General features: G+C 44.6%; 1 protein-coding gene, 1 long non-coding RNA gene and 1 pseudogene across 6 annotated transcripts; 1 reads left to right on the forward strand and 2 right to left on the reverse strand.

Moving 5' to 3' along the window:
* Positions 1 to 30,132: 30,132 nt before the first annotated feature.
* Positions 30,133 to 66,973, reverse strand: LOC123797818 (uncharacterized). The gene is made up of 3 exons (XR_006781084.2): positions 66,837 to 66,973; positions 47,314 to 47,433; positions 30,133 to 30,349 (listed from the first exon to the last, which is right to left on the reverse strand). It is a non-coding gene; the product is annotated as an uncharacterized LOC123797818 (long non-coding RNA).
* Positions 66,888 to 96,557, forward strand: AZIN1 (antizyme inhibitor 1). 5 transcript variants are annotated; one of them, XM_045805831.2, is made up of 13 exons: positions 66,889 to 67,220; positions 71,434 to 71,571; positions 77,916 to 78,082; positions 83,197 to 83,394; positions 85,391 to 85,564; positions 86,007 to 86,179; positions 87,883 to 88,017; positions 89,241 to 89,322; positions 89,773 to 89,847; positions 90,519 to 90,681; positions 93,326 to 93,441; positions 93,747 to 93,961; positions 94,197 to 96,557. In XM_045805831.2, exons 4-13 carry the CDS (start codon positions 83,293 to 83,295, stop codon positions 94,306 to 94,308), a joined length of 1,347 nt encoding a protein of 448 aa, XP_045661787.1. In that variant the 5' UTR covers positions 66,889 to 67,220; positions 71,434 to 71,571; positions 77,916 to 78,082; positions 83,197 to 83,292; the 3' UTR covers positions 94,309 to 96,557. The 5 variants fall into 5 exon arrangements, with proteins under 5 accessions (XP_045661789.1, XP_045661787.1, XP_045661788.1 ...); XM_045805832.2 differs by having other exon boundaries at positions 77,937 to 78,094; XM_045805830.2 differs by having other exon boundaries at positions 77,937 to 78,082.
* A 29,398-nt stretch (positions 96,558 to 125,955) lies between these two features.
* LOC123797819 (small ribosomal subunit protein uS3m pseudogene) lies at positions 125,956 to 126,460 on the reverse strand (annotated as a pseudogene).
* Between the last annotated feature and the right edge of the window lie 17,719 nt (positions 126,461 to 144,179).

A 144,179-nucleotide genomic window follows, 5' to 3' on the forward strand; every position in this document is an offset into this window, starting at 1 on the left:
TTTCTCTTTTACACAATTGATAGCAATCTAAACCATCCAATATTTACCTCTAAGCTCTAGCGGCAGTATGGAGGAATTATCGGAGGACAGGGAGACTGGGAGGAAGGTGACTGGTTATTAAATTTTCAAAACAGTCTTGAAAAGAGCGCTAAACTGCCAATGCTTGGCATCTTTGGGCCACAACTCAGTCATTTCAATCATACTCATATATATCCCATCTCGTGGGGTTCTTTAACACAGGTCTCTGGGAAACAACAAAAGGAAATAAAAATATTTTTTAAAACATGACTAAATATAAGCTATACAATATAGTGCATGGCTTTCTCAAACATAAATGTTCATGTATATTTTTATATACAGTGAATTCTTTTATGAATCCCTGTTCCTGCACAACAGGGAATACTTTATCTGCTTCTGCTTATCTTATTACTAATTCTTATTGCCTCTTCCTGAGTATCACACCAGTCCCATTAAACTCTCCTATTTGTGATATATTTGCTTGATGTTCAATTACACAGGTGCTCACCCCCTTTCAGCCCAGAAAAGTTTGTTTCTGCAGCTGCAGCGCCCCTGCTGCTCTTTACGCTGAGCCAGATTTCCTAGGTGGGAAGTGCTGTTGCTGAACTCAGCACCTGCCCTGGAGATGTCAAATTTTCTCAGGCCTTGGGGCATAAGCCACACTCCTGGCCCCCAGCCGCATGGCCAGGGGGACTGATGGCCCTGTGTCTATGTCAGCTGACTGGCTGGAAGGCTCCCTGACATAGCTCTAGTTCCCTGGTCAATAGTGGTCCATCAGATGGTCACGTAACTACAGCCTCTGGGGTCCTGCCACACGTTACTGTGATGCTTTCCAGGCCCTGCGTTTATCCTCATGGATGGTCCTGTGATTCAGAAAGGGAGGGGTGAGTGTGACAGTGCCTGCAGAACCCCATACCGTCTCTCTCTCTTCCTCTCTCCTTTCTCATTTTTTCCTGTTTTCCTTTTCCTTCTGTATTCGGCATCAGAACCAAGCATTTATTACCAAAGGCTGCATTGTCCAGCTCCCCTAACTCTCATACCACCAGCAGGTGGGGGTAGCAGAAGCAACAGGAGAGCTCAGGAGGTGAGGGAAGGGTGGAAAAGTCCACTGCTGCTTCCCACTCGTCTCGCGCTCATCTCTGAGCCAACAAGGCAAGTCTGCTCCCTCCCTCCCACGCATGTCTCTGCCACACTGGAACGCAGGGGTTAAACGTGCAGACCCTAAAGTCTGACCACCTGAGGCAAACCTTGCTCTATTTCCTGCCAGCTGAGTGACCTCAGGAGGATTGCCAGATTTAGCAAAAACAAACAAATGCGAACAGGAGACTCATTTAAATTTGTAAGATAAACAATGAACACTTTCTAGTGTAAGTACCTCCCATGCAATATTGATGCTAACCTATTATTTGTTATTTTTCAAATTAAACTGGCTGTTCTGTATTTTATTTGGCAGCCCTAGACCTCAGGCAAGTTACTTCACTTCTCTGTGTCCAAATTTCCTTATCCAGAACTTGAGAATAATGAGGCTGCCTACCAGAAAGGGTTGTTATCTTGAGCATTAAATGTGATAATATATATAAAATGTTAGGAACCTGCCTACTGGCACACACTAATAAATGTTAGGTGGATATTCAATATGGTATGATGGAATGCATGGACTTGGGAATCATGTAAGACCAGGTTCAGTGGGACCTTGGGCAAGTTAAACTTCTCTGTGCCTCAGTCTCATCATCTACAGAATGGGGATAGAGTTCTTACCTTATGTTGTTGAGAGGAGTAAATAAGAAACCATTTAGCACAATGTCTGGCTCATAGTAAATGCAACCAATAGTATCCCAGGTAATATACAGTCATGAGAACACCATCCTTACTCCCTCCCTGAACCATCTTTTTTCTTTTTATGTAGGCTTTACTCCCGACATGGGGCTTGAACTCACAACCCCGAGATCAAGTCACACGCTCTACCAACTTAGCCAGTAAGTCACCCCTCTATGAGGCACCTGTGCTATGCATTTTTTCCATCCTATTCCAATAGGCACTGATTCTATTTCCTCTGAATTTCTGCAGTCCTTGCTGATTGCACCACCAGCTGAACCCCTGACTATATTTTGCCAGGCACTGTTTGCTAACGGTCCCGTTCATGGATGCCTTATCTCATCGGTCAGATCCTGGAGGCCTCTTCTTTCAACTTCTGCCTTTGGTGCTGGGCACCATTTTCAGTACCTATCTTTTGACTAATTAATTTTTTAGTGCCACTGTCATGGATGTGAGGACCAAAAGAAAGAGTCAAACCTGCATATCCAATGATCTACTTCCTGAGATGGACAGTGCAGACTCTCTCCTGCATGTGGAACCCTGGAGAAACAATACAAAGTGTCGGGGCTACCATTATCGTGAGCTTGGTCAAGCAAACCATTACGTTGCTTGCCTTCTCCAAGTCTCCAGCACTGGTAGGCTCCCTCTCTCAAATCCTGCTGGTGAGGCTTAAGACACAAAGATGTTCAGCACATGGGTACTGAACAGATCAATGATAATGCATTTTAAACAGCCTTTGTACCCTAAGAAGGGACAAAACCAGGAGGTTTCGGGACATCCGAAGAGGGTAACAATAGTAAAACCTCTATGCCAGTGATTCTCTTGGACTTAATACTATGATCACCTAGAGAACTTTCAAAACTACCAAGATTCTGATTTAGTTGGTCTGGGTTGGGGAGCCTGGCTGTCTGGAGTTTTTAAAGTTGCCCAGGTGACTTAAATGGGCAGCCGTGGCTGAGAAACTCTGCTTATACTGCTCTAAATGGAAACCAATGGCCTGCCTGACATGTGATTTTTGCTAAGTATGGAAAACTGAATTGGCAACAGGTTGAGACCTAAATTTTTTTTTTTTTTTTTGCTTCTGGACAGTAGATAAAACAACTCTAAAATGACTTGATGTTCTTCCAAATTACTGTGTAATTAACTATCACTGAACAAACTTCTTGCAAGGCTTTGCCAATGGCATATTCCTATATCCTGTTCAACGGGCACATGGAGAGCCAATTTTCCAGTGTGGGGTAAACTCTGGCTTGTGGGTACTGATTACTAAAATCACCTGGTGGCCCCCGCGAAGGCAGGAGCGTGGATCAAAGGACTGCAGACCGCTAGAGCTGGATGGGACGCTGGGGCAGAGCTTTCTGCACATGAATGTGCACACAAATCACCTGGGGTCTTGGTAATGCCCACCTTGCTGACTCAGTCGGTCTGGGGAGGGGCCTGGGAGTGTGCATTTCCAACCAGCTCCCAGCTGGTCCCAGGACCACATTCTGACAGCAAGGCCATGGAGTAAATCTGCCTTACGGAGCTTTTTAAAAATCTCTTGTGCCTAAGCCCCACCCCAGACCTAGTGAATCAGAATCTCTGAGCAACAGCATTTTTTCAAAGTTCCCCAACGGACTGTAATGCGCAGCCAAGACTGAGAACCGCCCATCTGGCAGCTGAGAAAAGTGAAGCCCATAGAGGTGAAGTAGTAAAAGAGCCCGCTGAGGGTCCAATCCTTTGGACCCCGCACAAAAACCTTCTTCCTCTTCCTCTTCCATTGAGACAGAAAGTAGATTAGCAGTTGCCAGAGCCGGAGGAGGAAGGAATTGGGAGGGACTGCTAATGGACACAGGGCTTCTTTTAGGGTGATGAGAATGTTCTAGACTTAGACGGCGGTGATGGAGGCAAACTCTGTAAATGTACAGACTGTCACTGGGTGGTGTGCTCTAAATGCGTAAATTTTATGGTGTGTGAATTATATCTCAATAAAACTATATAACAAACTTTTTAAACTTCCGCTTCTCCTCCCTGTCATTTTCCTTTATCTGATTACAGAAATTCTAACAACCAGCAGGAGGTGGAGAAGGGGGGCGGGGCAGGGTGTCTCAGGAGGCTTACACCTGCTTGGACATAGGCTAATTCAAGGGTGTTTCTAGCTGAGCTTCTTCCTCCCTGTGCCCCATTAACTACCATAATTGTAAGGCATCCTGGGGTCTTCATTCTGAATGGGCTTTCAGTCGCAGGGTGAAATTTGGGCTTGAGTCATCAAAGTTTCAATCTCTGTCAGGTCACAGGCATCTCAAAAGCAGACCTCCTACACTCAGGGAAAGAAGACTGTTTTCCTATGCAAATGAGGGCTGCCATAAAATAATTTCCTTGAGATGGCTTTTCACTTCAGAAGACCAGGAAATAGGAAGTGAAACTTTTTTTACCATAGAACTCATCACCATCATTTTAACGTATTTATGGTTCAAGCATACTTATATTTCAGAAGATTGGGTAGATCCCAGTGATAAATACATTTAGGGTGATAAACTCTCAGTTGTCTGTTTGGAACTGGTAGGCAAAGTGTTTAAAAGGATATATCCATCAATTTAACACTAAAACCAGGGAAAGAGATCCTGAAATGCCACATTCTTAATACTCTTCATAGCAAAGAGTGGAGAAGTTAGGGAGAAATATCTTCATGGGATCTGGTAGAGTCTCCTTTTTCAATTTTACCCAACAGGGGTTTCAAATGTCTCAGGCCAACTAAGATTCCAGAACATTCCATGCCCTGAAAGACATTCTATTCTACCAGTTAATTCCTAAAGTTCAACTCTAGACAGTCGGGGAGCTGTTCCTCCAGTCACTGGACTCAGACTAATTGTTAATCCACACACAATTTCAAGACGATTAATCAACAGAGGATTTCTTTACACACACTCTTCAAAACATTTCTCTTAGGAATAGAAGGGTGAAAGAAAGCTGTAATTATTCTTTCATTGCTTCGGTGAAAATGGGAAGTCTTAATAGATTGATGTGAAGGCAGGTATTCAAAACCATTTATTTTTTTGGAAAGGATCAAAATCCCTTTCAGTTTGCAGGATGAATTTCCCATCCACTAAGTTTGCTTAACAAGTCTGCAAGATAGGGGCGCCTGCGTGGCTCAGTCAGTTAAGTGTCTTGACTCTTGATTTTGGCTTAGGTCATGACCTCAAGGTCCTGAGATTGAGCTCTGCGTCGGGGTCCAGGTCCGTGCTGGGCCTAGAATCTGCTTAAGATTTTCCCCTCCCCCCCCCCACGCTCTCTCTCCCCTATCTTTAAAAAAACAAAAAAAAAAGTCTGCGAGATAAGCCAAATTTGTTCTGTGGCATCTTTTAACCTACCCTTAAGGGAAGATAAAAGACACATGGAAAGGTTTCCTTGTGGTTTGGTTTTTCTTTTTCTTTTTTTTTAATCCTTTTTCTGGGAGAAGCTAGAATAGGTCCTTGTTACTCAAAGTGGTGTCTGCAGACCAGCAGCCTTGGCACAACCTGGGAGCTTGTTAAAAATGCAGAATCTCAGGCCTCTCCCCAGAACTACTACATCAGAACCTGCACTTTAACCAGGAGCCAGGTGATTCATATCACATTAAAGTTCGAGAAGCACTAGTCCAGGTCAACTGTTGTTGAACTTGGCTGCACATTCCAACTACTTGGGAAACTTTTAAAAGTCCCAGTCTCTAGACCAATTAATCAGAATCAGACCAGGCATCGGTAGCATCAATATTTTTTAAGTTTCCCAAATGATTCCAATGTGCAGCCCAAACAAACTAATGGTCTAGGTCAGGTGTCAGCAAACTTTTTCCATAAAGAATCAGATAGTAAGTATTTTAGGTTTCATGGGCTGTAGTATTTGAATCACAGTTTCTCTGCCATCGTAGCAGGAGAGTATCCAAAGACAATATATGAATGAATGAGTATGGCTGTATTCCAATAAAACTTCCACTGGATACTGAAATTTGAATTTCACATAACATCGTGTGTCATGAAAAAAACAATTTTTTGGTATTGTTTCAACAATTTAAGCACATGAAAACCATTCTCAGCTTGAAAGTCCTACAAACACAGGTGACAGGGTGAGATTTTGCCCTCCAGCCCTGGTTTGCCCATCCCTCAACTAGGTCACTTTCTTACCAAGGCGAGGAAAAAGCCCTGAAGACTTTAATTTAGGCTGATGCGTAAGACTGAATGCCAGTCACCAAATGCCAATTAGCATTCTAACGCGGGGAGCTTGATTAGAACGCTCTGTCTGCAGACGACACTGTTAGCGCTCCTGGTATGACCCCAGGTGAGTATCAAAAACCTAAATAACCAAAAACTCAACTGCCACTGCTCACTTAGTTTTGAAGATTTGGGTTCACACAGCTCAGTCTCGATCCAGGCTCGTTGCCTGCAGGACATTTCATTGGTTGCTTGGAGGAGTTTCAAAGGAACTAAGGAAAGCTAAATTCCTGTCCTTGAAAATCTTGAAAGGTAATGGGTGAGAAGACAAAAGATACTGTAGGAAGCTGGACAAAAGATACTGTAGGAATCAATTACGCTTATTTTTTCTTGCTGACATTTTCATTCTAAATAGGGAAACGGTTACGTGAGCATCTGGATCGTGGTCTTTACCAGATTAGCCGTGTTCTTTAATTGGATATATTCATGCCTGTTTCCTAAAAGAAGTGATTCATAGACTTACACAGCCGTCAGGGGGGATGAGGGTCATTTAATTTTCTCCCTTGATTCGGCCTTGGTGCTGTGGTTTTGCGTGTGTGCACATCTGCTTTCAGGATGATTTAAAGCTGAGGTGTATCATTTAGCATTTCCTTTTTCTTTAAGGTTTGTTCCCACTCCCAGCCCTTTCCCATTGATTCACTGGCCCAGCAGAGGGGCGGCCCTATAGTCACGTGGCCCCAGCTCCCTTTTATGGCTGCCTCAACAGCCTCTTTCTAACTTTCCTTTTAACCCTTTTCTGATGACTTCAAAAAGGAAGTCTCAGTTAGCTCTTAGTTTCCTTTAAGACTTCTCTAACACTTGCTACTTAAAAATTTTTTTTAATCATTTTTTTTCTTAGTAATCTCTACCCCCAACGTAGGGCTAGAACTCAGGACCCCAGAAATCAACAGTCCCAGGCTCTACTGACTGAGCCAGCCAGGTACCCTATTTTTTTTTTTAAACATAAAACAGTCTTAGGGCCTTCAGTCAGAGATGGTATCCAGCTGGAATACAATGACATCCTTTTACCTTTATTGTACTACTTATCTTTAGAGCAGTGAAATTTTCAAAATGAACTGATATAATCATGGTACAAATGTATTTAAGTTTATAAAAGTAAACTGATTTAAATAAAAAATTATGTCCACTGCCAAAAAGGAATAACTGTGACGAGACAGAGGTATGAGCTCACACTAAGGTGGTAATCATGCTGCAAATATAAATGTACCAAATCAACAATTAAACTTACACAATATTATATGCCAATTATATCTCAAAATAAATAAATATAAACATCATGTAAATATTCTGTATCCCTACGTACAGCAGATACATACCTATCACAAATTGTGACATGGTGTGAGAATAACTGAAATACGGGGGGAACAAGCCTTGGGAAGAAGGAACAGGCTGCTAGTGCAGCCCAAGGTCAAAGAGCTGAAAGAACCTAGGGGCTCGGGCAGCCTTTCAAAAGAGGTAATGAGAAGATAAAGAAGGGGGCCCTGAGGAGTAGCTGGGCAGGGTTGAGAGGTCAGTACTCACTGTCTTCTCTCCAATCCAATCCAAAGGCCACTGAAACTTAACTCTTTAGTTGCTCACAAAAAGTATTAAGCTTTTAGGAGCCTCTTCTAGTAGTCGCTATTTCAAGAGAGAAAAAAATAAAGTAGCAAAGAAAAATATTTTTTAGTTTCTTTTCAAATCATAAGAGGAAGGCAATATCTGTTCAAGGAATAAAATATGTGTTTAAATGTGGAATTAGAAATAAAACTTGTGAAGTATCTTAGTAATCAAGTTAAATACAGAGATTAGTAGATATATTAATTGTTAAGTAGCATTTGTCAGTTTACAAACAGCTTTTTAAATACATTCTTGAAATTCACTTTTTTTTTTTTTAAGATTTTATTTATTTGACAGAGAGAAAGACAGCTGGAGTGCACAAGCAGGGGGTGCTGCAGGAGAGGGAGAAGCAGACTCCCCGCTGAGGAGGGAGCCCAATGCTGGACTTGATCCCAGGACCCCGGGATCACGACCTGAGTGGAAGGCAGACGCTTCACTGACTGAGCCACCCAGGCACCCCTTGAAATTCACCTTTATAATTGTTAGTGCTTACCTTTTTTTCTCTATATTACATATTAAGCAATGTGTGACCCACAGAGATCACATTGATTTCCAGATATCACACAGCTGAAGCTTGAGTTCAAGTCCCCTGGTTCCAAACTTCACCCTCTTTTGGCTCCACATGCAGTGAAACATCCGCTACTGGACACAAAAGGTAAAGTTTTAGAAGTGTTTTGAGAAGAAGGGACATGGTTTTTTTCCATCGGCAAATATTTCTTGAGGGCTTACTGTGTTCCAGTTGCTAGGAGGCATACACACAACGGAGTGTGACGCAGGTTCACAAATACAAGTTAGAAAGTGAGAAAGACAGCACTTCTGGGGCCACTATAAATGGCCTTCAGGCTCTTCATCCCACATTGTACGGTGCAGTCGGATGTCACCCGCGGTAGCCCCGTGCTGGTAGGGAGAAGGACGTTCTCAGTTCTCGGCTGGGAACCGTGAAGGTTTTTGGAAAGCAACAGAGCAATTCTATTAAAATTTAAAATACATAGATCCTTTCAGCACGAGGGGAGCTTTTAGGGTATTGGTGATCTTCTATTTCTTGATCCAGGCGTTGGTTACACTGGGGACATTCCGTTTGTAAAATTCAGCAAGCTGTACAACTTAATAAGTTATATTTTAATGTATATTGTTTTTTCTCTATGTATATTTTAATAAGTTACAAAGAATAAAAAGATACCCTCTGATCCAAGAATCCTTTTCTGAGGAAGCTATTCCAAGAAACGGGATGTTTAATCAAACATTCATAGTGGCAAAATTTGGAAACATCAGGAAAGCCCATTAATGTAGTATTTGTGGTACATCTGTGTGAGGAATAGTGTTCACCCATTAAAAAGAAAAAATGGCATTTTTTAAAAGGAATGAATTACATGGACTTGGAAAGATTTCCATATTTGTTGTTGAATGAGATCTAGAGAGGCGGATATAATTTCATTTTAAAAAATAACATAAAAATTCCCCAGTACAAATATGTCAAATATCTATATCCGATGTCACAGCAGTGAGAAATGAGGGATGAATATACACAAAGTTAACATTGTATATTGTTATATATATATATATAATTATGTTTATATATATGTTATATATATGTTTATATAATATATAATATAATATATGTTAACATATATATGTTAATATGTTATATTATATAATCATGTTAATTATATATATTATAAACATATTTATAATATATATATGTTAACATATACACAAATGTTAACACTGATTTGTGGGGAAACAGGTAGGGGATAAACTAGATTCTTCTACCCATTATGAAGCAAGAATCATAATGGAATTTTTTGGAAATAGACTTCGTTTTTAAAAACAGTTTGAGATTACAGAAAAATCTTTAGAGTACTGAAAAACTCAGCAGCTTGTACAGATTCCCCACATACCTCCCCCCTGTGAGTAGCATGTTACATTAGTATGGGACATGTGTTACAGTTGATCCACCAATGTTTAAAACATTATTATTAACTGGAGACTACAGTTTCCTCAGACTTCCTTAGCTTTTACCCCAGGCCCTGTTTCTGTTCTGGGATCCCATCCAGGACGCCACAGTACGTTTATTTAGTTGTCATGTCTCCTTGGGCTCGTCTGTGACAGTTTCTCAGGCGTTCCTTGCTGTTGTTCATTGAAGCAGAGTTGTTGCATTAGTAATGTAACACTAGTAATGTAATGTAACAATGTTGCATTAGTTGCAGGTATACAACACAGTGATTCCTCAAGGCTGTATGTTATGGTGTGCTCACCGCCTATGTCTAGCTGCCATCTGTCAGCTCTCCTTGTTCTTTATGACCTTGACAGTTCTGAAGAGTATTGTCAGGTAAATTGCAGGCAGGGAGATGTAAGGCTAAACACGTGTGGTGGGGGGTGGGCATTAACGCGGGACAAATTCTGTGAACAGGATGGGGCTCATCAACCAGGGGGAAAGACAAGGGCAGAAAAGAACCAGCAACCTGGGGGGACATGTGTAGGTCTTCCTTCACAAAGGAGAAATCAGACATGGAGAGATTTGGTATGAGGCAGTGTGGCTTGGCGATTTAGAGTATGGATGCAAGCTCCAATCCCAGCTCTCCACCTGCCAGCAGGTGGTCTTGACCAAGGTTTTTAACCTCTCTGGGCCAAAGTGTCGTAATCTCCCCACCCTTTATTTTCTGCTTCAGCCTCTTGTTTCCTTCCTTGCAGATGGAAACAGGCACACTTATTTGTCTGATTACTTGCTTTTTTGTCTGTCTCCCTGGTAGAATGTAAACTACACAAAATAACAACCCTGACTCTCCCATTCACGACTCCGTCCCCAGTACCAACCACAATGCATAACACATACTAGATGCTCAATAAACATTTGTTGAATGGCTGTTGGGCTGGTTGCACAGATGATGTAAAGATGGATGGATGGGTAGAAGCATGGATGAACAAAGATAAAAATAAACTTTCTGAATCTGTAGAACTGATGACCTCCAAGTCCTGGTGACCCCACCAGGTCACATCTACCCACTAAAACCGATCCTGGAAAAGCCTCTATATACCTTTGATCTGCTTCCAAACTCATTTATTTGTAAAATGTCCCATTTTTTATATTCCTTGCTGATATACTATATCAGCATATGAACTTAAGAATATTTCTTAAACACGAGATGGAAATCATCTATCATTTGAAGGAGGGCTCCGCCTACTCTAGTCTCTCAAATATAAAATACAGCAAGGGTGGTCCTATAGCAACAGAAAGTAAATTCTACACAAGAAAATGAACTTTTCTGCATTGGCAAGTCACATTTGCGTCTGGGTAAGGTATCTACATAATTAGATGCATTCCGGGTCCTAGAGTTCTTAGGGTTACCCACTGCTGTTTGCATCTTATATTTGAAAATATCAGATATTCTGTGATCACACATGGTTTTCTCTCCCACGTCTTACAATCACACTCCTTGGGGCCAATGGACGAGGATTAATCTAAACCATGAGGTGATCTTAGAGACATTGCCAGCTCCTAATATTGCCTCTAGCACCAGGCCCTGATGTACCCTTTTAATTTTTTTAGAATTCACATTTGTGAAAGACTAGGTGGAAAGTAGGACTACAGGAGGGGGAGGGTAGACATGTGATCCAAATCGGCCAATTGGATGCTCCTACCAAGATTTGTCATCTTGAAAGACTAATACAACAGTCCAGTGTGGGGACACTATTCAATATGGAAGCAGCAGGATTGAGAGTCCGCTGGAAGGTGAGGGCAGGTTGTGGTTTCTTCAGCAGTAATTCCACAACTCAGGTTGTTTTTCCCGTGGTGTGACCCGGCCATGTTTTCCCTGCTACTCAGCTCTCATGGCTATTTTCTGAGCCCCATTCTCCACCCTCCCATTGATTCTGTGAACACAATACCCTTCTAGTACATTCCAGTAAACAAGTTATCAAGAGTCTGTTTCTGTAGTAGGCACTGTGATGGGCTCTCCAAAATCCCTTTCAAGTCTGAAGAATTTATTTTCTCAGCTGTCGAGTGGGCTGCTGGCAGGCAGCCCTCAGCTGTCAGCCCTCTTCAGAATGGCCTCAGCTGAAGAGTCTCATTACCCAAGGTCACACCTGCTTTACTGAACCAGTCTGAATCCAGAGACTGGTCCACATCGGGCAGAAAGACCTGGCCCCTTAGCCCAACTCAAGTGGGATTGCCAGAGAAAAAACACAATGCTCAGATAATTTCAGACAACAGTGAAACACTCTTTCAGTATAAGTATGTTAAAAGTACTGTATGAAGATACTTATGGCAAAAAGTTATCCATTATTTATCTGAGATTCAAATTTAACTGGCTATCCTGCATTGCTATTTGCTAAATCTGGCAACACTAAACTCAGGGCAACTCCGAAGGTCCATCCCAGCCTCAGAGTCTTCCGCGGGCTTGGCTGAGGCAGCGTTTCAGCTCATCTCCTGCCTCTGCGCATGCCTGCTTCTGTCTCTTCTTGTCCTTTCCTTAGGTGGTGATCCCAGCACCACTCTCTAGTACAGCCGCTGCAAGCTGAGCACTGTCTCAAAGTTCGCTCCCCAGGAAACCCAACCTGTGACATGTCTCTTCCTTGCAACAGGGTGACCGGCTGTCCTAGTTTGCCTAGGACTGGGATGGTCCTCAGATGAGTCAACCATCCTACCTTGCAACCAGGAATTCTAACAGATAGAACTCTTCATGGCTTGGGTGACCAAAAAGTGTCACTGCTGCTTGTCCTTTGAGGTGCCTAATACACAGTATGTGGGCCTGAGCTTTTGCTTTCTTTTCTGATCCCAGTGCTCCCATGTCCTGCCAGGACCAAATCTTTGTAGTGAATCCAAGCCTGTTCCACTGAGGCCCTGAGGTCCTGCCTTCCCTCACATGAGATCAGATCTCGTGCTGCCTGGAACGCTGAAACTGTTACTTCCTGATGTGGGCAATTGTCTGGAGGCTAGACTCTCCCTGTTCTAACTGCAGGATTGGCCTACCCAGCCCCCACACACCTCTATTACTTGCCTCCAATTATACTTGAGGTTTCCATTTATTAATAGCTCAGATGCCTTCTCCAGGGTCAGTCTCTTTCCAGAGATGACTTTTTCTTTCTTTTAAAGATTTTATTTTTAAGTAATCTCCATACCCAATGTGGGGCTTGAATTCACAACCCCAAGATCAAGAATCGCATGCTTTACCGACTGAGCCAGCCAGCCAGGTGCCCCTAACTGATTTTTCATTTTTTTACTTTTTTTGAGAGAGAGAGTGTGCTTGAGATGGGGGTGGGGGGGTGGGAGTGGGGGGAGGCAGAGGGAGACAGAGAATCCTGGTGCAGGAATAGGAAAATAGGAAAACGCAGCTCATTTGCTTCATGCTGGGATAAATTTAGGCAGGATTTATACTGTAGAGGTGCCCTATGGAATCAGGTTGAGGCTGGGACTCTACCTGAAATCCCATCCTTATCTGTCTTCTTCCCCATCCCTGTTCTACTACCCCCCACTCCTTTAGTCGTCTCCCTTGGAAATAGCTCCTTAGTAAATCACATGCACCTGATTCCTCTTCTCAAGCTTTAATCCTAGTGAGTCTGACCTTAAACAGCAAGTAAATAAATAATGATAAGCTGTGATCAGTCTATGAAGAAACATGTATGGGGATAGAGGGACCTACTGTAATAAAAGGAGGAGGACAGGAAAGGCTACCTGAGGGGGAGACATTTCAGCCAAGGAACCAGATACATGAAAAGCCAGGGGAAGAGTATTTCAAGAGGAGGGAATGAGAAGGACAAGTTCTCAAGGCATGAAAGAGCTTGGCATTTGGCATGTTCTAGGAATTGTCTGAAGGCTAGTGGAGATGGATGACAAGTTGTGATGGGGACAGGGGGACAGGAAGGCAGATGCCAACCCATATAGGGCCTTGTAGGCCATGATAAGGCCTTTGGTGTTTACTATCGGTGAGGTGGAAAACCACTGGAGAGTTTTCAGCTGGAGCATGATACACCTGATTCACATTTTAAGACGATGGCTCTGGTGACCTTTTGGAGGTTGTGAGAGGCAGAAAAGCAGTTGGGATGCCATGACAATAGTCCAGTACTCACACAACGGGTGGTGTTGTCAGCTGGGACTAAGGAAGTAGAGGCAGAGAGAGAAAAGGTGTATTTTGGAGGTAGAATTGACAGGACCAGCTGACAGGTTATTAGCAAGAGGGATTAAGAATGACTCTCAGGTTTCTGATTTTAGCAATTGGGTGAACATGGATGCCTTTCACCAAGACAGGGATCACCGGGAAAGAAGGACTGGGAACAGAGAAGCCCACACATCATCTAATTCTTGTAAAAGCCCTTTAACCGATGTGGAAGGAAGCAGGCAGGGAGAGGTGTCTGGCTGCAGTTTACAGCTACTGTAGCAGAGGAGAAGCGAAACCCAGATCTGAATACTGACCTTGGCAACCCCGAGCTGTCACAGCAAGCCACGAAGCTCTTATTTGCATAAGAGGCCCTCTGTCCCCAGAGAGAAAGACTGAGAAGGGTTCAAGATAGACGCTGAGGTTAGAAGAGAAGGGGGAGATGAAGCCACCCTAACCCCTCACGAGACCGATCAGGGAGCTAACCCGGGGCGTTTTCTTAACTCCTATCAGAGGTTGGCTGGAAGAGCGTCTCACAAAATCACCTACCATTTGGGACAGAAAAGTGATGCCTCTTTGCAGCTTTGGGGGAAGCTATGGGGCAGTGGGGGTGGCAAGCTGGTATGGCCCAGACTCAGGAGACCCTTCCCCACCCATCAGCCTTAGTAACCCAGGCCCCTCCCCACCCACACAGTCCGACTCCAGCCAGGAGCAGCTGCCTGCTGTGCCCTGCATGTGGCAAGCTTTTTCATGCCTTTGTCAAAGCCGAGCTATACTCTGCTGGGGGACAGGGAGCAGGAGTGGGGATCCTTCCCAACCCTTTACCTTGTGGCAACACCTCCTTCGCCTTTAGGACTTAGCTCTAAAATTAGCTGCTTTGTGAAGTCTTCACTTCCCCAGGCAGCATTAGTCACTTCTGTATTCCCACAATGTTCTGCTGAGGCATGTTATAGATTTAACTATCCCCGTCTGCAAGACGGGGAAAATCTGAGCCTATACAACCACTGAAGGGGGGGGGGAGGTGTGGGGCTGGAGGTGGGCACTAGAACATTCTCTATCACATGAGCCAGATGGGGCAAGAAAGTTTCCAGATGACCCTTCCAGGCCTAACTGAGTGAGAATGGAGGATCCAGCAAGGATGGCAACGGGGGCCAACTAAGGGAAGGCTCCTTGGAGAGGCTATAACGTGGGTTATTTTATTCTCCTACTAAAACCTTTTCCCAATGACGTTTACAAATTGAAATACTCCTTGATGTGTCTTTTCTCTGGAGCTTCTAAAGGGACTGGGGACATGAGCACCTGATTCCATTTGTCTGCCTTACTCAAGAAGGTCCTAAATGTGGCTTTTCACCAAAGTACCCCGGATTTGTCCTCTTGCACATGGCACTGTGCAAAGCAAATTAAAGAGAACTAGACCCTGTTTTGTATCTGTCACTGGGTTCCTACTAAAGTTTGCATTAATAGCATCTCCCATGTATGCAACACCTTACAATTCACAAAACACCAAATTGTTTTGTTTTAATTTTCATGCATCAGGGTGTTCTGCTGCAAACCCATGTAACAGATGAGGAAACTAAGGCACCCTGGGAGGAGGTGCAGAGCTAGGATTAGAACCTGGATGCCTCATACTCATTTAAAGAATGACAACAAATGCTCCCTGAGGAAAAGCCTTGCTTCTACTTCTCTAAACGCCTGAGAAAATTCTAATTGCTTGACCTTTGAAACTCAGGAAGACCTTTTTGACTGTGGTTTGTGTCGTGGCCAAAAAAAGCATTATCCCAGGGCCTTGCAATTATAGGGGCGTTTTGCAGCATGCCCTAACCAAACTGGGAAGAGCTCAATCATAGGTTGATAAATAACTCTGCTTCCATAAAGGAGAGAGGATTCCAGAGAAAATAAACATACAGCAAATTGCTCCTTGTAGTAGGAATGTTCCAGTGTATGAGTATAAATAAGAAGCATTTTGTAAAGAAGGAAGAGAATGATGTTGTGAAAAAGAACTGAGACAGAATACCAAGGAACAAAACTCAGGATGGAACCAAGGGCAGAGAGAAAAAGGCGGAGAACCTGGTCCAAGAGAAAGGCCATGAAATGTCAAAGGTAGACATTTACTTAACAATCTGAAAGTAAGAATGGAAAAAACTGTGAGGTCCTATATTGAATCAATGGGTGCTGATTCCCACAGGGTGACTGTGCCATGAGACATCAGTGACAAGAGAGGGCAAAGATCCTAACAGTTGTATTTACTGCATTCTTGCTATGTGCCAGGTGCTGTCCTAGGGCTGTAAAGACATAATCCCATTAATGTGCACAATCACCCTTTAAGAGTTTTGCAAATGGTACAGGTGAGGAGCTCAGGCACAATTTAGGGACCTTACTCAAGGTCAATTAGCTAGTTGGTGGTGAAGACAGGATGTGAACCCAGGGCTCCTGAGCTGATACTCTTAAACTGTATGCCTGGTCACCTCCTGTAGGTGGCCTGCCTTGACAGCACAAGATTTATAAGATAGTATTCAGACTTACATTTCAATCCAATGAGCTACAAAGTGATCTTACCAAAAGGCAGGGGCTTGGGGGCGGAGTCTCTGGATTGGAAGTTTTAAAAACACAATTTAACCCAGTTTAAGCTCAAAGGGAGATTTTGGGCAGCAGACTGAGATGACTCCCAGGATGAAGGAAGAATTTGATGGCTAAGCCTTGGGAGCTCAGGAAACCGGGAGTTCCTGAGATTTCAGCTCCTGGAATTGGGGATGTGAAAGGTCTAGGGACTCTCCTGTCATCCTGTTTCTCTCCTTGAGCTGACTTCATTTTCTCCTATTGCTGGAGGGTTCCTTCAAGGGTGGTGGTGGTGAGGTGGCCTTTGGTAGCACTGTGCACCTCAACTGACAAGAAACCCCACAAGCAGAGAGAAAAACAAAAACAAAAAACAAAAACAGAAACAAAACACTCTTCTTTCCCAATTTCTTTTCCTTTTTCCCCCAAGGTAAAAAAAGATCCCAGGGAAGAACTGTAATTGGTCCAGGTTGGGTCATGTGCTCAACCATGGGCCAATCACTGTGGCCCTGGGGGCAGGGTTCTATGATTGTCAGCCCCCACTCCCTAGGGTTACACGGGGCTGTGACAGAGGTTTTCCCAGAAGAAGGGAGCTGTGGTTCTGGAGAGTCAAAACAACAAATATCCGTGAGAAATCGGACTACTGGCAAGAAGATTACAAACATCAGAGGAGATGCAAAAACAGCCAAGATAAAATAGTTGACAGCAAGGATAAAATGCTCAATAAACTTTGGAAACAGTATATAAATGAAAACAGGATTTAGGACTGATGAGAGGAAATTTGTCTAACGAAGTGGAGGGTCTAAAAAGCAATTTAAGAGATGAATTAGGATGTCAGCTCTGAAACCTTTAAATAGTTCTATTATTAAGACAGATGCATTCTGGGAGAATTAACGAATGCAGGGTCATGCTCCTAGTTCGTGCCCACTAACTACTAATTCATTTTGATGACAGCTTTTATTAGAAGTTATTGCTTGCAGCACTTACATATTTATAACATATTTTAGCAGAATAATTTGCATATGTAAAGTTCTGCATAAAGGGAACCAATAATAATTTATTATTGAGTCATTGAGCTTATGTTTACTCTTTCATGCATGCATTTAGTCGTTCACCTGTTAGTCACTAATCGGGTGGATGCTATATTTCAGGTACTCTGTTGGGCACACCTGTTTTTCTGCCTTCAAGGCACTTAGAGTACAGGGTAGGAGACAGCTATAAATAAACTCTGCCCAGATGGGAATATAGTGGACACTGTGGTGCACTGCCAGGTCTCCCCTTCAAGACTGAGACACTTTGGGGCACCTGGCTGGCTCATTTGGTACAGCATGTGACTCTTGATCTCGAGGTTGTGAGTTCAAGATCCATGTTGGGTGTAGAGATTACTTAAATAAACAAACAAAACTGAGACACTTTTGCTTCCACTTACCAGTAGTGTGCTAATGGCTCACAGCTGAGTCCACCCCCAGGAATTGCCCTTGGCTGATGGGAGGTGCCTCCCCCAAGGTTATGACCTCTAGAGCTGGGGCATTCCACATCCTATGACTCGTCAATGACTGGTCATTGAGAGGGTACGATGGCCAGCCTCCTTGCTTCCCCTGGAGATAACACTGAAGAGTCATCCTAGCCCCAGAGCTCCTTGTGGGTTCAGCTAAGGCCTCTGTTACAATCGTATCACAGTCCAGTTCCTTCCTTTGCCCAGACTGGCTCCTCTCACTCGCCTACAGGTGTTGTTCCTGAGAGAATGTTGTTCCTGGGAGAATACTCTGCCAAAAACAGTCTGCATGCAAATATCCACTTCTGAATCTTTTACAGAAAACCCCACCTAAGACAAGGTAGAACTCAGAAAATTCTTATCAGGTAAAGCTGTCATATTCACAAATTGCCAGAGCCTGCTTTCCAGATAAAATATACTAGTCACCTTGGAGCAAGTCTTTGCTTGAAGATCACCTGGACAGTCCCTCTGTTTTTTTTGTAAATATAGGAAAGAAGGTACCCTTTGCTCTAAAGGAAGAGAGTAATAGAACGAACTTTGCAGCATGAGAAAGCCTGGCCCTCTCAATTGTTCCAGGTGGTCTGCTAAAGAGAAAAGGAGTATTTTGCATAGCAGACCAAGAGCTTCCCAGGTCGGAAGGAATAGAAACTTGGACCTTCTCGCTTGTGAGGTTCAATGTTATAACCTCTCTGATAAATGGGATGGTCCCTACTCAGTTCCCCTGGTGAGACAGGAGGAAAAGGCCCCAAAGAGGAACTTAACCAGAGCAAAGGGGGAGTCCCTGGAAAGCCCCTCCTGTCCTGGCTAACCTGGTATGCAGGGTGGGCTTTGAGAGAGAGGATGAGCACAAGATTGTAAGTTAAAGAGTCAAAGAGAAACATTTCTAACTCAGGACAACTCTGAAGGGATCTTCCCTCAGAGCACAGTGAGGAATATGAAATGCAAGGCTGTCATCCTTGTAGCAGACAAATACAGACTATTTTACAAAACCAGCTTTCAATATCGACCCTATAGAATAGTAACAGAATCAACCACAGAGTAAAATAGGGGCCTACTAGGGGACTGATGATGTTTCCTAGTTCTAATTTTTGAATTCAGGCAATTGGAGTCCCACTAATTGGGGAAGGGAGGCTGTGAGCAACTTGTTTCACACCCAGAAGAAATGCAATTGTATTGGTACTTAAATCTGGTAGAAGGGGCTGTACAGGTTGCAAATAATTCCAAAAACAATGTGAGGAGTATTTTAGGAAGAGGAATGCCTACTGCCAGGGAGAAAGCCTTCCTAGAGGAAAAGAACCAAGCCAAGTCTTGTAGGCTGAGCAGAAGTCAGAGAGGATGATAAGAGGTGGTCATTGGTTGGAAGGGCATCCAAGACTTCCCAGGACCAAAGCACAGAGGCAGGAAAGCATATGGTCCCCTGTACATAATCAATGTGGATTTGGAGCCCAGGAGGCACAGAAGAAGTAAATGGAGACAGAGTCAGACAACAGAAGGCCTGGAAGCCAGGATAAGACATTGAAACTTACCCAGGTTACCAAATCTTGTCTAGAAAAGCTGCAATTCCCGACTTTTATCAGACAGACCAAGATTTTTTAAGTTGGCAATTATTCAAAAAAAATTTTTTTTTAAGTCGTGGGAGCTAGATGAAACATCTTTAGAGTTGCCCACAGGCCTCTAGTTCAGGACTTCTGCTAGAATGAAGAACAGATAAGTGGAGAGATCATATCTGCATATTAAAAGTTCACTCTTGGCAGTATGATTAGAGAAAGAAAGAGACTAGACAGAAAGATGGTTAATTCAGCAACAAATATGCTGAGACTTCTGTGTGTGACAAGAGCTGGTGGTCACAGTAGTGGGTTGTGGATCCTAGGCTTGGTGCAGGAGGCAAATTCAATCAACAATCACGCAAATGTGTAAGTACTCATGGTGAGCTTACTCCAGGGAGGAAACGGGAGGGCTTAAATTATGGCAAAAGATGGACGAGAACAGATTAAAGGGATATTTGGAAAGTTTGGTAACAATTTAGCTAGGAAGAAAAGAGAGAGGGGGTTTCAAGGTCTTATTGGGTGAACAGGTAGATGCTGTTTTAGGAAAAACTGATCACTGGGACCTCTGCTGCTATCGCGAGTTTCATAAACAGAGTGAGCATGGCTTAGACAGATGGCAAAAAAGAACGAGAGTTAAGACCTACCTTATAATTTCTGTCCTCTTACTGAGCCCTCCAAACAGTCCTATCCGTCTCTTTCTGGAGATAACACCTGCCCTGCCTAGTTTACAAGGATTAGTCAGGGTTCTTCAGAGAAACAAAACAAACAGGAGTATATAGAAAGAAGGAGAGAAAGAGAGAGAGAGAGAGAGAGAGAGGTTTTTTGTAAGGCTAGGTTCACATGAGTGTGGAGGCTGACAAGGCCCCGGATCAGCAGTCAGCCAGCTGGGGACCCAGGAAGGTCAATGGAGTATTTCTGGTCCAAAAGCCAGCTGGCTCAAGCCGCAAGAGGAGCCAATGTTTCAGATCCAATCCAAATGCAGGAGAAAGCCCCGTGTCCCAGCTTGAAGGCAGTCAGGCAGAGGTCTTAGTTAAGGAAAAGTCAGCCCTTTTCTTCTATTCAGGCCTTCAACAGATTAGATGAGATCCCACCCACAGTAGGGAGAGCAATTTGCTTTACTCAGTCTATGGATTCGAATGTTAATCTCACCCAGAAACATGCTCACAGAAGCATCCAGAATCATGTTTGACCAAATGTCTGGATACCCTGTGATCCAGTCGAGTTGACATATAAAATTAACCATTGCAGTACTTTTGAGTATAAAATGAAATAATGGATTTGAAACTACCTTAGACAGTTCAAAGGCTGTGCAAATATAGTGTAGTACGTGGAGAAAAAATTCACTGCTTATAAGGTATTGTTGGATATTCTCCTATAGATACATTGCCTCTCCTGCCCTGTGCCGGGAAGGCTGGTCTCTGCCCATTGCAGTACCTGGACTCCCTGAGCCTCTGGTTCTGGTTGAGGGAGCAGAAGACAGAGAGTAAGAGGAACAAAGCCTGGGCGGGGCACTTACTCTCCCATGGGAGGCTTAGGTCCTGTTGGTGTCCCCTCTTCCTTGACTGCAGCTCCCTCCCCTGTCTCTTCAGACCTAGAGCTAACAGCTTCCCTCTGCTTGAGTTTCCAGGTGCTTCTCCACCCCTCACTGGGCTCTTACCCTGTCAAAGAGCAGGTATCCAGTAACTGTCTTGATAATATTGATACTAAATTCATCCCTAAGCTCTCAGAGGAAACTCTTATCAATTCTATCTCTGATCTCAAATCAATTCTTGCCATTTTTTTCCTTTTAATAATGACCACTTTAATATGAACATATTTGACCCTCAAGAAGCTTTTATAACGGAAAGGGAAGACTAAGCCACCGCTGAGAGGAGTGCCTGACGCTTAGGGATGGATGGCGTGCGGTTCCTGGAGGCAGCCCATACTCATACACATCAAAGCTACTGATACAACAGTAGTCATTTGAATATAACTTCTTCAAATAGGGGGTCACTTCTTCCTTGGGGTAGGAGCACTACGCAAGTGGTGACACTCGGGCTGCTCCAGGCACAGCACAGTTTTCATGTTCTGCTGTAGGGTCTCAGCCAGCTCCTGAGGACCGACTCCTCCGGGGCCTCAAGGACCACCTTGCGCAAGCACTGCGGCCCCTGGGCTTACGCAGCTTAGCGCGGGCGGTGCTGGTGCCGGTGTGACAAGCCTATGCTAACCGAGGCCCCCATTGGCCCGGAGAACGGAGCCTATGGTAGGTCCTTTAATAACAGCAACTATTGCACCAGGAACTGCAGCTTTGGGCCAGAGGCTGCCATCTTCCTGACCTATGTCTTGCTATCTCCGCTGCCGGTATCCTAGTCCATGCCACCGTCTTTCTCCTGGGTGACTGCAGTGGCCTCCTAACTGGCCTTGACGCTCCTGGACCGGGTATTTATCTATGGCCTCCGAGATCCCCTTCTAAGCTCTTCTCTGGAATCTGGATTTGGGATGATGCAAACTTCACCCCACCTTGCAGCTAGCCGGCCTCCTGTTGGGTTTGGCAATGTGAAGCATTAGAAGGAGAAATAAAAATGGAGAGAAGGGAGAAGGAACTTCTTTCCTGTTCTTCACTTTGTGTTTTTCAGCGTTGCTCGAGCAGCAGCATACAACTGGCACCGGCTTCCGGGGACTTGGAGTACTCGCAGCACCCCAGGGGCCAGTGCTGCCCACGCCCTCACCTGCGGAGCAGTGCCCCTGAGAGGTCTGAGGACCTGCAGAGCCACACTCCTTTGGTGAGAGCACCAGCCAGAGCGCACCCCCTCCGCAGAGGTCTGAGCAGGGTAGGGCTTCCCTCAGACATCCCAGCACCAGCTCTATGAAGCCCCTCCTCCAAGCTCCTAGGGAAGGGTCACACAACCTGCTCTCCCACCTTAGGAGGTAGGAGCTACTTCTTGCACTTACCAATCCCTGGCTTATTACCCTCTTCCTTTTACTTTCTGCCTTCTAAGGACTGTGAAAGCAATCCCTTATATTAAAGCCCCTCTGTTTGCAAGACCTACTGTGATTTGTTTCTGATTGGCCCTTGGCTGAGAGACTTTTTAATCCATTTCCCACTTAGCAGCCAGTTATCTTTTGAAAACGTGCCTCAAATTGCGTCACTCCCCTGCTGTGCTAGTCAAGGCGCTTGGTTTCCAACCACGGAAACCAGCACCGGCTAAATTTTGAACAGAAGAGGAATTTATTGAAACTGACTGGGGAACTCAAGAGAATCAAGAGGAAGACTGGAGACCAAAGTACAGAGGAAAGCTTGCACAGTGAAGCTCCTGGAATGGTTTGCTGAGGATGCAGCCCGATTCCTTTGCACGGGATGCTTAGGGCAGCCAGGTGCCACAGCCATTGATCACCATATGCTGGACCCCCCTGCCCCTGCACACGCACCCCTGTGCACTCCTGACTGCACCGTGGCCGCCCTAATAATTTCTAACTGGCCTTGCCTCTTTGAGATTCAAAGTCCCACACTGCAGCATCAGATTGGCCTTGTTCTAAATATTAAGAGAGACATTCTCATCCCTTCTAAGCCTTGGCTTCCACAACAAGAACTGGGACCCTGCCTTCCATTACTTTCGTGATTACCAAAATAAGAAGAGCTCTGGCATGCTGGCCAGCCAGAGTGACAAATACCCGCCCTGCTGCCTAAAACCCTCCAACAGCTTCCCCTGTCTCTTAGAGCAAAATCCCCTAACTTGGCCTTCACAGCTGGCATGATCTGGCCCATCAAACTCTCGGACCTCACCCCATGCCATTCCCCCTTGCCCATGTTCCCGTCACATGCGTTTTCTGTCTGTCCTTTGAACATGCCACACTCATTCCGACCCCAGGGAATCACTGTTCCCTCAGTCTGGAAGGCCCTTCCCTGATCTTTCCAAGGGACTTCCCTTTCCCTACCAAGTCCCAGCTCAAATATCTTCTCCTCAGTGAAACCTTCCTAAAGGAGCCTCTACCACTTCTTTCCTTTGCATCGCATGTTTGCCCCTGGTATTTTCTTGTGTGTTTATTTGTTAATGTGTTCGTTTTCTGCCTCGCTTTCTGCAGAGTGTGAATTCTACCTTGTCTGTCATTGTTGCAGTATCCTAGCACTGGGGAGAGCACCTGGTGAGGAGCAGATGCTGAATGTTTGTTGAATGAATGAATGAGAGGATCGATGGACAGCTCAACTCTGTTTATGATGGAGTTCTACTTGATGATGAAAGCAGCAAAACAGTTTTGTAATGGAAGCAACGGTGAATAGGATTCCATGAATGCTTTTTAAAATAATTAACTTTGGAATCCATCTGTGACATTTGTTTTGGAGGTTTAAGGAGTTAGGGATCTTAGGTGGGTCCTAATAAGTCTGTTCTGATCTTCTGGAGAAACCATGGCCAGCACTTAGTGGTCCTCCATTTTGTGAATTAAAGTAGAAGGTAAAATTGAGGTAAGGAAAACCACAAAGTGCACGATATTCACACTGAGTATGAAAGAGGCCATACAGTTCCAGTTATTACAAGGATAATACAATTGCTGCATGGATTTGGTGTCAGACAGACCTGAGTTCTGATCCCACAGCTAACTCTTACTAGCTGTGTGTTGTTGGCTCTGCCACTTTGAGCTGGGTGACGCTGGGCAAGTCACTGAATCTCTCTTTGCTTCAATTTCCACATTTTCAAAATGGGAATAACAACAGTACTTACATTATAGGGTTGTTGTGAGATATAAGAATATAAGAATATAAGATATATAAGAGATATAAGAATATATTATAAGAATATTATAAGAATATAAGAATATGTTATAAGATATTATAAGAGATATAAGAATATAATATAAGAAACGACTTAGAAAAGCATCTGGCATATGTGCTTTGATAAAACACAACATAAGCATGAGCTACTATTACAGTTAGGATTGTGTTTGTTGGTTGATAAAAGAAATTTGAACAAGATACAGGTTTATTTCTCTCTCGTATATGTTAGAGCTAGGCAGCCGGGGGCAGATGTAGCAGTTCCACAATCATCAAGGACTGAAATTCTTCCTTCTTTCTCCACTATCACCTAATACATAATTTATAGCCTCAAAGTACAAGATGGCTACTGAAGCTCCTATCATGTCTGCATTCCAGGCATCAGGAAGGAGGGATGAAGAAGGACCTCATGGCAGAGTCAATACCTTTTAAAGAACCTTCCCAGAGGACACACGCAGTATTCTCATTTGCATCTCATTGGCCAGAACCAGATAACATCTCACTGGCCATAACCAGCTAGGCCACACCTAGCTGGAAGGGGCAGTGGAAAATACAGTTTTTTTCAGTGGGTGCCATTACCACCCCAAATAAAATTGCCCTTATGTTACTAAAGAAGAAGGGGAGAATGGATATCGCACCTTGTGCAAGTTATTTCACTTCCCCCCAGTTTTAGTTTTTTTCATTTGTGCAATGGGAACAATCGTACATACCTCCTACAGCTAACGGGAAGGTTACATCAAATAAAGGCTAAAAACCACTAGCACAGTGCCCAGCGCATACTAAATAAACCTTAGCTGTATCATAAGGACAAAATACATGTCTGAATACTTTCAAAAATAAGCTAGACAAAGCCAAAAGGAACCAAAAGTAGAAAAAATATCCCTGCAAATAAAGTACTGACTAACTCCAGAAAGAAACCTACTCTGTCCACAGGTTTCCTCCACCTTTTCATTACTTTGGCCCTCTTTATATCAACTGGTTTTCAGCTGACAAAGTTCCAGCTTTAAATATCACATCGCCCTGCCATGCTCCTAACAAAGGGCCACTGTCTGGGTGGGGCCGTCTCAAATTCACTGTTCTGAATCTTTCTGGTCTCGCCCACCACCCAGCTTCTGTCCAACTGTGTCCAGGGTTCTAGACCAGTGGCTTAGGAACCTGCCTGATCCTAAGACTCACTCACCTGGAGAGGTTTGTAAAAATACAGACTCCCAGTCCCCGACAAAGGAATCAACCCGAAAAGCTTCTACATCTGCTTCAGCTGTGTCAAATGGACTCTGGGTTTTTGGACTAAATGACTCACCAGCTTGAACGTTTACATAACATGGATGAATGTACTTTGAAACACAAACATTGACTGAATGCTATGAGGGCCCAGCATTGTTCTAAGCATGTTACACGGGCTAACTCATTTAGGCACTATGATTCCCCTTTAGACAGATCAGGAAACTGAGGCACTGAGAGGATAAGCAAGTTGCTCAAGGTCACGCAGTTAATAAATGGGGAAACTGAGAGCTGGCACTCATCCCAGACAGTCTGGCTTCTGAAAGTCTGTACGCTTAACCCCTATTCTCTACCACCCTCTGATCTATATAGAAGAGTCAGGGCACTCCACTACAAACCATAAAAAATCTGAACAGACTTCCTCCTAGCATCGATCAAATACATTGCAAAATATTCTTATTCATGATTGTTTATCTTCCCAAGCATGCTGTGGCACAGGTAAGTGTGTTATAAAAGTATTTCAAGGCAAGTATCAAAAATGATGTTGAAACTATATATTTTTATGTGAGCATATGTTCACAATGATGTTCTTCATGTAAAGAAATGCACCTGCACACACGTGTATATACACACACATGCTGTATAGGCCTACAGAAGAGCTGGGGGGAATGTAGCAATGCATTGACAGTTACTTCTGTGTGGTCTGTATTCATCTGAAATACACACTTGAATTTTGCCGAAAAAATTCTTAAATTTTAAAAATAAGGCATTTTACATGTTTTACAGCAAAGACAGTATCAAACAGCGGCTATATCCTATTTTCCTGGAGAGTCTTACAAGCCCTTCATTTGAAATTTCTCCTGTAAGGCCCTTCAAAAAGAAATCTGATGGAAAGTTTGGATTACAGGTATGTTTGCCTGGTGGCCGACCGCTTGGTTTTAGAGTCTAACGGATGTAGGTTTATACCGTAGCTGTGACATAGATGTCAGGCAGGTCGCTGAATGGCCCAGCCTCACGCATGCTTGGTGTAAAGGTCCGGGGCCGATGTCTTTCGCAGGGCTGAACACACATGTACGGTTGTTCAATACAAGGCAACGACCACGGTGAGCAAGAAGTTATCATCATCACAACATAATTCAGAACCCGCTAAATGCCAGTCACCAAACCAGCACCTTTTGACTAATAATAAGGTTTATAAATAATTTATTAATTAGAACTAAGCATCCACTCTTTCTAAGAGGTTTGAGGGACGGAAAAGGTCAGGCTGCCTTTGGGGATCCAGCCGAGGTCAGTTTAAGTATTGTTTTGAGTTCAGTGCATGTCTGTTCCTTGGGACGGGCAATCACCCTAAGCCCTGGCCTCCCAGCTTCTGAACGAAAGTAGAAACATTTTCCAAAACATGGATTTGTGTGAGTCACACCCTCATGTGCCTTTCTGCTGTGTCTGCAGCCTGGCTGTTTCCATCCTACCCACGGCCATCCCCACCCCTTCTGCTCTAATAGCAGCTGTTAAGGCCTTGCTCTCCTCTGTTCTGGACCCCCCCCCCCCCCGCCCTGCAGAAATTGTGGTCTCGAGGGTTACCAGTGACATTCTTCTTGCCACATCCAGAGTTCAGCCTTATCTTCCTGGACCTTGCTCTATTAATCATCGCTCTCTCCATGTCTCCAGGCACCTTTCTTTCAGTCTATAAATGTTCTCCAAGCTCCAGCAGCCTTAAAAAATAATAAAAATTAATATCCTTGGCCTCAGGTCATTCTCTGGCAACTGCCACATTTTTGGAATTCCAGCTTCTTCGTGGCCAAGAGTTTAGATTCTGGAAACTTTAGCTCCCAGTTCTGCCATTTGTAACTGTAGGACCTTTTGCTTTGCCTCCCTGTGCCTCAGTTTCCCCCTCTGTAAACCAGGGATATAGGTGCTCTCTACTTCTCAGGTTGTTGTGAGAATGAATGCATCAGCACAGAACCTCATCATACAGAAGGTGGTCAATGTTCACTATTATCTGAGTCAATTTCATTCTTCAATGTCCCAGAACCTGGCTCAGGCCTTACCGCTCCTGAGATACTTCTCTGAAAAGGTCACCTGTGACCTAGTACTTGTTAGTCAATGGCCCTCTGTTGCATTTGACATTACTGGTTATTTCCTCCTTCCTGAAACTCTCTATTCCCTCATCTCTTGCCACATCCTGCTGCGCACGCACGTCATCATGCCCTAAACATAAGTGAATATACACGCACACACACACATACACACTTACCTTCAAGCTTTTGCTCTTGTGAAACTGTACCACCTCCCTCTCCACGGAAGGCTCCTCCGGAGTCCAGGCCTTGCCTCCAGTGCCCGAGCCCTCATTCTCCAGAGCTCCTCCCCTCGTGCCTTCCTCAGGTTAACTTCCACTTATCCTTCAAGACTCCTCTCAGACCTCGCTTCCCCGGGAACGCCTCCTGAACACTGTTTTCCCACCAAACCCGGGTTAGGTGCCCCTTCCCGTTGCTTATGTATCACTTGTGCACGTCTCACGCCGTGTTATCATTTTGTTTCCCCGAATGACTGTGAGCTATCTGGTAAACTATCAGAATCACTTCTGACTCCTCTCTTAGTTTCTAGCACTTGATAGGGTGTGAGATACATACTAGGAACTCAGTCAGTGTTCATGGAATTAAATAATCAACTAACGAATGTCAACACCCAGCTATATCCCCTGAGTCTTAGGCAGTAGATGCAGAACCACCAGACTTGCCAGGGGTCAAGGGTTTAGAAGAAGTCAGAGGTAAGGGAAAGAATAGGCTGGGGGTGTCTGCTGGCTCAGCTGGTAGAGCATGCAACTCTTGATCTTGGGATTGTAGCTTCGAGTCCTGTGTTGGGTGTAGAGATTACTTTAAAATAAAAAAGAATTTTGGGGCTCCTGGGTGGCTCAGTCGTTAAGCATCTGCCTTTGGCTCAGGGCGTGATCCTGGCATTCTGGGATCGAGCCCCACATCAGGCTCCTGGGTTGGGAGCCTGCTTCTTCCTCTCCCACTCCCCCTGCCTGTGTTCCCACTCTCACTGGCTGTCTCTCTGTCAAACAAATAAAATCTTTAAAAAAATAAAAATTAAAAAATAAATAAATAAAATAAAAAAGAATTTAAAAAAGAATGCATAAGGCATGACAACGTGTGGTAAGGAAGTTGGCAGAGATGGGCAGTTTGGCAGGAGTAGGAGGCACTGTCATGTAGATAAACTCTCAAAATGGAGAAGCACCCTTCGGAAAGCTGACTTCCCCTTCCTTTAAGCTCTTAGGTTCTCGCAGAAAATTGCTAGCTAAAAGGAATGCAGAAGAAATGTAAAGAAAAGTATATTCCCTTTCTTTCTTGCTTCTTTCCAAACAAGCACAGTTAAAACGATAATGCTTGAAAACTTCTGGATACCTGCTCTTTGTTTCTTCCAGATACATGCTATTTGTTTTTAAGGCTGGAAAGAAAGAAATGCAAGAAAGAAAAATTTGTGTTCAAAAGCTTGGCAGAAATTCACAACATTCTCTGCAAGCTGATATACATTCCCACAGGCACAGTTTATTATCTGCTTGTGGGCATCTCCTTTGCAAGCCAACTGTTACACCATCAAGCACAGAACCCAAAGAACTCTGGATATTTAGTATCTTTGTTACCAATGATTTTCCTCTGACATGAAGGCAGATTCACCATTAAGAGAGATTCACCATTCCTAGAACTAGTCATCAGCTAGAGGCGTTGGGCATTAACGCTAACAATCAAGTTTTTAAAAATCAAAACTTCCATCTTTTTTAACAGTGCATTCACACGGCTCAGAATTCAAGAGATGCAAAAGAGTATACAATAAAAAATTTTTCTTCTACTCTGTCCAGTTAGAGTTCTGGTTAGACAAAAGAATACATAAACATGTACATTTTCTCCCTGCGGTCTGCTTTTTGCTATATTCAGCTATACATTGGATCTTGCACTTTGCTTTTTTCGCCTAACAATCTATTTGGGGAGTGTTCTACAAAACTACATGAAGGAACTTTCTCGTTTTATTGGTTACATGATATAGATACCCTATGATTTGTTTAACTATTTCCCTGCTCATGGACATATAGGTTGCTTCCAGTATTTTGCTGAAATGAATAACCTTTACATACATCATTTTGCACGTGTGCCCAGGTATCAGTAGCATAAATTCCTAGAAGTGGATTAGCTGAGCCAATGGGTATGTTCATGTGTAATTTTGTTAGCTATTGCCAATGTTCTCTCCAGGGAGGTGGTTGTACCACTTCACCCTCCCGCCAGCCTCTTTATATCTCCACCCATGGTGTTAGCTGACTTTCTAGGCTTTGCCAATTTGGAAGGTAATGAATGACATCTCCACATACCTCTAGCTTGCATTTTTCTTAATTTGAGCATGGCTGTACTTTTTCTTACTTTTACATTTTTTTTTCCCCTTCCCTTCCTTCCTTTCTTCTTTTTTTTTAAGTTCTCAGTGCTATTCATATTTTTTCCCTCTTGGTATAAAACAATAACAACAACAATAGTAATAGCTAACACTTATGGGGTGGTTTACCATCTGCCTAAAACATTATAGGCATCTCATTTACATCTCTCAACAGTTCTGTTGTTATAGATATTACTCTCCCCAATTCACAAATGGGAAACTGAGGTATAGAGAGTGGAAGTAGCTTGCTCAGGGCCTCAGAGCAACATATGGCAGTGCCAGGGTTTGAACCCAGGCTTCCCTAACCAGAAAGTCCATGTTCACAGAAACGAGTCAACTTTACTCACTACTCAACAACCACACCACAAAAATAGAGGCCCTCAGGCGTCACCTCCCAGATTCCCTCCCTGAAATTCCACAAAAGTAGCCGGCTAATGTTCTCTCATGCTCTTACCTCCTTTTGAGGTTACTGTCTTCTCAGATTCTAGCCTCCTTTCGAGATGTGCGCCCCAGGGACCGCACCATCACATGGACCCAGGGCTCCCAGAAATGCAGTCACGTGAGAGGAGTAATTGAGCATCTGAGTGGACATCGGCTCACAGAGAGCAACCGCAGGCCTAAAGTAAGGAAGAAGTAAAGTTCATTTGGCAAACATTTATTGAACATCTATTATGTGCCAGGCACTTGGACATGGCAATGAACAAGACAAACCAGGTTCCTGTTCTCATAAAACTTGTATTACATTGGGCAATAAATAAACAAGAAAAAATTGGTAGTAATAAGTACTATGCAGAGGGCTAAAACTTTGTAATTTGGTAAAGCAGGGCTTCTTTGGGTTGGTTAGTTGGTGCAGGCCTCTCTAAAGGGGCAGCACGTAAATGACGTGAGGGAAGCAGCTATTCAGTTCAGGGAAGAACACTGCAGGCAGAGGAACAGCCACTGCAAAGGTCCCAAGTCAGGAACAGGCTGAGGCTGAGTAGATCTGCTGAAGGGAGAGGCCAGTGCACCTGGAGCCCAGGGAAAGGAACAGGGAGCTTCTGTGAGAGAGGTGGCCAAAATTTGCCTCAGGGCTCTGAGGAGCAGGAAAGAGAACCTGAGTTATGCTACGTGCAGTGGGAGGCTATGAAGTCTTAAACTGCTTTGGGAGGATGGGAGCATGTGTATGGGTGACATAATCGGATTTAATTGTTTTTAGAAACAATCACTTTGGCTGCTAGGACAGCAGATAACAGTGAGGCAGGGGAGCAAATATGGAGACCAGCTGGAAGCTATCGAAGTGGCTTGAACTGGCAGAGAACATGAAGGCTTGGGCCAGAGTAGTGCTTCTCAAGCTTTCGGGTTTCAGAATCCTCTGAGGGAGCCCAACCCCAATGTTTTGGATTCTGGAGAGGACTCGAAGATTTCTGCGTTTCTAACCAATGCCCAGGTGGTGCTGATACTGCTGGTCTGCAAATCACATGGTGAGCGGCGTTGGACTGGAGAGAGGAGATGTGGACAGATATCAGAGTACTTTGGAAGTAGAATCCACAGGACTGAGTAAGGGATTACAGGAAAGAGAAGAATCAAGGGTGACTTTGGGGTTTTGGTTAAGCAACCGAGGAACCAATACCATGGGCATACGTTGAGAGCGGAGAATGAGAGCAGGAGCAGAGAGTGGTGGATAAAATCCAGAGTGCTGTTGTGGGCATGTGGAAATATCAGTCAGAAGGTGGTGAGTTCCGGTGTTGGGGTGAGAGGGCAGGCCTAGGATGTGATTTAAAGTGACAGCATGGGAGGAGGTGGCCCGGGGACAGTGTATACTCGGGGAGGAGAAGGAGCAGAGGACAGAGCCCTGGGCATCCAGCATGTAGCGTCAGGAAGAGCAGGGCAAGCAGTGGGCAGGCCACGCAGCTGGAAGCAAGGTGCAGGGTGAGAAACCCAGACTGCAGAGGAGAGAACCCCTCTGGGAAAGAAAAAGAAGAACCAGCGAAAGGATGCCATGAGAATCTTCAGCTGTAACCGCAGCTAGGTTCTTCATGCATCATGATCGACCATCAACTCCAAATGCTTGTCTTCTGGGAAAGCAAAGAAGGTGGAAACCCCAGCTATTACAGCTCCCTCTCCAGCCGGCCTCAAGTCCTGGAGTGCTGGCAGCATTTGAGGAGAGGAAGAAATAGACTGAATTCTAGGAGCTGGGCCTACCTAGAAAGGAGACTAGGGATTCAGAAATGACCATGGATGCCTTCTCAGATGGAAGGCCTATTCCATTCTGGAAACTTCTTCACTTTCACCTCGAAGAACAAGCATCCCTACTCCTCTCTTCAAGAGCAATTAACTCTTCACCCGGTGTTAGTGAGTGCTGGGCCTCTGAGCTGAACCCTGGCTCCACGGAGGTCTCCTCCCTCGTCTGCATTTTTGATGGCTTCCTCTAGCCTGGCTCCTTCCCCTCAGACTACAATAATGCCACTCCAACCTAAAAGAAAGCTCTGTTCCTCCACCCTTCCTCCCCTGCAGCTACTGCTTTCATTGCTTTTACCCCAAACTTCCTACACCAATGCTCATGCTTCCTCGCTTTCTTTCTCGTCTGCACCCCCTGGAATTTGGCTTCTGTCCCTGCCACTGTCTCCAAAGCCACAGCCACCTCCTAACTATCAAACACAGGGCCTGCTCCTCTAGGTCCTTGGCTCAGCAGTGTCTGTGCTGCATTTCACACAATGAACACCCCCTCCTTCTGGAAACTCTTGCCTCTACCATTCCACACAAATGCCTTCCTTTCCCTCGCTGTGGCCTTGGGGTCCAGGACCCTCTGAGGTCCACCACTGGTGGTCTGGTCTCCTTCTCTGCCCTCTCCTAGATGATCTCAGCCATACCCTTCCACAATCACTTGGCCAGAAACTAATGGCTGGTGACACTGGTATTTGCAGCTGCCTGTTTGATATTTCCATGTTCCACAGGCATGTCAGAGATATCCAAAGCAAAACCTAGAGCCACAGTTTGCACTTAAGAAAGGTATATTAAGTCCATATTTGCTGAATAAACTGGTGTTTTTTCTGGCTCACGCCAATCTCCTCCATATGAAGGAAAAGGCAATAAGCAATAAACAGAACACAAACACTTCTTCCCCTTCTGTCTGTATTAATGGAGTGCTCACACCCTCCTTTCTCACTACATCTCATTGGTCACCCAGCCTTGTAGATTCTATCTCACAAGATGTTTCTGGAATCTTCCTGTTTTATCCTTTTCTGTTCCTACTTCAGGGGATCTGTGAACTCCGTTAAATTATACCCAAAATATTGTGTGTAGGGAGATGATTCATCCATTCTCAAGGAAGTCTGATTCAAAAAAGGTAAGGAAATACTAGCTGGATGGTAGTGCTAAGCACCTTAACATACACAAGTCATTAATATTCAAAACTAACCCATAAGTATGAGCATCACCTCCATTTTACAGATGATGGTTAAGTAACTTCCCCAAGTCGACAAGCCCTTGGAGTCTGGACTTATACCCAACTAGATCTACTCTTTACCACCTCCCTGGTTTGCAGGACTAATCCAGACCAGGTAGTTCCGGCAAAAAAGGCCCTCCTCCACCTACCTAATCAAATGCATCCCTCCTCCCACATCCATGCTCTAGCCACCCACTTCTCTCCATTTTCTGAGATCACATAGTCCATGTCTCTGTCTCCCACACATGCTGTGACCAGTCCCTAGAACATCCTCCCTACACTTCCCTGCCAGGCAGAATCCTACTCACACTTCAGGACTCAGCAAAGACGTCCCCTCCGATTCTCTGAATCCTTCTCTTCCCCACCCCCCTTCCACGGAAGACATTGATTATGGCACTTTTAGCATCAGATGATAGACAGTGGGGTTCTTGTCTCTCCTCTGAGAGGTGGAATTCCTTGAGAGAAGCAATTGTGTCTTGTTCCTCTGTGGCATCCCAACATTTCACAGCACCCTGGCCCACAGGATGGGCTCAAGAATATTTGTTGAAAATAATCTAATTTAATTGTATGAGGACCCAGGTTTGATCCCTAGCACCTCCACACACAAGAAAGAAAGAAAGAAAGAAAGAAAGAAAGAAAGAAAGAAAGAAAGAAAGAAAGAAAGAAAGAAAGAAAAGAATATGATTTAAGTGTGCTTTCTACTTACTAGGGAGTACCCATGTTCTAAAGTAGGAAGACCAGGGCTTTGTCTTGTGAGAATGACGTTTAGGATGTTCTTATGTTGCCAAGATGTCCCTGCCGATCTCATAGAGTTATTGTTAAGATCAGATGAAATAATTATTTAAAAGCACTCTGCATTGTTAAACACACTGTGAAAAAGAAGGCCTGAGTGTTAACTAACTCTCTGCTCACGTCCAGGGGCTAACGGGCCATTATGAATGTCAGGAAATGTACGTTTAACAGCCACCAGCTACATGTCTTAAAAAAGTGTCTGTCACTGCATTGGCATCTCCTGCTCTGAAACAAACAATTTCCTCATTGCTATGGCATTCTGCACAGCTGAAAGAGCCACACCAGGAATGCTCCATTGAATTAATACTTACTTAAAATTGGCTTTGTAAAACACGTCTCAAGTGTCCTGAGAGATTCAGACAAAGTTGCTTTTACCGGGGGTGAGTAAACAGGCATCAGGAGTGCAGTTAGACATACATGAGACATTATGAAGCTTCCTGATTTCGATAGTATCCTACTAAGGTAACCCTAAAATAGAGCACTTGGGAATACTGGTCTTCTAATGAAAATCACAGAATTGTGGCAAATTCATGAGGTTTGACATATCTTAATTTTGAGTGTTCTCACACTAAGTATTTTTAAAAATTGCCCTAGCTTGCCCCACTTGCTAATGAAAGATTGGGTATTTTCATTTGTGGCAAGTGATTTCTAAGCCCAATCCTACAGTTTGGTGACAGAGAAAATCATTAAACTGATGATGGCATAATATACCAAGCATCACAGAGTGTGAGGCATTTGGCAAATGCCAAGAAAGAAAGAGAGAGAGAGGAAGGAAGGAAAGAAGGAAGAGGGAGGGAGGGAGGGAGGGAGGGAGGGAGGGAGGAAGGAAGGAAGGAAGGAAGGAAGGAAACTAACAACGGAAAGTCTATAAGGACAGAGTGAGAGGAAGCATTACCTGACTCCCCTTCAAAGGACAACCATATTGAAAACCTTTTTCACTGTGAGAGTTATAAGCTGTATCATGTGTGCACACCCACACCTGTACATCCTCATGTGCACATACACAAAGCAGAATATTAAAATAAAGTCTCATACTGTAGAGAAGGATCAGAAAGACCAAAACCAACTCCTAACCCTCATTTAAGTTTTCTTAGACAACAGTATGATGAGCGTAATAGTTAAGAGTTCTGGCTTGGAAGTCAAACTGCTGGGTTTAAATCCCAGTTCTATTTCTGACTGTGGTAGAGATCACTATTTGTCCTCCAGTACCCATTTCCCCCTTTCCCCTGAATTTTAACTGGACGTGTGACCTTCAAGAATAAATACTACATTTCCTAGGGTGCTTTGCAACTAGACATGGTCATGTGACCACATTCTGGCCAATGGGATCTGAACACAACCTCAGGCCACGCCCCTGAAGGGGCGGGCTGGATCTCCTCTTCCTTTCTTGCTCTGTTGGAAATACGGAAGAGATGTTGCTCCATCCTTAAGCAGGCCCCATGCCCAGCAAAGAGCCAAGAGCCAGACACTTAACTGACTGAGCCACCAGGTGCCCACCGGCCTCTTCTTTTGTTTTCAAAGTTAATGTAATATCCCTGCTGGACTCAGGGTGCAGCCCAAGGTAGCTTGGGTGGAGGTCGGCTGGCAGGAAAGAACAGCCAGCAATGCCCCTGAGAAGGCTCAGGGTCAGAGTGGGGTTCTCTTCTGGAATGCTAACTGTGGGAGCAGTGCCCAGAGCTGGTCCCCTATGGTCTAGCCACTTGACCTCACGGGTGGGCCTAGGGAAAATGGCTAATGGTCACTGAGAATATGGGTCCCCTTGGATGTGGAGCAGTCATATCTAAGCATAACACAGGGCTCCTCTCTCCAAAGCCTGAGACCAGGGGCCTCAGGGAAGCCTGTGCTTTCCACTGTGCTCAGGGTCTCACCTGGACTGCCGGGTGCTGACCAGCACACATGCCTCAATTACGGCAGTAGCTGCAGGAATGGATGGGGCCTCCTGATGAGATAAGGCCTCACCCTGCTGGATGCCCTTCTGCGTTGGGGCTCTTATACCTTAAGGTGCTGCAGAGGAGAAGCGCTTATCAGTAGACCTAATGATAGCCAGGACTGACTCCTCAAGACTGAATGAGATCCCTTAGGATTCCTAAACTTATTCTAAGAAGGAACCTCAAGAAGGAAAAGAAATAAAAGGAGGAAGGAAAGAAAGTATCATCCTGTTTTCTTGGGTATACATTTAAAAATATCTCTGGAAGGATACATAAGGAATGAGAAACAGTGGTTACCTTTTGGGGGTTGGGGGTAGAATTGAGTGGATGGGGAACAGGTGAGACTTCACTGTCTTCTTACACTTTCCTGATTTTTGAAGCATCTGTGAAACTGGGTCAAAAAAACAGAGGGACACCTGGGTGGCTCGGTTGTTAAGCGTCTGCCTTCAGCTCAGGTCATGATCCCAGGGGGATCGAGCCCCGCATCAGGCTCCCTGCTCAGCGGGAAGCCTGCTTCTTCCTCTCCCACTCCCCCTGCTTCTGTTCCCTCTCTCGCTGTCTCTCTCTCTGTCAAATGAATAAATAAAATTTTTTTAAAAAATAAAAATAAAATAAAATAAAGTAGAATAAATTAAAAGCAGTAAATAAAAACCATGTCTTCACATAATTTAGGGAGGTTGAGCAAGCTCCACCTCAATACAATGTAAGTCTAAGATGCAAAGAAATGTGGCCTCATTTTGGACCTCCATCTATTAAAATAGTTATTATCTTGTCTCTGCTACCTCTGAACTTGCTCTTAAATCTGGGCTTTCTTTATCTCTCACCTTCATTACTCTGACAGCCTTCCAACTGGCCTCCTTGTGCCAAGCTTCTAATCCCTCAAATCCATCCACCGAACTTTAAATTTCTTTTTGGAAATGAAAACCTGATTGCACCCCTCCAGGCTCCCTCCATGCTTAAAGTCCTTTGTAGTTGCCCATTGAGCATATGATAACCTCTAAATTCCTTCTACATCCTTCCGGGATCTTGCCACTCTCCCACTCACCCTGCTCTACCCACGCATGGCTGCTGGTGGTTTTCTGAACGGCCCATCCTGCCGTGCTTTGTGGCTTTGCATATGCCATTCCTTCACCCTGAACTCCCCCTTTGTGTTCTGTCATTCTGGAAAGCTCCATTCTTCTGTCAGGATTTGGCTCAAATGCCATCTTCTCTGGGACCCACGATGGTCCCTTTTCTCACCCCCAACCCCGACCCATCACCCCACAACACTTTGGACACATGCCTATTAACATTTACTTTATTCTATTTGCACTATTTCTACAGTTTTATTAGACTCTCAGCCTCATAAGAGGAGGAGTCATGCCTTATTCATCTTAAATTTTTTTAATTATCAAAAAAAGTTTACACACAATGTTATATTAGTTTCAGGTGTACAACATAGTGATTTGACAATTCTATACATTACTCAATGCTCACCATGGTAAGTGTAGTTACCATCTGTCACCATACAACATTATATATGTATTTTAAAGATTTTATTTATTTGTCAAAGAGAGCACAAGCGGGGGGCGGTGGGGGGGCAGCAGGCAGAGGGAGAAGCAGGCTCCCTGCTGAGCAGGGAGCCTGATGTGGGACTTGATCCCAGGACCCTGGGATCCTGACCTGAGCCGAAGGCAGGTGCTCAACTGCCTGAGCCACCCAGGTGTCCCACAACATTATATATTTTTAAAAGATTTTATTTTTAAGTAATCTCTACACCCAACACGGGGCTCAAACGGACAAGTTTGAGAGTTTGAGAGTTGCATGCTCTCCTGACTAAGCTGGCCAGGCGCCCCACCATACATTGTTATTATAATATTATTGACTATATTCCCTATGCTGTACTTTTCTATTCATCTTTATACTTCCAATACATAGAAGAAAATTGGGGTGTAAATGGATGAACGGTTTGCTCCAAATGAAATCCTCAGGATTGGCCACAGAGAACAACTGCTGAAGGTATCCTAAGGTTAAGCTTGCCTTCCAGAATTCTGTAAGCTTGGCTCTGTCCCTGTCTAAATAATAATGAAGTTTAAACACTACAATTGGCTCTGTCCCTGTCTAAACAATGGCTGGAGTTTAAATTGTAGCCAGATAAATCCTTAACTTACTTTTTTTTTTTCCTTAATGATTAAGTACTTGAAGGAGATTGGACTAATACCAAAGAGCACAGAGTGGTTTTGGAAGTCAGGACGTGTCACATTCCTTAGTAACAGCATACTGATACTGTAGCAACAGGTAGGGTCCAATAGCAACCATGTGTGGACAGATTCATTTGGGGAACTCCAAGGAATAGAGTAGGGGTGTTTTTAGTTCCAGCTTAGAGAGCCAAACGTGGTTTTCACATGGTACTCCTCTCTGTAGGGTAGCTGAGGTGGATGTTAATGGAATTATAAACTGCTGGAAGATCAAACCCCACAGAACTTTTTGCATAACACTTTCTTGTGATTTTTTTTTCCACTCTGGTAAAATATACAGAATTTACCATTGTAACCATTTAGGGAGTAAACTTCAACGGCATTAAGTACATTTACAGTGTTGCAAAGCCACTGTCCATTTCTACAACTTGTTCTTTATCCTAAACAGAAGCTTTGTCCCTACTCAATGTCTCCTTTCCCCCTCTCCCTCCAGCTCCTGATAACCTCTATTCTACTTCCTCTCTCTGTGAGTTTGCCTCTTCTAGGTGCCTCCTCCAAGTGCAGTCATACAGTATGTATCCTTTCGTGTTCGGCTTATTTCACTTAGCATGATACTTTTTTTTTTAAGATTTTATTTATTTATTCATAAGAGACAGAGAGAGAGAGAGGCAGAGGAAGAGAGAGAAGTAGGCACCCCATGGAGCAGGAAGCCCGATGTGGGACTCGATCCCAGGACCCTGGGATCACAACCCAAGCCGAAGGCAGACGATTAACTGACTGAGTCACCCAGGCGGCCCTTAGCATAACATTTTCAACGTTCATCCACGTTGTAGCATGTACCAGATCGTCATTCCTTTTTATGGCTGAATAATATGTTATCGTATGGATATACCATATTTTGTTCCTTTAGTCACCCACTGGTAGACGTCTGGGTTGTTTCTTCCTTTTGGCGATTGTGAATAATGCTGCTATGAACAATGGTGTACAAGTATCTGAGTCCTTGCTGTTCATTCTTTTGCGGTATATACCTAGAAGTGGAAGGTTTTCCATAGCAGCTCCACCAATTTACATTCCCACGAACAATGAGCAAGAGTTCCACTTTCTCTGCACCCTTACCAACATTTGTTTCCCTTTTTTGGGGGGGGTGTAATAGCCATCCTAATGGGCTTTGTAGTTTCAATTTACATTTCCCCAATGACTAGTGATGATGAGCAGCTTTTTCATGTGCTTACTGGCCATTTGTAGACTTCTTTGGAGAAATGTCTGTTCAAGTCCTTGCTTCACGATTTTTTTAAAAAAGATTTTTATTTACTTATTTGAGAGAGAGAGAGCACGCGTGGGGAGGAGGGGCAGAGGGAGAGGGAGAAGCAGACTCCCCATTAGTGAGCCCGACATATGTGGGACTCGATCCCAGGACCCTGGGATCATGACCTAAGCCGACTGAGCTACCCAGGCACCCTCTTGCTTCATGTGTCAATCAGGTCATTTTTTTCTTGTTGAGTTGTAGGAGTTCCTTATATAGTCTGGATATTAATCACTTATCAGATACATGATTTGCAGAGATAATTTTTAAACCCCATTTCAAAAGAAAGTAGTAATGTTAAAATCAGTAGCCTTCAAAGCGGTGATGCCCAGCCCTCTGAATGCTAAAATGAAAACTATGTTGCCAGCTGGGAGACTCGATCCCTTCCTGTCAGCACCTTAGAAATGGGGACAAGCAACCAACAGCAACAGGTGGCAAGAATGAGAGCCCACTGGGGTCAAGGCAGGAGGGGAAGGATGACCAGAACTCACAGGGTCAAGGGAAAGACCCCAGGGTTGCCCCTCCCCATGTCCCCTGCTGCCTCAGATGTTGACTAAGAAAGCCTCTTCTGATTCCTCCTCCCAGTGCCCACCTGGGGATATCCTGCCCCAACTTCTCCCCTCCAATCCTGTTCCCCAACTGGGAGTCACATGTTATTTTAGGTCAGGCTTTCTTGTCACTTTGTTTCTGGGGCCTCATTCATTCAAGGCTGACAATGCAGCTGATTACAAGATGGCTGAAAGTCCCCATCTCCCCCAAACAGAGCTGTGGTTAAGGGGCATCAGTTGTAGCGCCATGTTTGAGCTCCATCTTTGAAGCCACTAGCTCCGTTTGAATCCTGGATCCCCTGTTTATGAGCCCTGTGATCTTGGGAAATCACTTCTCTGTGTCTCATTTTTTTCATCTGCCAAAGGGGGATAATAATATATCGACATCAGAGGGCTGCGGTGAGGATTAAATGAGATACTTCCTGGAATGTGCTTAGACCAGGGATGGCACGTTGTGAGGGCTTCATAAGCATTAGCTATTATTATCCTCACTGCATCCAAGGTGCCTCTTAAGTCCTGGGATTGGCACGTTCCCGTGAGTGACCCCACACATTGCTCCTCCTCTGATGTTCTACTGTGTGCCTTTCCCAGATGGCTGACTGCATGTTCTACGAATAGGTAATGATGTGGCCAATGGTGTCCAGCATCATAGTCAATAACATTAGAAACTGAGTCACAGTGCCCAGATACAAAGAGGAGAAGCATTTGTCCCAGAGGAAGGTGAATCACTCAGAGCCACCCTGCAGAGAGCACTGACAACACTCTGTGATATTTTCCTTGACTACCCAAAATACCACGGCATTCACCTGGGAATGTGATACCATTTCACTGTTTTTTTTGTTTTTTGTTTTTTTATATTATGTCTTTATTTTCTTTTTTTCTTTTCTTTTCTTTTTTTTTTTAATGTTTTCTTATTATATTATGTTAGTCACCATTCCATTTCACTGTTAAGGCCAAGCGCCAGTTATGGTAGCAGCAACCCAACCATGGGACGTCCAGGAAGAGACACATGAATGAACACCTGGCTCAGGCCAAGATCACTACGGCAGAGCAGCTAAGAGTGTGAGGACTAGAGTCTGGAGGCCTCAGTTCCTACCCTGGGTCTGCTACGCATCAGCTGTGTGACATGGGCAAATAGCTTAACCTCTCTGGGCCTCAACTACTATCACCTGTAAAATGGAGATGATAGTACTGCCCACTCATGCTCTTTTGTGAGGATAAAAAGAACTAATACGTGTATAGGACTCAGAACAGTGCCTGGCATCTAGTAAGCATTCTCTGAAAAATATATGTAATGCTCTGGATTCATCAACCAGTAAACAAACACACAGTAATGGGTATCAAAGAGAGACAGATGGAGAGGGTGACCCCAGGTCCACCAAGCAGCATGTCAGGCTATGTGGTGAGGGAGACGATAGCTTGGTGCCTTGCCTTGGTGTTGGGACTCATTGGAGTGACCGCCCTCATTATCACACAGAGACACCTGCAGCCAGTGGGGTGGGGATAGGAAGCTGAGGTGAAGAAGGATGAAGAAGCGTCACTGGGGCTTTTCTGGGGTTAGGTATTGGGAGGTACCCAGGGGAAGGGCATTCATTTCATTCAAAATCTCTTGGAAGAAGCCGTTTATACTTGCATATGACTTAACATCAGCTTCATTATTTTTTTCCACCAGCCCTTAGCTATGAGATTACATTAAAACAAATTGTAAAACCTTTCCGTGGCTCTCTATACCTCTGCAATTTGCAAAGTGGGTTAGTATCAGGCCAAGGGGGCTTCTAAACAGACATGCTGGGGCTGCCGTGTGTGACCCCACTTGGTGTCCCAGAAACACCTCCACTGGCCCTGAGGTTTCCCAGGAGTAAACTGCCAGTTCTCAGGTTTCAAATTCTTCTTTGGTTTGGCATTTTGGCAATGGCTCCCTTCCTGAATCAAGTGGCATTTCCTGGCACCCGCTCTTGCTAAATTCATCCGCCTGAAGCAGGCGTACAGCCCGATGCTGAAAAGTGCAGAATCGGGACCGTTCAAACCTGCTTTCAGTACTTCCTGGCTACACGAGTTACATCTCTTAGAGCCTGAGTTTCCCCATCATCGAGATGGGCATCACCTGCGCCTTCCAGAGCTGCTGTGAGGATTACAGGAGATAAGTGAGCCACGCTTGGCGCATACCTGGCAGGGCTGGTGCTAGATAACTGGAGCTATTATTAGCCCACAGAGGAAAGCGCAGCTAGGCCCTGCAGCTGCTTTTCTGAATCCCCACCCCTGCTCCCTCCTTCTTCCCAGTCTCCAGGTTTAAGGAGTGGGGGTAATTACTCGTGTGTTGAAATCTGACTGGGGTGCAGGTATATCCAAAACTACAAACCCAAAAATATATACATAAAAAGAAGTAAAATTACACACCAGTTTGTGACACACTGTTCCAGCTGTCCAGATTGTGGGGCACCACTTGCCCCAGGCAGCTAATTGTGGCTGTCTTGTGAAGTAATTTGAATTGGGGGCGGTAGTGAGGACAGCGCAGCAGGGTCCCAGATGCTGGTCTGGGAAAAACTCTGATGGAACCCACCCACAGGAAGGGGGAAGTCAGCCACCCTCTGTTCTCTGTGTTCTAAATGGATGACAGGCAAGGGCTGGGGACGATTGAGTGAAAAGCGGGAGGTACTAGGATTTGTTTTTGGCACCAGGGTAACCAGACTCCAAAGTGCTTGTTATACTCACTCTTGTAAAACAAAACAAAACAAACAACGACCAACCCAGGTGTCTTTGGCCAATATTAAGCAGGCTGTTGTCCTCCCAAGGGAGTTCACAGAAAGTTACTACAACAAGGAGGGCCGGTAAGGGTGATCTTTTACAGGACTGGAATGAGCTCGAAATATCTTCCAGACAGAAACAAAACAAAGAGATCTTGGGTCCTTTGGCTCAAAGGAAAACCGTCTCTATCTCTTCAAGGTCAGCCTCCTCCCTTCTTGTCTAGTTATATTAATATCAAACGAAGGACACAAAAGGGTCAAACGTGCCCATGCTTATCTCTTGGCCAAATCCAGCCTTTCTTTGCTGAAAGCAAGCTTTTAAGACAGGCAGTTCAGGGAACCAGATCATTCTGGAGTTCCCTGGAGCTGCTATCCTTGGGGCCCCAAAGCCCCCAGAGGTCCTTCTTCCTATCAGGAAGTAGTAGGTTCTGTCCTCCTGGCTTCGTGAAAGAAACTTGAAGCAGTGTGGCCATAGAGGCTCTGTAGCCCTTCTCTGTTTGCCTTTGTGCAGTCCAAACTACAGCTTTCTGATGAATGAAAGGGAAATGGGGGAACGAGGAAAACACAAAGTTCCCTGTGGCATTTCTAAGTGGGGCTGTAATTATACTCACAGATATGTTATCGGCTCTAAAAACAAAACTTGTGATTTGGGGGGGGGTTGTGCAGATTAACCTTCCCTTAAAAATCTCCTAAGAGAATCCCTGCAATTGATTTTTCTCTTCCTCTCCCTTTCCCCTCATCTTTCCTAGTTCTTTCTTCTCCTCTATGGACATTTCTGGAGGAAGGCACATCAGCCCCATGAGTCCCCTGCAGAGCTTAAAAATGGAAGTCGAGATGGTGGGACGGGCAAGCGGTACCACAGCTTTCCAATCTTGCACAGAATCCTCTAGCAGCCAAGGCCTCTGAACGGAGCTGTTTCGGAACAGCTAGAGAAGTCTTGAGTCACTGGCTTGTAGATTCTTTTCTTGTCTTTAATCCTCACGCCCACCAACTCTCTGCAGGTCTCTTCTCTTGGGGTGATCTCAGAAGTGGCCCCCTTGTCCCAGCCCTCTCTGCACCATCCCTCTAACAGGGGTCTGCAGTCCCGCGACTGTCCTGGAGCGCTGACATGAACACTGGAGTGCCTAAAACCCCGTGGGTAAATATGAGCAGATGAAGTCTCTGGGCCCGCAGCTCTCTAATGACCAGACAACACACATCTGGAGCCCCAAAGGACTAGAAAAGGAAACAAAAATCAAAAAAGGAACCCCAGGGTCTCATCTACAAGCTCCCAGGTTCCTTCTTGATGAGGTGGGTGAGCAGGAACTTCTCCCCACAGAAGGGCTGGGCTGCAGCAAGGGGCCGCCTACCTTGCGAGGAGATCCAAGAATCCCTTTGGTATGCAGGGAAGCCAGACCTGGAGTCTCCCTGGGGCTTCTCCTGGGCCACAGAGTTTCACCTCAGCTTTGGAATGGGAGGGAGGCACCAGGATGGTAGGAAACACACCCCCACCCTATCCCACCCCCACCTCTACAGAGCTGCCCCTGCCCAAGAAGAAGCAAGCTTTCCTTCCCTTATATATGGGAGCCTTGGACAGAAGTGGTGTTAGTTGATCTGTTCTCTTTGCTTTTCCGTGTGTGCACAGGAGCCAAGAAAAAATAAAACCAGGAGGGTTGTTGTTATTGCTATGGAGATTTTTTTTAACAGTTAAAGTTATGGAAGAATCTCCAAACTTTTCTTCACTTAGAGGGGTAAATAGAACCCTCAATCCTTTAAGGAGTCCTGGAATACTGTTTAGGGGAGCAGAGAATCCCCACTGATCCCACAGGGTTTTTGATCTTGGCTGCCCGGCCCCTCCACACATACCGAACAGACAACTCGTCCTAATCCAAGAAGCTGCAAGTCCTGTGAAGTTCACTCAGAAAGCTGTCTGAAGGAGGCTGAGAAGACACAGAGCAGCAGGGCTGCAGAGAGGCCGTGACGAGTCACACCAACAGTAGCTCACTGTTTGGCGTGGAGGCACCGTGCCCATGCTATAAACTGATTATCCCACTTGAGTATCAACACGGAAGGAAGGAGGCACCACATTTAGCCCATGTTACAATTCAGGAATCAGTGTAGGATAGAGGCCCAACGCTCAGTTCCTGGAATCACACGGCGAGGTTCAAATCCTCACTCCACCACTACCTAGCCATGTCACCTTAAGCAAACTCCCCAACTATCCCACGCCTCAGTTTCCTCCTCTGTCAAATGGAGACAGTAATAGTGCCTGGAGTTGCTGTGAAGAGTGAGAAGAGACACCAAGTGATGAGAACAGTGCCATGCATATAGTGAATTACATTTTATCACTGTGACCTTGTCCATCCAGCCCAGAGGCCATAGAGCCAAGATTAGATGGGAGGATTAGATCCAAGTTATCTGGCCACCAGGGCCTCTGGCTCCAGGTTGTGCGGGTAGCTTCTAGGAAGCAAGAAGCAGGGGGCTGCTGACAAAGCCCTGGGGCCTGGCCTTGCCTCTCCTGCTTTAGGTGTCTCTGGCTCACTGGGGTCTGGGTTTTCTCTTTCACACGCAGGCTAACGCACAGCACAAACAGCCTCGGACACCTCCAGCAGCCGCGAATCACAAACAAACCAGACCTCGAGGTCCCTTCTGTCCCTGCCATGGCCAGCTGGTGACGCAAAACCCTGCCCTGAGAACCGATTCTGGGAGGCCTTTGCTGTACCTTTCAGCCCTGATGTCCTGCCAAGCACTGTGCTCGAGGCAGCCGCATTCTCCAGCCCTGGCCTCCTGGGCACTGCTCTTTTCCATGAACAATTCAATGAGCTCTTTCTTCAGCCGAGCCATGCATCAGCAAGGCCCGACGTGGGTCTGGCTCACCACCGCCAATCAGTGGGACTGCTGGATTCTAATTACCAGTGGGGGGGGGGGGGGAGGAGCTCCCTGCTGGGGGCTGCTCTTTCTTGGGTATTCCCCTGGCTGGTACCCTCACCCTGGTAACTATTCCCCAGGGACTTCTGTGATTTTTTTTTTTTTTTTTTTTTTTTTTTTGCTAAAGCAATCACGCCCTACCCCCACACCCACAGTCAGGCAGTGCCTCCCTGAGCTCAGAGAAATAGACCCAAAACTTGGGCCTATATTATTGCTTAGTGGAAAGGCTCAAGGAACATGTAGCAACTACCATCCCAAATATCTTCCCCACTAATCAACCTTCCAGTCTGAGATCCTCTTCATTACAGGCATTCTTTTAGGCTGTATTTAACCTAAACCTGTGTTCCAGGTTGCTACACACACCCAGTTTATACCTGTTATCCCGGCATAACTGCTAACAGGGTCCCTTTCATTCGCAAAAGTGTCTTGGTTTGGGCATAAACTACCTGATCCTCCTAATTGCAGTACACGTTCTCTCTGGGAGACTCCCATTAAGACATACATGGTCCCTGGGCACTTGTATTCGCTAATCCAAGGTACAGAAGAGTCCTTATGGGACTTCAGGGTATTACTCTAGGTATGTTCCTTTGGTGGGGGCGGGGCAACGAGGGCTGGGGAAAAGAGGATGAAAGAGGGGAGAGACTTTAATTCAACTGGGCTTAAAAAAGGACCTGAGGCTCCCATCCTCACCTTCCCTGCCAGCCCCAGTCTGGTCGGGTGCCACCCTCTGAGTTTCCTGACCTTCCCTGGGTTGACTCCAGAATGCAACTGTCTGTTGATCTGCCACATTCTCCACCAGACCATCAGTTTCCTAAGGGCAAGGAATACATGTTACTCAGCTTTCTATCCCCAGTGTCTAATCTCGTGTTTGTCACATAGTAAGCGTTCATTAAAAACTTTCCCTGGGGGCACCTGGGTAGCTCAGTCTGTGCATCTGCCTTCAGCTGAGATCATGATCTCAGGGTCCTGGGATCGAGCCCTGAGTCGGGCTCCCTGCTCAGCGGGGAATCTGCTTCTTCCTCTGCCTCTGCCTCTCACTCCTGCTCTCTCTCTCTCAAATAAATAAAATCTTAAAAAAAATTTTTTTCCCTGAATGAATAAATGAATCTGCAACTCAATTTCTGCATCTGTAAAAGGGAAAATCTAGTCTTGCAAGACGGGTGTGAGGCATAGAGATATCAGTGCACACTGTTTAGCATAGGCCCAACTATTACAGACTTTCATTAAATAATAACTTATGTGCTATCACCATTATTAGTCATGCAATCAGCCTCAAAGTAGTCCCACTCAAGCCAAGCTGGAAGACTGGAACTGCACGTCCCAGAGAGCTGCCATCATATTGTGATAGACTTTTCCCTCTCTAGGCCGCCTCTACAGTTCAGTGTTAGTTGGGTTCCTGTACGGGGACTTCTTGGCCTAGCAGGGGAAACACACAAGGTGATTCCTTCCACATTCGCTTAGGGTCACCTGTTCTTTGAAAATAAGGCAAATAAATCAAATGGGTGGAGGAAACACTAGGTGTTTGGGAAGAGGCAATAACATCATTAGCTGCAGAAAGTGGGGGTGAGGGGCAAAGGTACAGAGCAAATAGGAAAAGTGGGAAAAGTGTTCCACGGTGTTCATCTGCTTTGCAGCACGGTGCAGGACCAGGATGTCAGCTCCATTCCCCACTTCACCCTTAGGAAGTTCTATGAGATGGGATTTTTATTATCCCATTTTTCACTCGAGAACACTGAAGGGAATGCTTAGATAGCTTACCTGGGCTGGGGTTCAACGGCTGTTGAGCAGCAGCACTGAGCCCTGGGATTCACTCCAGATTCTTCCTGAGCGGGAGCCTACATGCATTCTTCCCAGCTTACGGTCTTCCCCAAGGTGGTCCTGGCATAAGGAAAGCAAGAAAGATCTGAGACGAGGTAGCCTAATTTGCATGTCCTCCTACAGGAGATGGGACAACTGGGGCTCACCCCCAGCATAGGGCCTGGCGCATGGTAGGCTCTCGGCAAACATCAAATGGAGCCAATGAGAACTGAGTTCAGGTGAGCTCTTGCCAGACCATGGTAGTAGGGCAGGAAGTACCATTTGATCATTCTCAAACGCCCTTTATTTGCTTCTTCCTCAGGGATCTTGAATCAGGAACCCAGAGAGAAATGTAATTATATATTTTGCTCAGAAACCATTACTTTTCATTCTATTGATTGACTGACTGATTTGAGAGAAAGTGGGGGGAGGGGCAGAGGGAGAGGGACAGAGAGAATCTCAGGCAGACCTCCCACTGAGCACAGAGCCCCACCCATGTGTCTTGATCTCACTACCCATTAGATCATGGCCTGAGCCAAAACCAGGAGTTGGATTCTTAACCAACTGAGCCATACAGGTGCCCCTGATTTTATTTATTTTAAATAGGAGAGATAAGAGTGCCCATGAGATGCCTATAAAAATAGAGTTGGCCTAGATAGCATACATATATATATATACAATTTATGCTTAATAAACTTTTCTTTCATTCCAAAACATTTTTTTTATTTTTTTTAAAGATTTTATTTGACAGAGAGAGACACAGCGAGAGAGGGAACACAAGCAGGGTGAGCGGGAGAGGGAGAAGCAGGCTTCCCACTGAGCAGGGAGCCTGATGCAGGGCTCAATCCCAGGAACCTGGGATCATGACCTGAGCCGAAGGCAGACACTTAATGACTGAGCCACCCAGGCACCCCATAATATATAAGAATAGAATTTTTAAAATCATAGTGCATATATTATAGTATGAATACTATTTCATGAAACCTTTTTTGTGGGGGGAGGGGTAGAGAGAGAATCTCAAGCAGGCTCCACTTCCAGTGCAGAGCCCAATGCGGGGCTTGATCCCACAACCTTGAGATCATGACCCAAGCCGAAACCAAGAGTTTGATGCTTAACCTGCCGAGCCACCCAGGCACCCTGAAACTTCTGTTTTAGATATATATGTAAATATGTGTGTATTTAGGTTAAAATGTAAAATACATTTTTTTACTGTGGATTGGAGAGGAAAAAAAGTCTGAGAAACACTGCTCTAAACATTCTTGTACACAAAATTCTAGGGAATAAATCCAGAAAATGAATTACACAGATGGAACATTTCATACATAAGACTGAAACAAGAAAAAAAAACATAACTAAGAGACATTAAGAAAATAAACAAGCATAAAAAATTCCCTTAAGAGTGAGTACAAAGAGGTCAGAAAGTTACTGCTTTTCCCCAAATCAGTTTTGATTTTAGTTTCTTTGTTGGGACCGCAAGGCATTCAGATTCGAAGACTTTAATGTTCTCAGAGTACAAGATACGGAAAGGGGGAGGAGTGTTGGGTGGGAGCAAGGGTTTCATCTCTGCAAACTAATTCTGTTCAAAGTTTCCAAAAATGATATCTCTGAATGGTAATCAATAACAAAAAATATGGGGCGCCTGGGTAGCGCAGTCGTTAAGTGTCTGCCTTTGGCTCAGGGCGTGATCCCAGCGTTTCGGGATCGAGTCCCACATCGGGCTCCTCCACTGGGAGCCTGCTTCTTCCTCTCCCACTCCCCTGCTGTGTTCCCTCTCTCACTGGTTGTCTCTCTGTCAAATAAATAAATAAAATCTTTAAAAAAAATAACAAAAAATATGCTTTTCAGGAGGGTATATTGCGATTCATTTGGCTCTACAGATACTGACTTTTTCATCAACAGGGCTGCTGCTGCACTAACTTCACGTCATGCCAAGTGTCTGAAGATTTCTGAAGGATTTGAATTTATGCTTGAGTCAGATTCCTCAATTTTTAAACACCTCCCTTTCATGTATATTGCTACTTCATCTGTCCAGGGGAGATGTGGAATCTAGATGCACCAGGATGTCTCAGAGAAATCCTGATTTCAAATTTTGAATTGCATTGGCCCATTGTGTGGCCTAAAAAAAGCCTAGGGCTCAAATCCCGGGTCCTACTAATTACTGCGTGAGCCTGAAAAGGGATTCTTTCTTAGTATTCTTTTTCAAGAATGATATATAAAAGTTCTATATTAAATGATGCTAAGATTGTATTAGGAGCCTCTCTTTGTATGAGTAATATGCTTGGCTAAGCTCTCTGGATAGGATTTCAAATCCTATCAGTAACCTATAACATAGAATTTATTGTACCCACTTAACAGTTGAATAAATTTTAAGCTCAGAAAGCTTAAGAATGCCCAACATCACCGAGAAGGATAGCGGTGAAGCTAAATTGGAACCCATGTCTGATAGAGCATGGGCCTAGTCTTCTGTGTGTCCCTGGGACCTAACATAGTGCAGATGTTTCCTGAAGAAATGACTGATGGAAGAGCAAAGGCTTAGCAAAGATTTGGGGGCAGTTTTAAGGATAAGATAATATTACTGGTCTACCAGTCATTCATTGAGCACTTACTTTGCGTCAGGTACTGTGTTAAAGGCTTTACATGTATTATATACACAGTGCATGTAAAGGAATTAACATGAGGCCTGGCATACAGTAAAGACATCAGTGTCACTAACATCATTATAGACCACTATAATGGTAGCTATCACCACCATAGCCAAAGAGCTTCCAATGTTATGATCTCTTCAACCTACACACTTGGTGCTTTTCTCGGAGCTGTACTGACCAGGTCAACTGAGGGTCAGCCCTTTCAGCAGAGAACCAGCCCCTAACCTGATGTTTCCCTCCACCTCTTTCTCACACAGGCGCGATTACAACAGGCTGTGTTGGCCAATTCCCCCTCCTCCTTTTTTTCAAGTATACGTGCTGCTGAAGCAAGCACGGTGTTGGCCAATCCCTAAATTACATAAGGAGCCCCCCGTGAGCTTTTTGGTGGGAGGGAGGAAAGGGGTTGTGGTCTGGTGCTGGTACCTAGTTTGCATAACGTGCTCTGTGCTTTCGGGTTGAATTGAGAAAGAAGCCATGTGGTCTCGTGGCAGCAGCTGGGAGGAAAGAGTGGTGACTCAGCAGCGCTGTGCCCGCGGAACAGTGCAGGACAGCTCAGAGGAGCTGCGGAGATCAGCCTGCTTCCAGCCACGAGGGAGCGGCGTGCTCGGAGCAAAATCAGCCCCACAGGCAGCCCTGGGAGGCAGGAAAGAAAGGAAGCGAGCTACCTGCGGAGGCACCTGGTCAGGCTGGGTCAGTGGGCTTGAGGACAGTGTGAAGGTCTGGGGCACTGAACCATGTGGTATCATCTTAGTACTCGAAGATTTTTGTGACTTGAGCCAACTCATCTTCAAGTGGGGAAGTACCAGGGATTGCCCATGGGTCTACGTAAGGTCTTGAGCTTCACAGCCTTGAAATTAAACTTCTAGATGGTAACCGGAATCCTCATGAAGCACATGCCACGAGCAGGAATATTATGCATATTTTTAGAAATAGAGCCCTTTATCACAATCATAGGTCTTCCATCTAGTGGCCCGACTACCAAACTTGGTATCCATATATTTTGAAACAGGACTCATATAAATATGGAGTCACTGTTACCTCTGATGACTTGAATGACTTTCAACAAAAATTCTTATGAGAGAAATCTTAGAGTTTATTCCTTCATTTGTTTATTCATTCATTCAATCTCCAATTTATCATTCTTTTGAGAAATTATTTATATTCTTTGAGGTACAGCTGTTGATGACTTGAGTAGAAAGTCAGAAGACAACTAGTGTTTGAGTCCCATTTTCACTAGGATTTAATTGTGAGATCTCGGGAAAGTTGGTAAAATGTGGGTAAAACTTCTTTGCCTGTATTCTAAGAAACCTAAAAGAACTCACTTAAGATAACGTATGGAAAGTACGTAAGTGGTAAGTGGTAGAGTACTATAGGAAATTACTGCGTTCTACCTACTGAAGACACCAAGACACAGAGTGAACAAAGAATTTGCCCAAAGTCATAATTAACCAGTAAGGGAGGGCCAAAGATGAGATATAAATTCAGGCGACTGGACACATTACTGGACACATTTGCTTCAGCAAAACAATTACTTTTTTGCATTCAGGATGTGTGTGACTGCAAGAAACATCAGTCCACTGACATACGAAGGGTTACTTCCTGCAAGTATATGCAGATCCTGCAGGATCCAAGAATGGACAACAAAGTGTTGGTGGGCTTCATTCAAATTGGCCAGAGAACTGGGAAGCCCTCGGGAACAGGGTCGCTCTTCCCTGTGTCTCTCTCTCTCTGATTCTGAGCCAGCTCAGCTTTTCCTCCATCTTGCCTGCCTTCCTCCACTCGTCCATCCTGTGAGAGACACAACACCACTGCTCATCCCCGACCTACACCATGACCACTAAGCTCCAGCACCCTCCCACAACTGGCAATCCACACTGAAATTCTTCAGGGATGAGGGAATTAGCCTGAGGCACGGGAGTCATTTCTGAGTGAGTGATTGGTTCTTCCTGGGTCAGGTGTGTGCTCACCCCTGGTCCAATCAGCTGTGGGCTTCCCCACCCCCACTATCACCACCACCCATCTCTAGAAGTCACATTATCTCACATTATCTTGTGCAGCTTCCAGAGAGCTGTGGGTGGCAAGGGTGCTAAATTGCCAGGCTGGATGTTATCACATAAAGAGAGGAACTATTTATAGGTAGAGTGTACTTGGAATGATTTTATGATGTATTTCAGTTAGGAAATTGAAGACCCAAATTTCCTGGTCAAAAAAATCAACTCAAGTTAATAAATATTGTGTTGGGCTCTGAAGATAGACACAAATGTCTTCAAGATATGTCCACAAATAACCGTAATATAAGACAATCTATGACAGTTTCTTAAAAGCTGTCTTACAAAATCATATGGAAGCATAAAAAAGGATTACATCTCCCGGGGGAGCAGAATGGTTTCACTGAGTAAGTGAAATTTGAGATATGTCTTGAAGAATTCATTTAGCGTTTACAGAGAGGTGGGAGATCAGGACGACACACTGAAGTAGTGGGAAAAGAATGAGCAAAAAAATGGGAGTGAAGTTAACTTGTGGCTCTGAAAGGACAAAAACTACAGTGTGGCTGGAGAGCAGGGTGCAGGAGGATGAAAAGAAACCACCGGGAACTGACTGCCTTGGCCATATGCTGGACGTTTCCAGGCGCTCCCTCATTCAATCCTTTCAGCAATCCTGAGACTGCACCTGTTGTCCCTATTTCACCAAGTGCACAAAGGCTGAAGCCATTCCCTCCATTGTATCGTACGAGGACGAGGTACAGAGGGTGGCAGAGGGTGGCAGAGGGCAGATGGAGAGAGGGCTGCCTGCTATGTAACAAGTCCATTCTTGGCATGCCTGGCTGGCTCAGTCGGTAGAGTGTGAGACTTTTGATCAGGGGGTTGTGAGTTCAAGCCCCTCGCTGGGTGTGGTGATTACTTAAAAATAAAATCTTAAAAAACCAAAAGACAAAAACAAAATAAACAAAACAAAACAAAACAAACCAAAAAACCGAAGTCCACACTTGATTCAGAAGCCACTGGGCAGGAAGTCATGCAAGAATTTTGAGCAAAGTACAGAGACCAGACTGTCAGGAGTAACACATTACAGAAAAGTGTTCCTAACCCACAAACTTGAAAACCCATCCTTCTCAGACCTCAAAATGTCCCATCTGTCTGCCAGTCCCTGATGCTCCCCCTTTCTCCATTCCCTAATGTGGGGGGATGCCATACTAACAGAATAGTCTCTTTGTGGAGTCACCTGATACAATAAAAAAGAAGACAGTAAAACAAAACAAAAACAAAACAAAACAAAAAAAAGAATTCTGAGCAAAGAATGGCATGATCAGATCTGAATTATAGAAAAATAATGCCAGTGGTAATGTAAGGATTAAATATAGTATTTTTCTCTCTCTTTCATTCATTTCATTAAAAATATATATTGAAGGGGCTCCTGGGTGGCTCAGTCGGTTAAGCATCTGACTCTTGGTTTTGGCTCAGGTGGTGATCTCAGGGTCATGAGATCAAGCCCTGTGTCAGGCCCTGCAAGTCTGCTTGAGATTTTCTCTCTCCCTCTCCCTCTTCCCCCACCTCCCCGTTGTGTGTACTCTCTCTGTCTCTGTCCCTCTCTTTAAAAAAAAAAAATAAATAAATATATATATATATATATATATATATATATATATATATATATATATATAACTTACTGTAGGCCAAGACCTTTTACCAGGCTTTAGGAAAAACCGTTATACATGCCAGCCACAGTCCCAAATCTCATGAAGTTTACAGTCTCTCTTTGTATGTATGCATATACCACAGAACTTTATATATACTTTCCTCTATTTTATGATACACACACATACATATATATGACAAGAGTAAACTTCTACATTTTAATTATCTTTGAGCTCACAAAAATAGTAAGATGGCATTCTTCTTTTAAAAATTATCTATATATTCTAGATATTAATCCCTTATCAGGTACATAATTGGCAAAGATTTTCTCCCATTCTGTGAGTTGCCATTTTGTTCTTTTAATGGTGCCTTTGGTGCACAAAAGAATTTAATTTTCATAAAGTCAAATAAGTCTTTTGTTTGTTTGTTTTTTGTTTTACTATTTTGCCTGTGCTCTGGTGTCATATCCAAGAAATCACTGCCAAATCCAATGTCCTGAAGATATTCCCCTATTTCTTTGGTAAGAGTTTTATAGTTTTAGGTCTTATATTTAGGTCTTTGATCCATTTGAGTTAATTTTTGTCTATGATGTAAAGTAAGGGTCCATCTTCATTCTTTTGCATGTGGATATACATTTTCCCAGCACCATTTGTTGAAAAGATTATTTTTTCCTCACTGCATGGTCTTGGCACCCCTTTAAAAATCATTTGAAAATCATATAATTGAGGGTTTATTTCTGGGCTATTTTCTTTCATTGATCTATATGTCTGTCCTATGCCAATACCACACAGTTTTGATTACTATGGCTTTGTAGTAAGTTTTGAAATCAAGAGGTGTAAGTCCTCCAAATTTGTTCTTTTTCAAGGTTGTTCTGGCTATATGGGGTCCCTTGAGATTCCATATGAATTTTTGGAATTCTATTTTTTATTTCTGAAAAAAAAAAAAAGCCACTGAGATTTCGATAGCAATTACATTTGAATCTGTAAATTACTTCAGGTAGTATTTATATAGCATTTTGAATACACAAAATGCCACTGAATTGTATAATTTAAAATGGTTAATTGTATGGTATGTGAATTTCAGGTCCATTAAAAGAAAAAAAAAAGATTGGGCAATTATACCTGAAAAACAAATATGGGGGTGGCAAGAGGCAGCTGGAAGGCAAGGAGGAACGCTGGGATTAAAGAACTCTATACTTTGGGGTAGGTGAAGGTCTCTGGAGCTGAGCAGTAAAAATGCTGGGAGGCTAAGGTGCTCCAACGGTACTACAAAGACACCTTCTTCACAAGGAGATTCGAGACTGCAGTTTCAGAGGATACATGTGAGGCTGCGAATGGTGGTTTTCACTGGAGTGCAGTGGAGATAGATGGGATTATAGAGGAATTTTACTATTACAGTACTTTTTTTTAAAGAGAAAGAATAATGAAAATTGTCTTAAAGCTGTAATATAGGAACTTGAATTTAGGAAAAAGAAGATAATGTACTAGATGGCTTTTTCTTTTCTTTTTTTTAATTATCATGGGAGTGGCAGGAAGGTGTTACATGATACAGGCATGGGTAGGGAGTGGGCATGCCAGCTGGTTTAATCTCTTATTTATTTTCAGAGCAATGGTCTGGCAATAGTACTGAGGAGCTGGGAAAAGACCAACTCTGCTCCCAGACCCTGACGCATATGAAGTTTGGTAGAGCAAACACCCCTCAATTCAAAACTGAGGCAGGGGAAGCTATGTTCTTATAGGATAACCAGGTTTCAATTAAGGCAAGCAATGGGAGACAGTCTAGAGATGTGGAAGGGCTTGTTCACCATGAAATGGCGGTCCAAAGAAGGCAGCAGAAGGATATGAGAAAGAAGGGAGCAGCAGGGGAATGAATGTAGGAAGGCACAGGGCAGTCTGGGGTCCAATGTACAGGATAAGACTGATGACTGGAGGCATTTACCTTTTAGGCACTTACATAGTATGCAAATAGGGTGGTCTGGTGAGGACTAGCAGCCATAAAGGCCCAGAGAGGCCTGTGATGTCAAGTTTAGTAACAATGGAACAGGCCTCCTGGGATCTGAACAAGATGTTGGACTTGAGCTGGGACACTGGATGCTAGAATCTGGATAGACAATAAAATAATAGTACAACGGCACAGAAGTAGACAAAAAGTAGATTACTTGAGGGCCGTTGTGCAAACCAACCAGACTAAAGCTGAAGGTTTAGGTTGGGATTAGAATGCTATCTCCCAAGGGTGGGGCTGAGTTCTAGAGAGATTTATAAGCCACCAGAGGAGTCAAGACATGATTTATAAGAAACATTATAGGTTTTCGCCAGTGGAGGGACAGATGAAAGCAGCATTTAAGGGAGATTAGTGTGAGAAATAGCCATGCAAAGTGAACAAGGGCTGGAAAAATTGGACTTGCCACAGACTTTTCTATCTAAACATGACATGGTATAGGATTAGACAAGGAAGGAGAAGATAATTTCAAAATAAAAACCAGCAGCACTTGTTTTATATATGGATGAGGTGATGAAAAGTAGGGATTAAAATTTTTCAATACTTTGAAACTGGCTGATTAGGAGAAAAAAGGAATAGGATCAGTTGATGGAGAAGGAGTAGACAGTGATGACTTTAGTTTGGGACCTAGATTTGTTTGAATCTTACAGCTAAATGAGACTTTTACATCGGGCCATGTGGAACAACTATCACATTTTATAGATGAAGAAATCTTGGGTTTGAGATGACACAGGATGTCCTAGAAAAGATGTCCTAGGGGCTCCTGGCTGGCTCAGTTGGTACAGCAGGCGACTCTTGATCTCAGGGTCGTGAGTTCGAGCGCCACATTGGATGTAGAGATGACTTAAATAAATAAAACTTAAAAAAAAAAAAAAACACAAAGATGTCCTAAAGGCAGTTGGCCATTTACAGCTGCACTTTAGTGACAGAACAAAACTAGTGATATCAATTTTTGAGTCATATGAGTAGTATCGTCAAACAATTCTGTAAGAATGGATGAATTATCCAAGAGAGAGGAAATGGAGTGAGAAGACAGACGACATAGAAGATAGCAGAGAATTGAATCAAGAGGTAGAAAAGAGACAGGAATTTGGGCTTTGCTATTGGATAGCTCTAGGAACTTGACAATTTATTGACTTCCTCTGGATCTTAGGCTGCAGTCTTATCAACGCTTGGGGGAAAGGGGGGAAGGTCTGCTTCCAAGCTCACTCTGTGGCCTCTGGTCTCTGCTGGCTGTTGGCTGGAGTCATCAGTATGTTACTCTGTGGGCCTCTCTGTAAGGGCACTCACGATATGGCAGCTGGCTTCTCTTTGGGTGAGTGACAGAGGGAAAGGTGCTTAAGATGAAGCCCCAGTCTTCTTATAACCTAATCTCAGAAGTACCATCTCCCTTTTGCCAAATTCTGTTCATTAGAAACAAGTCAATAAGTACAGCCCACATTTGAGGGGAAAGGATTACACAAAGGTATGAACATTTTAGCAGGTAACACTTATATTCATAGACGCTCATACTCATTTCTTTATTTTTGTAGCTAGTTCACCTAAAATGGGCAAGTCAATAAATACTGCATCCACTGAGCTGGGGACAGACAAAACTGGGGCACAAAGAAGGCGAAAACCAATTCTACCCAGAGGGAAAAGTCACAGAAATTTCCAGAGAGGAAAATTATGCTTGCACTGATTCCTAATTAAAGAACAAACAGTACTTTATCAGGAGACAAGATGGTCAAGTTAAAAGCTTAATGATTAGGGGTGCCTGGGTGGCTCAGTCGGTTAAACTCTTGATTTTGGCACAGGTCATGAACTTAGGGTCCTGGGAATCGAACCCCACATCGGGCTCCCTGCTCAGGGGGATGTCTGTTTCTCTCCCTCTCCCTTGGCCCTTCTCCCCAACACCCCCACCCCCAGGGCCTTGTTCTCTCCCTTCCTCTCTAAAATAATAAACCTTAAAAAAAAAAAAAGCTTAATGATTATAATTTGGACTGTAGAGGTTTTTTTTTTTTAAGTATTTATTTATTTGAGAGAGAAGAGAGAGAGGGCACATGTTAGCAGGATAAGGGGCAGAGAGAGAGGGAGAGAGAATCTTAAGCAGACTCCCTGCTGAGCCTGAAGCCCACCACGGGGCTCAATCCCACAACTCTGAGATCACAACCCAAGCCAAAATCAAGAGTCCGATGATCAACCAACTGAGCCACCGAGGCGCCCCCTGGACTATGGAGTTCTTATGTACTGATTTTAAAGCTGAAAATATGGCAAGCATGAAGAAAATACTTCATAGTTTGAAAAATCTCCAATCCTATTAAGATGTGAAATATTGATTCATAGAATTTTCTCATGATTTCAAATATATCTTTAAAAATTCTAATAGTTTAACTTAGTCTACCAGATCTTAATAGCCATTTTAATAAATCAGCACTCCTAAGTTTCATCTGTTTTCTAAAAATATATTTATGAGTACACTAAAAACTTGCATGAGATTGTTCAGAAATTTAAGATTACAATTCAGATGTACCTAGGAAAAACATATAGGCTGTTCTCCTATTTCAAGGCTATTAGTCTATTACAATAAAGCTGATATTCTAGTTATGTTTTTCATTGTTAATTTTATTAATTCTGTGAGCTTTGTATGCCTCCATACTTGACCCACATTCTAGCACCTCTTGCTTTCTTCACCTACAGATTTAGTATTCCACATGCTGGTTTAAGAGTGTGGCTGGACTTGAACTAAGCTAGTCAGGCAATTTCCCAAAGTGGCACACATGAGAGAATATTAAGTGGGTTTTCCCAGGGCTTCTCTCCTCAGAATGAGGCCTGCCGTTGTAGAATTGGTTGCCCTATGTTCTTCCCCACAAGTCTGCATTAATCTCTGGGGCTGTCTGATCACACAGGTTTTGGCCCAATCTGATCTGTCTCCCCCGGATCCAAGCAACCAGAGGGCAGATGAAGCATTGATGGGAGGCCCTAAGCAATGCCAGCTCATCGTTTTGGAAGAATACTGATCTTGCTTTTCTGACCATTGTTCTCTAACAACTAAAAGGTTTAGTTCATCATTTTACTGTGGTATTTGTAAGTCGGTGTTGGATCCCAGTGCTCGAAAGTCAGGTAACTCCGCTGGCAGAGCGTCCTTACAGTGCCTGGGAAGCAGGAGGCATGTCACAACACACACCCTCTGCATTAAATCCTCTCCCACTCGAGGGCTGCTGCTGGCAGCTGGGTATTTGATTCAGGAGTCAATATGCTGTTAAGAACCATTGTTTTTGTGTACAAAGAACAATGACTGGCTTTTTTTTTTTTAAAGCATTCTTGATGTTGTATTAGTATAGTGTCCCTCATTTTCTATTCATTCACTTTCTTTGAATAGCAAACACTCTTTTCTTGGTAACTAGGTACACAAATATAATATGAAACACCCCAGTTTTTGTTTGACAGTTCATTCCCACTTTCATGACTACAACTTGAAATTTATTTTAAAAATACAATTTTTCGGGGCGCCTGGGTAGCGCAGTCGTTAAGGCGTCTGCCTTCGGCTCAGGGCGTGATCCCGGCATACCGGGATCGAGTCCCACATCGGGCTCCTCCGCTGGGAGCCTGCTTCTTCCTCTCCCACTCCCCCTGCTGTGTTCCCTCTCTCGCTGGCTGTCTCTCTGTCACATAAATAAATAAAATCTTTAAAAAAAAAAAAAAATAAAAATAAAAATAAAAATACAATTTTTCGTCTCAAATTAGACACAGGCATTCTCTTCTCTCTTTTTTTTTCTATTGTAGGCTATTGATTTCCTTGAGAAGAGGAGGAATCAATAAAACAGCCAATCGCAGATAAAAAGCATCCTAACTTTAGTATAAGCAAGAATGATAAAGAAAACTTCTTTATGTGTTAATATACAATCGTCATATTTAAAGTTAAAATAATGTCAAATTCTGTTTTAAAAAATAGTATATAATGCATAGCAATGAGTATGTTTCACCTCTACATTGTGGTCAAGGAAGGAAAGTGTTTAAGAGGTTCCTCTGGTCCAACATCCTCCCAGGGCAGAAATCTCTGCACCTCTGAGCAAACCCAGTGGCGAGACAGCTTTCTGCTCTGTGAGACATCCCATGGCATTGTCCGTTATTACATTGTCAGGAAGTAACCAGAGGTCTATGTGTAAGGCACTGTGTTGAGTGTTCTGCGAGATTTTAGAATAAAAATTCTTGCCCTAAAGAAGCTTAATGTTTTGTTCACGAAGTTCAGACAATAGTAACATAAGACAAAGAAGTAAAAGGGGCATAGAAAGGCCCAAACCAAACCTCATGGAAACTCAGGGCAAGGGATAAGATGCACATCTAGGCAAGGGAACCCACTGGTCCTAGCTCTGCCGTCTGCACTGACATCGTTGTTTCTCTCATCCATCTACAGAGCCTGACATATTCTATAGATGTGTTCGAAGAGGCAATATGGCCGAGGGGCTTGAAGCTGGATCTTGGGCATTAGATATCTTTGGATATGAATCTGGACCTTCTCTTTTCAGTGGGTGACCTTGAGCAAGCTGCTTAACCTCACTGTACTTTTCTTTTCTCCTTTGTACAATGGGCATAGTAAGACCTACATGACAGGCTTATTGAAAGATTAAATAACTAATACAAAGGGCTTTAGCATAGTACTTGGCACTTGGTGTGTAAAAAAAAAAAAATGGTAGCTTTTGTTTGTACTTTTTTTTCATTTTCCCTCTGTCTTTTCCTGCCAACCTCTAACATTTTTATCATTCCTAGTAATATGTTGTTTTCTAGACTCCTCACCTTTATGGCTATCTTCCTCCAAGCTGTGTGTTTTTCACTCTCCTGTACAATGCACTACTTAGAACTTTACAACAAGAAACTTTGTTTGCAAGTTGTTGTTTGCAAACCCAAAAGAGAAAAAAAGCTGTAGTTGGGGTTTAAGCAAAATGGTAAACTAAACTGCTACCTACCTCCCTTCTGACCTGTACTTTTATTAATGCAGCCCCAAATTATTGCATTCAGGTTTTTTGTTTTTGTTTTTAGCAAGTCCATGCCTTTGCTGGTTCATGGCAAGCCTGTGGCCAACTACCTTCTCTAGGAGCCGCTTAGATAGAGTACAATCAGGCCTCTCTTGTCTTGTACTTGTGCAGTTGATTTTTTGAACTAAATGAAGGTCTTCTCTTTTTATCTTGTGTAGGCCTGGATTCTTGGTTTTAAGTGACAAAAAGCTAAGCTTTTAAGTTAGACAAGAAAGATGGAATTTCTCTGTTCGGTATAACTGAAGAGCCAGAAAAATGGGACAACTGGAATGCTGACTCTCCCTTCTTCATGACGTGACTTGGCTTCATTTTCTCACATAGATTTCTCCTAGGACCATGGGTACTGGCAACTCCAGGCTCATATGGTCATAACTTGAGCCGTAGAAGAAATGATTCCCTCGTCCATTCCTCCTTTCTCTAACCAAGGAAAGAATGGTCTGAATCCAACATGCATCAATGATTATTAAGCTGTCCCTGCCCCCAAGATAGGATGAGAAGCTATTAATTCTTGGACCAGTTCCTGTGGCTTAGGAGGCCAGGGTGAAAAAGATGGCAGTTACCAGAAGATCTCAAGGTATGGCAGGGGAGAAGTACTTCCAAAGGAATAAGGAATACATTTATTTATTTATTTATTTATTTATTTATTTATTTATTTATTTATTATAAGAAATGGAAGTGGCTTAAAATTAAGTGACTTAGCCTAGTAGAGCCAAGACTAACTGAAGGTTTTTAAACTGTTGTATAATAGATGATTGAATGGCAAAAAAGATCAATTATTTTTGTGAAAGCAAGTCATTTATATTTCTTCTCCCTATATTGGTAAAGAATTAATCTTTTATTGTATTTTTTGCATGGATTCCTCTCCTTCCAGTTAAAATTAGATAAAGCAAATTTAGATTGATATATATGTTTACAAGAGAATTTGCAAAACTTCAAATTAAATGACAAAGTAATTTAAAAATTCTTGTTAAATACAATGTAGCCCACAGTTACTGTCAATAATCATGTAGGTGCTCATGTGATAGTACCTTGGCTAGGTTATTTATTAAAGAAAATAAAGCAAACCATAATTCAAACTGCACAAGAATAGATTTCAGAGCTCCTATTCTTCTATGCCCATAACCAAAAAGTTTAGGAATATCTGCCAAGCAACTGTTTTGAGACAGAGAAATACAAGCTTATCTGACTATATATTACCTAACCAATAAAACACTTGTTATCAGACAATGCCTGGCAGCAAAGTGACAATGAAATTAACTTTCCAAGGATTTCCTCACTTCCAAGGATTAGATGAAGATATAAAAGAGCAAACTCATGGATCATGTCCATTGATTATTCTAGTAATGTATGTTACATTTAATTTGTAAAACTGGATTATTGCTTTGGCTGCTTACATAGGTTTCTGAAGCAGTCCTCTTTAACTTGTTACTTCCTTTATTTGTAATAAAAGACATCGGTGATTGTTCATGACCTGCTTATCATAGAAACCATCCAAGTCACTTGAGAGAGGTAAAATGCTGACCCATATCTAATGACATACACAGCCACTGAAATGAAAATAGGAAAAAAACCCTGCTTTTTCCTTACACCAGGGTTTGAATCTGGGCTCTATCACCCTTTGCTTGCCAGGCATACCCTTCTATAGGTTAAATTACCCTGTGGACAAAGACGGGTGATGGACATGAACAACTTCAAATCAGTGCTAGGATGCAGGGCCACAGAACCCTACTGACATGGTACCTAAATTTTGTGAGAAAAAAATTAAATATGACAATAAAAAAAATCTTTTTTCAAATTAAGTGATTTCTCATCTAAGGTGAAAATCAACCTAGGTAAAGGAATTACAGCTCTAGAAGATTTTTAACAACAGATATTTAGCAGATAAAGGACAGCACTTTATATCTATTTCATTCAAGGAGAGAATGGTTGATAACCTGTATTCTGTACTCTGCAAAGTAATTTGGAAACACTTTTATCCATTTTCACTAGTTCATAAAAGCCATAGCACCAGGTTCTTGTGAAGCAGGTTAGCTTTTTAGAAGATTATGAGTTCACCAAAAGATTTGGTAAGCAATTGAAATATCATGTTTTAAAATGTGAATGTTTGGAGCAACCCTCTTGGTTCCCCTCCCTCTTTGGGAGCTTTGTACTATCACTTTACTATTGTTCAATAAACTTTGCTGCCCACCGGTGGAAAAAAAAAGTGAATGTTGGGACGCCTGGGTGACTCAGTTGCAACAGCATGTGCCTCTGGATCTTGGGGTTGTGAGTTTAAGCCTCATGTGGGGTGTAGAAATTACTTAAATTTTTTTAAAAATGTGAATGTTTTAACTATTCAAAACCTATATATTTTGACTGTGAAAATTTGAACTGTGGAAATATGGCTAAAAATTATTAATCTGCCATGTTTCTTCTCTGCATATCAGTTTGAAAATGTTATTTTTACAAAGTATTCTTTAAAATGCTTGCATTTCAGAGTATTACCATTTCCTATGAAACTTAACATTAAAACCTTTAAAGTCTCAAAAAAACACCTGAAACAAAAATCTATATATTTTAGTTTTCTATATAATAAAGAGTACTCTAAGAATGTACTTTAGCAATAAAACTGCTTGTTAAGCTGTCTTTAAACATTCCCACTAAACTGGCATTTTTACTCTTGATTACAATTGGACTCCTTACATTTGCCACATTTATACATGTGATGACAAGATATTTCTATTTTAGGCTGGTGTTTTTAGGTGTACCTATTGTTTTTGCGTGACTTGTCTTTATCAGCAATCTAATTCATTCCAAATTTTATATCTATTGGCATGAAAGCAAATGCGTTTGAATCAATACACCAGGATGATCTAAGTGTGAATGGTAGTGTATCACTTTATCTTAGGGCTCTCTGTTTAATAGTAATAATACTTTCTCTGGCAGTACCTGTGTTTTTATATATGAGTAACCTGACTTGGCAAAAAAAACAAATTCAAACCCCAAACGTAATTAAATATGCTGTTCTCATTAGGAAGCTATCGTTCTATTAAAGTTACATACTATGTTGGCTAGTCCACTGAAGTACAGTTTTTAGGTTCATCAAATACAAATATATTGTATTTGTATTCATCAAATACAATAGTGCTAGCTGCATTATTCTTTAATTTTGAATACAAACAGTAATCATAAGGGCACACAGTTTGAATAGGTTGTGGAATAATTTCACGGTATAAATGATGTTGAATTAGGCTGAGGTCCAGTACCTTTCACTTGAAAGAGTGGTCAACATCCAATGACTTCACTTCAACTACTCCTCACTCAAATTGCGCTTCTGTGCCTCCCGCTCCACTGAAATTACTCAGTTAAAAGTCGCAGATAACTTCTTTTCAGGCCCTTATCATTCTCAATGGATCACTACAGTAGCTTTCCAAGTGTTCTCTCTGCTATTCACTCATAGCCCTTTTTCTTCCCATCTTCACATTCTTCTTTTTCTAAAATTCAGAACACTCCCATGATTGAAACTTTTTCGGGACAAAAATCCAAACTTAACATGAGATCAGAATTTACCAATGATTTGCTATTTCCAGAACCCCCTTCCCATCCTGTTTGAGTGATGGGACATCTTGATCACTTGTTCCCTCTTAGAACACTCTCCTTGCAGTGGCTTGACATTGGACTATGGCCAGTCTCCTTCTCTGGCTGGTCCTCTTGGTTTTCTCTGCCAGCTTCTCTTCTCTCTGGCATTTCTCAGGTTCCTTTGCTTATATCCCTTTTCCTGTAAACCTCAACATTTCCTTAATCATCATGTCTATAGGAGAGGCTCCCAAATTCATAGCCAAAAGGGCTCCTGATCTCCCTATTTCCAGGGGCCTTTGGACATTTTTTACATGGATATTATAGCAACAGATTCAACTATGCTCAAAGCAGGCTCATATACTACCCTCCAAACTGGGTCCTTCTATTTCTACCTGTGTTCATGATTCCAGAATTCTCCCCATTGATTAGCTTAATATACCCAAATTATTTGACACCTTCTTATCCCTCTTGACAGTCGATTACCTTCTACTCTTTCTATGCCTTTTCCCTCCCACCCATTCTGAACCCCTTACTATTCTTAACTTTTGTAAGAGTCTCCTTTACTGTGTCTTCCAAACTTTCTACCTATTTTCAAGCCAACTGATGCCAGAATGTTTTAAAAAAACTTTGAGTATATTGTGTCCCTACTTAAATGGTTCCAGAATAAAGTCCAAGCTCTGATCACTTCTTGATCTCACCCTAACCTACCTTTTCAATCTCACTAGCAACCAGGCCCCTATGTTGCAGCCAGAAAGCCCACTCAGAGTTCTCTAAACTGGCCCATTTCTGTGCCTTCTCTCACTTGTTTCCCTTCCCTATAATATCTGCTCTCAAAATCACTTTTTCCCAATATCTAGAACATCTGCTCTCAAAATTAACACTACCTTTCTCCAGCAGCCTTTCTCTCACTTAGCTGCAATCATTCCCTCCCTTCCCTAGGTTCCACGCAGCATATTACTTATTTATCTGTAAACAATCTAGTTATTTTGTGTAGTTGTTTTATTTCTCCTGCTGGATTGTAAGCAAGATTTCAAGTAGTGTATTCATCTCTAGCCTCCTCCTTCCACCAGGGGGTCTAGTAAAGTGCTGTGTTTATAAATGTTCTGAATCAAAGAATTTTTAAAGAATGAAAGGGAAAGTCAAGATATAGCAAAATGAAATATGGAAAAACGAAATTAGGAAGAGTCCACAGCTCCTGATTTTTACCTAATACTTTCCTCCAAGAGCCCACATTTCAGCGTTGCTACCTTTCCACCCAGGAAGGCTCATTCTCTTCCTTCCTAATTTATGATTTATTAATCAACCACAGTGCTGCTCACAAAGTAAACTGAAGGTGGAGAAGATCAAAAGAAAAAAAAAAGTCAGGGTCTTAATCTCATAGATCTTAACTTGGGAGGGATGTGTAAGTATGTATTTCATTTGTGTCATTGACTCTGAGTCGCAGAGTTAGCATGAGAGGACTCAGTTTCTGATCACTAGTACGAAGACATTCTTAAAAGAATGAAAGTTATGTAGGTCGTACTAGGTTCCCCAGTTTAAAAAAAAAAAGTGTGTGGGGCGCCTGTGTGGCTCAGTCGTTAAGGGTCTGCCTTTGGTTCAGATCATGATCCCACGGTCCTGGGATGGAGCCCCCCATTGGGCTCCCAGCTCAGGGGGAAGCCTGCTTCTCCCTCCCACTCCCCTGCTTGTGTTCCCTCTCTCGCTGTCTCTCTCTCTAATAAATAAATAAAATCTTTAAAAAAAGTTTTGTTATTAAGTAGTAAAATTAAAATGCGAAAACGAGGCGGAGGATTAAAGTAATGCGCGTTTATAACATCAATAATCCCCTCTCCAACACTGGTCCTTCATTAATAAGGACTCGGTGTGACCGCACCAACCCTTTAAATGAGGACACAGAGGCCACATTCCTTAAAAAAAATTCCTACTGCATCATATTGTAACATACGAGCACTGGGGACATTTTCACGCGGTCACGAGGCTCTGTAACCTCACTAGCACTGGGCCCACCCATCACGGCCATTAGGAACTCGTTTCCATAAAGGAGCGCGGTATCCCGCGGGCGCAGAAACCTCAGCCTGGGCGGGCAGTCCCCACGCATAGCCTGTGGAACCCTCAAAAAGCGTAGTGCTCTGGAGGGGGGTGTTCCGGCGAAGACCTTCACAGGCCTCCCTTACAGCCTCTCCAGGCAGTGCACGCGTGCCGCCGCCCCTGGCCCAGTACAACTCCCGGCGTCTTGGCCGGCAGAGAGCCGGCCCAACTCTCCCTGCGCCGGGGCCAGCGACAAGCGTGAGCGTAGGCGCCTGAGGGGTGGAGGCGCAGGACGACGCTGCGCTCCGGCCCAGTCGCGTCCCCTTTCCCTCGACCGCCCCCGTCCGCGCGCCAAGAGCTCCGCGGGCGGAGGACCTGCGGCCCGTGGGAGGGCGGGAAGCCACCAGGCGGTCGGCACCTGCAACCGGGGTCGCCCGTCCTGCCCCGCCCCCTTTCGCCCCCCCACGCCCTGTCCCTAGTCCCTCGTCCCTGTCTCACGCCTTTCTCTTCCGCTCCCTCCCTTCGCCCCAGGCCGCAGCCCGGCTCCGCCCCGCTCGCGCGGCGGCCCGGCCGGCTGTGACGTCACCAGACCCCGCCCCCCTTACCATAAATACTGGCGTCGCCGGCGCCGCCTTCCCACACTCTCTGGCTTTTCGTTCGGCTGCAGTGTTTCCTTTTTTTCCACCTTCTCTGCCTCTTCTCATCCTTTCTCGTTCTTCGGCTCTGCAGTGTGACGAGGCCGAATCCTCTCCCCACCCAGTCCTCGCCATTCTTCTTTTACTCGCGCTGTTGTTCTATTTCTCCTTTCGGCCGCCGCCGCCACTGCTCCACAGCTGGTGTCGGTGCCGCGCTTTTTCCCCCACGTCGTCCCCGCAGCCTATGGCCCAGGCCGCCTTGGGTATTTCTGCTCAAGGTAACCACATCCCTCTTTAAAAATTCCGCCGAAAAAGAGAAGACGCTTTACCCGACTCTTTGGGCCGTTATCTCACGTGAGTACCGACCCGAGGGGCGCGGGGGCGCGGGGCCGGCCTCGGGGAGCTGCCAGGTGTCTGCCGGCTGGGCCCCGCCGCCCGGCCGGCGGCCCCACAGCGCCCCACGGCCGGCTGCCTCGAACATGGCGGACGACGGTGTGTGTGGTGGCGGTCGGTCCCTCCGCGGCGGCGGCGGCGGGCTGGGGTGGAGGGCGCGCTTCGGGGCCCTCAGGCTGCCGCCTGCCGCTCGACGGAGCAGGAGCCGCCACGGTTAAAGCGAGGGGGCGTGTGCGTGTGGGGGCGCTCGCGGGGGTCTCCGCCGGGGGTCGGCGTCGTCTCCTGGCGGCGTGCGGCCCCCACCCCTCTCCCGTGGTGCATTGCTGTTTCCGGGGAGGGGGCCGAGCCGCAGCCCTGAGGGGCCTTGGTCCCGCAGCCCCGGCCCGGAGCCCGGTCGCGCCGTCGCCCCCGGTATCCCCGCAGGCGGCGCGAAGGGCTGCAACGGCTGGGGCCTTATGAATGGAGCGGGGCGGGTCTGGCGGCGGCCTCCTCTGACAGCTGCCGGAGGAGGACGGGTTCTTGGGGGTGCGGGGAGTGCGGTCCCCCTCTGGTGGAGGAAAGTTGACGCCACTCGGGGCCCGGAGGCAGGGAAGCCCCGGTGTCAGGTAGCGAGGGAGAGGCCTTTGGCCCCTTCTGGAAGCCTCGGGGCTGCTGCTCCGCCTCCTGCGGCGCTCCTGATTGGGCCAAGTCGCCTTCACTCACCCCAGTCACCTCCTGGAGCCTGAGGATTAGTCACCATGGCTTCGTTTCCCCGTCCGTGCCACGATTCCTGGGCAGTGAGAGGGAGAACGGTAGGCTTAGGTGGCTTATCAAGTGCTATTTTGACTGCCAGCAGGAATGATGGTGACGTGTTTTAACTCTAGCCCAAAATATTTCTTGAGGGTGTATGTTTCTTGGGCTACACTGCTGGCTCGGAAACCTGAAGGCGGGTACACAGTTTACAGCCCCATGATGTTCAGATTTAACTGGGTTTTGTGGTGGCATCTTGGATCTGTTCAGATGTTTTCTGTTCCGTGGTGTTTCCACCTTTCAGCCCACAGCTTGGGTGGGAACCTAAGGAGTCTTGAGGGAGAGAGAAGTGCTCTGTGATGGGAAGAGTTGATGGGACGAACCTGGCAGAGATACGGCTAAGGATTGTCGGGCAAGGCCCTAATCTTTTAATTTTTTACAAATGTGAGAGTGCAGATGCTGGCCATGAAGACAACAGAAGCCCCGAGGAGTTTACATTTAGTAGGAAAGATAGGCTCCTAGTGATTAAATGTGATACAGTCGGTGCAGTGATCAAGTAATCAGTGACTTCTCTTTTGCCATTCAGGTTTAATTTATACATTTCCAACCATATAGAGAAGGCGAAAGAATTGTACCCTCTCCTAGATGCATTTAACAGCATTTTGCTTTATTTGCCATCCTGCTATCCTTTCATCAATTCATCTCATTTTTCCATGTATTTCAAAATTGGAGACGCCAGAACGCTTTACCCTTCTGACTTCAGTTCATAAGCCCGTATCATAGTTTAATACTGTTTATTCCTTTAAAAAAAAAAAAAAAACCTTTGGATAATATTCATGTAAAATGCACAGATTTAAGTGTATCATTTTATGAGTTTTGACAAAAAAATAGAGTTGTGTAATGCAAACCGAGCAAGATATGGAGCGTTGCCCTCACCCCAGAAACTCCCTTTGCACCTTCAAATGCCATCTCCCCCTCCCCCCTTCCAGAGGCAACCAGGATTCTGATTTTTTTTAAAACCATAGATTAGTTCCGTCTATCCCAGAACTTCCATGTAAATGGAATTATACTGTTCAGCATTATTTTGTATAAAAGGCTATATAACTCAGCAGGTTTTTGATATTCATCTGTGGTACACATGTCAGTAGGTTGTTACTTTTATTCCTCAGTGGTAGTCCATTATGTGAATACTTTGCCTGAGTTTATAAAATAAACTGTTTTGGAATAATTTTAGACTTATAGAAAAGTTGCAAAGGTAGTACAGAGCTGTGTACTTCTCACCCAGTTCACATTATTATTAGCATCTTACTGTGGTGCATTTGTCAAAACTAAAAGTGATTTTGATGCGTTACTATTAACTAAACTGCAGACTTAATTTGAATTTCATCAGTTTTTTAATGTCCTTTTTTGTTCCAGGATAATCCAGGGTACCACATTACGTTCAGTTGCCGTGTCTTCCCCAGTTGTCTCAGATCTATGATAGCTTCTTAACCTAGTTTGTCATGTCCTTGACAGCCTGGAGAAGTATTGGCCAGATATTCAGTAGAATGTCGCCCAGTTTGGCTTATCTGATATTTTTTCTCATAATTAGACTGAAGTTTGGGGGTTTTGGAAAGAATACCACTTGGCAACTTTGAAAGTCATTGGTAAAGGCATTTGATATGTGTCATTCAGAGAAATACTGATAATTTGGGGCTACTAGGCTTTGGGGTAGTAACTATAAAAGTGATGGGAGGGTTTTGGGTTTGTGTGTTGGGGGGGGGTAGTGACCTGTAGCTGACCAGTCAGGACTAGTTCTACCTATGCTCGTTCACCTAGATGTAGCAAGAGACATTCTCTTCAGTTAAAGAACTAGATCACAATGTTGTGCATAATCCAACAGATTTACACATTGCATTCTAAATGAGAATAATTACCTTTTCCTGTACCTCCTTTTCTCCACATTTTCATTTAATTTCCTTATGGTTTATTTTAACTGTACAAATAATTCTATTCTGTGTGTAAATGGCCCTCTTAACCCTGTGTACCCCTTTTATTTTACTAAAACGTGCCCTTCATATTTTAGGGACTTCATTTCCTATTAGTATCTTTTTGTTAGATGGAAATGTTTTAGGGATCATGCTGAAGAACATTTTTGAATGTCTGAAGTTTAATATTCTTAACCTTTTACATCTCTGCACTTGGGTTGCATTAAGCAAAATAGCTGTGTGGATAGATGGGGGAAGGGAGATGAGAGTGTCTCACCCAGGATAATTATCCTATTCCTTAGGATAATTGAAAATAAACTCTGTCTCTGTCTCCAGCATGAGTCAGCTTTTAATTTATTTTTAAAATTATTTTGGTGTGGGAAGAATCAAAATCTTTGTTTTGTTGGAGTGCATCATTTGGAATCTAATGTAAGGTTGTAATCACCGTTACATGTTGGTATGGGTTCTTGACTCATTTTAAGAGTGTGAGCAGATTCTCCTAGTAGGTTGAAAGAACCACAAGGATGCTTCTATCCTGGTGGAGATGAGAGATGCTTTATTTTTATTTTATTTTTATTTTTTTGAAATGCTTTAGAGATGCCTAGAGTACTTCTGAAATTTCTCTGATTCTTAACATTCTAATTTCTAGTTTCATCATTTTTCTGGTTTCCTCCTTATCACCCTTTTTAGCAAATGCTGTCAGGTTATATTGCTTTAAAGTAGCAACCACCTAAGTATGATTAGAAGTATAGATACAGCAGTTAGAGGTGAGAAGTCGATCCAAGCAAACCATAATAGGTAATAACCATTGCTAAAACGTAGTATTTTGTAATATGCTAAGCTCTTTTCACATTTGTATGTTGTTCTAGCGATTATAGACTTAAGTCTAGGTAGGTTAAGGTATAAGGAAGAGAGGTGTAAACCTTAAGTTCCTTGCCTAATGTACAAAGCAGCTATCGAGTGTTATTTCACATACGTGATGTATCAGCTAAGTCATAGATCTTTTTGGTATGTAGTAAGGTTTTACACTTTAAGTAAAGAACTTGGAATTTGGAGAGTAAAAGAAATGTTCTGGGTAGTTCCAGATTGCAGATCATGCCAGAACATTATACATCAGGTTGATAAAGGGTACTTGGAAATTTTCAATTTTAGGCCACTTAGAAATGCGGGTTTTTGAAGGATAAATAAAAGTGAAAATGAAATTAGATGAAGGCTGGAAACTGAGTGGGTAGATAAAGCAAGTTGGTAAGGGACCAGGCCCTGTGAATATCGTACTATAGCAGCTTGGAAGTTTTTACTACAGAAAAAAGTGCTTTGGTGAACCCTTTGAAAACATTAGTGTAATGTGACTAATGAAACACTCTTTAAAACTGAAATTTATTACTACAGTTAATATTTAAATCAGTTTAATCTGCTTCAACTTTTTTTTTTTTTTTTAACTTAGGACTATTTACTACTACTTCTGTTTCATTCTTTAGGGCGAACTTTCTGACCAAGTATACAACTACCCAGAGGGCCTAGGAGAAGTGCTGTATAGAGAGCAGTTCGACTTCAACGCTGAGCCACCTTGGGAACCTAGCTGATGATAGGGGGGTTCCATCTCCTAACTTGTCCATGTAAGTATTTTCACATCTAAGCTGGGGGTCTTGTAAGATTGAAATAAAGGAGAGTTTTTGTTGCTCGGTGTTTTTCAAAACTTGAAAGTATACTTATCTCTTAAAGTGAAGTGACTCTTAGAGCTCTTTTAAGAGTTCTAAAATAAAGGCTTGACAGTTACGGGTATACTGATTCAGTTTTGTATGCATTGTTTACCAATGATTGGATCACTTCATTTATTTTGAGTACATAACAAGTGTTGTTATACTTAAGTACATACCACAAGCCCAAGTTTTAGGAAATCCTACTAGTCCAGGTTTTAATATAAGTTGGAAAGATTTTGTATTTTTGTTTTTAATTCAAGGTGTAGGCAGTGGTTTATTCCATCATTCAACTGTTTAACTTGGTGAATTTTTAAATATTTGGGCTTAATCAGAAAAAAGAGACATTTAAATAGAGCAAAAGATTCTGTTCTTCATTCCACTCACCGACTCACTGAAGCTATGTACCCCATAATATGGGATGTAAGAGGTGAATCTTCCTGCTTTCTAGGTTTGAGCATCTTGCCAGGTATAATGTGATCACTAGAGTTTAAAATTGTTTCATAAAATGACTTTATAGGATACTCAGCTGGTGGGGAAAAATTGGTTGTTTTTAGAGGACTTACTGAGAGATGTATGTATGTCTCCCACCATGTCACTTTCTGAACAGATTTTCTTGGATAAATTTTGACTGTATGTAAAACTCTGTGCAAAATATAATTCTATAGTAAACTGTTCTTTGAATTTGTGCTGCTAGATTTGTATAATTTTTTAAAAATTTATGATAGGTTTCTTGCTATTGAAATTTAGGTTTTGAGGTTTGGATGTTTCTAAGTTGTCCAGACACTTGGAGGAAATAATTGAAATTTTCAGGAAAGTTTATGGTATCAATTTAGTGTTCCTATAGTCTGATGTTAAATAGATTCTATCAAATAAAAATGTTTTTCTATCTAATTAAAGTAAGTTAAAGCAGACCTTTTCAACACATTTGCAAGGCTAAAGAGAGGAGAAAATAAACAGTTTAATAGGATTTCCTGGAAGTTCTGGCAGAAACCCAACTGGAAGATTTCTCATACTGGCTTTCTCCTAGCTATGTGAGTTTGAGCAAACTGCTTATTTTTTAAGTCATAACTATAACTAAACAGTTCCTTTAGCCCTAAACTGATAACAATGATTTTTCATTTTTGAGTGTATTATGCACCCCTTGTTAATGTAGTGTGGGTTTTGGGATTTTAGCGTCATCTGTAACAGAAATGCAGAATCTCAGCCCCACCCAAACCTGACTCAAGCTGCATTTTAACCTAGTGGCTTGTATGAATAGTAAAGAGAAGCATTGTTGCTGCCATCTCAGTACCAAGTCAGTTATCTCTTAATTTTTGATAGTCATCTGTTCTGTTTCCAATATATCTGATATTTCCCCCTCATATTATGATTACAGGGTGTTAGCTTGGCCTCTTGGAGAATGTTATATATATACAAAGTATGTGTACTATAGTACCATTCTGAAATCTGAGAAATTTTAAATTCAGAAAAGATTGACTCCAAAGGTTCTTGACTAGAATTAGTAGAAATGGCAAGAGAAAGTTCTACATTCCAGAAATGTCCTTAGATATCAGTAGGAGTTTGTTGTACTGGACATTAAAATCCTGTGGAGCAACAATACTGTTTGGAAAACCAGAGTCATTAAAAGGGCTTAACACACTGGCCTTTGTGGAAAACACTTGGCAATACAAAGCATATAGCCCTGTGAACTCTATTTGAATAGTGTAATATTCCACTAGTTCTGTACAAGTGGTCTAAGCTCTAGGATTTCTCTTCAAAGTTAGGTTTTTAAATCAGGTAACCATCTGAATTTTGAGATAGTTCATTAAGTATTTGGAAACTTGGGTAGTTGCTTACATAACGAGAGTTTTTCTTTGAAAACTTCTCTTTGGAGTATGTATATGATGTAATATATGAGCACTATAAAGATTTTTAACACTTGTTGTAACACTAGTATTATCTAAGATTAATGAAGGTCCTGTAATTGTGGAAAAGCTTTTGAATGCCTTTAAAAAAGTTCCTTAGGCCTTTATGATGGTGTGGTCGTCCCCCCCCCCCCCCCGCCCCGGGCTAGATTCTCAAGTTATTTTAGCTGTCGCTGTTTTAGAATTAATAAATTAGCCTAATGGAAAAAATTTAAATAGTCCTTTCCAGAAAACAAATCTCTTCTAACCAACTACTTTTTATTAGCAGATCTGGTGATGAAGTCAGATTGAATTAATCATTACCATATACTTTTTAATAAGTTGTATCTAAATCTAGAAGTAGGTTTCAAGGAATTGAGTGGTTTAAATGGGCTTTTAAAATTTGTCTAAAATATTTTACGTGGTTGTCATTAGTTGATCGTGTAGGAACTTCATAAGAATCATCAGCATTTTAAATATTCCTGTTTTGTTTCCTAATTGGTGATATTTACATATGCCCTAACTAAATTGGAATTATTTTAACTAGGGAAAAAATGTTCTGTATGAATTTACTAGTATTTTCTCATGTTTTGCTGTTGTCAGTAGTAAAGTCAGGTTTTTGATTTACTATGGAGAAAATTTAGTTTGGATAATTTACAGATTCTGTGAATGCAGACAAATTCAACAGAACATTCATTAATGGTTGTTGGTGCTCTCTGACCCAAAAAACAAAAAAACAAAAAACGTGAATAAAACTGCTATCCTTGAAATACACAGTTTTTAAAGTATGTGTATCCCTTGGCATACATAAAGTAGTATTTGATGGTTCCTCACTGCTGGTGTAAATTAGCAGGAAAGTATTCCCTACAGCTCAATGTGAAGATATGTTAATAAATAAAACAGTGTTTGGGGAACATGGCTTTTTTTCTTTGGGCAAATTTGGGATCTTTTCTGGGAGGGCCAAAAAGATTGGAAAGCAGTATAGACCAGTTTTTAAAGGGGATAAAATGGTTCTTGCATTTATTACAAAAGACAGTTGAGCCAGGAGGATTAATAATGGCTACCAATTTTTGTGTTCCATTACATTCCCTTTGCGTGGTCTTATTTCAGTGTTTTTGAGACTTCCCCTCTCTTCCCAAAATTCTGAGACACTTAATTCCAATTAGGAGTAAATGGGGTATTTGTACCTTATAAACTATATAAAATCTAGGTAAATAGAAGGCTGTTCTACGCTGGCCATTGTTCAGAGAAGCCTAAGGAGGCTGTTGGAAGTGAAGTGCTCTCACATTGGTAAGGCTTAGGAAACTGATATTTTTTTTGTCCTTCACCTCCATTCCAGGGTCATCTTTGTACACTTAAGCAATTTGTCACAAGCTAACTGAAGTAGAGATTTAGCCATCCTTTTCTCTATTCCGATGAATAATGTGAAGAATGTTATGCATGAATAGAAAATATTTGTGTAGCATACTGAGTTACAAGGATTAGACTGTTCAGCCTGCCTGGGCCATACTCAGCCACCATGAGGTCTTAAATGCTTATAACTAATTGACTTGGAGAAGGACCCAAGATAACAAATTATTTTCAAATGCTTCTCTCTGAACTTTCTGCCTTTTCTTCATTATCTTATGTAAACACATTTTAAATCTCTCTTCTGAACTTGCTATGGGGTTTGTTACTTTTTGTGCCCCTACAGTCTTAACTTTGCAAACTTGTGAATTGATCTTTGTTATGTTGAACAAAGTTATTTGGAGGTGGGGACATTTTTAATCTGTAATGTGTGTGGACATGTTCCTTAGAAGTTTAAAATTGCTTATGAAAATAGCATCCTCCAGCACTGCTTTGTTCAGTACAGTAGCCACTAGCCAGGTGGCTATTTGAATTTTAAAAGTTAAAACTAAGTAAAATTTAAAATTCGGTTCTCAGTTGCATAAGCCACATTGTGAGTGCTGGGGAGCTATATGTGGCTATTGGCTATTTTTGGGCAGTGATAAAATTTCAGTTATCACAGAGAATTCTTGGACAGCATTGCTCTCAGGTATTCTGTGAACATAAGTAGCCGTGATAATCTTAAAACATCGATTAAGAATCGTAAGAAATTGCACGTTCTCTTCTTTCTCCTTATATTTAATAAAACTTCTTTAACTTATAGGGGCTTTTCAATTTTATATTTTAGCTGAATCCTTTTTTGTTGTTTTTGCTGAGTTCTTTACCATGCTCTTAGGATGGAACTCCCTAGTATGGTTTATGTGCTTATGCAGACAGTATTAGGTTTATGTTGTATATATGACTTTTCACCTAGTTCTTTTTGCTGCAAGGATCCTCTGATGCCCAATTTATAAAGAGCTCCTAAATATTATACCTTCTTATCCAGGTTCAACATGGTCAATGTATTCTCTTTGGCATGACCAGAAGTAGGAAGGGGTCTTAGTATGTTCAACATGGACACTGTAACAAAAATGGTCCCCAAACCATCCTCAAAATGAGGTATTTGCTATCCTAAATTCATGAAGAGCTCCTGCAAGTAAAAAAAAAAAAGGAAAAATGAGCAAAAGAGTTGAAGACCATTCTTCACTAAAAACCTAGCAGTTCTATGTAGCCCTAAACCAGTGCAACCTGAACTGCCAGTCAGCAAGCTGGGCTCTTGTACCACAGTGTAAAGTAGTGTACTGTTTGGTTCTTAACTTCTGAATCAGCTAGTTTGCAGGCCATAGTTTGAATAGCACTGCCTATTAGGTATATAAATAACAGAAGTTCTGTCATAATTAATATGATAAGTAATGTGGGAGGTAACCCATGGATCCAGTTCAGATATATAAATGTATATCTACACAAAATACTACACAGCAGTGAAGATTAATGGATTCCTGTCATATCTATCTGCATGGCTGAATGGAGACTATAAAGTTGAACAGAAGTCAGCCATGGTAGATGAATAACAGGGAAGCTAGTTATAGTTCAAAACCAGTAAAACTGAGGTTTTAGGGGCATATAGAACAATAAAACTATTAAATAACAAGGGAAAGTGGTTAGAAAAGCATGAACATGCTTATTCTAGGGGACATGCAACCACTGCCACCTGGGAAAGGTGTATAGTATAGGACTTCTAAGGTATTCTGTTTCTTAACCTAGTATTTGCTGCAGCCATTGTATTGCACGTGTGTTTTATATAATCTTTCTTCTTGGAGAGGTGACAATGAGATGTGCCGTATAAGGTAATCAAAATAGTAATAAAGTGCATTTGTTTAAAGAGTTATTCCCTATACTATACCAGGAAATCTCAGAAAGCTTAGGATTAATACAGCTATATATTTCCTGTTCACGTCATATTATGGTAGTTATCTTTAATGTTACTGCATCTTAATTACCAAAGGGGATTTAAGTATTTTTACTTGTGTGAGGTACATATACTTCTTCCAGAAAAAATTAGCCTTCACATCAAATAGTCAACACAGATTTTTTGAAGGGAGCCTAATCTTGTCAGTTCCACATGTAAAAGTATATTGGTATTAAAATCCTGGGTTTGTTTTCTCGTTAAGATGTATTTTCAGAATCTTGAGACATTTCATGGGGCAGCCTTTACCTAGGCACTTGAAACAGCCTGTTGGGCTCATTTCCTTTCGGGTTTTTTCCCACCCTTATGTATCTCCTATTCTTGCTCTTTTAAAATAACTCTTCAGTAACCTTTAATACTCTTTTTCTAGGGTTAATCAGGGTTTGGGTTTTTTTTTTTTTTTTTCATTCTTTTTTTTTTTTTTTTTTTCACCTCATCACCTGAGAAGTAACTTTAAGGGTGTTTATTGCCATTACTGGCTTTCCACTTACTGTTGATTGAAGCAAGCTCTGTCCTGATTATCCTAAGTACTCAGTGTAAGTTATGGTTATCCATCACTTAATTTTTAGTCCAGTATGGCAAAAATCCATATGGTCTCATAGTCATCGCACAATTTATTGGAACTTCCTACCATTTCCAGTATGTAGCTTCCTGTCACTGTTTCTGGTGGTTTGAACTTTCTCCAGGCCTCACATCTATAATGCCAAAGTCATCTTTGAGACTCCTCTTCTAATATTTCTTTTGCCCAGTTATTCCTAAAGGTATTCTATGTGGTAAGTAACATTTCTGTCAGAGATAGAATGCAGAGGTGACTTCGACAGCATCGTGTCTTATTGTTAAAGTTGTGAGCTGAGTTTTAAGTCATCAAGTCATATGTTAAAAAACAAAAAAAGTGCTCTTAGGCTTCTTTACAGTAGTGGTTGTAATTTCAAAATATTTCAAGTTCTCATTCTTTAATGGTAAACGTCCTTTTAGAAAAGTGTTTGATATATTAAGGTTGGGTTTCCTGCTTACATGTATCTGAAACAGTACTCTCAACCTTTCAGCTCTCCCTGTTCTACTTCCAGGGAGGTCTTCACTTCAGAAATCCAAGACTCATATTCATCCAGCTTGGTGTCAAGTGGGCTGTTGCTGCCAGAATTATCTTGTGATTATTTGAGAGATGTATCAGTTTCTTCTGAAGTACAATCAACTATAGAAGCCTTTGTAGCAGGTGTGTAACAAGGCAAGTGCCCAGCTGCTGCAGCCACTACTCTTGGAGCTACCCTCTCAGTGAACATGAGGACTCAGCGGCCTCATGGAAGGCTCCAGGGAGCAGTGTGCAGTTCTTTGGAGCCGTTTGTTTCTTTGGCAGCTTTTCATTTAAAAAAAAAAAAAAAATGTTATCAGAAAACACCAATATGAAAGTGTAAATAAGGAATGTTAAACACTTTTTTCTTCCCAGCTGCAATATCTAAGAGGAAATTACTTACAAAGTAGTATTGTGATTACAGCAATTTTATTGGTGTGAAATAAGCTGAGCTTGCTTTCCCCATATATTGGTAAGGTGTTCAGTCATGAACATGGCTTAAAGGCTTATAAGTAGAGAATACTTCTAGTGTCTGTTGATAAAAAATAAATGTCAGAGCTTTTATGAAAAATGAATTTGCTCCATTTGGACATCTAAGATTTACATAGAGTAGATTTTTCTGAAATTTAATGTAAACAGTTCAGTGTCCAGCAGCACCAAAGTATACTACGTAGTGGGTCATAATGTGTTGGAGCCAGTAAATCACTCCCATTTCTGATTTATAAGCCATAAAAAATGGTGCAGTGTCTGTTGGAAATTAACACCCAGGATTGGAGCATCGGGGTGAGTTTGGCATTACTTGGGTTTGAGTGCATTCTTAATGGAGAGGTGTCTGAAAATTCCCTGTGGTATTTAAAATTGGTGGATTAACTTCGCAGATCTGGTATACAATACAAAACTCTGCTCACCCACAGCACATACGCACTTAGATTTTCTTTCTGGTTCCATAGGACATGCTGTATATGTCCTAGATTTTTGGTTTAACATCACCAAGTAACTAAATGCTTCTTGGAAAACAAGCAAAATACTTTAGTGCTTTGAGGCAGAAATGTAGAACATAAACCCTTTTGAGATAGTGGAGCTTTAAAATATTTTTTGCTAACATGTTAAGAAAATTAGGCAAAGGCTCCTGGATGTATGATTATGAACTACTTTTTAGGACTCTTTCAGTGAGATTGAGGTACAATGTTGGGGGTAGGAAAGAAATAATCAGCCTACCCATAACCACCTACTTCAGCCTTTTCAGTTGTTGGAAGTCTTGGGCTTCCAAGTGACATTTCATTTGAACAAAGGGTTTGTTGGCTCAGAATGTGTTAGAAAATTTCTCTCCTGAAGGTCTATGTTTTGCAGATTCTTTAGAGGTATTAGTTTTTCCTGGGCATAACTTTTATTTAGTTTTTAACAGTAACTGACAGTTGAGCTTTGCGTTCATATGCGAGTCACTTTTGTATACTGTTTTGGGGCTCCTTTTAAGAATGTGAACTATGGACCGTCTTTTTCAACACTTTGAAGGAGTTTGTTGCTGTCACAAGCCAATCCTAAGCTTAAGAACTTTCCATTCTTAAGAGTTGTGAGTTCCTTTGTCCACCTGTTAGCACCTATTCTCAGCTAGGAATTATGGGAGCATCAAAACCTTCAGGGACCATCCAAGAAGATAAACTGAGATAGAGCTCACTTATGTCCACTGTCTTTTATGTATAGGCTTTATTAGTGTTGGTTTAACAGTTTTATTGCAGTGCTCAGTATAATTAAGGAAATCAAACAATGTTGCATGTACTACATCTGTTTTAGTGGTTTGGGTGTGTTAGTCCCTCATTCTTTTTGTTAAGTACTGCCAATATAGTAAATGAATTTTATTTTTCCATCAGAGTCCTTTTGTGAGTCAAATAGGGATTGGTAACACTATGGTTACTTTTGAAGTGAGAATTACAGTTCAGTGATGGTAATAATAGCCATTTCACAAGCATTCCGTGCTTAAAGCAGGGCGTGCTTTCCAATATATATATATATTTTAGATTATTTATTTATTTGACACAGAGAGAGAGACAGCCAGCGAGAGAGGGACCACAAGCAGGGGGAAGTGGGAGAGGAAGAAACAGGCTCCCAGCAGAACACGGAGTCCAATGCGGGGCTTGATCCCAGGACCCCAGGATCACGCCCCGAGCCAAAGGCAGATGCTTAACGACTGAGCCACCCAGGCGCCCCTCCAATATTTTTATTCATGTTATTCATTATTTGTCAACTATTTTAGTTTGGTCCTGGGTTATACTGTAAAATTTTTTCACCTCTACAAAAGTCTGATCTATAGTGACAGCTCAATGGTTAGCTGAAGTGGATTTGGGGATTTACTGCAAAAGGGACATGAGGGAACTTAAGCTCATAGAAGTGGTTATGCAGATGTATATGTTTGTTAAAATGGGTGCACACTGTTTCATGTTAAACTGTTGGTAACATGGATTTAAAAAGGAAAAAATAATTTCAGAGATTTTGTCAGAGAGCACAAAGCAGGAGAAGCAGGCTCCCTGCTGAACAAGGAGCCCGATGTGGGACTCTATCCCAGGACCCTGGGATTATGACCTGAGCCAAAGGCAGACGCTTAACCGACTGAGCCACCTAGGCATTCCAGGAAAAAATAATTTCAGATTTGGGGTTTACCTAAGAATTAGCCAAAAGACACAGAAGGAACAGCAAAGCTAAAATCTAGAAAATAGTTACAAAGCCTAAAAGGCTATGAATAGGTGTAATAGGATGTTTTCATACCATATGTAAATTTAGTGTATTATTAGAACTATGGGAATTTATATTATCTGAGAAATGGTTACTTGATTATGGAAATGCGATAAAGCTCTATCAGACTGAGAGTTACTGTTGGGTTTCTAAAAAAGGAATCCTCTTTTCTAAGGGTGGGGGTGCTCGGGAGACAGATTTTTTTCCTTTTAAACATAATTTGATCATCAGCATCTCTAGAGCTAACTAATTGTTCTGTGCCTCAGTGTCTTCACCTCTAAAATTGGGGTAATACTGTTATTACGGTTTTAAGGGTTGAGAGAATTAATATGTATAAAGTACTTGCAACAGCGCCTGGCACGTTGCCCTAAAAAATGTTTGCTGTTAAGAATGTAGGCATTCAGCAGGTAAGTAAGACTGGATGGAATGGGTTTGATGTTTTTAAGTACTGAGGATCCTGATGCTAGAGGAAAATTACCCTTTCTGTAAGGACTGCAACTATAGGAAATTGAGGTACATATCGTTATGACTTTAAACTAGACTTTTTGGCAGCAGTTGCCTTGGAGGTCCATGATTGATAACCTAAGGTTCCCAGTTAAATACATAGAGACTTAGGAGTCTCATGAACTGAAATATTAGGCTGAAGATCTTAAGCATTTTTCATTATTAACAGAATAAATGAAAGGGGTTTGACCATAAAGATTTGTGATGCTAAACTGAAAGTTTCTACTGTACTTTCTTACACCTACCTTTGAATTGACTTTTTTTTTTAATGAGTAACCTTTGTCTTTTCTCTTTCACTTAGTACATAGTTGAATATCCCCCTAAATTGTTAAACGTTGTTTAAAATAAATATGTATCCTCGGGCCTAAAATGTCTGCTTTCTGGGCACGGGTTTACATCAATCCTGATATAACAACCCTTAGAGAATGTCCAGGATACAATTTTACTTTACCGCATAAGTATTAAGTCTCACTTATCTAAGTTAACTCCTTTTGTAAAATATTCTCAATTTTTCTGTTTCTGCTGTTCCTTGAAAGATTTGATGAGCTAAACTAATGTAGATGACTTTTTGGAAATGAAGTTGTTAGTGTTTTAAAAGTTAAGAAAAACTAAGTATTGGTTGTATATCATGGAATTAATATTATGGCTTATTGATGAGTTTTGGTGCATTCAGAAAGCCGACCCTTTTAGAACCATTGAAATGGAGTATACCTTTAAAATGAGGGCCATCACCAAAGGTGATCACAAGCACATAGAGCAGTATTGGAGGGAGGGAGAGGGAGAATCAAGAACACAGGAAAGGCTGTGCAAGTTTTAAAATAGATGGCCAAGAGCTGGTCTGTGCCCATTATTAATGTGGCAACCAGAAATCAGTACCAGACAATAAGTATTATCATGTCTGGAGGACTGGTTTTACTAATGGACTTTTTTTTATGTTAAAAGAAATCCTTGCCTAAAGTAACCTTTAAGGACCAGTGAATTCAGCAAAGAAGATAAACAGTATATGCTACCCAGAGGAGAATGGGTGATCTAGGGGAGGGGAAAGATTTCTTCCATAGGAGAGAGGTTGGATTTAGCTTGCTTTTTTAGTGTTCTTAGTAAATGGCTTAGGATGTACCAAGTGCCTAGCTTGTACCTAGTTTTAAATTATGCTGGCCATTTTTGTGTTTCTGGCAGTTCGCAACTTAATTTTAGCTCTATTCTGAAGCAACACTTAAAACAAGTATGTTTTATTCATGTGCTGTCTTTTTTTTTTTTTTAACAGCAACCTTTTGAGGAAGTAGTATAATTAACTGAAGTTTAGAGAAATTGAGCTAGGATCACAAAAGTATTAAATGATAGAGGTACAACCACATGAGTCTTTCCGACTTCTAGTCCAGTAAGGATTTCAGCTTAATTCATAAGAAACTTTAACATTGCTACCCTGATGTAGCCGGTACCATTTTCAGCTTGAGGTTAGACCTAGGCAGTCTGTGTCAAAGCTACAGATGGTCCACTAAAGTCACTCTCCACCCCCACCCATTTCTATTACTTCACTTTTCACCTACTGTAGAATTTAAAAGATCTGTATTTGTAGTTACCTGCTAGTATGCCATGGGATGTGGCTGGCAGTATATTGAGTTTAGACCAGTATTTTAATTTCTTGGCTGCCCATAGATACTTCACTGGCTTTCTTAACTTAGAATGAATTTTTACTGAAAATTGTATGTGTTATGAAAAAAAGCAATATGAATAATACAGACTGGGTCTACAACTGTGTGTAAATAAGGTGACCATATTGACTGGTAATAAACTTCACATGTATGAATTATCTTAAATTGTCATATTGAGCTCAGTTTTTTAAAGTATAAAATACACATTCACTTTAAAATGGACACTAAAAGATAATGATACACTGTGTCTGCAAGTGTTAAGTGATTACAGATTCCTCACTAAATTAGGCACTTAGCACACTTTCATTGACAACTCCTACACTGAAGTTAATTAGTAAAATAATACAGACTTTGAAAAAACTTCTATTTTGACAGTTTGTTGCATATTCTAAGGACCCAGACATAAGGCTTGGTGGCCCGTCTCTTGTTTTTCCTGGTTTATGACTTTCGGCTTTGTGGAATACGGCTGAGATGAAAGGATTTCTTGACGATGCAAACTACTCCGTTGGCCTGTTGGATGAAGGAACAAACCTTGGAAATGTTATTGATAACTATGTTTATGAACATACCCTGGTAAGTGTGCCATATCACATTTCTCAGATACAGTGTTCATAAATTTCTAATTCTAAAAACATTGCTCTATTTCCAAGATGTTAGTCTGATAAAAGTACTTTTTTCAGATGTTAACTTTTCCAGGTTGTCTTAATTTGATGCCCCACTTCCCTTGAGTAGCGATGAGGTTTTCATCCTAGCCCACATTAAAACAACTGCTTCCTAACAGCTTTTTCTCTGCTCTGCCTTTTAGCACCCAGCTCTTGTGTGTTCTATTTTCTTGATATGTTGCTATCTTCCTAGTCACTACATGGCTTCTTACTTATTTTTCTCAACCATAGACTTGAGTAGATTGTAATTTATATTTCAGATAATCCTGGTTGTATGTTGGCTGAGAACTTGCTTACTCTACCACACCAAGTGTCAGCTTCTACAGACTGATATTCACTGCTTCTTAAGATTATTTTTGAATTATCTTTATTGCCTTACTGATAAAATTTGTTTGTTGGAGCTAATTTCCCATATTCCTCAAATTTGTTGAAAAATTATTTTCATGTTACTGGTGTTTAGTAATAGGATATCAAAAAACTTCTCTTGACCTTTACAGATGGGCTCAAATCTCCCACATCTCAGCAAAATCCCTTTCTCTTTCTTCTGCCATCAAAATTTGGAGGGAAAAAAGTGACACTTGTCATACTGTTCAGTCTGTTGTATAACCAAGCCATTCTATAGTTAATTCTCTCCTGTCACTAGGGAACCTCCTAGTGGAAGTATGCTGACCTTTCTGTTCTCTAATTTTTGCAGCCTTCTTTGTGGGTCAGTAATGATCTTTGAAATATTCCTTCCATCATTCTTGTCCCACAACCTTGAATTATCCCATATTCAGTAACATTTAGTGAGGGTTGTCTGAAACCCTATTCTCTCCTAGCAGTGTCATCGAATTATATGGCTCAAGAGTGATTACAACTGAACATCTTGTGGGTTGTTTTGTTTTTAAATCCCAGTTCTCTTGCTGGTAGCCATAAATTGCCTTTTTTTTTTAATTAAAGTAAAAATAAATTTTCTGTGTCTAGAACATTAGGATGGCATATCTTGAAAGAATGGAGTAACTTGAGTATAACTGTCCCATATCTGCCATGCAAAAACCATAATTTCCAATCATGTCTGTTTCCTGGTCAGTATGTTCCAATAATGTACATTTTCAAGTGTGTATTAAAGAATCAAAAACAGTAATATTGTCTTCGTGGCTTTTTAAACAATATTTAGATGTGTATTCTAAATAAGATTATTGTCTGCCATCCAACATTGAGTAACTTATGTGTTGCCTGACATGTTATAGTCCTTTTACCCCTAGACTAGCCATGTTAAAATCATTATAGATCTCCCCAGATCCCTAATTAAAATCTTTTTATTTTTAAGGGAAGAATATCCTTACTCAGATTCATCTGACATTTAGTGTGCTTCTGTATTTTTTAAATATAATTTTGTCATCTCTTTGTCATCTCTACCAACCTTGTCTCCTTAAACATTGGTTCCTAGTATTGCTTTGTTGTTTTACCATCCTGTCGTTAGGTGCGATTTATAATGGAGATATGTAGCTTATTTTGTTTAACATTCCTGATTCTGCTCACTGTAATAGGAAATTAGATCCTGATCTACCGAAGTAAATGTATTTTAAACATCATAGGAAAGCATGGAAGGAAACAGGTCATGTCCTTCTCTACTCCTCCAAATGGAGGCAATTATAAAGTAGAAAGTCCCTAAATTGATAACATTTTTTAAAAAAGCAAAGTAGAGACTATTTTTATATGCCAGCTTAGCACAGCAAAATGAAAAAGGTGTTTGGATTCTCCTGTGTTTGCTGAATCTAGCTTAATTACTCTTAAGCCTTAAATGTAGTAGTGTATGGAAATGTATATTTTGGCTCATTTATGGAGGAAAGAGGGAGTTCTTTACTACTTATGGTACTCTGTTTTCAATAGTTCTTTGATTTTTTTTTTCCCCGTGATCATAACAGACGGGGAAAAATGCATTTTTTGTGGGAGATCTTGGAAAGATTGTGAAGAAACACAGTCAGTGGCAGAACATAGTGGCTCAGATAAAGCCATTCTACACAGTAAAGTGCAACTCCACTCCAGCTGTACTTGAGATTTTGGCAGCTCTTGGAACTGGATTTGCTTGCTCCAGTAAAGTAAGTATTTTTCATTATTTTGTCATTGAACTGCAACATTTTAGAACTCACTTTAACTTTTGGTTACAGTAGTTAGAAAAATTGCAAGGAAGTTTCACTTTGGGATGTTTTAAAACTCTTGTGTAAATTCGCAGCCTGATGGAAATTTACAAACTTTTCAGGTGTACCAATGAAAGGAAAGCTTCATTGAGATGAGACTTTTAAAAGCCTTTTTTTTTTTATCTTTAATCGGGAACTTTTTATCTGTTCCTCATCCTTAGGCTAGAGTAGGTAGACCATTAATTTCTGATGAGAGCAAAATAATTCTAAACCATGAGATTTCTCTGATGGTAGTTATACCTCTTTGAAGGGTTTTAACACAGGTAGTATAAAGTAGTAATTAAATGGAAAATAATAGAAATGTTGCTTTTTAGATGACACTATTTAAAATGTGTTTTTATAGACTGAAATGGCTTTAGTGCAAGAATTGGGGGTATCTCCAGAAAACATCATTTATATAAGTCCTTGCAAGCAAGTGTCTCAAATAAAGTATGCAGCAAAGATTGGAGTGAACATCATGACATGTGACAATGAAGTCGAATTGAAGAAAATCGCACGTAATCACCCAAATGCTAAGTAAGTGTAAAACTAAGTACATGGGAATATTACCTTATGGTGTAGGGTTTGGGTTTGTCTTTGGCCTGGGAAAAGGACATTTATGTAGAGCAGTGTTGTGTATTATAATTATTTTTTGTAACTTAAAAGTTCCTATACGGAAACTGCTAGTAGCATTTTACTGGCTGCCCACTTCTGATCCTTCTTGTAGAGTTGGGATGAGATAAGGGCAGTTTGGAATATGAATTTATAATCTTGAATTCAAAGAAGAAAATGTGGTTGTTGGAATAATGAATGAGGGCCACAGCTGTATTTTCATAATCACATCAACCCTACTAGTTATTTGTCATGTTAGAAACAGGATGTGTGTTGGTCAGCTTTTTTTCCTGGTTGGCTAAGGGTTTAATCTGCCTTTGGCTGTAGTTTCTATATATTTGTCCTTAGTGACAGTGTTTCAGGAGCCTAATCTGTAGATTCGAGGGGTTCCTTTTTTTAAGACCCACTCTTCTCTTTGAATAGGAAGTTTAATATATATATTTTTTACTTGTACCTGCATGTATCCCAAGATTTTTCTAATTAAAAAGCTTACTTTTTAAAAGCAAAAAAGGCAAATTGAATGCTGTCATGAACTGGTATGTCAAGAAGACTTTAGTATCTACTAAAATTGTATTAGTACAAAATTGCTTGCTTTTAATGGGTTATTAACGTGTGTTCCTGAAAATTTTTTATCATATCTGTATTTTCCTTGAACATTTATAATTTTCTTTATTGACTTTGATGGTATTCTTAGGTGTCCCGACAGGATTGATTAGCCTGAAAACCATTGTTTGGATAAAGACCTTTTGGGGGAAATTTTAGTGAGCCACTTGTGTCTAGAAAAATATTTCTGTTCTTTGATCTTCTGAAGATAAACCCTGATTTGGGGTTACTATATTAACTGTAAAGTGATGGTACATTCTTAATAGAGCTGATTCTACCCATAGGAAGAATGATTTGCTTTTATTTTATGAGACTTAACCCCCTCTGATCAGTGGTCATTCATCAGGACTTCCTTGGGAAAACAGTTTTACAAACAGCATTTGCATATTTGCAGGTTTTAGTGGTTTGTAATTACTTTAGTATCTCTTGAGACAGTCTCAGTCATTTTGTCTTGGTTGTCATGATTTGAAAGAAAATACCAAGTAGATTTGAATTAGTATCTAAAAGGCTACTGTTTAGACACAAAAAATAACTCTGAGCTTGCCAATTTTTTTGTAAGATGGTTGAGGTTAATAGGAATTTTCAGAGTAAGTGGTAGAAAGTTAACCAGCTGGAACAATTTAGGGAACTTGAAACATGTAAAATCCCTGGTGTTTTTAACCGAAAGACAATGATGGCATTGCTATTCAATTTAGTCTTTCTAGGTGGTTTTATGGACTGATGGACTTCATTTGAAAGTAATGTCGTCTTTCATTACAGAGCCCAACTGACTCTTGCTGCTACAACAGAGTCTTAACTTCCTGCATTTTCCAAATTCCCATCCTTGTAAGCTTCATGCTTTAGGCCCTAATGGCTAGTTTTTTCTCTATACAGGATTGTTTTTCATTAGGGTCACTTGATTCAACCGTCGCTGGATTTGGGAGCACTGGCAACATAATCAACATACTTCCTACAATCTTCAGGCTTCACATGTGCTGATGATGATGTAAACCAACTCTGCCCCAATCATCTTCCCCTTCTCTTAGGGTCTTACTACATATTGCAACAGAAGATAATATTGGAGGCGAAGAGGGTAACATGAAGTTTGGCACTACCCTGAAGAACTGTAGGCATCTCTTGGAATGTGCTAAGGAACTTGATGTCCAAATTATTGGGGTTAAGTGAGTATTTTGTTTTATTAAATTTCCATTTTATGGGATAAATCTTTGTCTTTCTGATGACAGATCTTTCAGCACTTCATTTGCATGAAGTCTGATTAGATTGAACTTTCAGTTTAATGTATATTCTTTTAGTATAGGAAAAACAAATATGTTTTATCCTTCATATAATTTTATACATATACCTCCCCTTCTCTAATTAAGAGATAAAATAGTAAATAAAATTTCCATTAGGTCAGTAATGTAAAACCCCTCTTAAATTGAAGGGAGAGGATGTACTAGAATTCTAATGAATACCAAAATGACATTCATCTGAGTTGTTGTTTTTTTTTCACCCCATCTTCAAATTTTTTTTCCTTCTCTTTTTAATCCCTTGGGCACGCCAGTAAGACATTGTGTTACCTTCTTGATTTTTATGTGTGCAGAAATGGATAACCAGAGAGATTTAATGATTTGATCATAATCTCAGAACTATGATCTGAGTATAATTGGGAGCACAAAGCTCCAAATTTTTTGAGATGCCAGTCCATTGCCAATCTTACTATAAGATCCTGCTTTTTTAAATTATTAATCAAGATGGATAAAGAATCACCACTGTTAAATTTAATTCTGTCTCAGGTGACAAATATTGACATATGTTTGAGAGTTTTCATATTTCTATTTTTAAAGTTAATATCCAGTAAAAATGACCTTGGGTTTATACTTCATATAAATGTAACAAATTTATGTAACCACTGCCACAATCAGGGTACAGAACCATATTTCAATTAAGTATTCTGAATCTCTGATAAGTATCTCTTAAGTAATACTAACAAGTGTTAGTAATACTCAGCTGAATTAATGTTTGTATTTCACAGTAGACATTTATATTTTGTCAGATAAAACTGTACATTCAAATTAAAGATTTCATGACCCAATTTTATTGCTGGTGCTTGTTACTTTACTATGTATATGTGAAAGCATGTCCTTATCTGATAGTTATAAAGCCTGATAACTCATTGTATAAAAATTCTTTATAAAATTACACTGTTACTCAAACGTTGTCTTTTCTGAAAGGCTGGTATTATAACTTGGATAATTAGTGGCTTGTGCTTCCAGTTCTTTAAATATTTGATAAGGTTATTGTGAATACTGTGTCAATATGGTAAATGAGAACTAAAAAGAATTATAGGAAGGGCCTCTGAAATTTACTGTTGCTTTAAATTTATTCTGTCTCTTTCTTCCAGATTTCATGTTTCAAGTGCTTGCAAAGAATCTCAAGTATACGTACACGCTCTGTCTGATGCCCGATGTGTGTTTGACATGGCTGTAAGTTTTTTCCTTAAATTATTTTGTTATCTTAAGCCAGGATCTTACTTGTTTTTCCTTTTTTCTTCATCTTTTCAAAGATTTTATTTATCCATTTATTTCAGAGAGAGAGAATGTGTGCGCAGGTGCGCATGCCCAAGAGCAGGGGGTGGAGCAGAGAGAGAGGGATAAGCAGACTCCATGCACCAAGAGTTCCATACAGTCATGTTTTTTAAGTGGATAAAGGGATGAAGTAGTAATGTACTTGCATATGTCTACAAGACAGTACAGACATCATCAGGAACACAGCATATACACAACACTGAATAAATCTGTTGGTAGAGACCAAAACTGTTGCCATACTAAGGATTAGAACAGATAATATTTACCTCCTTGGGAACAGGTTTTTGAAATGTCCCTGTAGCCATAATAATTTGGATAAGCATTTAAAGTATTTTTTTCCATCTCTAGGGAGAATTTGGCTTCACGATGAACATGTTAGATATTGGCGGAGGCTTCACAGGAACTGAATTTCAGTTGGAAGAGGTAAACTTTGTTCAGTGGATGGATATACTGGAATAATCTAATTTCTTTGCTACTTAAGTGGTAGATGTAGACAAGGGTTTAACAGTGGCAGGAAATGAACCCTGTAACAAACATCTGTTTAAAATTTGATTCTAAAAAGATGAAGAGGCAATGAATGAGAAGACCTAGCTAACTTTAGCTTAATAAAATTCTATGAACTCTAGCATAACTTACAAAAAGTTTGTATTCAGTTGTGTTTCTGCTCTAATGGAGTACTTGATAATGGTACAAATGAATTTATAATTTGGACAGTTTAAGCTGTTTTATCCGATGTATGTTACTACTCACCTTCCTGCTCTGCCTTCCATCCCTCATTCTGTAATATCTGGAAGCTGATACGATGTTTTGCTCCTTCATTGCTACTGTTAAGGAATATAGAAACATGACTTTAAACAATCACCAGTAGCTATTTGCCATTGGAATTATGAAAGTTTTAATGCCATTCTGATAATACAGACTTTGATCTTTCAAAAGCTTGTTTAATTGCTTGAAGATAACTGCTAAATAGCTAAGCGTTTTGGTCTATAATTGGAACTACTTTGGTTTTAAGTTTTCTAGGAAACCTGTCAATCTCTTAATGTGAATTATCTAATCCAATATTGAAATCATAATGTGGGGTTTAAAATTCACAGGTTAATCATGTTATCAGCCCTTTGTTGGATGTCTACTTTCCTGAAGGATCTGGCATTAAGATAATCTCAGAACCTGGAAGCTACTATGTGTCTTCTGCATTTACACTTGCAGTTAATATCATTGCGAAGAAAGTTGTTGAAAAGGATAAATTTTCCTCTGGAGGTAAGTTACAAATTTTGTTTCTGTTAGATAAATTCATCTTCAAACTAACTGCAATTATCCGATACTAGTCAAGTGTAAAATACTGTAGGACAGACATTTATGGATTATGAGGTTGTGGGTGATATTCAGCCAGCTGTGGGCAGTTTAGGGAGCTTTTTAAAATGCCCTAGTGAAGTTACCACTCCATAAGACATCTGAAATCTAACTCTTGTTTCTGATGTTTAGATATGTATATTTTATTTATTTATTTTTTATCCCCCCCCCCACGTGCATGTGGGGTGGGGGTGGGGCATAGGGTGAGAGAGAGTCTTAACCAGACTCCGTGCCAAGTGCTGAGCTTGAGGCAGGGCTCAGTCTCATCACCCTGAGGTCATGCCCTGAGCCAACATCAGAAGTCAGTTGCTTGGGGCGCCTGGGTGGCACAGCGGTTAAAGCGTCTGCCTTCGGCTCAGGGCGTGATCCCGGCGTTACGGGATCGAGCCCCACATCAGGCTCTTCTGCTATGAGCCTGCTTCTTCCTCTCCCACTCCCCCTGCTTGTGTTCCCTCTCTCGCTGGCTGTCTCTATCTCTGTCAAATAAATAAATAAAATCTTTAAAAAAAAAAAAAAAAAGTTGCTTAACCAACTGAGCCACCCAGGTGCCCCTAGTTATTCGTGTTTTAGATAACTTCCCCCAGGTGATTGATTCTCCTATCTTGTTAAGAACTAGTGTTTTATTGTAATGTCTCTTGTCCTGTTCCTCATAGTGAGATGGGTCACAGGAAGGATCTACTTTTTTACATAACAAGGGCCAACAGAGTGTTAATCTGTCTCTAGTCAAACCAACAAAAAGGCACTAGACTGTCTTGCTGGCAAATACCACTTAAAAAAATGGCGAAAGTACTGCTCTACATTAAGACTTGTTCCTATAGTTTGTTTTTTTCCTTAAGTTAGCAGGAAGAATGAGGTTTTTTTTTTCTTTTGAGTTTTTTTAAATATCTCAAAGTTGAAGAGCTGCAAAGAAAATAATAAGGAACTTCCCATTTTGATCGCTTGGTGAAGATGGTGTCAGGTGGGTTTCTTCATTAGGAAGTGGAAAGATAATTTGTAGATAACCTTTTTCTTTTCATACTTTCACCGCATTAGTTTTAACATCAGTGAATTTCTGACTCCATTACTCAGTCTAAGAATAGCTTTCTCTATTTATTTGTAGTTTAGACTCCTAAATACTTATTCATTAGATTATGTAATTGATTATGTTTACTCTCCAAAACTGGGGTCCTTTTGACATGTCCCCATCATTCCCTGAGCACTTCTTTACTTCATGGTACATCAAGATGTTCCAGGTTCTTTACTTGCCTCAGTCCTAGAATTGGCCATTTCTCCAAGGAGCGAGCCTCCAGTTTTTAATGGAGAGTGGTATTTTAAAAACCAAGAAAGGATCGTGAGTAATGGTTGTTTTCTCTGCTATCATTTCATCTAGGCTTTCTCACTGAGCAGAACCAGGAAATGCGTGTGTGTGCGCGCATATATACACATTGCACACATAACTATATATCATCAAAGCTGTGCATGCAGTATACCATACCACATGGTGCATTCTGTTTTTCTCCTTACATATTATAACTCTCTTTCCCAACAGTGAGAAACCTAGCTCCCCTTATCCTACACCTACACACATTTGCTTAAATCTGAAATACACAGGAGGTGTTTCCCGAATAGCTAGCTTGTACCGCTGCAAATAACCAAACTACTTAACCTGTAGTTCGGTATCTCTTTAGGATTGGTTTTTGACATAAGATTATACTCCCTGTATAAAAATTTAAGTGTGTAATTTGACAAATTAATGAAAGCATATCCTGACATCCCTATAAAAACATAAATTTCATATCAGAATTTTTTCTTACCAAGTTTGTTCCTTTGCTAGACAGTCACTATTGTGATGGTTTTTGCACCATTGAGTAGTTTGGGCTGCCCTCAAACTCCATATAAATGGAATCCTCTAGCATATATTTTAGGACAGCTTGGTATAATGTCTGATTGAACTTTGTTTCATGTTTATTGCTAATATTCCACTGTGAATAGACAATTTATCCATTGTCTTTGCTGATGAATATTTGGTTGTTTCCAGTTCTGGGCTATTACAGATAAAACTTAACGTTGTTGTGTAAGTCTTGCGGACATTTTTCATGTCATTGGGGAAATGACTAAGAATAGAATTGCTGGGTCACAGAGTAGATGTTTTTAAAGATTTCAAAGTGGTATTTTACCCTCCCACTGGTGGTGTATATGTTCAAGTTCTGGTTGTGCCCTCACTTTTACTGGTTTTTTTTTTTTTTTTTGTATTATCACTTTTTAATTTTATGCAGTAGGTGTGGTGGTGGAAGCTTATTGTAGTTTTAATTTGCATTTACCTGGTGACTCTTATAGAGCACTTTTTTCATGTGTTCATTGGTCACCTTCCTTTGTGAAGTATTTTAGTTTTTTAGGCTAACAGTTTTAAGGTATGTCAGTATATATCAGGTTTTTTAAAGTTAATTTAAATATTTTGGGAAATGTGAAAACAAAGTTCTTTCAGTATTCGATCTGCTATGCCTTGCATAGTTTAACTATATATTAGACATTTTAGTGTAAATTCATGTTCATTTTTTCTGCTTTATTTCAGTAGAAAAAACCGGAAGTGATGAACCAGCCTTCATGTATTATATGAATGATGGTGTTTATGGTTCTTTTGCAAGTAAACTGTCTGAGGACTTAAATACCATTCCAGAGGTTCACAAGGCAAGTTGTATTACAAATAACAGAACTGCTTATTTGGTAGTTTATTAACTGACCCCCCCCCCTTTTTTTAAGGTGCATCCCAATTTTTGGAAGAATACTCTAGGATGGAGAATATTGCCCTTTTTTGAGGATTTGCCTGCCTTAGATGGAGTTAAGAAGGAGCACCATTGCCCTTGTTTCTAGGCCTGCCTTTCATAGGCATATTGAATCTGATGTTGTGAAAATGCTCTCATCCACCCTCAAATTCAATACCTGCAATAACATGAGTAAAAACTTAATTTAGAAAGTTTCTTTTCCCCTGACAGAAATACAAGGAAGATGAGCCTCTGTTTACAAGCAGCCTTTGGGGTCCATCCTGTGATGAGCTTGATCAAATTGTGGAAAGTTGTCTTCTTCCTGAGCTGAATGTGGGAGATTGGCTTATCTTTGATAACATGGGAGCAGATTCTCTCCATGAACCATCTGCTTTTAATGATTTTCAGAGGCCAGCTATTTACTACATGATGTCATTTAGTGATTGGTAAGGTATTGTTTTCATTTTAAAGCTAATTGGATATTTGAGATGACATTAAATATCAGCTAATGATTTTAATTCTGTAACAAATGCCTAACTTAAAAGTAATAGCAAAATACTCCTCTGTTAAGGGTTATTGGAAGACTCGTTTTTTTATAATCTTATTTCATTGTTCATTTGTTATGTGTTGGTGTGGTCTTTCTGCTTAGAATTATGGTTTTGTGTTTGGTTTTTTTGAAAGGTATGAGATGCAAGATGCTGGAATTACTTCAGACACAATGATGAAGAACTTCTTCTTTGTGCCTTCTTGCATTCAGCTGAGCCAAGAAGATAGCTTTTCCTCTGAAGCTTAAACAGGCATTAATGCTTCTTTAGATCTGAAGTTGCAGGTTAAGCTTGTCTGGTCTACATTCCAGTGTGAAACAAATTCAAATAATCTTACTCTGTTAATTCTCTCGGGAAAAAAAATCTATTAGTAATAGCTATTTGGGACCAGACAAAATCAGCTTTCATCTATAATTCATTGGGGGGTAATTGGGAGATTTAGATAATGTATCCAGATTTAAACTTACCAGTTTGTCGTGCCCCATAAGCGTTTAAAATAAAATATGCAACAAAATGGATGACTTAGTGGAGATGGAAGCCCATTAATTGGGTTCCCCATTAAATCGTTTACATACAAGTACACAGTTTTTATACTAAGGATTCATGTTAAAAAGTCTTGTAAAGTTAAATGTCTTTCACCCAGATATATCAGATGTCAGTGGAAGACCAGTGTGACTTCATTAGATACGTTTAGTGTATTTAGAATGTGTAAATTTGTGCTTTGAACTGTAGTTTAATAAATGTAAAATTGCATCATAGTATTTGTTGTATTTGACCTAATGTAACCCTTGTATGATTGCAATAAAATTTTGTGTAGATTTTACTGTTTTTTCAGGCTAAAACTTTGGGAAAGGGGCTAGCTAGCAAAGGTAGTTTTGAAATAGATGTGTATATGGACTGTTTTGAAGGGGTTTTTTTTGGTTTTTTGTTTTTTTTTGTTTTTTTCCTTTATAGCCCATTTAAGTTTAGTTTGGCTCAGTAGTACATTTTTTTTCAGTTATTTAAATAGTAATTTAAGTAAAATGTTTGGTAAATCATTGTGAAGTTCAGATTCATTATGGAGAGTTGATGTGCAGTAAGCATGATGTTTAACAATTTTAACACCAAAAATGTTAATTCTGCATAAACCAATTGTAATAATTAATAGGTGTTTCTGTATAGATAGAATGCATAGAATACCTTAGTAAATTTTTGAATTACAAATCTTTTGGCTGAAATGGAAGATTCTATTAAATACTTTGAATAAACTTGGGGGGGAGGGAAATAAAATCGCAGAAGACTCTGCAGCGCACTAAAACTTAAAGAAGGGCTACATCTATATCCAGAAACCTGATGCTCTTTTGCACGGAATATTATTTAAATTCAGAGTTGTAAGGGGGTGGGGTGAAGCACGCCTATTCTCAATTTCTTAATTGCAATGATTTCAGACTTTAGTGGGAGTTTGTTTTGTTTTAGTTACACTTAGTTTCTTGTTATTTCCCGTTTGTTCAGCTTAGTAATTTTAATTCTTTTCATACTAAAATTTTGTGACTGGGGAAGGGAGTTAGCATTACTAACCTGACAGTTGTTGCCAGGAGTTTGCATTGTTCACTGCTAGTATATTAGTAATCCTAGATCTCAGAATCACAATAGTAATAAACAACAGGGGTCATTTTTTCCTGACTTATTCTATGTTCAGATGTGGAATTTCTGTCTCCCAAGAGGAAATGTGACTTCATTTTGGTGCCAATGGACAGAAAATTCTACCTATGCTACATAGGAGAAGTTTGGAATGCACTTAATAGCTGGTTTTTACACCTTGATTTCAAGGTGGAAAGAAATTGATCATGAATCTCTAATAAATTTCAATTTAAACCAGTAGGTGCTTAATATTTTTTGATTTGATTGATGCCCATTTGAATTTCATGGGTTCTAATAATTAAATTTAAGACCCCAGTCCATTGTCATCTATAATTACCCTTGGACTTTACCAAGGTATAATATGGGGTTTTATGCCAAGTTCCAAGCTACATGCAACTTTTTTTAACTGTAATAAAGAGGAGGAATTATTCCCAGCCTTCTTTATGTGTTGTGCTTTGTGGTCCAGAAATGGCAGACCTTTTAGAAGATGGTACAACTTTGAGTCCTTGGCTTGACTATACAGCTTTGAGCTTCATGGCATGTCAACTTTGCCATATTCATAGGAGATTTCTATGTATAACAGCTCAGAGTTGCAAATTTCACATGTGAATGAGATGGTAACTTTAAGAAATGTCTGTATTGTATTTGAAGACTGTTCGCCATAAATCTGAAGTTTGAACTTATGTATTTCAATTTGGTATGCTAAAAAGTACTGAATTAATGTAACAATCTTTTTTTTTTTACAATATTGTAATCTCAGTTCAGAATTTAACTGAAAATATAATACCCAAATGATTTCTATATAGTAAATTGAACTGTAAAGGTAATTTGTGTGTGATTCTGAATACACAAGATAAAATGTTTTTATTCCTCCTTACGTTTTACTTTGGCTTCTATCATGAAAGAGTTAATTCTGCATATCAACTTTGTATATATTTGAAAAGCATTCTCTCAGAATCTTTATTATAAAGTAGCAAATCTGGTAAAATGTTGGGCGTTACCTATGAAAGATTTTGATAAGATTCAGTACATATGAGCACTAAGATGTTTCCAGGGCCATGTTTTCTAGACCCATTAATTTCCCAGCCTCTTAAATTTTAAACTTAGACTAAAATTGATTTAAGTTAAGGTAGGTATTCCAAGTAATTGTGGGCACTGTAACATTCAATGCAAATATTGTGTTTAAAAAGCCACTGTTAAATCTTTTGTGTTTCTTGTTGGGGACTTTGTATTTTCTCACTGTAGATACTAGCAACTTGACCAACAATATAGTAAGAATACTTGCTTAATTGGTTTCAGACTATAAGATCAGAAAAGAATTATTAGTCTTCCACATTCAAGTTATGAATAAATCCTCCAAATAATTCAATTCCTGTCTTGTCCATCCTGAAGGCAGAATAGAAGAATGGTGTATTTGCAGATTCAGGCTTTCATAATGGGAATAAACCTAGCCTAGGAATAAGAAATGAAAACCGGTTCTGGTCTTTACTGGCACTGCTGGAAGCCAGTCTATACCTACTTAAAGTAATCTACCAACTTTGGGGTGGCTGTATTTTGATAACAAGTTACGATTTCTGGAACCTTTTATTCTGCTGGGACTGCAGTCAAATTTGAGTTGAGGGTGGTGGGGATTTGATTTTTTTCCCCCCTCTTTGTTGCTAATTCAGGATGGGAGAAAGTATAGAAATAGGAAAGCATTTTAAGTCTTAAATTCTGGTAATGTGTGATCATCCATTTGGGGATAAAGTTAACCTGAAAAGTAGCAGTGCCTACTCTTAAATGTTACTGGGAAATTTGTTTTTCCTTTGCTTACTACAAATTGTGGGTACTACGTGTATCTTAATCATAGTTCAGATCTTCGCCTAGAATGGGGTATAGATAGGGGAACACAAAGTGGCTCCAGGCTCCAGGCACTCTGTCCAGTGTTACACAGTTGAAGGTTTTATCTGTTGGAAACAGACTGGGCAAACTTTTTAAAAATGTCAATGAATAGAAGGCTTAATTTACCTAACATGCTCATTTTATGTATTGCCATAACTCCTGAATTCCTTGACCTAACTTCAGCTTCAAAAGTAATTCCATTGTTAAATGGTCTTTCAAATCCTGGTTCTACCATAACATTGCTTATGCCTGTCAAACCCTGTGCAGTTGATGGCCTAGTTTGAGAAGATTGTCACTGGATCATTTACAAAAAGTCGAATCTGCAGTTGACAGGTGAAGTGATCACGCATTGCCTCCCCCCCCCCCCACGTAATGCAAGAGTGCAAAAGAAAATCTTGCAGTAAACTAGTAGGATATTCCTCAGATTAAATTTAGGCCCACGTAGGGCACCTGGGTAGCGCAGTCGTTAAAGCGTCTGCCTTCGGCTCAGGGCGTGATCCCGGCGTTCCGGGATCGAGTCCCACATCGGGCTCCTCCGCTGGGAGCCTGCTTCTTCCTCTCTCACTCGCCTGCTGTGTTCCCTCTCTCGCTGGCTGTCTCTCTGTCACATAAATAAATAAAATCTTTAAAAAAAAAAAAATTTAGGCCCAGGTAAATGAAAGCTTTTCCTAAATAATGGTGCCAGACTATCTGTGTGTGTGCCTACAGCTTTGCCACCACTCCGTTTTTAGCAGCAGTATGCAAGAGGGGACACTTGACTGAAGGATAGGAATTTTGTCTGGATTTCATTGATTTCCTCCCATCTATTCTGTGTCTTAAATTGCTTCTGGGGGTTTTCTCCACTCCGTCTATTTTTCACTGGTGTAACTCTAATTTCCAAGGTAAGGGTGCAGTATCTTTTATCTCTGAAAATGTCCCTCAGCATTAATTCTTCATGACTTAAACCTACCCTCTTAAGATACTCTTCCTTACTCTTCTCAACAGAAGTGAAGCAGAGTATTTTCCAAGTTTGATTTTCTCCTTTTCTAATTCTGCAAGGATGCAACAACTTGTTGGGAGAGGGAGGAGCACTTTATTGGTTCCCAAAAGAAAAGCATCATTTAAAAACGTGTGAATGTTACCTTCACGTTGCCCGGATAACAGCTGGGTTTAGAGTTAGACTGAAGGGGGGAGGGCATTGGAGTGTGGAGCTGGATGTGAGAAGTTCACATTGAGGTGGAAAATATTCCCAAGTAGCATGATGCTCTGTCCCTTTTTATGTACAGTCTGTGTTGCTATAATTTGACCTGCTTCCTTAAACGCGGTTACACTCTGAAATTGCACCATTAGGCTGTTGGGGAAAATGTGGGGTTCAGAGTACACAATACTGTCAGTGCAACATTATAGTATGGATAGTAACCAATTAAAACCTCAGTACAGTATCACATGTTAGTTAAATACACAAGTAGAGCAAACTGTAGCACTTGAAGACCTAAGGTTTGTGGAAGTGGGAGGGTTGCAGACTTGGAAGTGATGGAAGAAGGGTTATCCGAAATTGGAAAGTTGTAACACCAGTTGTGGATGGATGTGGCTTTGAACACTTGAGCTGAGGTGGCTGGTAGATGCTTGAGGGATGTGCCTTTTTGTATGATACTAAGCTTGATTCAACTGGGTGTCTCATTCTTTCCCTAGTGTTTCTAGAAGACAGAAATACTAAGTACCATGAAGTTCATGTTATGTTAACATTGGTCCCTAATAAAACCAATCACTTTGGAACAAAGCGGTTTCAAAACATAAGAGAGCTTACGTCACTCCGTCAGTAATACCAGTAATAAAGGATTGAGTTGAAAAATACCAGTAATAAAGGATTACATTCAAGCCTTCACTAGCAGCAACCGCACTTTCCAATGACAGCAATTTGGTGGCAGTTGAGCAAATTAAACAGGATGCGGACATCGGAAATAAAGCCTGGCCTTAAGCCATGTAGCCAAGGGCTAACATCTCCATAGCCTCATGACACTGCTGTATGATACACACATGAGAAGCTGTAAGCGTCCTAGAGATTTTTCCCCTCTAATTCCCTTGTTTTGCATTTGAAGAAATGAACACCCAGATAGTTTAAGGAATTTGCCCAAGATTTTACGGCTAGAGCAGGTCAGCAGGGATTCCAGCACAACACTTGATAAACCTGTGTCATTGTCTTAGCTTGGGTTTCCTGGACACACCCACATGCAGAATGTTGGTTGGAAGTGCTCAGCCCTACAGAAAACCTTGGAGGAGTACCCCAGTGCCCAGTCCTTAAAGGAAAAAGGCTATATACTATGTTTGTATTTTTAAGGCTATCCTAGGTTTAATGTCTAAGTTCAGAACCACAGTTTCTGCTAAGATGTGTATTAGTTGCTAGGACTGCGGTAACAAAAGACTGCAAACTGGGGCTTTAACGGAGTTTATTATCTCCGTTCTAGAGGCTACAAGTCCAAGATCAAGGCATTTTTTGGGTTGGTTACTTCTGAGGGCTGGGAGGGAAGGATCTTTTCCTTCTGTCCTTGCCTTGTAGATAGCCATTTTCACGTACACATGGCATTCTCCCTGTATATATGTCTGTGCCCAAATTCCCCCTTTTATAAGGACACAGCTACATTGGATTAGGCTCCACCCTAATAACCTCATGTTAGCTTTAATTACATCTGCAGTGACCCTATTTCCAAATAAGGTCATATTCTGAAGTGCTGAGCATCAGGACTTCAGTATGAACTTTGGTGGGACAAAGCCTGTAGCAACAGGTGCTGCCATTCAGAATGGGCAATATCTTGACCCTGGACCCCTGGTCCAACTGCCTTGGTGTCTGCTCCTTTCCCTTCAGTGGCTGCTCCTTTCTTCTGCCCCCTCCCATTCTTTGCTTATTACATGTTCCAGCTTTCCTTCTTTCTTTTATCTTCCTTTTTTCCTGCAGAGAGATCGTTTTTTCCTATTATGAAATTATTTTGTAAAAAATCCCAATAATACAGAAAAGTATAAAGAAGATAGTTTTTTAAAATCACCTGAAAACTCTCCACAACTGCTTTTAATATTCTGTAGCACTGCCTTCTAGACACCTCTGTTTTCATTCCAACATTCCAGCCCTCTTTCTCCTCCCTGGAAAATATGACTTCATTGACACGAGTGCCCAGCATTTTACTTCTGCCACTTCCAATCATTTTTGTCTCACCTAGAGTAGGCAACTGCCTCCGAGTATTACAGGCAGGCTGTGACTGGAGAAGAAAATCCAGGGAGAGGGTCTGAAGTCGGTCCACCCCTCAGGTCAGTCCTCAGATACACCTGCACAGTGATTCAGGAGCCTGGAAATGGTAGGTGCAAGTTGTATCAAAGGGGTGTGGCTACTTTGCAATTCTCCAGATGGTTCTCTCCAGGAGAGTGAAGCCCAGGGTTCAGACCTCCATAGCCTAGCCCAGGGGGCAGCTTAGGGCATGAGAGCATGTCCAAGAACTAGTATCCTCAATCTGGCCCCTTTTTGTTCTCAACATGTTAAACATCCCTCTTCCCATAACTTGGCCCCCAGACCAGCAGCTCAGAAGGCCCTCACCCATTACCTCGTACTTCACCGTTCCCAGCGTCAGCCTACTGACCACCCACACTGCATGACCCAGAGTGTACACGGCGTCAAACCTACCCAGACACCCACGTGAGGGCAAAGGGCACACCAGAAATCGTGCCTGCTTCTAGAGACTTGCCAGTCTGGGGACACCTGGTGACTCTTGATTTCGGCTCAGGTCGTGATCTCACACTCGAGAGATCCAGCCCTGGGTCCCGCTCCACACTGGGCGTGGAGCCTGCTTAGGATTCTCTATCTCCCCTCTCCCTCTGCCCCTCCCTCACCCTCTAAAAAAATAGACTTGCCAGTTTGACTTCCTCTCTCTCTCAAAGATTTTCTTCATTCATCGGGGAGAGAGAGGGAGGCGAGGCAGAGGGAGAAGCAAGCTCCCCACAGAGCAGGGAGCCCGATGTGAGACTCAGACCCTGGGATCATGACCCAAGCCGAAGGCAGATGCTTAACTGACTGAGCCACCCAGCCACGCTTGACTTCCTGTCTCTTAACTGGACTATTTCAATAGTTTCTAACTGGTCTCTCTGCTACCAGGAACCCCCCTCAGGCCACCATCTTTATGGCTGCAAAGCGAGCTTCTGAAACGATTCTGACTGAATGATTGATCTTTACAATCTCCCTTTGCAGTTCTGTTTGGGATCTGTGCTTTCTAGGCAGGCCTTGGTTGGCCTTAGGCACCATCTTGCTACCCGTCCCTTCCCGTGAGATCCCTCAGCACCTTTCACAGCTCGAATCCTTCACCGCAAAGCCTGAGGGAGGGTTCGACTTTATCATTCATATTCATTCATTTGATTGTTCACTCATTCTCCAAGTATCTTTTGATATTTAGAGGCCAGGCATTATTTTAACAACAGGACAATAAAATAGCCCTGAATCCCTGCCCGCATGGCACTTCCATTCCAGGGAGCCAACTAGACACTTTCTCCTGACTTCTAGATAATATCTGAGAGACAAACCAGCTCCCACTTGATCTTTAGACCTGGCATAGTAAGTAGTCTGAGCTTGTACATGCCCCGTATCGCTCATCCAGGGTGCTGGGCTGGGCAGGAGTAAACAACTGTCATGTCCACACAACCCCAATCACATAACAAGCAACTGCAGGTGATTCTGTGTCATACAGCAACCCCCCACCCCCAGCGCTCTCTGCTGGCAAGTTCCTCTTCCAGCCTGTGACCCTGAAACTTGGAGCCCTGCTTTTCCCACTCTGGCTTTGGCTGATGCCTGAGTCAGAGCTCATGAAGCCTCAGTAGAGCCTAATGATTAAGAACATGGACTTGGGGCATCCCAACTCCATTTCTACTGCTTACTAGGTGGGTGACCTTGGATGAATCACTTAACCTCTCTGAGCCTCAATCACCTCTTCCATAAAAACTGCATATTAGGTATTTATTGCCGTAGAGAAAATTGCCCCAAGCCTCTGAGCTTCATTTCCTCACCTACAGAAATTGGATTGTAAGAATGCAATAAATTTTACATTTAGTGCTTAGAAAAGTGTCCAGCACATAGTAAAGGTTCAATACGTGAGAGCCATTATGTCTCCCAGGTTCCCACTCACTGGATTTTAGCTTGCTGCATCCTGGGGCTCTGAACCCTCTCTCACTCCTGATGACTCCTGAATAAGATGTTTAGGAAGTTAATGGAGACCCTGTAGGAAGTAACTGATGACTCCACTTTTTCCAAAAATTTGGAAAAATAGGTTTCATATGAGATAAAAACTAGATAAGGAAAATGGCAATAAATGGGGGGGGAGACTTTAAAAATTAGATAAAAAGTAGGTGAGGTTAGTAAACGTGATCATTTTAAGGTCCTGTTAAAGATTGACCCCTGTGTTAGCGCTGAGCCTCCTAGCGGCCAGGTTAAAGGGAAGCACATTGAATACAAATTTTTTAAAAATTTCACAAAATTCGAAGTATCTATAGGTTATGAGTGAGACTTTCTTGGCTTCCTTTTTACAGCGCAGAGCCCCGCGCCAGGGATAGTTAAGCTCAAAAAGTTCTCTCTGAAAAGGGCACAGGCAGGCCCCGCTCTTGCTGCAGAAAAACTCAGGCATCTCATGCTATGCGCAGCAGCTTAAAAAGAGCTCAGAGGGTGGGCGGCAGTGACAGATATTCCCACTAGATGGCGCCCGTGGACTACCTTTATGCTTAGTGCCTTGGCAAGTTAACACAAACCGTTTTTTCTCCGAGTGCTTAAGCTGATTTCACTTAGTATTAAATTCGTAGGTTTTATCATGTTTTTGAACCTCGCAAGTGCCCCCGCCTTTCTACACTGCATCGCTACAGTGGGTTTTGAAGGGGGAGGAGCCGAGAGGAAGAGGGGATTCCTGCCTCAATGGCCCAGCGCTCCCCCATACACTCACTCCTAGGAGCAACAGCCTTTGCCACTGCAAATCCCAAACAAAGTACAGGTTTCCAGGTGCCGTGACAACTTCTGGAGCCCTGAGCCCAACGTGAACCCTGTTCCAAGGCGTGAGACAAAGTAACGAAAGACTAGAAGACCTGGGTATTCAAGGGATGTGTGGTGGTTACACTTTGAGTGTGGCTTTTTCCAGGTGGGGTATGAACTTCTTCAAGCTGGAATGTCAGGCTCACCAAGAACATGCCTATGGCCACACAAAGCCAGGCTTACTTAGCTCGATGCAGCCAAGGAAGTCCCACACCAGGCAAGCCTTCAGAGCCTCTGGATCTGAGAGGGTTAGGATGGGATCTTAAAGGATCGGGTGGTTGAGGCACGCACAAAGCAGGGAGCCATTAGGCCCGGCTGGTTGGCAGAAAGGGGTTTTTGCTGCTTGGTTCAGGCTCAAAGAAGGGAACTTTATTCTGTGGGGGCAAGGTCCCTGTGTCGTGGTGGCTTTGCTAGACCCATGGGTTTGTTTTTGTGATTTAAACGTGAAGCTCTCGAAGGCAGTCAGTGAACTGGCTCCTCAGGCTGCCATGTTTCAGTGGCGCGTGAGGGCAGGGCTACATCTTCGTCCTGTCCCCAGAGCCCGGCACAGAACAGATGCTCTCTGCCAGAACGCACAAACACCCCCTCCTTTCTGTGCTTCTGGTTCTCTTCCTGGGCTTGTCCTGAGATGGGGGAGCCGAGGCGAGCAGACACCTACTCCAGGCTCTGGGCCAGGGCGGGGCAACACCGTTATAAGGCAACCCAGACACGACAGTATCCTGAGGGAGACAGGCGTGGGTCGGAGCCCCTGGGATTGAGCTGAAGAGATGGAGGGAGAATGTTCCATGTACGGGGCACAACATGTGCAGAGAAAGGCCCTGGGATGGAAGCTCATGGGACTGAGGAAGAAGGCCCGTGTCCCCTGGAACATAGAGGCTCGTAATACAAGCACCATGCAGAACAGAGCCAGACCAGGCAGGGCTCTGCAGGCCTTTTCATGGATTTCCATTTTTATCCTAGGACAAATGGGGAAGACATTTCCATTTTTATAGCTAAGGGTGGGGTGTGTTTTAGAGCTGTCAAATAATTTTGCAGGTCATGCACCGCAGAATCCTAGGTGAGGTGGTAAGCCTGGGCAGCTACTCCTGGTGGCCCGGGGATGTGTGTATGTGACATAATTGAGTCTGTGTTTCAAAGGGATCCATCCAGCTTCGTTGTGGAGAAAGGACCTGAGTAGAGCAAGAGTTGGAAGTAGAGGCTGGTTAGGCTCTTGCTTCAGTGGTGGTGGAGGTGAAGAGCAGGGAAGGGTTGGAGGGCTGTTTCGGAGGTAAATGGGAAAGACGTGAGATGAGTCAGGTAAGGATGGAGGAGAAGGAGGTGGAAGGTGCCTGAGTTCCGAGCTTGTGTAACTGGGTGGATGATGGGTTTGATCACTGACGTGGGTCACAACAGAGGAAGAACAGTCTTTGAGGGGAGGTTTGTGAGTGTGGTCTTGGACATGTTGCATCTGAGGTAAATTTGGTGTGGGAAGCAAGTGGGGAAGTCGGTAGGAGGTTGGCTATTCAGTCTGGAGCGCGGAGAGAGGCCCAGCACAAAGGCTACATATGTGACTGTCTTGGTTCCCATACCCTTCTTGAGAAGTTACGGTAGTGTCCTTTTTGTCATGGTAGTGCTCTGGGAGGGTGGGGGTGTTTCTGGGGAGTTTGGCTCCTCTCTCTCAAAGTCCCTGGGGGGGGTCCCCGGGGACAAGCTGGGTCCTGGAAGTGAGTCCAAGATAAAGATGCAACCACCAGTGCTAAAATCTATTGGTTTGAAGGTGGCAGCTGCAAGTAAGTAAGGAGGTGTGACCACATCTAAAGTCTAACCCAACCAAATCCTACCCCTTCACACCCCGCACCCCACATTCAATCACATCCCATCAGCTGGCACCTCAATTACCTGGAGTTACTGTGCACACTGAGTGTGCAGGAGACAGGCAAACGGGAAAGCACGAGCTCAAAGCAGAGACTCACGTCATATGACCTCGGGCGTGACCAAGGTCAGTGCAAGTCCACAGTCTCTACAAGTTCAAAATTCAAAATGCTCTGGAAGCCTGAAGTTTTGAGTTGAGTTTGGTGAAAACTCCTTTGGCCTCAAAAGTTGACTACACTGACATGCAGCTGTTTACGGTGTTTATCCTACTTGGTGTGAAGGGCCACACGCTCTGCTGCAGGCATCTGGTGTGTTTGATTACAGGGTGCTGTCTGGGCGTGTGGGGGTTACCTTATACGTGTACCGTGAATAATTCTGAATCCCAAACACGTCTGCCATCAGATTCTAGCTACGGGGGCTAGTGGACCATTTTACCATCAATCTCTTACATACTCACATTCCACGGGGTCCGTGGATCATTAAAGAAAATTCAAGCATGAGAACAGTGATGGTCCTGACAGTGAGCCCATGTAGACAGAAACAAAGGGTTTCTGAGCATCTGGAATACTGCCAGTGTTCTAGACGCTGAGGAGGGAGCAGTGAATAACATGAGGCCTCTGTGTTCATGAAGCTGACAATATTGTATTTTTTATTTTATTTTTAATTCTTTTATGTTTTTAACGATTTAATTTATTTATTTGACAGAGAGAGAGCACAAGCAGGGAGAGCAGTAGAGGGAGAGGGAGAAGCAGGCTTCCGGCTGAGCAGGGATCATGACCTGAGCTGAAGGCGGACGCTTAACCATCTGAGCCACCCAGGCCCCTATGTTTTTTATTCTGTAAAGAATACACACACAGAAATTTGCCAATATGAAGCACTGAAAGGGTAGACACTAAAACTGTAAGTGTTCGTTTCTAGATACGGGCACTATGAGTGATTTTTTTCCTCCACATTCACATTTTCCAGGACTCACTTTTGAATTCCTTTTTTTTTTCTTTGAAAAAGAATGATGATCTTTAAGTTACCAGTAGTTTCTACTGACCAGACCCGAGCAGCCCTGAGCAGTCCTCAGCCTCCCGAGGCTGCTTGTCTCTGTAGGTGCAGGTGGGGTCCGTGTGCCGTTACGAGGCTGCACCAGCAGAGGGCGCAGCGCCCGGGGGGCTCGGGGCGGGGCCGCGGCGACGCTTTTCTCCCCAGCAACACCGGCCCGCGCGCCGCTCGTGAAGCGCGCCCTCGCGGCTTCCCCGGCGGGGCCTCCCCCGCCCCGCCCCCCGCCCGCTGAGCGGCCAGCTGGGGCGGCGGCCGTGCTGCCGCGGCCTCGCCCGCGCCTCGCCCTGTGGGCCGGGGCAGACTGGGGCGCGGCGGGCGAGGTCCGGCCCCTGCAGACGCTCCCCGCGCCGCGCGGGAGGGGGGCGACCCAGCGCTCCGCCCCGCCCGCCGGGGTCACCTCCCCTCCCCTTACCCCCTCCCGCCCCCGCCCCGCCCTCCCCCGGCCCCCGCCTCTTGGCGGGGTCGGCCGGGCAGCGGCTGACTCGTACTTTGGAGCCGGATGGGAAGACGTGACCGGCGAGACGCGGGCCGCGCCGGGAACAGGGGCGGGGGCGGGAGGGGGAGGCCGGGTTTCTGGGCACCTGGCGGCCGGGCGGGGTGGGGAGGGCAGCGGCCGCCCCCTCCCCCAGCGGCGGGTTCCCAGGGGAGGGGGAAGGAAAATGGGCTCCTCCCCGGCGCTCGGGGGCCCGGGTCCTGGGCTCGGGTGTGTGCGCGTGTACCAGACGGTGTCTCCCGTTTGCCCTGCCGCGCCCGGGGTCGCCCTGCAGCCGGGAGGGCCCGGCCTGGCGGTGCTGCCGGGTTACCGCTCCGGTCCAATAGGTGGTCAGGCCTGCTTCTGCGACTCGACCGAGGGGACTTAGGGAGTCCAATCCAGACACAGTTGTTTCCCAGTGATACTTCTGTCCAGCCTCAAGTTCCTAATCTGTGCAACGTAGCTTCCACACCGGGCATCTTGTGACGCTACCAGGAGAGGTGCCGGGAGAATCCCAAGGGAGAAGTGTCAATGCCTAAATCCAAGAGAGGGCCGTCTGGTGGCGTCTCCCAAGAGACCTTGGACAGCCTCTAGCTTGCCCTAATTTTGGCCAGGAAAGACCTTCCAGTAAACACTGGTTACCTTCGTAGAGTTTCCTCTAACATGATGGGGATTCACAGGAAGAAGAGTGCACAGCATTAAAAGGACACTTCCCCCTTGGGTTTAATGCCCAAACCCTGGGATTAAGTGCGGCTTCTCTAGGGCTCTGGTGGAAAGGCTTAAGATGAACAACACGAAATCCTAGGATATTAGAGTCAAAAGGCAGGGAGGGATTGCCCCAGGACTTTAAACTGCCGGCTTTCGGTTTCCAGCCCCCTCCCTGCCTCTTGACACGGCTGCTTCACCAAGTTACTGAATGTCTCTCAGCCTCAGTTTTCTCAGCTGTCATATGGGAACAACGCTGCTTGGTGGTGACAGGGTTAGGTGCTCAGGACGAATCTCCAACTTTCACAGACTATGAGTCCTTTAGGCAACACTGGTCATTTGTCAGGAAATTCTTCCTATAGTTCTAAATCCTCCCCGGGCTCAAGGCCCTATTTCTGCTTCTCAGTCAGTCCCAGGAAAGGTTGGCTGGTTACCCTCTTGTTAATCCACGTCATTTCCCTTGCAGCAGGGAGGCCACTGCCAAGTCCTCCGCCTGACCTTCCTAACCCAGGGCCTCCGATATAGCTTCAAGGTCCTCCCCAAAGCCGTGGATTAGGGAGGTGGGGTGGATGGACAGTGAGGGAGTTGTGAGGCCCAGATTTGGAGATTTTCCCTAAACTTGTGAAGGGAGTTACTAGCAAAACAGAGAATGTTTACTGAAAACTGTCCCCATGCTGAGGTGATTTTTCTGAAGACCTTCACAGGGGCAGGAATCCTCACCTCCATTTTGCCCGTGAGAAAGAGAGGAGCTGCCAGGTCCCCAATCTGCACTTCTCCGGGCCAGTGTTGCCGGAGATGGTGCCACCTCCACCCAGGCCCCCACCAGGCCTGTGCAGGCGATGGGAAATGGCTGCAGTTCCTGCTGACTCCTGTTCTCCTGCCAGTGGGGATCAGGGTGCCTATCACTGGCTTGAAGGGCCAGTTGGCTCTTGGGAAGCAAACAGAAGCCTCACCCTCCCTTCCTGTTGGAAACTTTGGCCTCCACTACAGAGTGGATGCCTGGGAAACACATTTCAGCTCCAACCTCAGGGAGTCCAAATGCTCCTGGAGATCTGCCAAGGCCCTTCTCAGGGTTTGTTGGAGTTGGGAAGTCTGAAGGCCAGGAGGCCCCACTCTGAGTGTGGGCCAGACCTGGACGCACCCAGTGGTGACATCTGCATCACTGCTTCTCATCCCTGGCCTCCCAGTGAAAGAATGCTGATGCCTGGGCTCCACCCCAGACCCATGAAGTCCAATTTCAGGGAGGGGGCCCATGCATCAAAATTTTTGTTTTCTAAAGCATCTCTGATAATTCTAAGGTGCTGCTGGGGTTAAGAAACCCTGAGGGAGATCAATACAAATAGATAATGATCAAAGGACAGAAGAGGAAAGTATTTGAAATCTGAACAAAAGAGGATTTGCATTAGACACCAACTAATAAAAGCCATCCAAAGCAGGGAGGCTCCAGCAGCTGTGACTGAGCAGGACTACGGAATTCTTGGAAGGAATCCATCTGTCTGGGAACTGGCATGACGCAGTGCCCTGGGGCAGAGGGCGGAACCCTATGGCTCCAGGTCCCTCTGGGCCACTGTGCCTGCTTCTGAGATCCACATCTGTCTGCTAGGCCAAGCTGCTGATGCTCTGGTGAGCCTCAGCTCTTCCGGTCCAACTAGATTGCTTGCCATTCCCAGAACTCGCCCTGCTCTTTCCCGCCTCTAGGCTTTGGTTCCAGGCATTTGTTTCTGTCTGGAATGTCCTTTCCCCATCTGTTCAAATCATTCCTCTTCAAGGTCCCTACCCTCGTGCCAGCTCCACCAGGAAGCCTTCACCAGGGCCTCTGTATGTGCCTGTTACCCCTGTCCCCCCAGTTCTGCTCAAGGTGTGCCCACGGCTGTTTCCCTGGCCAGCTTGTATCTGCAGGGTGAGGACCAATGGACTCTTCTGTGTCTCTTCCTCCCCCACCTGTCATTGGGGATGGGGAGCACCTTGCATACATGAGTCTCACGTATTTCTTGAATGCTACAGAATTTGTCCCTGTTCCAGGACAGGGTGCACAGTCACCCAGATAAATTCTCTCTGCTCATGCGCCCCTCTGTTCTCTGGCTCCTCTGTTCCATTTTCTGAGAGCACGGGGCCTTGTGGTTAGCCAGCAATGACAGGAAAGCGCCAGGGCCAGGCCTTGACCCAGCACGTGGTGGCTACAGCAGCAGGGTAGATGCCCCCGGAGAGGGGCGGGGTACAAAGAATGAGACCGGGATTGCAGGCTTCCAGGCCCTGGAAGCTGGTGCCGTCTCTTCCCAGACACACCGAAAGTCTTAAAGGGAGGGGGAAGAGCCCCACGACCTCGGGCGCCGCCGAGGCCAGGGCTGGTGTCTCGGAGCCGTCTTCTCCCGATAGCTGGGCGTGTGGGCGTGTGCGACGCGGGGCGGGGGAGCCTCCCGCGGCCCTCACCCCCAGCTCACCCCGGCGGGGCCCCGCGAGGTGCAGCTAGACTGCGGAAGAGGGGCGGGTGGGCCCCTGACGCGGCGCGCCGGCAGCTGGGGGGCGGGGACTGCTTCTCTCTCCGGTCGCCCGCCGCCGGCCCCGCGCTTCAGGTGACCCCGGCAGCTGCCAGCCGGCCCCAGCGCCCCCTCCGCGGCCGCCTCCTCGGGGTTTTCCGGCTCGACGCGCCTCAGACGACCTCGGCTGCCGCCCGCCCGGGCCTCTCCCCTGCCCCCTCCCCCCTCCCCCCCAGCGGCCGCGCCGCCCCGCCCCCCGCCGCCCGGGCAGCGCGGCCGGGCTTTCTGATGAGTCAGCGGGAGCCCGGGAGCCACCGGCCGCCCCGGGCATCTGCTCCGGTGACGCACCGTGACTCACGGGCGCCCGGGCCGCCGCAGCCGCCGAGCGCGCCGCACAGCCCCCCCGCCGCGGCCGGGCGCCCTCGGGCTCGGCCCCGCGCCTCCCCCGCCACCCAGCGCCCCCGCCCCCTCTCCCCTGGTCCCGCTCCAGGTTGACATCAGACGCTGGCCGCCCGGCCACCCTCTGAGTCAACAGTTTCCGAAGCGGAGCCCGCTGCCAGGGGCGGAGAAAGCGCTGCCTCCGGGGGAGGCGGAGTGGGGCCGGCCCCGATCTGGCAGCCGCGGGAGGGCGGAGGTGGGTGGGGACGCGCGCAGCTTTTTACAAGAAGTCACGGGGGGTAGGGGCGAAAGGGGGTGAAAACCACCCTGCGGTGCTACAGGGGCGGGGAGGAAACCTGCCGCCCCAGAGCCACGTGCTGAAGCCGGCGCTGGGTGGGTGGCTGGCCCCGCCCCGAGTGGCTCGGGGAAGGGGGGCTTGCTGGGAACCGCTGCAGGCCAAGTTCCCTGGGGAGGGAGAGAACTCGAGGTGGACACCCTCGACCCCAGGGCACCAGGGAACAAATGTGCCTGGAGTAGGAGGTCCAGTTCCCTTCGATGGGGGCAGCTCTGGCCGAGCCTGAAGAAATGCACTGGCCTAACCTAACTTTCTCCCCTGACCGTGGTGGGATGGGGTGGAAGCTGGAGACCACCCCGACCTCATACCCTTCAAAAAGGATGTATGTCCCAGGGTTTACAGAACCTCAGTAAATAGAGGGTGGGTGGCGGTTTAGTGAAGGGGGCGGTTGGTGGTAGGAAGATGGAAGGAAGCTGTATAAAAAGAGGAAAGAAGAATTGTAAGAACATGTGAAGTACAGAACTGGACTCCTTGCAAAGGTGAGTTTATTACTACCTGAGGACTTAGGCCAAAGCCCCCTGAAGACAGGAGATGGGCTATTTGCAGGCAGTAATGAGACCCGTGGGGGAGTATGGGCTTCTTCTTCGGGGTAACAAGGCTGGAGGGGCTCCGGGTGCGATGGTCTGCCACTGAGACCGTTTTCAGTAACCGCTTTGAGAGGCTGCATCCCGTGGTTCTGGGATGCTCAGGGAGGACAAAAGCACCCTTTAAAAGCACCCACCTGCAACCTACCAGGCATCCGGAAGCTGCTCTAGCCCAGATAGGTTCCCCACCCATGGCAGACAGGAAGGAAGGCAGAGGAGCCAGGAGGACAGAAAGGCTGCAGACCCCTGCAGGCGCTTGGGTTTCTTCCACTCCCACTCCATCCCACCTCACCCCACCATCCTGGGCCCTGTGTGGTGGTCCTTCTGGGAAGCTGGTGGGCGGCATCAGTGGGAGTTATCCTGGGAGCTAAGGCCAGGTGCCGGAGGGGGGCTGTGGCCGCCAGGATGAGCAAGACACAACTGTCCTTGGTGGGCCTCCAGCTGGATTTCATTCTCAGGCTCTTTCCGGGATTTAACTTGCTGTTCTTTCCAAAGCCACGGCTCAACAAGTGATGCCAGCCCGGGAGGGGGGTGTCCGTGTCTCATCTTGCAGGCAGAAGTAGCACAACAGCTGGGTGAACAAAACCCGCCCGGATCTGTCCAGAACTGTTTGTCAGTACAGCCTCAACAGGGACCATGTGAGCAGCTTCTTGCCCCATATGACCCTCATTCCAACTCACGCAGAGCAGGAAGGAGCTCCTGGCCCCCTTCTCCCTGGACAGCCTTTTCCCAAGTGTGCGGGTGGGCGGCTCATTTCTGCCAATCCAGTCCAACTCAAAATAGCACTGAACCAGACTTCTGGGAAGCTCTGTGCTAGAGGCCTCTGTAGAAAAGAGTTAAAAATGACAGCTCTTGGGAAATCGAGGGGTGTAATTTACTGAGATGGGTCAAGATGCAGAGGCCTGTGACGTCAGAGGGCAGAAATAGTGGCCAGGGACTGGTATGGAAAGTGTTAGTGGTGGAAGGTCCTGGGCCCTGTGTGGTTGCCCTTTGGGGAAGCTGGTGGGCTGGGCCAGTGGAGATTATCTTGGGAACTAAGGCCAGGTGCAGGAGGGGGGCTGTGACCGGATATTTAAGCCACAAACGCTGTCATCCCCCAACTTCCACATTTTTTTTTTTCCAGGCTGAGAACTCCCTTGGTAGGGGTTACCTCCTCCACCATTTCACATTCTGATTTCTCGTGTTTCTGGTTCGGGCTCAGTTCAGTTGCCACCTTCTCTGGGAAGCGCCTTTCTCCTGCCCCATCGTCTGAGTGCACTTGGCCCATGCATCCAGGTAACTCTTCCCTTGCTTTGTTTGGCCTCAGAGGTTTTGCTGAGTCCAACTTCCCTCTCCACCCGGAGGCCCACTGGGAGGCCCAGTTTCATCTTTGCAGTTCTCCCTTGGTGGAGCTCCTGAGGAAATGAATTAGCTGTCAGCTCTGCCCTCCTCTGCCCATGCTTGGCCTCATAGGCTTCCTTTGTGTCTGACCGGGCTTCCTGCTTGCTGTGTCTGCTTCCATGAGAGCCTCATCTCGGGTTTTGACCCAGCCTGCTCTTTGCTTGATGGTTTAGCCCAGCCTCTGGGTCCTTGGTTCATCATCCTCACGGATTCCAGCGGCCATTCGGCAGAAAGTCTTTGCTCCTTCCCTTAGCAATTGGAACAAGGACAGAGGGTCAATGGAATTTCAGTGCAACTCACTAAAACTAGCCCGTTGTGTGTACATCCATACTCAAGAATACAGATGGACTTCATTAAAGCTATCGTGTCCTGTGGAAATACATTCATACAAAAAATATTAGGGGCCGTCTCTCTCTCTCTTTTTTTCCCCCCCTTGAGCGGCTGTGTCTCTTCACAAAACTTTTTCAAAGACTATTAAATGTAAGATTCCTCATATGCATTTACAAGTCTTACTTTTGTTTTTGTTTTTGTTTTTTGGGGGCAACTTTTGGGGGAAAGATGTTGAAAGTGAGATATAAGATCAAGAGATGAATTAGCAGAGATCTGACTATTTTCAGGGGTCATGTAACAAAATTCTGTATTACTGCAGATACCAGAAAACTGAGCTAAATTAGGAATATCTGTCTCCTGAAGTTTGGCCTAACTCCTCAAAACATCTGTCATCCGCTGGTAGCATTTATCACTCCACAGAGAAGCGAATCTCCTCTATGCCGTCCTTGGCCACGTAATAGAGCAGAGAGCCCAGGACACTGTTAGAAAATCTTGGCTCTACCTCTGGCTCTGCCATGTGTGAGCTTTGCTACCTTGGGCCACCTGCTAGTCTGCTTGAGCCTTGGTTTTACTTACCTGTAATATAGGGATCATTCCATCTATGTCTTAGGGCCCATGTGAAGACCAGAAGAATAAGAGACACTCAGTAAAGGGTACTCAATAAAGAGTAGCTTCAAGTGTTTTAGACTTTTTTTTTTTTTTAAGATTTTATTTATTTATTTGACAGAGAGAGAGACAGCCAGTGAGAGAGGGAACACAAGCAGGTGGAGTGGGAGAGGAAGAAGTAGGCTCCAGCGGAGCAGGGAGCCCGATGTGGGGCTCCATCCCATGACCTTGGGATCACGCCCTGAGCCGAAGGCAGACGCCCAACGACTGAGCCACCCAGGCACCCCTGTTTTAGACTTTCTTTTTTTTTTTTAAGATTTTATTTATTTATTCGACAGAGATAGAGACAGCCAGCGAGAGAGGGAACACAAGCAGGGGGAGTGGGAGAGGAAGAAGCAGGCTCATAGTGGAGGAGCCTGATGTGGGGCTCGATCCCATAACGCCAGGATCACGCCCTGAGCCGAAGGCAGACGCTTAACCGTTGTGCCACCCAGGCGCCCCTGTTTTAGACTTTCTAACTGTAGGGGTAAAAACTTTTTGATATAATTTTCTTCCTGTGTATAGTTTTCTCCATTTGGGATTCTTTAGGTCTAGGTTCTGTCCCGGGTCAAGAAGGTCAACTTTAGAGAGCAATGGGCTCTTTTTCAGAAGCCCCTGGAGAAAAGACCAACATATTTCTAGGAGAAGTAAAGAATGTAATAGGAGTACAATCCACCAACCAATCGTGGGTTAAGGGTCTGAGAGAAACCTGATGATGAATCAGTCTGAAGCCTATTAGTGACAAAGATGACCTTTGCCCAGACACTAGGCATGTCTGAGCCGCTGAGCAAGGTTTTAATCCAGGAGGTGTTGAAAGAGCCTAATAAATACTTACTCCATTGAGTCAAATCCAAGAATTTGAAGAAAAATGCAAAGTTTGTTTTCGGTGCCCCTCTACCATGTGAGATGTGACTGAGGGAAAATGGTAAACCAGATCCTCTAGCAGCTGCTCTGATGGATGATGGGCCCTAGAGTCCCATGCTGGGCCCTGGACTCATGCTTCTGTGCATAGGGGCAGAAAATGCTCCCAGGAAGGACAGATTAACTCGCTGCCCTGGACACTCTTTGGAAAGGAAGCAAGAACTGTCCTTTGCACCTCAGCCATTTCTGGCCCAGCTGACACCAATGCAGGGAATGTATGTATGCTCATTTCCTAGGAATGCATAACCAAGCACCACAGAAATTTATTTGCTCTGAGTTCTGGAGGCTAGAGATCTGAAATCAAGATGACAGCAGGGTCATGCTGCCCCTGAGACTCTCGGTAGGAGCCTTCCTTGTCGCTTCCTGGCTTCAGGTGGCCTTCCTTGGCATGCAGCCACGTCACTCCGATCTCTGCCTCCATGAGCACATGACGTTCTCCCTGTGTGTCTGTGTCTTCACATGGCATTCTCCTCTTAATAAGGTCATCCATCATATTGGACAAAGGCCCACCCTAATTACCTCCTCTTAACTTGATTACACCTGCAAAGACTGTTTTCAAATAAGGTCACAGGTACTGGGGTTTAGGACTCCACAATATCTTTTTTAGGGAAAATAATTCAACCCTGACATATGGTAAGAGTGATATCTTTGCCATCAGGCTGTAACACAGGCCAGGGGGGTGGTCAACCCAGGGACATTCTACTATATGCTGGCGAGGGGGCAAATTGGAACAGCAAGTTGGCAGTCTCTTTATCAGAAGCCTTAAAAACATTCATATCCTTTAATCCAGTAATCTGCTTCTAAGAATCCAGCTATCGAAGTCAGCAAAAATGTTGATAAAGCTTTAGGCATGGAGATATCCAACTCAATATTGTTTATAATAATTAATTATTGGGAACAACTTCAACATCTAACACTAAGGGATGGCTATTAAGTCACATCCACACGAGGGGGATATTATATAGCCTTAGAATGATATATTCAGAAAAGAAATAGTAACATGGGGGAAGTGAAATAACATGATATATTCAGTATGTTGTCAGCTTTATAAAAAATATACAGAGAAGAAAAACACAACATAATGTTAATAGTCCCACCCCTTATGGAGAGATTATGAGTGACTGTTATTTTTTTATTATGGCATTATATAAGTTCTCTGCAACAGCTTTATTTATTTATTTGAAATTTTATTTATTTGAGAGAGAGAGAGAGAGTGAGCATGAGCAAGAAGCAGAGGGAGTAGCAGACTCCCCGCCAAGCAGGGAGCCTGACACGGGGCTTAGGATCCCAGGACCCCAGGATCATGACCTGAAACGAAGGCAGATACTTAAGTGACTGAGCCACCCAGGCGCCCTTCTGCAATAGCTTTATAACCAAAGAGGAAAAAAATTATGTCATTTAAAAAACAGGTATCTAAATAGTTTCCTGCAATATACATTCCAGGAAAGTTGTGGCTGGGAGAAGAGCAGCAGCTGCTGGGTGTCCAGCTGATTTCTACGCTTATAAGCCATAGCCATAACCCCTCTGGAATTTTTCAACATGTAGTTGGGTGGCTACTTGCATCAGAATTACCATGCTGTTTATTTAAAAATGCAGAATTCTAGGCCCCACCCCAGACCTACTAAATCAGGATCTCTGAGCGCAGGGCCCAGGAATTGGCATTCTTCCGGGCTCTGCACATTTGAGCTGAATCCGCCCCACCTTAGAGGCTGTAGACAACCCGCTCATCAGTAATCCAGTGTGATTTGTCACACCAGTCAGTTATGCCCTCTCGGCCTACACTGTGCTTTGAAGAATCAAGCCAAATAAACAGAGGGGTTATTTATTAATTTATTTTTCTAGAGTCCACTCTTGGTTGTCCCTAAGACGGGAAGCTGTAAAACACGATATTCAAAAGAAGAAAAATTCACATTTGTATTTTATTTTGGAATCCAGTAGCAGCAGATTGTGTTTCTTAAATTATGCTAGGCTAATAATTAAAATGAATTAACATTCCCAGACTCTGCCCTAATTTGGAATTAGGAAGGGTATAGTTGCAGGAGGATGGCAGCCCACAATGAAAGGTTTGCCCCATTAAAAAGCCGTTGATCTGTGTGCAGTTAGTTGAGAATCATAATTATAGACCTGATTACTTTTAACTCACAACCTTGAGGCTTCCTTTATTGCTGCTTTACTGGAGCGATATTGGAGGATGGTAGAAAGTTCTCCACTTTAAGGTGTGTCTTGGCTTGGGGCAGGGTTTGGCCAAGAGGGCCCTTCAGCCCTGCAGTGCCATGACTTGTCAAGACCAGGGGAGTCATAGCATGCTCGAGAGGGCCCCACAGCGGTGCGGTTAGCCTTCTCATCTGGAGGTGAAATTCAACACCTCAAAGAGGCAATAGTTCAAGGTATTAGTCCACACTTGTTGCTTCCGGAGTTGGTCATTGCCTCTTAAGAGAAAAGATGAGCCATCTCAAGAATGAACTACCTGGCTACAGGTGGGAGCAATCAGAAAAAAGAACCAAGAACAGCAACTGTGAGAAACTATATTAAACCTCCTGGAAGGGGTCCTGTTCCTTCACTCAAATGGCTTCAGGATGCCATCCTCATGCTGCCCTCCCCTCGGTGCTCCTGTTGGTGGAGGGAGGAGGGCAAAAGGAGATGGACTACAGAGGGGCCGAGTGCTGGGCCCGGAAATAACACCTTCATCTGCGCTAGGTCTTAATCACGGGCACTCAGAATCTGCCTGCAGGGGAGCATGACACCGGGGTGGGTAGGGCTGTCCCTGAGCAGTCAGCAGCCAAGAGCCGGGCTCAGAGGGCTGTAGGGCAGGCTGCTCCTTCTCCCTGTGTGCCCTTCTTTCCTGCAGCACAGGGAGGAGGCAGAGGCAGGCAGCAGAAAGGGTTAGGACCCATCAAGGAGAAAAAAAAATGTAAAAGGAAGCCCTGTATCTTTCACACAACATGTAATTAACTCTCCGAAGAAGATGCCACGGATTCATAATGGGAGCCGACAGCGGGGGAGGAAGACTCTGACAAGCATGAGATTTCTCGTGGGTTTTTTTTTTTTTTTTTTTTTAATTTTTAAAGGAACATGAACAGTTGCCATTGTAATTGTGGACCTTCAGTGATGGTGTCTCTCCAGCAGCAAACCAGATGATGCTGTTTCTCACCCCTGTCCAGGCAGGTCGAACGGGAAGGGCTTTTCTGCCTCAGAGTTTTCTCCTCCAGCCAAAGCCTGGCTATTTCTTGTCCCTGGTTCCCCAGGGTGAGCCTGTCAGCAGCCCCTGCTCTGTCAGCCTTCCCCAGCATGAGGGCAGCAGTCCTTGGAGTCACCCTGGCCTCTAGCCAGGGGCTCCCAGGGTCATGCTGCTGGTAAAGCCCAGGCCTCCTCCCAAGTGTTCTGCCGTCAGTTAGGTGGCGGCTGCACTCGGTGAGGAAGGGAGGCCCAGCTGGAGAGGAAAGGTGGGGAGCTCCGGGGTGGGGCGGGGTGGCTGCAGGTGGGCAGAGCCTGGAAGACTGCCAGAACAAACCGGGGCCAATCCTCTTCCAGGCACAAAGGGCTCTCTGTCAGGGACACGCCCAGCCCCTACGGAATCAGGGAGGCCCATTCCCAGAGAGGCCTGGGTGTGGCCTGTAGGCTGAACCCCGCTGGGCAGAGCCCTTGGACTCCTGGTGATCCATCTGGGTGACTTTAGTCCTCATCATGATCTGGTCTGCAAGTGAAGATGGAGAGAGGCTTGGGCAGGCAGCCTAACGTCACAGAACACGTGGCAGTTGCCTCTTCTCCCTCTGGGAAAAGGCCTTCCTAGGCCGACCTCCCCCTACCCCACCACTATTTCTCATTCACATATATGCATTTTCTCATACGCTCAGTCCAAATGAGAGAAGGTCCCCAGTCATACTTAGAGTAGTCAACTATGCTGTGCAGATCTTTGCCCCCATCCCCAAGCCACTGTCACAGAGGAATTAGCCTAGGTCCAAAGAAATCAGAAGAAATCAGGCTAGGAAATGTGCAACAAGAACCACTGTACTGGCTGCAGGCATAATCATCATTTTCTTCAGAACTCGGAGTCTCTCCCTGCCACTGAGTAACTTCTCATTATGACCCTGCTATGCATGAAAAAAGGAAAGAAATGGGGAAGAGAAGAGAGGAAAGAAAAAAGGAAGAAAGGAAACTTTGGGGTAAGCAAAATCTCATGGAAGACATATTGGAAGGGTCCATGCTGATGTATGTTTTAGCTGAGGTTGAGGTTTACCTGGGTGGCTGTGCCATGCCATGGAAAGGGATGGGTCAGGAAGTCACTTGTAGCCTCTATGGGCCTTGTGGGTTTTAAAATGTCAAAGTAGGATTTCTAAGGTCTCTTCAGTGATCAGTCCAGTCCTGAAAGCCCCAAGGCCATGCGGCCACCCAGCAGACCCTCCTGCCCACACGGGCCCTGAGACCCGGTTGAATGGGGCGGGGGGAGGGGATTGCGGGGGGGCTCTGCAGTCGCGTTGCAGCTGTGCTCCCTCACCGACCACAGCTGAGCTGGATGGTGATGGATAAGAGCGCCATCTATGAATGTAGGACCTTTCTCCGTCCTGTATGCCCTGTGCTGTGAACTATGAAGAAGACACTCATTTATTGCACGTAGAATTTTTTGGCACCATCTATGTTAGTAAATAAAGTGGATGAAATTGCCTGTTCGCGGAAGTTTCCCTTTGACACGGAAGCATTGGAACGTCCCCTCTGTACTCCTTTTCTAGGGCTGCCGTCAGAAGTACCACAAACTGGGGGGCTTAAACAACAGAAACGTATTTTCCCACAGTTCTGGAAGCTAGAAATCGGAGATCGAGGTCTCGGCAGGGAGGTTCCTCCTGGCGGCTTCCATACCGCTCGGCGGCTGCTGGCCGTTGGCGGGCAGTCTTCCGCCTTCCTCGGCTTGTAGAAGCGGCACCCCGGCTCTGCCTTTGTCTTCACACGGCGTTCTTCCTGTGTGCGTGTTTCTGGGTCCAAATTCCCCCCTTTTCGTAAGGACGTCAGTCATATCGGATTAGAGCGCACACTCATGGCCTCATTAACTTGATTCTCTCTGAAAAGACTCCATCTCCGAAAACGGTCACATTCTGAGGTACTGAGGGTTAGGATTCTAGCGTATCTCTGTGGGGGGACAGAATTCAGTTTATAACCCCCTCTATAGAAAAGCACAGGAAAGAACGGAGAAGACTCGCCTGCCCTTGAGATGCCTGAAGTCTCCTGCTTCCTCTCTTGGGAATGCGTGTGATTGGAGGAGCCTGTTCTCCACCGCAAGGGAGGCTGGGAGATCAAGCTTCTGGCTTCTGCCTTAGGGAGCGTGGACCTCTACTGCGGGATTTCCCCCAAACACAGGTAGAGCCTTCAAATGATTCATGCAAAGGTGGCCACAAAGCACAACAGAAACCTACCACGCAGGTGCTCTCAGGTTTTCTCCAAGGGGCCACAAGAACAGAGAATGGAGACCACAGCTTCCCTTCCGGACGCCTTCCCTTCGGTGCCCGGCGCTGTATGCTCTCCGCTCTGCGGCCCACGTGTTGACCACGGAGGACACCTGGCAAATCTCCATAATGGACGGTAAGTAACGTTTAGTACACATTCACGACGTGCCAGGCATTTTTCTAAGCCCTTGTATGCATTGCCCAATTTAATCCTTACAGCAGCTTAATGAGATAGGGATCACGATTAGCCCCCTTTTGCAGATGAGGAAACTGAGGCACAGAGAGGTTAAGTGACGGACCCTGGAAGGTGGGAAAGCCAGGCTTTGGACCCAGCAATTTCTGTCTGAGACTGAGAGCTTAACCACGGTGCTTCCTAATAGGTGGAAGGAGATGAGAGGTAGGAGAAACTCCTCCCCAGCCCGCGCTCCGGGAAGGCAGGTGCGTGCTGTGAGCTCGGCAGAACTACCCCTGAGTGGCATGTATATTGTCTCACACGCTCTGAGTCAGGGTGGGTGTGATGTTGGCGTGAGGCACACTGACAAAGTCCTCGGGAATCCTGGGAGGGAGGCGTGGGAAGAGGCGGGAGGGGGGAGGAGGAGGGAACCTGCAGCTGGAGCCCTGCGGGTTCAACCCAGGAGGCTCTGCCTGGTGTGGCTGAGGAAGGCCTGCGTCACAGGCCTGGCTTCTGCGCTTCTGGGCTCAGCGGGGCTGGGCAGCTGCAAGGCTGGTTCCCCTGGCAGGGTGCTGCCCAGAGAAGGCCACCATATTTCCAAGGATTCTTCCCCAGTGACCTAGAGCTGGACCTTGGAGGGGCCCGGTGGCTGCCAGGTCAGACCCTCCAAGCTGAGGTGCGTTGGAACACCTCGGATGTGGTGAATGCGGCTCAGGTAGCTGCCACGTGCCCAGAGGCTGAGACCAGGGACCTCTGTGCCTGTCCTGGAGGAGGCCTTGCCACTCCCTACTCCTGTGATCCCGGACACTGGAACATTGCTATTTCGATTACATTTTTGCAGAAGGAGGCAAAAATAGAAGGGACACATTCTTATATCCCCAAGTATGCCCAACGGGAGACTCCCCTATGGCCCTGGCCAATTGGATTGGGCCTTGGGTCTCACATACTCCAAGTCCAGAGCACAGTTTCAAGAATGTGCATATACCAGGAGTGTTTGCCATTCACCAGTGGGCACCCCTTCAAGAAAGCTGGGACCTGCCTGGTAGCTTCCTTTTCCAAAGGGAAACAGGGTACATGATGGCTGGGCTTTTCTTAAAAAGAACTGAAGAGGGGTGCCTGGCTGGCACAGTCGGTTAAGCATGCGACTCTTGGTCTCAGCTTAGGTTGTGGTCTCAGGGTTGTGAGATTGAACCCCGTGTTGGGCTCTGTGGTCTTTGTAGAGTCTGCTTGGGTTTCTCTCTCCCTCTCCCTCTGCCCCCCCCCACTCTTACTCTCTCTCTCTCAAATAAATAAATCTAAAAAAAAAAAAAAAAAACAGAAGAAAGGTAAAAGAGTATTTTCCTATAAAAGCATTGATATTAGGGTAAGAGTAATGTGGTTTCCTATACACTAGCAAGGCATTTCCGAAACACATATGGGTAACAAAAATAAGAAGAAAAGCAAAGGAGAAGAAATTATCCACTGGAGGTTTTTACTACAATAAGTGACTACAAAATATATAGTTAATAAAAAGTTCAGTTTAAGAAATGTTTGCAAACATCAGTAGTGTTCCAGAGTTTTAAAACCAGATTAATATTTGTAGTAACATGAAAAACACTAATGCCTTGCACGTACCCTACTGTCCAGTTGTCTCCCCACAGATAAGATGCAGAGAAGAAGGACATTCTTAGAATTTAAAGAATGAGGTGGGGCCAGGGTTACAAGATAAGATACAAGATGACCTATTAAATTGGAAAGCCAGATAAAACAACAAATATTTTGTTAGGAGAAGTATGTTCCAAATATTGCATGGTACATATCTATACTGCAAAAATTGTTTGTTGTTTCTCTGAAATTCAAATTTAACTGTTTATTGGGTATTTTTACTTGCTCCATCCGGCAACCTCATAGGGATAGAGAGAGGGGGGAGTTCTGGAAGAGAGGCTGGTAGGACTATGCCAGGTCATGGGGACTTTAGGGAGGCCAGGCCTCTGGGTCTAGGGTGGCCACAGTGGGGCCCTGGGAAAAAGCTCTGGGCCTCTTCTTGGAGCTCCGTGTCCCTGGAGGGAAGAGGCAGGGCCCAACAGCTGCAGAAAGAAGCCTTGGAGTCAACCTGAAAACAATTCAGGCTTCTCTGGGGAGCTGCCAGTGGAGGAGAAGACAGGCTCAGGGTAGCAACGTGGGTAATGTGTAAGTGCAGCAGGCTGGCTTGTCTCCCCCGGGCTTGAGGGGTCACCCTGATTCCCCAGGGGTATGGAAACACGGCCCCACGCCTCAGCTGACCCTGTAAACTCCCTAGCCTGCCCTGACCTCCCCTTCAGGTCTGGCTGTGTCAGCCCTGCCTCACACTAAATTCCCCCACATTCTCTGGGGCTGAGGTCACTGAATATCCCCAGGCCTTTCCTGCAAGGTTGGAGTGCCAATCCGGGGCATTAGCTGGGTGAGTTATTTGTGTACTGCCCAAAGGTGCCCTGGGAAGGGGAAGTGTGGACACCTGTGCCCAGGAGCCCTGGAGAAACCACTGGGTGAGAGTCCAACAGTCTCTTCCCGAGGCCAGTGGAGCTCGCAGGCCTGGGAGCCGCAGTCTCCCCACCCTCCCAGCCCCCCTGCCAGGCTAGCTGTGATGAAGTGTAGGCCCTCCTCAGGGCCTTCCTCCCAGGGCTGTGTGGGAGCTGCTCTTGTGTCCTTTCCCAGTGAACAGGGCGGGAGAGGGAGCGAGAAGGGGCAGGCCTGCCATGGGAAGTTTCAGTTTGTATGTTGGACCAGAACATTCACTGGAGGGCGGAGAAAGGAAGGAAGGACAGCCTATGAGCAGAACATCGCTCTGATAATCTTGTGAGGTGCTTTTAATCCCATTTTTACAGAAGATGAAACGGGCGCAGAGAGGTTATGGAACTTTTCTTAGGTCACACAGTTAATAAGTGGTGGGGTCAGAAATCCTACCCAGGTCACTCTGGCTCTAAAACCTGGGCTCATTCGGTTCCACTTTGCTGCCCAGGAAAATTCTAGCTCAGGAGAAAATATCTACCAGCAACTCTGTTACTGTGCTCTTGTCAGCTTCCTGCCTTCCCTGTGACCTCCAACACTTGGCTATGATTGAAATTTGCACTAGAAAATAATGCTGAAAGGAAACAGCTGTGCTTCTCTGTGTGCACACCAGGAACTCCATCTCCTGGGCTCTCAGCCCTCCTCCCACAGAGCCGAGTGGGTGCTCAGGGATAGGCTGTGGTGGTTTCAGCACACAGGGAATTGTCCCTCGTCCCTGCCCTTGCACGCCTTACCTAATAATCCCTGAGATGGAAAACCACACTCCCTGGTGATCAAAGTCATAACTCTAGCCTGTGGGGTTGGTTGAATTTGGTCAAACTGTGGGACATAGGCCCCCATGATATCCTCCCCACCCCCAAGGGATGCTAGGTGCTCTCCCTGCCACCTCAGTTCTTCTCGGATCTCTCTGTACACAGAGGGTCAAGCCTTCCTTGTCTTCCCCTTTGGGCTTTGGCTGTTTCTCGTGCTCTCTGACTCTCCTGCCACCTTGCATCGCTATCCCTCCCCTTCAACACCTCACAGCAGTAAGATGGCAAAGACTTTCAGTTCAGAGCGTGGTGGGGAGAGAGTGGGGGAGGCTTGAGGAGGGTGAGCTGGGATTCTCCCAATCATGAACCTTGCTCGTGCATTCATTTATTTGCCTCTGCATGTATGTTGGCTGGGTGGGGCAACACGGCAGGATTTGGAGGCGGGGCGTGAAAATACCAGCCAGGGCCCACACAGCTCATGGTCTGCTCAAAGAGGCTCACTGTCCGTCAATGAAAAGTCACGAAATGGACTTCCAAGCTCTCCTTGTGCCTCCTCCCCTGAGGTTCAACTCTTCTTTCACATTTGCATCTCCTCCAATTTCCTAGAAACATCCAGCCTACACCATGTCTTCTCTTGGTTGCAGTGTGGATTTTGGAGCCAGACTGCCTGAGTTCTAATTCTGGCTCTGAAACTTCCCAGACTTGGGCACATTACTTAATCCCTCTCTGCCTCAGATCTCTTGTCTCTGATGTGGGATAAGAGCATTGACTGCTGAGTCTTGTTGCGAGGATTATCGTGTTAACAGTCGTCAAAGACTGGAAGTTGTCTTGGCCCATGGCCGACACCATGTAGTAGCTATCATTATTGTTACTATTATGAATATTCTCTCTCCCTTTCCTTTCGTCCCACATCCCCAGTCCGATGTTTATCAACCCACTGTCCCCCCGAAGCCTTGGCTGGCTAGCTGAGCAGAGCCCTCCTCAGAGGTTGGTGTGTGTGGAGGGGGTGGGGGTAGGGGGGTTGACTGGAAAGCTGCAGACGCTCCCAAGGCAATGAACCTGCCCTGGATGTTTGAGAAGGTGTGGGGACCCCACAGATGATCCTGAGGTGGAAAGGAGTGCCGGCCTCCACTACACTGGCACAGACGAGGGGCCTGGTGCCTGCCCGGGAGATGGGTCTCCCTGCCATGAGAGAGAACTTCTACTTTAGGTCCAGTCTAGTTTAGAGGAAAACTCATCAGGCAGAAGCCTGCTGAGTGTGACCAAATGAAGGTGGCAATCAAGCCACTCATGCAACAGGACTCACGTGGGTTGACTGGTGACTTCCCAAAAGGTGTGTCCAAGTCCTAATGCCCCAAACCTGTGAGTATGACCTTATTTTGAGAAAGGATCTTTGTGGATGTAATTAGGAATCCTCAGACGAGAGCATCTTGGATTATCCAGGGGTGTACTAAGTCCAATGACAAATGCCCTTTGAGCAAAAGAGAAGAATTCATAGACACAGACAAGAAGACTGTGTGGGAGCAGTGACAGAGACTGGAGTGATGCAGCTGCAAGCCAAAGAAAGCCTGGAGCCACCAGAAGCTGGAAGAGGTCAGGAAGGAAAACTCTGGAGAGAGTGAAGCCCTACTGACACCCTGACTTTGAACTTCTGTGAGAGAAAATGTTTCTGTTGTTTTAAGCCACCCAGTTTGTGGTAATTTGTTACTACAGCTCTAGGACACTAATACAGAGGCCAACTGCAAAACGCCTTCAGAAGGGAAAAGATAACAAGACATGGTCTGAAGTGGGAAAGACAGAAGTGAAACTCAAAATATCAACGAAGGACTTTTATCAAGGTGGCTGCATATGGTGGTGCAGGTTGTGCACTGCCCAACAGTGGGGGTGCCATTTACAACATGGTTGTAGTTTGAATATTTATTGCTCTCTTGCTCCTGCAAGGGTCAGTGAGGTGTCTTGAGAAAGGGGTACCTTTTTCTAAGTCACACAAAGGCACCCTACGGCCTTGTTTGATTTTGACAAGAAAATCTAGAGAGCATTATATATCTGCACCATCCACTACAGTAGCCAATAGTCACATGTGGCTCTCGAGCACCTAGAATGTGGCGTGCAACTGAGAGCTGAATTTTAAAATTTATTTAATTTTGATTAATGTGAATTTATTTATTTTTATTTTTATTATTTTTTAACACGTAAGCTCTGTTTATTCAACAGCAGCTTTGAAAAAGGAATCCTTGACACAGTGAGAGGATGTATTTCTCCATTTCCACTTCACTCCTTTCCCACACGTTTCTGTTCTTCACAGGCTAAAGCCTGATGCAAAAAAGGTGACTGTCTTAGATGTACTTATACACGACCTTGGAGGGCATAGTCTGGAGGTGCAGACGGACCGGGACATTTGTAGAAGTGGGACAGCAGAGTCTCACTGTAGCCCACCAGGAAGTGAAACTTGTGTGCAGGCAGCTGCCTCAGGACCGGGGCACAGATCTCCAACTGGTTAGTGCGGCGGTTTAGGATCATCTGGTCGGCCGGACACCGTGGGAAGGTGCCCAGCATGAACTTTCCAAGGAAAACATCCTCCACTGTTGGCTCTGCCGCATGGTTCTCCCCATCCAGGTTACCTGTGTGCCGCGACAGCCAGCCCTTGCGATGGGCAATGTAGTGCGGCCCGTGCGCCTCCTCGTAGGTCCCCGGCTTGTCCCCCTTGCCCACTCTGACTCGGGCCGCCCAGTTCTTGGCTCAGACCGCGGATGTGTGCAGCGTGCACCAGGAGCACAGCAGCTCTCGGCTCCAAGATGGCACCCGGGACCCGAGCCCCTGACAGCACACAGGCGCCGCCATCTTGGGCCCAGCGCAGCGCGCCCGATTAATGTGAATTTAGCTGGGCACATGTTGCTGACAGCTACCACATTGGACACACAGCTCTAGGACATGAAACTGGAAACTCAGCACTGCTTGATGCAGAATTTGATCACCAAACACATGGCCACTATCCACTGATATTGTTCAGCGGCCCCTCCACAACCACACTCCTTGTTGAATAGGGTGAGGGTGTCAAACAGGGACCAAGGGAGTGGTGGAGGGGGTGGAAGGCATTAAGGCATGCTGGAGAGTAGGAGGAAGGCCCAGCCCTGGTTGGGTGCAAGGACCCAACAGCAAAAGGAGAGGGAGAGAAAGGGTTGCCTGAGGAGGTAAGAGTCACCTCTCCAATTTGCTGGTTCCCCATATCCCTTAGTAACCATTCATGAATCTGTCAGTCATGAAGTAAGCTAAGCTCTTGAACCTATTTTTGTTTTCAACCCTCAATTTGGGATAATGAACTTTTTTTTTTTTTTAAGTTTTTATTTACTCTACACCCAGTGTGGGGCTTGGACTCACAACCCTGAGATCAAGAGTTGCATGCTCTTCCGACTGAGCCAGACAGACGCCCCAGGGACTGATGAACTTTTATATGGGGATAATTGTAGAGATGGGCAGAGGGCACCAGTTTAGGGGTTCCTGGGCCTCAGGGTCATTCCTCTTTTGAAAGCAGGCTCTTTGGAAGCAGGTCTGTTTAAGCTCCCAGTTAAGTCTGCAGTGGGAAGGTTGGGAGCCAATCCTGTCCACGCCACCCGGTCGTTACCCAAGTGTAGCTGCACATGAGTAGGACGTGGTATCAAAACTCGTGTTTTAGCTGCCATAGAGCAGGACATTTACCCGGCTGTGGCTTCATCCCTCGGAGGGATGTGAAGACTTCTCAGAGGTGGGAAGAGAGATCTAATATGTCCCTTGGTGATCATCACATTCCGCCTGCATGTTGGTAAGCAATGAGGATGGATTTACCAGACTTTTTGGACTCAGTCCCAGCCAGACAGTGGGGACCTGGCTATTCTGGCAGCCTCGGCATCGCCCGGGCTCTCATTAGAAAGGCAGACTCTCAGTCCCGGCCCCAGACCTGTGGAATCAAGGTTTGGTTGTAAGCATCCCCAAGTGATTGGAGGGCACAGAAGAGCTAGAGAAGCATTGAGCTAGAACAAGGCCCATTTCCTGGCATTGATTTAATGGACTTGTCTTAAGTTAGTTCAGAGCTGAACTGACCTTGCTGTTTCAGAATTTTGTTGGCTTCACTGCCCTGGAGAAACTTCCTCTGAAACATAAATCTACCAAAATGGTTTCTAAACAGGATTATCCCAAGTGGATTCCCTTCTAAAGCAGATGATCTGAAAGCTGAGGGTCAAATGTGTTCCATGTCCCTGATCTTTGGGGGGGAGACACTTGGAGTGGGGTAGGGAGCGAAAACCTCCTTTGGGGGCCAGCTCTGAAGCTTGGCTCTGCTTCTGGGGCCACCTTTCCTGCCTCACCTGGGAGGACCAGTGCTCTGCCCCATGGAGACCAGTTGTCCCAACTTCTCCCTCACCTGTGGCTTCCCCATACCAAAGCCTGGAGAAGAGATGATCCCTCTCAGGATTTTTGGAGAGAGCCAGCAGCCCATGGCTGATATCAAAAAAACATATGAGTGGCGTCTGGGTGGCTCAGTCAGTTAGGCATCTGCCTTTGGCTCAGGTCACAATCCCAGGGTCCTGGGATTGAGCCCCGAGTGGGTTGTGCGTTGGGCTCCCTGCGCAGTGAGGAGTCTGCTTCTTCCTCTCCCCCTGCCCCTCCCCCTGGCTTGTGCTCTCTTTCTCTCTCAAATAAATGAATAAAATCTTCAAAAAAAGTATATAAGCTTACTCTCAATAGGCCTACAGAGACACAGCATTATGCAATTAAGAGTGGTATTAGCGAGTCTAAAACATCCATACAGATGGAGCTGTTTAAAATGATGATTTTCTGAAGATATTGTTAATTTAACAAAAGATAAGTGCAAATTAGAATTATAGTGTCTTCTCATATTTAAAATAAAGCTGTATCTATATGCATAGGAAAATGATATCTGGAAGGATATATTCCAAAATCGACCATTGCCATGCTCTTTAACTGAAGGCCACCGGGAATACGTGTGTGGTCGGGTTTATCTGCTGGTTGCAGTGAGGAAGAGTGCACAGCATGGACAACACCAGGTTATCTCAGTACGAGGATGCTAAGAGCAAATTAGAATCTGGTTTGTGCTTTGGGGAGACGGTTCAAGCAAGCAGGGCTTTGCTCTGGATTGGATGCTGCTGAGAAGAGGGGTAGTTTTATGATTAGATATCTTAATTCTTGTCAATGGAGCGATAAGAATGAAGAAAGAAATGGAACTAGGCTATAATTGGTGAAAACAAAAACAGCAGTCATCCATTAGCCAGGATAGGGTGATGTTTGGTTATTTTTGTGGTTTGTACAATGCTCTTGTTTTTGTCTCGTTCAGACGTGATTGCAGAATGGTCTTGTTTTTGTCTTGACCTTCACAATCCAGTAGCTTGGCTGATGTTCTGTGAAGCCGGTCATGCTCAACAGGAGCGGACCGAGACTCGGCTGTGAGGGCCAGGCAAGCTCCCGGCTGTCAGGGACTTTGCTCTTTCTCCATGGGGGCACCTCCAGGTGTTGGAATTCAGGGTGATTTTCACTTTCTTCATATTCTGGAAAAAACATTTTCTTTTACAACAATCAGGTATTATATTTGTCTTAAGAAAAAGAGCTGTTTCCTTTCTGGGAAAAACAAATCACCTATATAAGAAAATGCTAAAGTGGATAAACCACAGGCCAGTGCATTTGGTGGGCAGGGCAGACAGCCCAGCATGTTCCCCCCCGGGGAACAAGCGTCCAAAACAGCTGTCCAGTTCCTCGTCCTGCAGAGCAGCCCCACTCAAACATTCTCCGGGGAGCCAGGCTGGGCGCGGCAGGGTGAGAGTTTAGAGTGGATAGAAACTGGTGTTGCTCAAGACCTCAGTCCAGGGTCCAGACAGCGAGAAGCATGGCTGGCTGTCAACAATGGGTGGCGGCCACCTGGACACCTGGGACACCTGCTTGGTGGGGCTCCCAAGGCAAGAGGCTGTGGCTTGACCTGGAGCTCTGGCTGTCAACTTGGCCTGCCATTAGAATCACCTGGGCGGCTTTGACACCCACACTACCACCCCCACCGGTGCCGCCTTCAGCAACCTGGACCAATCAAATCAGGAGCCCTGGGGGCGGGGCCCAGGTACCAGCATTTCCTGGCTCCTCAGGTGATTCCTCCAACTTTCCCCTGCCGGGCCTTAAGCCTGCTCTAGTCCTGGGATCTCTAGCCTCTCCTTTCCATTCCCATCACCACCAGCCTGGGTCAGGCCCTCACTTCTCTCCCCTGAATCATCTCTGTCCTCCATACTCCCTGACTGATCTTCGTAAATAAAAATTGAGGTCAGTGGTTCTCAGCCCTGGCAGCATATTAGAATCACCAGGGGAGACTGAAAAAGCACTCCCAGTGCCTGGGCCCCACCCTCCGAGTTTCTGATTCCATTGGTCTGGGGTGGAGCCCAGGCACTGGTTTTCTTTTTTTTTTTTTAGTTTCCCAGGGGATGCTACTGGGCAGCCAGGGCTGGGAACGGTAGCTTCCCATGCTTTTACTCCCTAGCCCAGCAAGGGCCAAATAAAGAGCTAACCCTGTAAACTGAGGCACAGGAGTTCTTGAGGGCTCCTCTAGGAGAGTGTGTCTCGGGGGGAGGGGACCTCGTCCCCCATTTTGCCAGAAAAGACCATGTAGCTCTGTTCCTATGCAGGCAGCCAGGTGGTGTGGTAGGAGAGGAATTCAGCAGCTCCGGTGGTAGCAGCTGATGATGACAGGGGAGGCGTGAGGGGGGGGGAAAGATAGGAACTGAGTTCTAGGTGATGTCCTGAAACACTTGAGCGAAACTCTGCTGAGGGCGGGCAGCTCTACAAACACTTGACTGCAAAGAACTTGGAACCCAGGAGGCTGGCAGTGGATGTCATGGGGCACTGCCCAGTTCACCTTTCAGAACCCAGGCACCCTGCCCCCAGTCCCTCCCCAGGAAGTGCCCCTGGTTGAGGGGAGCTGTTCCATTCAAGGCTGTGCCCCCTCCTGGAGCACAGGCTGCATCCAATGACTGACAGGTGGATGAGGGGTGCAAAGACCTGCCCCCTTGTCTTCCTTAGGACATCCCAGCTTCAGAGCTTTCTGTGGGGTGGACTAAGGTGTCTGTTGCAAATGCACCCCAGTTCAGCCTCTGCCTCTACCCAATCTTGCTTCCTTTACTCCCCTATAGGTGTTACTCTACCCTTGCCCCCAGTAGGCCACTCCACATACAAACTGCTACCTCAGAGTCTCTGTTTGCAGGGCACCTGACCTATGAGCAAGCCCCTTAATATATGTGTGAGTGAAGAATGAACAGGGTCCAAGGGGTGTGAAGGGGGTATTGCACCACAGCTGCTTTGGGGGACTTATGGAACATCCTTAGGTTCAAGGACATGCAAACTGCAAATCTGATTCTGTAACTCTCCTTCTTAAAATTCCTCAGTGACTCCCTACTGCCTATGGGGTAACGTCTGAGCTCCTCGCTCAGGTGTGTGAGCTCTTCTGTAATCTGGCCTGACCACCACTGCCGGAAACCTCTTCCTCTCCCCTGCTCTCCAGGCAACCCAAACTATCAGCTGTTTTCCAAACCACCAAGCTGTTTCCCACCCCTGCCTCCACGCAAGCTGCTCACTGTTTCTGGAAACCCTTTCTCCACCTGGGTCATTTGCATTCCCTCTGCATTGAAATCATCTGTCTCCTTGCTGCCCTTCTGGCCTGAATATTCTGTGAGGGTTAGGCCAGGATTTAGTAGTCTGCCTCTCCGGGGCCCAGCACTAGAATATCATGGCAGTGGCTGATTCCTTCCTTCCTTCATTTTTGTTTATTGTGGTAAAATATACGTAACATAAAATTTACCATCTTAACCATTTTAAAGTGTATGATTCAGTAGCATTTGATATATTCACAATGTTCTACAACCATCACTACTGTCTAGTTCCAGAACATTTCCATCACTCCCAAAGGGAACCCCCCCCATCCATAGGTAGTCACTCTTTATTACCTTCTCCTCCCAGCTGCTGGCAACCATTGAGTTACTTTCTGTCTATGGATTTGCCTATCCTGGATATTTTACGTAAATGGAATTGTATAACTTTTGGCCTTTCGTGTCTGGCTTAAAAAAAATTATTTATTTGAGAGAGAGAGAGAGAGAGAGAGAGAGAAGGGGGGAGGGGCAGATCGAGAGAATCCCAAGCAGACTCCTGGCTGAGTGAGGAGCAGAGCTGGGCCTTGATCTCACGACCCCTAGATCACGACCTGTGCCAAAACCAACCTGTGTTGGATGCTCGACCAACTGAGCCACTCAGGCGCCCCTGTGTCTGGCTTCTTTAGCCTACAATGTTTGCCCATGTCATAGCATGTATCAGTACTTCATCCCTTTTTGTGACTGAATAATATTCCATTGTATGGTTATATCACAATGTGTTTATCCATTCATCAGTTGATGGACTTCTGGGTTGTTTCTACCTTTTGGTTATTGTGAATAGTGTTATGAACATCTGTGTACAAGTTTTTGTTTGAACACCTGCATTCAATTCTCTAGGACTTAAGCCTACGAGTGGCATTGCTAGATTATATGGTAACTCTATGTTTAACTTTTTTTTTTAAAGATTTTATTTATTTATTTGACAGAGAGAGAGCGAGAGAGAGATCACAAGCAGGGGGGAGGGGTAGAGGGAGAAGCAGGCTCCCCGCTGAGCAGAGAGCCTGATGTGGGGCTCGATCCCAGGACCCTGGGATCATGACCTGAGCCAAAGGCAGATGCTTAACGACTGTGCCACCCAGGCGCCCCTATGTTTAACTTTTTGAGGAACTGCTAGACTGTTTTCCACAGTGGCTGCCCCAGTTTGCATTCCCATCAGCAATATACAAGGGCTCCAATTTCTCCACATCCTTGCCAACACTTATTAGTTTCCATTTTGCAATTAGAGCCATCCCAGTCTGTGTGAAGTGTATCTCATTGTGATTTTTATTTGCTTGGTAGGTATTTTCAGCTCCCTTCTGTGTGCCAGACACTGTGCTAGGCTCTGGGGGGGGGCACTCCAGAGAGCAAACCAGACAAAGGCTCTGCTTCTATGCAAGTTCCATCCTAGTGGGGAGAAGGCACAGGAGGATGCAGTCAGGAGACGTAACTCCACGAGTCAGCGGGGACATCAGTATCACTTGATTGCAGCTGGGGAAGGAGAAAAGCGAGCTCTCTTGGCTTTCTCTACCCCTCGTCCCGCCAGCAGGATGGAGCAGAGGCTGAAGGGTCAAAGCTTGCGGGGCGCGGCCAGAGGAGAGAGACAGAATGTGAGTGCATGAGTGTATTGGGGGTGGGGTGCTAACGTGAACTGGGGGGCACCGGCCTTGCATCACAGGGTAGAGGCTGCTTAGCACTGGTTTCTTACTACCAAGTGGTAACGTAGACCTGGGCCCGGTCTCATGCAGAATGGAAATGAGATTTTTACGCAAATGCTTCCAGTTTGTACATGATGGCACAGTTGTTTATAAAGCATTGTCTGGGGCCAGTTTAGGTGAACCGTCTACCAGTATGGGATTCTGACACGGATACATTTCTCAAATGAGGAGCGTCATTCACAGGGTCAGAAGGTCTGGGGCTGGACCTGGGAACCTGCCTTCTTCACAAGCCTCCTCTCCACCCCCTCCCCTCCCCCCTAGGGTGGTCTAATGCCCAGTGGAGTCTGAGAGCCACCGAACCGGAGTTACGAGGGAGGCAGCTTCCCACGTAGGGGCAGGTAGGCGGGCAGGATCACGTTCCCTGTTTGCACCAGCCTGGAGCGCCCATGGCCTGGCCCCAGTTTCTCAGGGCCAACAGCGTCCAGAGCACATACTTTGACGTGCCAGGAGCAGGGAGAGGAGAGAGGCGGAGAGGGGCCCTGCAGGAAGAGGACGCCCCCGCTCCCTCCCAGCCTCCCTCTGGCTCTCCACAGCCCCACGTGGTTTAATGCCAGTCCCAGTGGCTTTTACCCTACTGGGCAGTGTGACCACCAGCCTGATGCCTGTTGCTTCCTGGGGAGCTTTGTCTGGATGGGAACCCTTTGTGGGGAGATGGCCCAAATAGAGATGTCAAGTTCTAGGAGAAGGCAGGCACAGGTCTCCGGACTGCCTGGGAGCTGACGGATGGGTGTTAAGCAATATGTTTGTAGGCTTCTTGCTTAATTGTCACAAGTGCAGTGAACACTGGCAGTTCTCTGGCTGGGTCGTCTGCTCTGAAAATCCACAGGCTCCTCTTTAACAGCTGGGAACCACCTGGCTTCTGTAGGTGTTTATTCTGCCACCAGGACACTTTACAGGGTTCCCCTGGTGACTCGGAGGCTCTGTGGGATGAGTTAGTGTTCCATCTCAATATTCACAGGTTCCTGTAGTTCAAGAACTCTGGAAGTGCCCCCTCCTGCACATCCCCTTTCACCTCTCCAGGGCAGGGCACATGGGAGGAGCAAATATGTTTGTTGGTAGAGCAACATGAAGGAAAATATCAATCTGGTGTTTGTCTTTCCAGGGATAATTAGCAAAGTGATCCATTCTGTCCACCCCACCAGCCTCCAAAGGCTCACTTCATGTTACAGCTAAAGAAGAAACTTTGATTTCCCCAAAAGAAAATAACAAGAAACAAATTAATGAGACATATTTCTATGTGCATTTCTATCCCTAAAGGGTCTGCTTTGAGTCTTCTGCCTAGATTACTCTTAGCAAATATTTTTAGTTGTTAAGAACCATAATTGACATAAAATATAGCTGCTCTAAGGCTGTGTAGTAGTTTTAATACCTGTAATAAAACAGCAAACTTAGTGGAGACTATGAACCATAACAAGAACTAACGTTTGCTGAGCACTTTCTATGGGCCAGGCTCAGAGCTAAGTGCTTTCCTTGGGTTATTTCATTTAGTCTTTACAAGTCTGTGAGATTTAATCCTCAAAACCATTCAACCAGGGAAGTAATACCACCATTTTACAGATGGGGAAGGTGAATCTTAGAGGCTGAATGTGCGAGATGCTTTACATGGCTTATATTATGTGATCCTCAGGTCAATCCTGCACGATTCCCCTCCCAACAGCCCTATAGGAAGGCATTATTGCCTTTTTAGGGATGAGGGAACTGACGTGTGCGGTAGTTAAACATGCCCATGTTTGCGCGGCTATTAGATAGAGGAGGTGGGATTTGGACCCAGGAAGATGTGGCTCCAAATACAACCCTTTCCCTCTAAGTTCTATTAAGCGATGCAACACAGCCTAGGTAGACCTGTGCATGTATACTCATTGTATCAGTGTTTGTAAAGGGGAAAAAGCTGGGAAACACCTACATGTCCCTCCGGAGAAACTGTGCAAGGTAACAAATGAATACCATTGTTTTAGTTCAGGGGTGATTAGACTTATTCAGGAATAAGTCTAATACAAGCTGGGAGGGAGGGCGGAGACTAATTTCCAGCAGGCATCCTGATGGTCCCTGGAGCCTGTCCTTGTAGAAGAAAGAACAGAGCAAGGATACCTGTAGACTCTTCACCCTTGACCTAGGAATCCAAGAGCATTTGTCCTGCATACTTACTTCTTGGCTCCCAGCCTGTCTCAAGGACAGCTGTCCATCATGCCAGCGTCCATTCTTGACTTCTTCCCTTCTCTGCTTACCCTCATTTCCTTTCAGAGCAACTAAGTCCTCTTATTTCCTCTCTGCCCCCACTGTGCTTCTCTGTCAGCCCCTGGGGATCCTGGCCCACGGTGTTGTGCAGGCCTGGATTCAGAGAGTTTTCCCACTCATCAGTTTTACCCAGAGGGCACTTGGGTCCAACAAGGTCTCTACCTCCTTCTTGGAACTGGCCTCTCCCACAGTTCTGACCAAGAATTACAATGGAAACTTCCATCTTCTTACAGAACCCCCTGCCCTCCCAGGCTCCTTGCTTTCTGTTGACTGGCCAGTCGGAGCCCTCTCCTGGAAGTTTCCAACTTGGAGCACAGAGAGAGGGCGGTTTTTTTTCTCTTTAGGGGCTGAATGGAGCTCTGGAGCTGCCAGAGCCAGGTTCCCCTTTACGGGTGGAGGAAATCAAGCTGCAGTAGATGAAAATCAGTCTAGCCTACAGGAAAACAGGAACTAAAGACCGAGAAGGGGAGTCCCGAGGCACCCTTGTTCCTGTCACCTGTCTTCCAAGCCCCACCTGCATCCTGCCTCTGTGGGACCAGGGGACGTGCGCTGGCACAAACCTCTGTCTTCCTGTTCAATCTCAAGAGGCAGGAAAGGGTAGGGGTGAGGAGGAAGAGCATCTCTGAGTTTTAATCCTGGCTGGCCACGTTGTGTGATCTTGAGGTTCCTCAGTGACTTTGTGTAAAATGGGGACAAGAATAGAACTGTTGAGAGGAATAGCAGTTAAGGTATAGAGGACTTAGATAAAGCTTGATGTGCAGTAAATGCTATACAACATTACCTATTATTACTTGTACTTGAGTTGAATTTTCTGTCACTCCAGCGGGAAGAGCCTTGATCAACACAAAACTTTCCCTTACTTGCCTCTGGGTTAAAATGTTCCCAAGCACCCATATGTCTCAGGAGCAGGAAATTACAAAGCCAGTCAGGTGTGCCAGGAAATGCCAGTCAGAAGTGTTTTCTCCCTGCCGTGCCGGGCTCCGGTGCCCACCATCCATTGCTGAACTGCCTGTTCCCACACCTGGAAAGGGTAGAGTCAACACAGTTCCTCTCCCTGCCCTCTGGCCTACCTGAGCTGTTTACAGACTTCTTCCCTCTGATTTGGAAACCAGACCCCCTCCTTCCGGGGAGTTCACCTGGGCTGCAGCCAGGCCCTGCCTGGGTCTCTGTGCCTACAGGAAACCGGATGTGAAGCTGGCCTACAGAGGAGCAAGCAGAAAATACAATCTCTCAGGATGTTTGTTCCAGTTCCTTCTAACTCTGTCTGCTTAGTCAGTTACTTAGCCTCTGTTAAGTATTTGTGTTCACCACCATCCGGGGAACTGAATTAGAGGGACGAGGAGGACTTCTGGGAAGACAAAAAATGAAGGGAAACTCAAGTTGGTGGGGATTTACTGGGAACCCGCTGTGCGCACGTCATTGCCCGGGAGACTTGGAACCGCAGAGGCCCTCGTAGAGGGTAAAGGCAGTGACTAATGAACAACTCCCCGCAGAATGACCTCCCTCTGCTCCCAGCCTCCCATCTGCTGCCACCTCGGACCTCCAGGAGGGCTAGGGGCATTCTACTGGGCTTGGGTCATGCTGGGAGGCAAGGTGAGGGAGAAGCAAAACTGGGGGACGAACACCGAGGCCGAAGTGGCAATCTCAGGAGAAGTGCTGGACAGTTGCGCTCAAATCCAAACCGTGGCCCGGGAGCTCCAGGCCAGTTCCAGGTGTCGATCTGATCTGGGAAAGCACGACGGGGGCTGAGCTTTTAGTGCGTGGCAAAGAGATGGTGTGAGGGTTAATAGGCTAACATAGGAGCCAGCCTGGGAGAGCAGGAGCCTGAGGGAATCCAGCAGAAAAGGCAGTCCAGGCAGCCTGCTTCTCCTTGAAATATCTGGAATGCCTAGAATACAGAGAGACTCATGACTCTCTAGGGACAGTAGCCCTTGGGACTACAGCATCAGAGTCAATCTTTCTAAACCCTATTAGTCAGTGGGGAGAGAGAGGGACTCACGTTCTGCTTTGCTCTTTCAGTGATGCCCAGGGAGGGAAAGGGCAGGCTACAGAGGGTCTGAATGTTTGTGGGGGCTGCCGGGCGGGGCAGGGGCTAGGGTGAGGTTTGGCATTCGTTTAGCAGATCCCCAAATTTGGCTCATAACCGGAAGGAGGGGTACAGCATTCCTAATTTCTCAGGGAGGCTAGGTGAGTGAAGGCCACTTCCTTTTGCTTGTCTTCAATTAAATATTTGGGTTGGGCCCATCCATCTTGAAGCTCTCTTTTTATCTTCATCACCCACTCACTCAGTATCTCTTAAGCACCCATGTTTAAGTCACTGTGCGAGACACGATACTTTCCTTCGGAAGAGCCTTACCTGCATCCTGGATCATCTCCTCTCTCAGTTCAGTTCTATAAGGCAGGGATGCAATTCTACGCTGACAGTCTACGGGTCTATGTGACTGTTTATTCAAAACAGACCCACAATGTGCCAGGCACTGTGCTAAGTGCTGGGAACAGGACCAAGTCCCTGCTCCCATGGTGCATGCTCACTGGGCAGAGATGCGAATAGTAGGGGACAAATACCCAAAGGAGGTCCGTTCAAGTAGTGTTTAGTGCTCTGAAGAAAGTAACAGGGGATGATGTGCTGGGGGGTGAGGTGAGTAGTGGTTGATGGCAACCATATCTTCTGGATCTCTACCCGTCTTTCTGGTTGAGTAAGGAGGAGGCTAGAACACCCGGGCCTCTGCTAAGTAGAACTTTCAGGCAAGTCAAAGTGTGAACTGGGCCAGGAGATGCGAGAACCCACTTGTACCGCTCAGCCAAGGTGGTGACAGGTTATTATTTATCACAATAAATCCCCAAAGCATGAAGCGCTTGGCTGGTTCTGGAGGCTGGCAGGTGTCACAAGGGCTTGTGCTACAAAAAGCATGTATTGTGGGTCGGTTTGAGGTCATAACCCCTTCTGAATGTATTTGGGTAACTTTTTTAAAAACGTGTTTTATTTTTTAAAGGGCAAGATGCACACATAATGCTAGATTTGAAAGATAAAAAGACGGTATATATTGCAAAGTCGGCCTTTCTCCAACCCTGGCCCAGGCCTGCCCTCACCCTTCCTTCAGGCCACCGTGCTGTCCAGGTTCAGGTAAACTTGAGGGGTCTGCACGGCTCCCATGAGGGTCCATGGGTTTCTTACACATTTGTGTTTGGATTGATAGTCATCAAACTTTATAACCCTTGACCTGCCCGCCTGCTAAAAACTGTGCCTGCTACCTGAAGAGAAGGCCCAGGGGAGAATCCCAGAGCCTACTCTGAGGCTTTTAGTGGGAGGAATAGAAGCAGGTCCTGTCTCAGTAGGGGCAGATTCTGGAATAAGTAAGAGAGTGGGTTTGGAGTCAGCAGACCTGGGCACAAATCTTGACTCTGCCTCTTTCTAGCTGAATAACTTGGGTAAGTGAAGGAATCTCCCCAAGTCCAGGCTCCTTCTTTGTAAGCTGGGAACAATGGTTTCTCCACTGAGGCCCTGAGGATTATATGAGCTAATGCAGGTAGGGCTTGGCCCCTACTTGGCACAGAGCTAAGCTGCTGTAATCATCATGGAGTGGATTCCAGGCCCGGCTTGAGTCCACATTTGTATGTAAATGTACTTGGGTCAAAGGCACTCTCATTAGGGTGTGGAAGTCACAGAAGGGTCCTCTGCAACCTGTGTGTGTAGGTGTGTTGGGGGTGGAGGCTGAAGGCCGACGCTACTGGTTTTGCTTTGGTAGGTCCCAGGTTCTAATCCTAGCTTTGCCACCCACTCTCTGATTTTGAGCATGTCATTCAGCATCTCTGGGCCTCAGTCTCCTCATCTGTTAGATGACAGGGTTGGTCTAAGTTATCCTCAGGCGCCTCCTGCCCTCACACACCAGGATTACTTCCTCAGGAGGGTAAGCGGGGATGTGTCCTCACGGCTCCAGCCTTCAGGCTCCAAGCTGAGGCTGCCCCTGCCCACTGGCGTGAGCAATGAACGCTCTGACCACCTGCTCCATGTTCTCTTTTCTCCCATGTTTTCTGTAACCCTTCTTCCCCCCAGTAAGAGTTTCCAGGAACAGGTCTGCCTGCCTTAGGACCCTGCTTCTTCCGATCAGCCAAGGGACAGGGACAGACACGCCCAGCTGACACCTGTGGGCGAAGGGGACCAAAGTCCCCGTGGCAGGGGATCCCTGCCGTACCTGTGCCCTGGGGCTGGGCTCCAGGCGCCGTGGTCAGGAGCAGAGAGGGCTGCTATGGAAGAAAGCGGGGGCAGCTGGCCGCTGTGTGGTGCGGGCCGGGGGGCTCGCAGGCGGCGCACGGCCCTGAACGGGGGTCTGACAGAGCTGGCGTTCACCAGCACGCGGAAGGGGAAACTTCCTGGGTGCCTCCAGGAAGGGGAGCGCCGTCGGGGACTCCCTATTTCAGCTGGCACGACAGGAAGCCGCTGAAGAAGAAGAAGAGCTTTCTTGTGGCTGCTCCCGCAGGTGAAAACTCGCTGGGGGACCTGGGAATGTGCACCATAGAGGACAACGGACTTAATGGTTCTTCCGTCGCTTCCACGCACACGTGAGCATTCAGGAAGCAAGGCGACACTCGGGTGGCACGTCCTACCTGCGGTGGTCCTTCTGTGTCACGCCCTGCTTCCTCAGAGAGGCCGGAAGCGGCAGCGGCCGGAAGCTGAGTGAGCCTCCCTGGCCCTGCCCCCACAGCCCCATGCCTCACGCCTGGTCGCAGGGCCTCCCGGAAAAAAATGTGATAATGTGGGTTGTCAGGGCCGACAGGGAGGAGGAGAAGCCGCAGCGCCAGCCAGGGCTGTGCAGAAGGCTGAGCTGCTTCTGAGGAAAGGGAGCGGCAGCCCCTGCCTGCCCCCTGCACCCCCACCCTCTCCCCGGGTGACCTGACAAGCTGACCAGACGCCCTCCCGACCCTGAGGCACACACAGTGGAGCCTCTCCTGCAGGCTTTCTGCCCCTCCCCCTGGACCACCGCAGGCATCACGTGGCCGCTGAAATCTGAGGGACCGTGCGTGAGGGACGGAAAGCCCTGCGTGTCTGGATGACTTCAGAGCTTTTACTTCATTCTTACTGTGTTGGGACTGTTGTCCCTCTGTTCGTCTTCTTCTGGAAAAGCAAAGCTCCCCTGGAAAGGCCCCTCAAAGCTGGCTGTGTAGAGCCAAGGGCAGGGCGCTCTTGGGCGACCGCTGTTTTGCCCCTCAGAGCTCGCTCCCCTTTTCTCCTCAGGGCCCAGGAGCCCAGCGCGCCCCACCAGCCAGGTGCAGGAGACAGTTAGGGACGGGCGGGCGTGGGCCTTCAGAAAAGGACCTCAGCCGCCTCCTCATCCGTGTGATGGACTCATGTGCGTGGGGCCCGCTTCTACCTTTCCACGGGGTCGGATCTTTTTATAACATCGTGGTAGTCTGAATATTGGCCCCTCGAAGACAGCGATGTCCAGATCTCTGGAACCTGGGAATACGCAACCTTGCAAGGTGAAGCCGACTTTGCAGATCTGATTCAGTCAGGGATTTTGAGATGGGCAGGTTTTCCTGGCATTACCTGGCAGGTCCAATGTAATCACAAAGGTTCTTATAAGGGGGAGGCAGGAGGTCAGAGAGGAGAGAAGATGCTCCTGACTTTGAAAATGGAAGAACAGGCCGAGAGCCAAGGAATGCAGATGACCTCTGGAAGCTGGTAAAGTCGAGGAAACATTCTCCCCTAGAGCTTCCAGGTGGAATGCAGCCGTGTCAATTCTAGACTCCTGACTTCCAGAACTGTAAAAGAGTAAATGTATGTTGTTCAGAGCCATTAAACATGTAATTTGTTACAGCAGCAACTAGGAGCTAACACAAACATGAGCAAATGGCAAGGCTCCTCCTGTGATTGGTGTTTCGAATGTATCCATGAACAGGATACATAATGACAAAAGGCCACCTCGAATTCAGCAATGCACTAATAGCTTGTTAACTACTCAGCAGCTGCAAACATTTAAGAAGCAGTGTAACTCACAGCTCATACAAGGTGATGGATTCCTTCGTTCACTCATTCATTCATTCATTCATCCCGAACATGACTTCTGACCCAGACTGGGGGGGTTCAAATCTCAGCCTCAGTGTCCTCGCCTGTAAATGAGAACAATTATAACACCTGCCTTATATTATTGGGAGGATTAAATGACTCGTGTCATTTGGGAAACATGCTTGGCATAGTGTAAGTGCTGTGAAAGGAATTACTATGATTTTATTAAAACATAGGATAGATGTGAGAGACATGTTATTTAGTCTTCCAATAGGTAATGCAAAAATAATTTTTAGTCCTGCTTTCCTTCACTGTACTTTTGTTTTTCACTATGTCCCGAGAATGCCTAGCCTCGTGGAGAAGAAAATACAAACGCTCCCCTCAAATCAGTACACATACAATTGATTCTCTTCTGATGGGTTCTTAGCCTGATCATGAAGCCTAGGTCTTTAGACCTTCATTTCTACCATCAGCCAGACTTGGAAGACAAACCCCATTCCCACTCCAACTTGTCTTATTAGGGACCCTCCAAACCAGATTGGGGTCTCCCAGGCTCTGGGTAACAGAAACAATAGATGCCAGCACAATGGCCATTTCCCTCTTTGTTCAAGCATGAGGCAGCAATATGCCCTGGGGGAGGTGTGAGGGCGTGAGTTCTAGCTGGGTGACACCTATAATCCCATTTATCTTTGCCAACAGACTTGGGTCTGTGACCAGCTCTAGACAATCAGATGTCAGTTAAATCCTGATGGTGGATTTCTAGGGAAGTTTTTCTTTCCTGAAAAAAGAAAGTGTTTAGTATATGGTTCAGCCAGGAAGACAGACACCACTCGAGGTATTTCAAGCAGAAGGGAGTTTAATACATGGAAATAAGCGGTTACATGACTGCTGAAAAGGCTGGAGGAGCAGAAGTAAAGACAAACCAGCCCAAGCTGTCAGATCGGCTGCCTGTAGGGACCAGGGAGATGGCAGTAATGATCACAGGTCTCTGCCGACCACAGCAAGTGATTTTCAGGCATGTTCCTAGAGAGGCCACTACAAATTCTCATGTTCACTTTTCTCTTCCTCCTTCCAAATCTTGCACAGGCACCTCTATTGACTGCATTTGAACACAGATCCCTGCTAGTGAAGGATTCTGGGATCTGTAATTTCAGGTTCTCAGCCTGCATGGCAAAGGGCATGCATAGGAGGTAGGGAATGGTGAAGAAGAGAAATTTTCTCTTCCTTCTTTTGGACTTTTCTTTAAAATCAGGACAAACAGCATGGAACAGATATAGTTCGATCTGGCTCATCTTGTGACTAGAAGGTGAAAGATTAATTCACTCATTCATGCATTCACTTGTTCAACACACACACGGTAGGGGATCATCCTAGGTAGAAGCTCTGGCCTTTCACTCTCACTGGCCATTTGACTGGCCACACTGTGCACTAACGAGGACAATAACAACAGCAATTGGACTTCTTCAAACACTTCTTTTACTTTTTTGCTAGATAACTTACTAAGCGTTTGATATACATCATCTTATTTCATCCTCATCTGCACCAAGAGATCATACACACCCACATTCCACACTCAGAGCCTACTAGGGACACTAAGAGGACATGCGCTGTGTGTTCGTTATGTTCCAGACACAGTTGTGAACTCATTTTTAACTCATTTAATTCTGCCCACAACCCTAGAAGTGTGTCCTGTTCTCATCACCCTCCTCGTGCGGTTGAGACTAAGGCAGGAAAGTTAAACTGCTGGCCCAAACTGACCAGCTTGCCAGTGGTGGGGCTGAGACTGAAATCCAGGCAAAATGTGTGTATTCGGTCTCTACTCTGCTGGAAGCTAATGGCAGTGGCTGCCTTTTCCAGAAGGGGGGCGCTGTGAGCCAAACTGCGGCGGAGAGGTGTTACTCCATATCCCTCCGTATCACTTGACTGTTTCATATAGGTTCCTACAGATAAGTAAAGGCATTTCCCAGCAGTGGAGAATTTAACTGGCAAGTTCCTATTCATCCTTCAAAACCCAGCTCCTTTAGGAAGACTTTCTTGATCCTTCTCCTAGATCTTTGTTCTTCTCTTTATCTCTGTGTCTATACCTCCTACCTGGTGTATACTTGGTTCCCAGGACATGTTTGCTAAATAGCATCCCCTAAAAGCCGCCTCTGTATCTCCCAGCCTTCTGTCTCTCCTGTCTGGCATTGATAGTGTTTCTTAGCATGCCACCTTCTCAGTGTTATCCCTTTTCTGAAAAACCTCCACAGGTCCCTCTTTCCTCACCCCATCAGGTCTGAATTCGGCTTCAGTTTCCAGGGTGTCCCTCAGGAAGGCCTCACTCCATCTCGTTAAACTTGCTCACTGTGCTTTGACTCCTACCCACCCATTGAGACTCAGCCCTCAGGAGGCTACACATGATCACTCCAAGCCTCAGCAAGACCTGTCTCCTCTGGCTCCTGTCCACTGGGTCTGTACCTCCACAATTAGCATGTGATCTGTCTGGGATTGCCTGTCACTACCCCCTGTACAAGGATTGAGCAGGCAACATGGTGGCTTTTTTCTCCTGTCCCCCTTCTCCATCGATAAACTCAGCTAGCATCCAGGAGTGTGACAAAAAGAGCTTTACAACAAGATGGGCAATCATATGGGTAGTCACCCTTTACAGATCACCACTGGTAGGTCAGCTTCTGGATTTGCTTCCTTCCCCCAAAAGCCCTTGCTTGTTGGCACCTATGTTTTTGGCTGCTTCGTGAGGACTTTGAGTCTCCCTGCTCTATCTTATGGCAGTTAATGTTCCCTTTTCTATTTCATATCTATTGTCTTTTTGGTTCCCTCCTTCCCTTTTGGCCTGCCCCCCCTTTACCTTCCCTCGGGAAAGAGCCTATGCTGACCTCCAGGCCTGAGCATCTAACTGCTGATTGGGAAGCTTGATGGGCCCCAAAGTGAACTCCCTAACCCATCCCCTGCCAACCTGT

Source organism: Ursus americanus, chromosome 9 (genome assembly GCF_024610735.1).
Source record: "Ursus americanus isolate L20-20 chromosome 9, mUrsAme1.1.p, whole genome shotgun sequence".
In the NCBI taxonomy this organism is placed as follows: domain Eukaryota; kingdom Metazoa; phylum Chordata; class Mammalia; order Carnivora; family Ursidae; genus Ursus; species Ursus americanus.

Coding starts and splice junctions, on each gene's coding strand:
- AZIN1 (XM_045805831.2), top strand. CDS start 83,293: ATGAAAGGATTTCTTGACGATGCAAACTACTCCGTTGGCCTGTTGGAT. Junction 89,323..89,772: donor GATGTGTGTTTGACATGGCT/GTAAGTTTTTTC, acceptor TTCCATCTCTAG/GGAGAATTTGGCTTCACGAT. Junction 93,442..93,746: donor CCATTCCAGAGGTTCACAAG/GCAAGTTGTATT, acceptor TTCCCCTGACAG/AAATACAAGGAAGATGAGCC.